We start from the raw sequence: 121,896 nt of genomic DNA, 5'->3' as shown, positions 1-121,896 counted from the left end.
AAAGCTGAAGACTAGTCAGACCTTAAAAGACAAATTCATTCTTTCTTGAACACTGGAAGCTTCAAAGTAACACTTAAGCAACTTTTCAATGTGCTTTTTTGAAGTGGAATTTCCTAATTTTATTTTTTTTTTTTTAATCACAATCTTTCCTTTTCTTCATTACTTGTGAAACAGCAGTAGTGTACTATGTGCTGTAGCTGCACAACCAATATAGCATAAATCCTGCTTTATTTCCTGATGCCTTAATCTATCTACACATCCTAATTTACAAACTGCATAAAAAGAATGAGTATCTTTCCCTTTTCCTTCTCTACTTCCATTTTCCCTCGCTCCCTCCATTCTTTGTCCTCTTCATTCCTTTCTTGTACGATGTCTGCTATATCTCCTTTCATACACTATTTTCATTTCACTGTCCCCCACCAAATATGCAGAACCAAGGGAGTCATGAAATAAATGATTTGATCACTTCAAATAAAATTTCTCACAGATAAAATGCTGTCCTAAATCCTTATAGAACTGACAAAACACAACGTGAAATGTATTTAGATGTTACATCCTTGCTAAATTTCCAGTTTTCTAAAGTCTACTTTAAAAAAAAAATAAATAAAAAAATTGCTTTCCCTCCTTCCACCCACCTTCTTCCTTTAAACTTAGAAATAACTAAAAAATTCTTTAACTGTTAAACCATTAAAGCCTGACCTGAAACCAAAATGCATTTCCACCACCTCCATCAACTCCCCTTCTCCTGCTAATGCTATAAACAGTACTTTGTAATGAAATATTTAGAACTTTAAATAAAGGCTATAAAATGCTTTATATTCACAAGAATATCCATGTTTGTGTGCTGCAGCTGGCTTCTGAGAAGCTGCAACATTTTCAGATGCTAACATCTCTTATCTGAGCTATTGTAACTAATTAGGCAAGATACATTAATATTTTTCAATACAAACTAAAATTTGCTTTCAGAAAATTGTTTTATTTGTTACTGAAGAAGGCACTGTCAGTTGCTCCCCAAATGGAAATGATAACTAAGGCACTAAGCAATTTTTGAAACTACTTTATTTATTTCATGTGTGAACAACTTACTGGCAACTGCGACTAGATTTGAACAGGTATGGAATAGTTATCGGGGTCCATGTTCACTAACTTCATGTTGATAGTTGTCACTCATATTGTCTCCTTGGAAATATCTAGGGAGGAGATTTACAAACATCACTTTTCCCAAGTTTTCCTTGTATATGATTTCTTTATATATCATCCCTGCACATTTACATATGCAGAACAAGGAAGGAATAAAAACATTACTTACTCAGAACCTCAGCTTAGAAAGCAGGGCCCTACTAACAAAACCTGGACCCTGAGTAAAGATTATATTTACTTACTGTTCCACTTCCTTCCACGAAACAATAATTAGTATCATAATATTGGGGACAAATTTTAACTAACATCGAGATAGTCCTTAGAATTCAATAGATACATACAACCTATTGAATTTTGAAGACCTTTTAATAAATTCATGGGAATCTACGATTTATAAAATGAAAAGATGTTTACATGTTATGCATTACATGTTTCATAACGAAACCATTCCCTGAGAACCCTTGGAGCAATAATGGTGTTCCTTATTGTCAGAAGAAGGTTACTGGGGTTTTTATCTGTTTATAAACACCACTTTCTACTATTTTGTAAGAAAACCATAGGTAGGAACAGATATACAGATTTCTGTTTTGCCTCATGTGTTATTTAGAAAAACATTAATACTTTTTTTTTTTTTTTTAAGTGAAGTCATGTTCTGTGAATTAAGGGGAAAAAAGCCCACCTCGTATATTAAAGTTCAAGTTGTTCTTACCGGCTGACAAACAAGAGGAAAAGCAAGAACAACCTGATGCCTTAAATTTGCTGAGGAATCAATATCAGCAGGCACTGAATTCTACCCTTTCATTTTTACAGAAGGGTTTTTTAAATAGGAAATCTTATATGCCATAGTTACGAATTCTGGCTGATAAAAAACCCACACATTTTAGTTTTTGTTTAAACTGGGGGGGGGCGTGTCTGATATGTACTTTGTCAGTCCTCTGAATGCGACTGCAGTTAGAAACACAGTATTTTCTGTGAAATCTTTAAATGTAAACAACATGTGCAAAGGAGGGGCTTAGTCAGCAGAAAGATAATTGTATGGGATGCACAAGATGTTTAATGTTTGTCTCTATTCCGTTTTGGAAAAAAAAAAATGTTTGTAAGAGGTACAGGATAAATAAGCAGAGCAAGAACCTCAGTCCACAGCTACTATATTTATGCGCACAGCCTTGTGACTCTTCTGTGGGCAGGATGCCATTGACTTTTCCATAACGTCAAGCAAGTGATTTATGTGATCAGGTGAAGACATGTACATGATATTTTTTTCAGCTCATTTCCTTTCTATGCCTCTAATTTGGAGATGAATTTAAGTTTCTACCAGCCAACCTGCATCTTGTTGGAGGCAAATTTTTAATGTTTTGGTATTGATTTAAGCAACTCTCACAAATGTTATTTCAGTCCCAATTTTGCACAGATGACATCTACCTGGGTGAAGCACAAAGATGCTGCACTGTTTAAATCCCTACCTGCTCTCTGTGAGAAGTGCGAGTGCATTGCTGTGGTATACAAACCCAGTGTAGGCCTAATCAATGTTTATATAAAGAATGACAAAATGTTGCACCATAGGTAGTTGCACAATGCACATGTACCTGTGGTATTGGCCGAGCCATATGCAGTGCACTGAAGCAGAAATCTGAATAGCACGAATCATTTGCTAATCTTTGAAAATCTGAATCAGAAGGATCAAGGTGAAGAACAGTTATTCCCAAGTCTAACTAGATGTTCTGTTGATTATTGTCAGACAAACAGCCATCCAAAATGAGGCATTTTCTGAACTACTTTTTTCAATGATGCAAATGAATGATAGTACAAAAGCCCACCTCTTTCTCTGCAAAGAGCTATGCAGTGAAGTGAAAAAGACACCTAGACTCTGAATTCAAGAGATGGAGACAAAAATTTAATTATGCTAATGACTGCCCTACAATCCAAAAGATTCAATTGCAGTTTAGGGTTTTTTTTAATACCCTGAATGGATGCTGTGGGTCTTGAGGAATTCTATCATTGGGAAGTCCTTGACTAAACTAAGGATGTGCTTTGAAACTGGTGTAGGTATCACTTCATAGTCCACTCCTTTGGACTGTAATGACATGCATCACCTGGAAATGGACTACTTTATCACACTAATCCAGTCCTGAAAGCAGAAGCAATGTAGCAGAAGACTTCGTTATGCTGCCTTTAAAGAGACTCTGTCTTCCCTGAAGACATTCTTGGTACTAAGCGTGCATTAAACAAGGTTTGCTATTGCTAGTAACAACTCCTTTTGATGCCCAGCCTCCTCAAAATGTCTCAAAGCTGTTAGAAATAAGGTAATAAACACTGGTTTATTAAATACAGAGAATTCTGTAGTTGTAAACTAATTTTAAGTCCTCATTTGTTTGCATCTGAATTCTCTATATAAACTAGTGGGAAGAACTATTGATGGAATATGTAGCGTTAATGGAATTTTTAGAAGAATAAAATGGTGGGTACTGATGAATCACCAAAGAGATCTATAATTTTTAAGGCTAATGTCTCTTTTTTTCCATCATCTTCTTGTGTTAAATTTGTCCAACACACCAAACCAAACCCGCAAGAAATTAGAAGTCACTGTCTAATAAATACTGTGCCAAGGTGAATTTTATTAATGATTTATTTACAAAGAAACCAAATACAAATTGTAACCTATATATAAATTGAATAGCACTCAAAGATTCTTCTCCTCCTAAAACATGGCCAGTATCTACTAATGGACACAGCAGACAACATGAACACCCTCATGAATCAGGCACCTTGCAGTTCAGTCCATCTGATCCTCTACAGCAGAGAGAAGACCAGGATCATGTTCGAAATTGAAGCTAATCTCTTGTGGCCTTTCAAGTTCAAGATACACTCCTTGAATCCAGAGTTTCTCCTTAAACCTGTTTAAAAAAGGTCAGTTAATATTGCCTATATTTTTAATGGTGGCAGCTGCTGTTGTCTGTGGCCTTGAGACAATATGAGACAGAACATAAAATATCCTAAAACTCATTTTACTGACAATAACAAATAACCAGAGGGCACTTTAGTTATAAAGAACAGAAGAGATGAGAAAAATGAGGAGAAATTTGACCTTTCTATATGATCTACATGTTTTAAGCATACCAAATTCTCTGTGTGCCCTAAGTAAAATTAACATGGTCTTGCGTTTGATTTTTTGCTTTGGAATATCTGCCTTCTCACAGCAATACAAGAAAAAATGTGAACAAAAGATATGGGATCAATGCTTGATCAGCTGGACAAGAGGGAAAGTGTGCAGACAGCTTATGATGAAAGGAGAACAGCTTTTGAATTAACACATGCAATAATTTTCCTTTCCTTTTACATGTTGCTCTACATCTAGATAGACAAACCTCAGAACTTAAAGGCAAAAGAACACTGGTCTTTCTTTTTTCTATAGCTTTTTGACATAGAATTCACTATGTATGAAAAGCTCAGAAAATATTCAGACAGTTTTAGGCAACAACTGATTTTTATGTGACCAGTGTAAAACTTAATATTTTGAGTAGACTGTCAAAGACTAGCCAGACAGCAATCCCACAGATTCTCAACCAGTTTTCAAGGTCACATTAACCATCACTTCTTTAAAGCCATCAGACTCCTGGAGCCTCTTTTCTATTACATTGCTCCACATACCTGTTTGTCTTTCTAGAAGAAAGCAAGCTATTTTACTGTATCACCATAAAACCTGCTTTTCACCATAAAACAACCTTACCAGTCTTAGAGTTGTGTAATAAACATAATGAATAGAATTGTTTAGATATTTTCTATTGAAAACCTCTGCCAGCAAATCTTATTTTTATGTGCACAATCTCTTCCTAACCCCCACCTACATTCCTATGTTACCTCATCTTAGCTGGTGTTTCCAGTGAAACAGTGAACTAATAGTAAACCAGATTAGTCATGGTCACAGGGTATAAAAACTCTCTCATCCCTGAACACATTACTCTAAAGACAGTTAGTTCCAGCACCATAAAATACAGTGTTTAGGCTCTGATAGCCTAAATTCAGGAGGCAAGATTTAACCTTGTGCGAGAAGTCACCACAAGGACTATTGACTTCATGTATCTCACATAACCTTTTGAAATTGCACAGTGGGAAGTTTTGTCATCTTTAATCAATTAATGAACAATGACTGTTCCTGTGCTATTAAGGCTTCCAAAGAAGATGCTTACCTAGTAGAAAACTTTGTTTACGTATTCTGTTATTGAAACTTCAAGTTCATGTAGTTGTATCACTTTAGACTTCTGGAATACTTTGTGTCTTTGAGATGTACAATCTTACATTAATGCCTACATGAAGATACCTAGACTTTAAAAAATTATTTCACTAAACTAAATAACTTATTGCACAAACTCCGTTTTCTGTTGTATTACAAGGTCTTTCATCTAACAGAATTGCCTATCTTCTGATGAAGAATTAAGTGTAAAAGGCAGTCACACATCATGCACTTCATTTACATTATGCAAAAATTCATAGGATTAGGAAGTGTGTTTGATGTATGCTTTGTAAATTATGGTCCTTACAGCTCTTGGAGTATTACAAGAAGTAGCACAGAGTAAGCTGCAAGTTACCTTGCTGGGAGGTGTTTAGCCACTGGCTTCTGATCTCCCGCACAATGTGTGACATGGGCTGGTACTAGCTCAGTTGTGGTGACATTCACTTCTGACAAGTATCCATCTTCCCATTCTGATTTAGCCTGAGTTACAGTGGAAATTTCTGGGGTTTTATTTTTCTCTGAAACAAAACATGTACGTTAGGAAGTGGAAACAAGGTGCTCATTTAATATGGCAACAACATGCCTAAAAGCATGCAGCTGGCAGGATGAATCACCTATCACTGTTATGAAAGCAGAACAATGCGCCTTTCCAATTTCATTGCTGGCAACACAGATATATTTCCCAGTATCAGCAAGGACTACATTTCTTTTAAAAAGGTAATATGTATCTCCTAATTTCTCAATCTGTAAAACAATAGAACGCACATAGGAGATTATTAGTACCATAAAGCAAAATATATTATCTTTCTCCTGAGAAATATTTCAAGAATATTAGAACATACACTGATATCTCCGGATACCATGTGGATATCATCCTTCATCCAGCAGACATGTGGTTTGGGCTTTCCATGTATAGTGCATTGCAGGATTAAATCTTCTCCTTCTTGTAGAGTTGTATGTCCAAATTTTTGTATGAAGTTTGGCTGTTCTCCTTGTACTGAAAAGAAATTATCACTGTATTTTAAAAGGCACCACTAAAGCAACTGAAGAAAAAATCTGCTATTATTATAAAGTTCACCACATTGCATGATAAAGAGAGCCTTTAGTGATGCCTGGAACTCAGGATAACTTGTTTGCAAGACAGTTAGTAGGCAGACATCATTTACCTATATAATATAAAGTTTGTCAAAACACATGGATATTAAGCACCCAAAAATTTCATGCATCGGCATAGTCATATTAGTTGCATGGTAATGCTAAAGAATCATGGTTTAAAGAATCATGTTCTTTGTGTAGGTAGTAGGCAAGTCTATGTGCATTATTGTGTTGCAGTGGAGGTGGAAGAGTAAAAAGTTCCACACAAAGTGACAAAAGTCAAGAGAGTAAACTTTTGCATTTAGTGCGTTGCGGTACATCACGGTCTTTTTTCACTTTCTTTCCCTACTGTTCAAGTCAAAAAAATGTTATTGAAAAAAATAAAAAAAAGATTGATCTATATTTGCAACAATGATGAAAGCCAGAATGTGGCCTCTCTACAACTTTGATCCAGATCATTATTTTGTCTATCATTAATACTGAAACCATGTACTACCAGATCATCCAGTACAAATCTGATCCAGATCAAGGATGGGCAAATAATTGCATTTCTATTGTAATAATCAGACTACATGAGACTGAATTTGTGCTGGCTTCATGCCAACTGTGGGACGACAGATAACACCTGAGCCAGTATAAGGCCTGACTAATACAAATTAACCCATCAAAATTGTTTTAAGAAGTTTCAGTCATCAGCACCAGTTTGTACTGAATCAAAGCATTGCTTCATGAGACATATGACTTAATGAGCTGTAAAACTGGATTTACTGGATCACTGTACTACTACCTGAGGTTCCACTTATATTCTACCTCCAGGGCAACAGTGAAAAAGATGACAACCTTAGAACTCAAAGTATTCTTGATACAGGGAATCCAAAGCAGCAGATGTTAACACACAGAAGCACACACAGAGGCATATACTACAACAAAAATAAACATTTTGCATTCCTAGCACATAAAGAATATATTCTTGTTCCTCTTTACTATAAATTGTACCATGAGTCCATAATATTTAACAGATGTAATCACCAGGTTTCTCAGAAACAGAAAGTTACTGAAATGTGTGATAAATAACAGAGCTTGAAACTGCTCTCAACTATGTCAGCATTACTCCACTGTTTTAGGACAAAAAATTTTTTCTTTATGCTACTGTGAAACAAAAATCAACGTACCTCACAAAGGTGCCCAGCAACTTCTAAACCCAAATACATTGACACCTTGGCTATTTTTGCCACATGTGGGACCGTCAAGATAGTGACACAGACATTTTCACCCGCTGTATTAATAAATCCACTGTGTAGGTGAGTTCTTACTTGCAATAGGCTTTCAAGCTTAGCTGCATTTACATTGTTCCCATGTACTGTAGGACTGAGTCCACAATATAGAGTATGAGAGTTTTACTCTCTCCCTCTTTCTAACCTAAGGTCTACATTAGCCAGTCCCAGCAGCTCAAACAACTCAGTTTCTTAGCTGTTGAAATTGAGCAAGAGCAAGCTGCCACCACCATTGCATTGCATGCACCCGAAGCACAGAAATTTGGGATCTGCAGCTTCATGTCAAACAACAGAACCAAGCTTACCACCCCTGTCTCCTTTTTGCAGGCAGCTGGCAATAAGTCACAAACAGTGCATGATTAGCTTGTATTCCAGCGGAAAACATTAAGTGGGCATCAGCCACTACTTGTGATATTTTTGGCTGGATTCTATTACTTGTGCAGTTTGCAATACCTTGCGAAGTCAGGCTGCATCTCATACCAGGATACTTTTTACCATTTTAAAAAAAAAAAAAAAAATTAATCTGAGTGGAACGGTGATAATGATCAAATCCTATCTTGATTTTGTATCAGTAAGTCAGCAGAACACAAAAACCAAAAATTACCAGTTTATAGAGAGCAAAGGGAAAAGTATGTGCAAAGAAAACCATGAATTGACAGTTACTACAACTCTTTAAGGCACAGGCTAGAACTCAACAGGGAAACAAAGTCTACTGTAAAAGAAGAGTTCATCCTCTGACAGCAACCTTCAAAATAGAATGGATGGTTATATTTCACTGATGGTTTTTGCATGATGTCATAATATGCTAAGACAACTTGTCGATTAAAAATTATTTCTTGGCTGGACATCCCATGAACCAGGTTAGAAGGTTAGAAGGAACAGATCTTTTTTCCTGCATTGTGGAGGGAGAATATTTCAGGTTGTCAGTGGCACTGAAATCCCACTCTGATGGCTTCAGATAAGAAGTTTGTCAAATGTTAAATATTACATAAGGTATTTGTAGAACCAGTAGAGTTCTCCTGCAAACTGGGGAACCAGCAAGGAAAACTCAGCAGTCTGGAGCAATGTAAAAACTGCAGGTGGAGTGATTGCCTGCGTCTGGCTTTATCACACAGCTTTCACCACTGCCCCAAGTCTCTCTCATGCCCAGATAGTACCAGGTCAAGCCAAGTTGTTTTCAGCAGCCATTTTTTATTACTTTGCTTTACAGTTATTTTTAATCTATTTACACTGGGCATGTAATTTCCAATCTCTGATGTCTTGAAATGTGATATTAGCAAGATCGTTAACTTCCCCCTATCTTCTCCAAAAATTTAGGTGTCGTGGTTTAACCCCAGCCAGCAACTAAGCACCATGCAGCCGCTCACTCACTCCCCCCTCATCCAGTGGGATGGGGGAGAAAATCGGGGAAAAAAAAGTAAAACTCCTGGGTTGAGATAAGAACGGTTTAATAGAAGAGAAAAGAAGAAACTAATAATGATAATGATAACACTAATAAAATGACAACAGTAGTAATAAAAGGATTGGAATGTACAAATCATGCACAGGGCAATAGCTCACCACCCGCCAACCGACACCCAGCTAGTCCCTGAGCGGCGATTCCCTGCCCCCCCTCCCAGTTCCTATACTGGATGTGACGTCCCATGGTATGGAATACACCGTTGGCCAGTTTGGGTCAGGTGCCCTGGCTGTGTCTTGTGCCAACTTCTTGTGCCCTGGCTGGGCATGAGAAGCTGAAAAATCCTTGACTTTAGTCTAAGCACTACTGAGCAACAACTGAAAACATCAGTGTTATCAACATTCTTCGCATGCTGAACTCAAAACATAGCACTGTACCAGCTACTAGGAAGACAGTTAACTCTATCCCAGCTGAAACGAGGACATTAGGCTAGACTGAGCTTCGCACCATGCTGCTCAGAGACTATGGATTCACTCAGCATTGCTCTAAATTAAGATACTGCACTTCATTGTTTAGAGATTTTTGTCTCAGTCAAGATCCTAACACAATCAGAAGGAATTTTATTAAGGAATACCAAGTAGGTCTCATGACCCAATTGATCTGAAATATCCATAATCCAGAGCTCCAGCCTCCCTGAATACCATGGTGTAGCCTCATTAAAGGAAGTCTGAGCAGTAATTTTTAAAGGCACAGCCCCTCTGAGCCACAAAAGATATAGACACACAAAAACTACTAGCTTACCCTAGCAAAGACTCCAGAGAAATGTCCAGAAATAAGCATACCTTACCAGTCATTTGAGAGGAAGCCGCCATCTCCATTGCAGCTCCAGCCACATCTGATCCAAAGACAACCAGGGGAATGCCTCATCCTCCCTTTGCCTACTGACTCACACCTGGGCCCTCAGACTGGCTGCTTCTTTTGAGAAATGAAAATAATTAATCCCTTTCCCCTCTGAATTTATGCGCCTTGTGTAAATACCCCTTCACACAACTCCACATCTTGTAGTCAGGCAATCTCATTCACCACTTTCTTTCTTAGTGGGCGTCTGCATATGGGGAAGGAGGAAGGGATGTTAGGTTAGTAAGATGCCTAAGTAGATTATTTTTGTTGAAAGGCTAGAGAGACTGAGATTTAAATCTGCTCTTTAAGAGACCAGTTGGGAAGATGTAAACGCGTTGCAGTCTTGAAGTAACTATAGGTTCAAAACTGTGAATGTGATGAGGGGAAGTCAGCAACATAAAACAAGAAAGTAGCAGAACCAGAACAATACAAAACACCTAGATGTATTTCCAGCTTCTAAAGCATGATTAAAAGGAGGAGGAAGTGAGGCATGCATAACATGAACTATAAAAAAAAAGAGGGGTGGGGGGCAGAATGACATTGAAATTATTGCTGAAACAGAATGAATATGGCTCTCTTTCAGATAAATATTAGTGTATCATGAGGCTATATCACTGTCAGTCTTTTTTTTTTTTTAAGGTTATCTGAACAGAAAACAGCACAAATTTTCCAGGAAAATTTTTGGGGCATTCATTTGGGTCCTTAAATAAAGAGTATTTAAACCCAGACTTCCACCACAGCAGTAATTAACATTGATTACACCTCTGTTTACAAAGCAAAGCATTAAAACCAGGAGACTTTCAGTATCCTACTGTGTATCTAGCATCTCGAATCTCTCTCTCTCTTTTTAGTCTTGTTTCTTGCAACAATAAAAAAAAAGTGGCTGTTATCCATATACCCATTAAAAACTGCATTTAAAACTACTCCTGACTTAAAGTAAATGCAATACCATACTTACAAAATCAAGTTTTGTTAATCTAAATTTTAGAGATATTCAAATTATCAGAGGAAAAGTTTAATGATTATGTACTTCTACAATGATTTATTAAGGTCTATAGATGTGCTAAGGTGATTTCTGGCCTTATATTTATATTATTTTGTATTTAATAATTATAATAGCTTACTATGTAAAAATGACAACGTTCTCAGAAGTGACATTTGACCTTTTATTATTTCACGATGTCTGTTATATAGCAATAGCATGAATGACATACTTGTGTGAACTCTTGAAAATAATAGCATTTTTAGATTTTAAAAGTTGGATTCATTTGCATCTCACTTTTTCTCACAAGCCAAACTTGAAAGATCTTATTTAACATTTAAATAGGAACTCAATTCTAGGATTTCATCCAGTAGTAGGAAGCTTACTTTTCCTAGATGACATGTTTGAGTAAAAATGAAAGTGGATGTGTTGGCACAAGAGCAGCCATACATAAGCCACTTCAGCTGCTTTTGAACTGAATAGCAAAACTGAGGCTCACTTTCCTTAGAAAGGCAGCTGGCTTCCCTGAGTGACAGGTAATCTTTGGGATCTTTCATGTAGGCTTTAGACCCATATAATTTTAATTGGGGTGTACAAAGAACTCTGCATTAATCTACCCTTCCCCAGTGGATAATTTTGTTTTGTCTTGGCATAGTTGGAGACAAGATCACCCTTGACATCATCTTTCTGTGAAAGTCTGTTGAAATCTGGGGTACCTAATTTGTTGGTTACAATAGACATTTATGGTTCAAACTGGAAAATGAGTGTTAAGCTTACCAAGTGTGGCATTTCACTATCATTCTCCTTTTGTAGTTTCGTGGGCAGAGGGCAGCTTTCCTTTAGTGACTTTCTAGATAGAAGTGACTTTAAAATGTCCTTCTCCAGCCAAAAAATTGTGCACGGGTGCCATTTCAACACCACATCATAGCAGTGAACAGTTACAAGGGCATGATGTCAATACAGCTTCCTCCTCTGGAAAGCCTTCCTGGAGCATAAAATCCCAAATCACATCTCAGATAACAATCCCTTGAAAAAGTCCATTAAGATAAACTAGTTTTATGTCTTGTTCAGCACATGAACTACCAACAGTACTTTTAAAATACGAAGAAAAAAAGAGAAAAAAGAGATAAGGAAAATACAAACTTTAGCAACAAGGGTCATTTCTTGAACTATTTAAACCATAATTCAGAAGAAAAAAAATCAGCATTGTATTGATTTTAAATGTTTCCCTGCTAAGGTGGCAAAACATAAGCATACTTAATTAGACATATGCAGCATGATACATACTCAGAATCTTACTAAAGGCAGAATCCACTTGTTCATAGGCATACACAGCATGGATTTATAAATGTTGGAATAAAATTTACTCTCTCTCCAAGGCTTCTTTCTAACTCTTCCCCTCTTAGAGGAAAGATGACAGTCCTCCTTGTTATGCTTGGAACTGGGAGTGTAACCCAAACTCCAATAAAAGGCTATATCACTGGCTAGCTTCTAAAGAATATTAATAAAAAGATGGAATAAATCCCACTTAGATTCAAAGCTGCATCTCTTACTCCCACACAATTTTGTAAACTGGCCTTGTATTCTAGCTGTCAAATCTCAGGTAAAGCAAGTAACTGAGATCTCTCCCACTTGTTCTAAGCCTGTTAGATAAATTTAACAGAAACAGATTTAATTCAAATGTGTACGAGGGAGAAGGTCTGCATGCTTGCTCCCTTGTAATACCCTAGGAGCCTGGATACACACAAGGAAGTGGTACAAGGGAGGGGAAAGAATTTGTTCCCACAATCTGCATACACTCGCCCAGCAGTGCTGTGTCTGTTGCCTTTTTAACTCATAGACCTGAGTGTCATAAATAGTGAGTGGTCTTTCTGTAAGTGCCAGCAAGCAATCAGATCCAACTACAAGTCTAGATCCAAGCTAGCTCCAATTCCTGCCCTATGGCATCACGAAAAGTTCACATCTTTTTCTCCTGCTTTGATAGAACTACAAATGAGTTTGGGACACATTTTTCTAAGCTGGGCTGGAATCCTAGCTCTATCTTTGCCTTCTGAAGGACAGAGACTCACCTCACAGTGTTGTTTTGATCAACAAATGTCTCCCCTCCAACCAAAAAGGTCAAATGCATATCTCTGAACTCACACACTGGCCGTATAAAAAAAAGACAGAACAATGACCATTCTAGCACTGAACTTTCCATAGTTTTCAAGATGAAGGATCCACAAGTTAAAAAATAGATGCAGCTTTGAGCCCAGCACCTGTAGAACTACAATGACTCTTTCTGTCACAAGCTTTATCACAGGTAATGCTTAATTTAAAGGCCTAATTCTGGCAGAGGCAAAGCAGAAGAGAAAAGAGAACATGTCTGCTTTCAGTCCTGTTTTTTTGTGTGCACATACTTAGCCTCAATACTGAAGGCAAAAAAATGCCTGAAAAAGTGACCTGAGTATTTATATAAAAAGTTACTCAGAACATGTCAAAAGAACACTCATGACTACTTTTAATTTTTGAACGATGGCAGCTCTCAGTCAAAACAGAGGATTGAAGGGCAGCCATCACCTGGAAGACTCATTTTCAAATAGAAGATCAGTGTTATGAACAGGATAAAGTTATCAAGCACTCGCAACTCTCCAGCAGGCAAAACCTTGTGGCCTGTAGGAGAGGCATTTTGGTATGTTCCTACCACAATATTGCTTAATGTACCACTTCTGCAAGTCAGCTTGCTCACACAGGTTCTTTGCTTTGCATTTATAACAATCATAAAGTCAAGGGCACAAAACCACTGAACTGAATTTTACTTGTATGAAACTTGAAACATTCAAAATTGTACTATTTATTAAAATTAGCTTTATTGTGAAATGGAAAGTACACTTCAGGAAAATAGGTGATTTTTATACCTGAGAGAATTCTTATGAATCAACATTTTGGGGAGATGACAGAAATTAGGAAGTTGTTCATTAAGGGTAATACCAATTTTAGTTCAAATTTACTTTGTTCCCCCGTCTGCTCACCACCTCCTCCTCCTGCTCCCTCTTGTATTGCTGTGACATTATATTCCCTTCAGAACTTCTCCTGTTTCAAAGTTACAGGAATTTTAATAAAGTTGCAGTCACTGGGCCAAAATGTCTAAACGTCAGTTGTCAATCTCACTGGCCCCCAACAATTTGCAATATATATTCTGCTCATAGCATGCTACACAGTAAAAGTCTTACTTCATTTTAGCAAATTATGCAAAAGAAAGTAAATATCTCTTCTCTATAAAATTTCCATACCAATGCAGTTGCACCATGAAAGCTGCAAATCAAAGATGCAGGAAAAATCATGTAACTGTTTGTCAATTGTCTCTACTGTACAAATACAATAAGTGCAGGAGCTAAAGAATGAAGTTACATTTGAGGATTTATAAAATCTTCCACTGGCACAGTTAAGTCATTATTACCAAATAACTAAACAAATTAGTACTTTAATAAAAAATAATATTTGTGGTTGTCCTTGTCAAGAATGAAATGCAATATGGAGGTGAACAAAGTTCTGGTTTGGATTTACTGCTTTGAAGTTATAGGAGAATTCTATTTGACTGAAATTAAACAAATATTTTTTTTGGTGTGAATACACTTTTGAGTATTTCCCAATCTGGTTGATTCTGTTTGAAATCAGTGTGCTAAATATTTTAAACATGCACAAGTGCTCACTTCATAAACTGTTATCTTTCTTGTCTTATACTAACAATTTAGTGGATTATTAGAAATATTTATATCTTTAATTTTATAGGAAGGCAGAAGAAGTATCACAAGCATCTACCAAGGCAGACTGGTATGTTGGAACGTCTTATTTTGTAAACATTTGGGGGTTTGGTCTACTGTATGCTAGGTGCCAATCCTGATGATTCTGGGTCAAATCTTTGCACTGCAGATGATCACAACTCTGTTGGAACTCCTGCAGCTTTCACTGGTGGAGACTATCTGCTGGGCTGAGACAGATTTAAATCTGATCTATGCCAGTGCAATCACAAATGGTACAATTTCTTTACTAAGAACTTTATCCTACAGATAAAATTATTTTCAAAGTATACGAGAAAAACGTAGTTGGAAACAATACATTCAATGTTTAAAAAACATTTCAACACCCTCCACATCACCTCTCCCCCAAAAGCATATCATAAAATATAAGCACTCTACCTGGGTGTATCTTGACATTTAATACCTATAACCATTAAAACTGTTTCCAACACTTTGTAATGCCAACATTTTTAGAAAGCAAAACTCTGCCTCAGATTCTAGAAAATCCTTGTAACTTTTTTATCTCAACATCACTATGAGAAAGGAAAATAAGCACATAATACTGGTATTAAAAAAACAAGCAATATATTGAGTGTGACATAAAAGTGGTTTGGTACAGATTGTGAAAGATGCAGTGTAAGAAAATAAATTTAATGTTGTCTTAGCATGTGAGAATTAAGTCCAGCACAGTCAATATTGTACTTATTTTGTGAATAGCCAGTATATTAGTGATATGCTAATATAGATGACACACAACATTATCCAGTCTATTATTGTAATAGGTGGCCTGTTACCTTTCACGTGGAGAATGGCACTTGATGAGATAGTGCCGTTCAAATTTTTAGCCCGAACAACATAGAGGCCAGCATCTTTATCACACACCTTTCGAATGAACAAAGTATGCTTTGTCTCCTTTTGTAAAAGCTTTAAGTGCTCATCTGCAGTCAGTTTCTGGCCCTTCTTGTACCTGAAGCAGAGAGTCAGTTTTCAAGTCAGATCTATATCACTGTATGCCAAGCAGAACTTTACAAATTCAGACAACCTCTATAACACTACATTGACAGCAAGAGAAAGACCTCACTGCTGTGCTCTCATTCCACAGTTTTAAAGTTATATGTAAATATTGATGAATATTTAAACAAATCAAACCACTGGATAATACATTCTTAATACTAGAAAATGTGTTTCTGAAAATGGTTTTCAATGGACAAGTCACAGGTGTCTCACTGCAGTATGGGAGAGAGTAGCGTGAAGGCCTGGGAAAGCTTTCAGTTTTGTGCTGAAACATTTTTGCTAGTAAGGTGTTGAGTCAATCCACATTCAACTCATGAACAGGCTCTTAAGATGCATAAGCAACATACAAACTTTGTGAACTTGTGTCTTCAGTATAAAGAAGAGTCAAGGACCTGTTCCTTCCACCCCAGCCCACTTAACTTTTACTTAGTTCATATCATCAAACAGGATAGAACAATGCATCAGGAGTTACTTCAGAAAACTGGTGTCATATTATAAGGCTTGAGGATCTGTCAACATGTATTGATATTGACTCCTGATTTACATATTGGAAGTAAGAGAAAATTCTGGGTCTTCTTGCCTTATGATGTTTCAGCATAAGCTACATTTAACCTAACACAAGCACAGAAATATGTTTCCACATGCTTATCCAATAAAATGTCTACATCGATACAAAATTGAAGGTATTGGTGAACTTTTAATTACAAAACGCCCACTTATTTTCTGTTTTCATAAATTTTGAATTTGCACAATGCTTTCTGTTGAATGTTATTTTTAAAAGACCAAATATCAACAGTGTACATATTTTTGAGCTGAATTAATGCTTTCTTATGATAAAACTGAAGGTTCTTCTTGTTTCACCAACAATATTTCTCAAAGTGTAGAATACCAGGATTTAAAACAAAGTAATTTTATTAATACCAACACAGTATATAGCACCAAGGTTGCAGTGTCCAGTATTTTTCTCAGTGCCATAAAAGAAAATTTAGCTTACTAAAAGCTTATAGTTTTCCTAATTCTTTACATGTGTAATAATAACCTTAACATCAAAATGTTTCCAGTAAGAGGCATATCTAATTTTAACACATTAAAAGAAAGGCTTCCATTGTGAATCAGTGGAGAAATGGCAAATGAGGTAAAATGTTAGGAAAATATGCCAACACATAGAGGATACCAAAATCTTGAAATCCTGCCCCTCTTTCAGTCCCTATTCCCTTTGGCAGGGAATTTCTAAAAAGTCATCTTAAAAGATGTAATATAAACATCATCTGTATTTCACACAAATGCAGTATAAAGCAATCTAATTAGACATACAGAAATTGAGAAAGAGATAGAGAATGCACACAAATATATAATATAAAACTGGTTCTCTTAGTGTAGACACTAAAGTTTGGGGTTTTTTTAACCTGCAGCTTTTCTTCAGTTTTCGACAGCTGACTCACACATATATAAATGTGTGTGTGTAGGTATATGTAGTCACTATATAAATATTTTAGCACGCATGCATGTGTATGTGTCCATTCATATATAGTGTCAAGATCCTGAGAAAATGCAGGTGAATTTACTTAGGGTAAATCTAGAGTGCGCATTTGTTTTAAGAAATTATTGAACAAGTGGAATGTCATATTCCAGAATACAAAAAACACATGATATATTTGCTTAAAAAACATTGGATGTGTTTGCGGTAGTTTGATGCTCTCATTATTCATAAAATTAAGTACAGAGAGATTATTTCAAGTAGGTCAATTGTCAAAAGGAATTTTGAAGGTAGGAATCATGCAGAAGTGTGGAGTAGAAAGGATACAAGCCATTTATTCTAGTCTATAAATTAATTAATTTGGTTATAAGTGGTTCAAGGTGTCTTGCTAATAGGTATATTTACTACTTCTCATTATAAGCTACCCACCATGTCAGTGTAGGCTCTGGGAATCCCGTTACTTCTACTTCCAAAGTTACCGGAGAACCTTCCATGACGGTTTTGTTAGACAGAAGCTGGGAGAAGTTAGGCACCTGTCCAGTTAGGCTGGCCATGCTGTTCTTTTCTGATGAACTTTTAATCTCTTCTCGAGTGACCATCTGCCTTTGACAGCTTCTGGTGGCGTCTGATTGAAACACGAAACCTGAGAATGCATCAGGCAAAGCATGCAACCTGTCCTGGGTTTTAGTACAGTTATTCAAGTCATGCAATTGTTCTTGTGCTTCTGCCATGCTTTTATGAAGTTCAAGGTGTTGCAAATGTGTTTTGCACACTTCACTCATCATGCTATATAGCGGTTTGGCATTTATCGTGCAGGAAGCAGTGCTAGCTTCAGATATTCCTTGTAAGCTACTAGTCAAAGGAGATACTTCTCTGACTTTTGGACCAGAATCTGTTGAAGAGATACAAAACTTCTCAGACTGATCTGATGGGCTTTCCATTCTATTATTTGTAGCATCAGCATAAGCAGAATTTGTTAAGAGATCAGACGCTTCCATCGCTTTTTTAATACTAGTGGTTTTCTGCATTTGCAAGTTATAGGAACTGACATGCAGACTATGAGAGCTACAATAGCACTGCTCTTCTAGCTCTGTTTCAGAATGTAAGAGGTTGGATTCTGGTGTCTCAGAAAGCGGTGGCAAAGAGATATCATCAGGTGATATACACTCATATTCATCTCCAGAGGGTATTTCTTCTGCCAGGAATTCAGTCTGTAAACTATCTTCTTTGGCTGAAGATGACAGCTCTGTATCCTGTGAAACAAGATCCTCACCAGCTGGACAGATAAGTGGAATATCAGCCAATTTATTCCTCTCCTTAAATTAGGATGGGAAAGAAGAGAAGGAAAGAAAAAGACAGACAGAGAGAATGAGTTATCATTCTATGCATCCCCTTTTCACGCAGAAGCTAGAAACAATATTTGAAATATTTCTTCTAATTAAGCTTCAGGTATTCTAAGAAGCAGGAGAAAATACACGGAAAAGGGTAATTCATCAGAAATTTTTGCAGCAGCTAACTGGAATTTCAAACTGTTTGGATAGATTCTAGCAGTCGTTATTATAATTATATATGAACATTTATAACAACCTCTTCCTATAAACAAAGGACAACCTGTGGATTTCCTGTAGGTGCTGTGTATAAGAGCATTTGCAAGGAGAAGGTGGAGGAGGGGGTGGCCTAATTACCTCTAAATGGGAAACAGTTACATAGCAATAAAAATATATTAACAGCCAAGTTACTGGACTTTGATTCTTTGAGAGTCACCAGTCATGTTCAAGAATTACAGAATTAAACCAACATCTTTAAGATATTTTCCAAGCATTTTATATTTCGCTCATTTTTTGCCAGCTGTTTCAAGACCTTGTTCAAACAGAAATCAATGTTAACATTATTTTTATATTATGTTGGATCCAGAATAAAAAAAAAAATCCCTCTCATCATGTTTCCAAAAAAAATCGAATGTGGCACAAGTGCATTAATTTTAATTGCAAAGCACCAAAGACAGTATCTGATTTATTAATTACTTCTCTGCCTCTTGATTTTTATAGAAATGTGTAATCACATATTCAGGCCTATTTCATTTGTTTCAGGGCTCTCAACAAAGGTGTTCATAATGTTCTCATGCTATTCTCTCATTCTTGAGTTCTATACAAAAAATATCTAATCTACTAAGCATGTTTCTACCATCTATAAACTGTTCACTCAAATCATTTGGGCGATACACTGGGTATCATTGCTTTCCACACCAGATCTCTTTGGCAGTATCCCGTACAAAAGTGCAGCGGCATATTCTTTTCGGCTTTGTTTTTGCTATAGCTCTAAATATAGTCTAATAATCAGTGCACACAATTAACAAAATAAAAGTAAAAAGAAGTTATAGAACCTCATATGTGCCGTGGTCTTGTATATGTGGTCATTTTAATATAGATGTTTTTCCAATTAATATATTCGTTATTTCAAAGCCATGTGATTCATGCCAGATCCATGAATGAGTGACGGGAAGAAAGTTGGGATTTTGCTGCATTTATTTTACTAAATAATTCAATTAAGTTGTAAGAGGAAGTTGAAATTTGGGTATTAAATATGTTTTTCACAAGCATCCTCTGATGATCTCTGACCCCCAAAGTGTCTTTCAGTATGAATATACCATGGATATAAACATGATAAATTATAAATTGCTTTCAAATTTGGTGAAATGTGACAATTTTTCCTCTTTCCAATTACTCAGAAAACAATAGATACTGAGTTACTTCTTCCTTCTGCACATATTCTTTTTTTTTTATTGGGTTTTTAACTAATTGTAAACTATTCCTAAGAAATTGTTATTTTTAGGGCCCAATTCCAATACACTCATACAATATATTTTTCTAGGGTTTACAAATTTGACTGTCACCCAGCTCTTTTAACCTTATCAGCATTGTTCTTAGTTTTAAGCCTGACCAAATTTGCAAGCCTTTCTTAAATGAAGCTTTAATAGGCACTTCAGCAGCAAATTCTGGCTGGTTTGGTCTGACTTGGACTAACAAGTTTAATAAACCAAATCTGATGAAATATTAAGAAGTTGAGAAATTCTTTAGAATGTTAAATTCTGAGCAGGTATATTTTAAAAAAAATTGGTCAAAATTTCTGAATAGCTAGTCTCTACTGTCTGAATGAAATCAATGGTCCAGATTTATTCTGTTTACTGAGGAGTCTACCCACATGTACACACAGTGGCATACATTTGGGTAACTACAAGAAGGCCACGACAATGTAGGAATCTTCCAGTGACTAATCTAGGATCTTAGTGCAGGGATGTGTTGTCAGTTTCATGGTCACCTCATCTGGATATCACAGAACTGAACTGAGTTATTTCAGACATTGCTGGAAAATGACCCTGGGGAAAATGCTGGGGAAAAGAATGACAGGTGGGCAGTGAGTGAGCAAGCTGCCAGACAGGCTTTGGCAACGTGAGGACTTTCAACCCTGGTGTGCCACTTGGGATCAAAGAAGCATGAGGATTAATGTGCCATGAGAAGGTCTAGGCCACTTTTTAGAGGGTGAGATTTATTAATGAAGCAAATTAATACTGCAAAACTAGCTTGCAGAAGTATAGACAAGATTAGAGATTGTTGGCCCACCAGACAAGGGGCTGGGGATGGGCCAGGTCTTTCCTTGGAAAGGATGGAAATGGAAGACAGAAAAGCTCTAGTAAGAAGAATCCACTACTTCAAGTGAAGTATGGAGTGATGAAAAGGGTGGAGGCATCATAGTTGCCATACTTCACATCTGATATTTGCTGTTTCGCATACCCTTGACTTCTCCCCCGGCAGCTGAGGCACAGTCCGACGAGGACTGACAAAGCTGTGGCCTAGCAAAATAGGAAATAGGGCTATGGATATCTTCTGGGTGAGGTGATTCTCCTGAGGGTGGCTCTTTGGAACAGTCACAAAATTTTGAGTGAAATCTGGGCTCCAAGTCAATCTTGAAACTCCCATTGAGTTGGAAAGGAGGTAACAAAATTAATTAGGCTTAATTTTGGCTTATCATCAGATTATAGGACTTTCTGTATTGAACTGAAGGGAATGTTAATATTAGTTGAATTTCTACAAAACATTGCAGTTTAAATGTCTTACAGTATTGGTCTATGTTATCAGCTTGCAAATTGGAAATTTTAGAGCTCTACATCAATTACCAATGTATCCTACCTTTCTAAAGACTGAAATATATTACCACCCACTCCAATTTACCACAATACTTCACATAATAAATTATTTACATTTACATCCAGGATCCTAAGGCTTCAAAATGTTCTTTAAGCTAATCTCATAAAATGTAGGTCTGCTTTTGTATTGCCTGTATTTCTAAGACTACATTTATTCATTGACAGTTTGGAACCTTTCATATTCATTTACTGTATATCCATGAATAAAACATGCTTCTCTGCTAGGATTTTTATCACTCTAAATGCATATCCAGTTTTTCACTATCTAATTTCCTTTTGTGCATTGTCCTCAACATGCAATCCATAGTTTGGAACTTATTTATGCTCTCTGTTGCACAGAATTTTGGCAACTGAAATGTAACATCAGTGTTTTGAGGTGAGGGTGAAGACAATTATTTGATGGTGAGTTCTGTTACTTATTTGACATATGTTGTAACAACAGTACAGCAGGGTATCTGTGACGTGATGTCATACTGAACTGCTGACATCTGTAGTTGTGTTCCATCATGTTTTTGCTATGACTGCTTTCCTGTTATTCACACTGTGGCAAAACTGAAGTGATTCTGTGCTTCTTTTGCATTGGATTTTTCTAATACTGTAAATGACAAGACAATCAAAGCCCATGAAGTTATAACAATATCCGTCACTTTTGAGAAGCAATGAACTGAGGAATAAAATTCCTTTGAGAGTATACAAAAATTCCTGTCAATTTGATTTAAAAAAATATTTTAATCAACATGAACAGCAGATACCTGTTTAGTGTTGGTAGGAGACAAAGCATTGTTTCTCTTCTCTGTAATGTTTTCTGAATTTATAAGCCGTTCACCTGATGCCATCTGAAAGAAAAATGTTTAAAACACACTTTTTTTCCTGATGAAGACCTTAATGATTCAACAAAGAATCATAATTTCCACTGTTACTTTGTTCAAATTCTGAGCTATGAGGCTTCTCTTATAGCATGTTACTATAAATCAAATACTTTCATATCTTGTCTCTAGAGGTTATATGAATATTAGGGCTCTGGGAAATACTAACAGGAGTCTTCTCTATTACTTCCTATAGTCCCTTAAGTCTTATTACAAAGGAGAGAGCAGAATGTGTTCTCCCTTGAGGAAAGAGGAATGGTCACAAAGAGGATGTCTGCATTAAGAATATTGTGGCAATAGGCCCAAAGGGAAATTTGTAAAAGATTATGAAAATAATATTATTTTAGAAAATAAGAAGAAATACATAGGCAAGTAGAAAGATGGATAAAAAAATAAAATTCATCTGGAATAATATGTGGATTGGATAGAAGGCAAAGAGGTAACTAAAAAAAATTTGAAAGAGAAATGACCAAGACTACACTGATAACATCCATCTTAAGGGAAGCATCAAGACTGAAAAGCAAGAAATTTTCCAACAATACATAAAGCCTTTTAGAGAAACAGAGTTCTAGTTTAAAAAAAAAATAAAAATTAAAAAAAAAATCTAACTAACCTGCTGCTTTTGTTCCTCTGGTTTGTCTTTCATATCAGCCTCATACGCTTCTTGACCATTTCTGTCTTCTTTTTGAACAGTAACCAAGTCTTCAGAAAACTCATCTTTCTGCCATGTGAAAAGAAAAGAAGTAAACTTATACACAATAGAAGGTAGCAATTTTTACCTACACGCTGACTTATGCTCTGTACAACAGAGTAGGGAAAAAAAGTGAAATCTTATTTAAAACTTGTCATCAGTACAGATGTAAATTGCTTATGGCAAAAATATGTAGTAAAATCTGATTCATTCATTCCTGGACAAGGAAAGACATTTTTCAAAGCTGAGGGGATCTTTTCTGAGGCAAGGAAATTATAGGACACCAAAGACTGAAGAAATCAAATGGGTGGTCAAGAATCTGAGGAATATTAACCAATTTGTACCCAGCATAAGTAAGGGAAAATAAAGGATTAAGAAAGTGACACTATTAGGAAAAAAAGAGGATAAACAACAAATCCAGAAAAAAAGTCAGGATTTCAGGAAAACAGTTCTAGGGAGGAAAGAAACATTTGTGTGTTCAACTTTGTCTAAAAGGTGGGAAGGGGAGAATGTGTTCTAAGCATAAAACATAACCAGACAGAATTTGCATTTGTTCTTATTTTCCTCCCTCCTTCAACTTGCCATCTGGACAGCCCATAACCACTCTGAATATAGTTAACTGTACTTTCAATCAGCTACTTTACCATTCTTTTTGGCTAATATTTGTTTCTAGCTTAAGCCTCAACACTGCACAACTGGTTACAAAGTACTTACATAACAGAAATCTTGACAACCATACTTTATTTTATGAAGACATCATGAATCCTTTAAAATTTTCCTGGAAAATATCTACAGATTTCAAAGAACATCACAGTGGCACAATGTAAGGAAAACCAAAAGTTTGACAGTTAAAGTTTTGTGTATTTCACATCTTCAGCTGTCCAGCCAAAAGTTACAGTCTTAGGTAAGTTCTTATTAGAAAGTGCTGCACTATTAATTTTCCATTCTAGCATTAAACAAGTGAAAAATTCTGTGTGATCTGTTCAATCTATTTTTTTCTGAAGAAAAGAAATATTTAATTTTGAAAAATCCAGGAGTTGTTTTCTTCTGACATTCAACAGCAATGTAATATCAGGAAAGATTGCACAATACATTTCCCCTTAATTTGTCATGCTTTAAAAATGACAGGGAGTGAGACTGAATTCATAATCATTGCATTCCATACTCATGGCACCTACTTGTGTAGATAATTTTCTGAATTATTTATTCTTCATAAGATACAGTCATTGACTATTGAGATATTGTGGGAATGTTTAGTAAGAATATTCATTTTAAAATCTCAGAAAACTACATATTATTAAAAAAACAGCTTTCATTTGAAAAAAGTTGCAGAACTACTCTCTATTGCAGAAAATTCATCTTTTGTAAAAATGAATGAAAATAAATAAATAAAAATCTTTCTTTTGAATGACTTTTTTAAAAGCATTATCTAACTTAAAGGTTAAAGTAATCAGTAAATACTTTATGAATGGTTCTGTGTGAAAAAAAGTGTTCTCCAAACAACTCTGTTAAAGAAAGATAATTTTACAATTAGCAAAATTAGTCAAAGTAAAATATTACAATTATTTTGAAATTCCACTTCTCCTGAAAAGATCCATATCATTTTAAGCTAGCAAAAAAAATCAAAGGTTCAAGCCCTGTTCTGACAGAACCTGGGGCTACTGTCCTGCACACAATAGCATTTATGTAACACATGGATGGGGAGGACAACTCTGAAAAACCTAATTGGCATTTATATTGAAGTTTCTTTATGGTCACAGTGCAATGCAAAGCCTAATAACTTTTGGAACTCATTTGTATTTTTAGCATCTCTTACTGCTTTTAACTGTATTAATGAATAATTTGAGTGTTCATCAGTTTTTATAGTATAATTCCATCAAAGAAAAGTAGATACAACATTCAGCATCAACAAGGGCAGGATATTTAAGCATCTTAACTCTTCCAGCTTCACAGAAGAATTAACCCATCAGCTATTGCTGCATGTGGGAGATTTTTGATGTATTACTTTGAGAGTGGAGGGTGGAGTAGGCAGTCTTTATTACAGAAATCTAGCCCTCTCAGCTGTCTTCCATAATTCCTCCTCATTTGATACATTATACTTAATTACACTTAAAGAAGCTTATAAGAATATGAAACTTTAAATGTTGTTCTCTTTAATATTTACATTATAAGCCATGCTTTTCTAATTTAAATTACTTTGGTTCTAACATGATTTGTTTTTTGGGATGATTTTTCCAATAGGGACCCAAGCCAGGTTGTTTGTTATTTTATAGATCTAGCAGGTACCTTTATTACAGTTACACCTATATTACAGTACCAAGGGAAGAAGAAATGTGAAAAAAAGTATTTGTCTAGATACTCAAAGAAATTGTGACATTTCCCCCAAAGGTTACTTGAAAGCAGTAACAGTTCTGAAAGAAGCTGAGAAAAAGAAACCTAGGAGGAATATTTAGTGCACAAACAAGTAGCACTTCATTGATTCATTACGATCATTACCTAAGTTAATGAAAAAATGAATGATTAAGAAATGTTTCATACTACATAGATGATCCTCAGTTAAAAGTACTGATTCAGACACTAAACCTGATAAATTGATGCAGATGCAATACATTCTCCAGATTAAAAAAAAAAAAACAAAACAAAACAAAACAAAAAATACCTTAATCTCCTTAAGTTCTCTCAGAGATCTACACAACTCATCAATAGAATGAATGATTTCTTTGTACTTTAATACGGCTTTTTCAACATACTTCTTTCCTTCTTCAATACCTACAAAGGTAAAAACAACCATGAAAGTAGAACAGAATGCCTCAACTTTGTAACCCCAATATACTACAATAATTAAACATTTTTCTGTGTTTTGTTTTGCTGAAGGAGTTCTGTGATTCACAGCAATGTGCTTTCCTACCTCTTCCTAGCTTGAGATGGGCCCTCAAAGTCGCTGCAGATCTTCTGCTAGGCTTCTCCTTAAACAAAGTTACTTCTATCTGGTTAGTGATACTGCTTTAAAGGATGCTGACCTTGTAAAATGTCTCCTAAACTAGTTGCCTTATTATACAGCTAGGAGGCACTTAGATCCCTGTTATAAGAAATACAAAACAAAGGCAGGATGAAGAAGCTTTTTCCCATGTAATGACTTAAACACAAAGCAGCTTCTTTCTCCCAGTGTTTCTAATAAGCTGGTGTCAAGAATCCATTCTGTCAGCTCCTTTCCTACAGATAGGAATGTTGGAAATATTGAGAAGGTTTTTTTTTTAAAAAAAGACAGACAGAGAAGGAAAAAAAAAAGTGATCCATGCTCTCTAAATAGTCTTTTCAACACTAAATTAGAGGAATTTAAAAACACAGTTTGACTCTGTTGAATATTTTTTCAAATTTACTACTTGAATTGATATGCTACACAATACCTTTGCACATTTAGATGGTCACCTTATCTTTGAATAAAGTAACTTCAACAAGTATATAAACATTACAAGTGGGAGAAAAAAAGCAAAACTTGAAGTTTGTTGACCTTCATTCTTTTTGGTCAACAATGTTCCAAATCAATATAGTTGCAAATACAGTATTTACATAATGATCTGTATTTTTTGCTAATAAAATGCTTAAGAAAGTTGGCAATCTAACACCACCAGTTTTTCACAGTGTTAACGTAAAAAATTCACTTAGCACTGAGGTATATCAATGTAATATACTTTAACTTCAAAGGCTTGCCTGTTATAAGATAGCATAAGCCATGAAGTCTTAATTCTAAGCTCATAAATATTACAAGGACATTCACAGTTTGATTTCAAGGTGAACTCAGGCTGTATATGGAAAACCAAGTAACTACCAGACTGTTGAGTACTTTCATTTTTTTTTATTTTTTAAATATTTGTTCTGAAATCCTTCACTTCTTCCAGTCAATACTTTAAAACAACATTTGTGTTTTAATCTTCAAGGGATTTTCTCCTTAAATGAACAAATCTAGGAATCTGCTTTCTGTGTCCTAAGTTATTGTATTTTTTCCCCACAGTGCATTACCAGACAGCTCCTCACCATATAAACGTTTAGCGAGGTCTATAATCTGCTGAATTTTTTCTTCTTGTTGAGGCACTGTAGGCTCAATAAACTTGTTGAATTGCTTGTAGAGAGTCTCTATCGCTTCTCTTGTTTTGCATTCTGCAGAATACTTGCCAACTCTAATGACTGTTGCACTCACATCTTCAAACCAAAATTGACACTAAGGGATAAAAACGCTGCATTATAATGAATTATTATTAGGAGTTCAAGATTTTGTAGAATAGACTGGTCTATACTTAGACTTTTCAGAATCAGTGGCATACAGTATGTCTTAAATATTCTGATTTTAATTTAACCTGAAAAACATTTGTTCATTACCAATGCTGCTTTGAATATTAATAGCTGTTAAAATTTCTTTAAACACTAGATCCATGCTCATCTTACAAAAGCATGGTGAGGTTATTAGTTAATGGTTCTGCAAATGTTTCTGAATTCTGAGGTTTTATTTCTGAGCTCTTTCCACCTTCTATATCAAGTAATTTCCAAACTTCATATCATGGCCACAGTTATACCTCTGTAAAGGCAGCAAGGTTGTTTAGATTTAGTCTACCTGCAAACAGTGGTTTTGGTCTCAGCAACCATTAAAGTTGCTAGGAATCTTTCTACTGACAAGAATGGGCTTAACAAACATTTTTGGTTAACAATACTCAGAGGAGGATAGAATCTGGTGTTCACTCAGTATCATCAGTTTTGCATCATTTACAGCAAGCAGCTAATAATCACCTTTTTTAACTGCTATTAAAGTCAGTATTTGAGACTCTGCCTATTCACTGAAAGAAAACTGCTGAGTAGAAGGCAATACTTTACACTGAGTAAAAAAAAAGCAATCTTAACTTTTAGCTAAAAGAAACAATTTTTTTCCCCTCAAAATAAGGAGGGAGTTGAAAACTGTAAATACACAACAAACCATAACAAATTGCTTTGCTGATGGTTTATGAAATGCCACATTGATCAAATCACTGGACACTGAAAACATCTTTTAAGCAAAACTTTAGTATTGTGATCCACCATTAAAGGAATTTATTTGTCATGCGTTAAGATCACTTTGGAGATATGAAGAGTGTTATTTCTAAAAATAAACAACTATGACAAGAATGTGCTTGCCTCACAGCAGATGTAAAACACAATATGGCAAGAGGGAAAATACTGTTACAATTTGTTTTCTTTTTAAAAAAGGCAATGCATGAGGCAGTCCTCAGACACATTAAAGTTACAGAAGTTTCCAAAAAGACTTAGACTGCAGTTCAGAATAAAAATATACATATACTTAACAATTAAGTTTATTTAAAAAAAAATTATATGCTGCTTTTAAGGAACTGAATATTTTACATTTCAGTTCCAGGATTACATACCACATAGACAGCTCTTCCTGACAACTAACAAGTTAGGTATTGTGATAACATGGCTCTTGTGGTTTGACAGCTATCAAAGAGGACCTTGTGGTGCTTTCGGTGTTGCCTCAGAATATGCTTAGAGAAAATGAGCTCATAAGTATGATCAAAGATATGCTGAATCACTATGAATGTCATATGGAGGCGGAGACCCCCATCATATGCAATAGTAGTGCAAGAATATAGTCACATTACATGGGTCCCCCCCCCCCCCCCCCCCCCCCCCCCTTTCTCCACAAAGTTATAAAGAAAAAATAGAAGAAAATACAGATTTTTACCAATCTACTACTTTGGGAAGCCACAGATTTTGCCTGAAGTAGTTACAAGCACTTTTATCTATCCCATTCCTGCATCATTATTACAGGCACAGTGGGGGATCTCAGGTTTACTAGTACCTCTTCCATCATCTGTTGCAGATGCTCCACGAGATACAGATTTTGCTTGTAATCCTCCACAACTCTGCAAAAGTCATTCAGCTGTTTCTGTAAGTCACTGATTGACCCCAAGAGGACTCTAACTTTAGCACTAGGTTCATTTGCTACAGAGCCAATGACTTTCTTCTCTAAATTATCCATCTTCTTGTTAAGAATCTGTTTAAAAGATGTAGCAATGTTAAATACCACAACAAAAATGTTTCTATTTTTAGAGATAAAAAGTAAAGTACATGGGAAAAACCACACAAACCTACTTCTTGTCCTGTGTTTTAAAAATTACAAGTTGCTTTGTCAAAAATCAAAGGAAACTGGCAGGCCTCTACAAGGCTGATTAAAATCAATGTAAATTAAATTTATTGATGGTGGAACTGAGTTACATTTTTCAGCTTAAAAATAAACATCTGTCGTAATGAAACATGGGAACTTGAGCAAAATAACTTTCATTGAATCTGCAAAGGGAAAAATACTACTAAGCCTTTGGAGTTTTTGACTCAATACAAGTCAATTTAAGCATCACAGTTATTTATGTCCTAGAATATTAACATATTGCTTAAGAATTGATGTAAGCAGCATCAGTGACAATCTAGCATAATCCCAAAGACCAAGGTGAACAAGTATTCGTACTAGAACTTTATGATGTCTGGTATATGTAAGTTTTAGGATAAGATGATATACATATATATACATTTATATATTTTATATCCTGGGAACACTAGTTTTGATAGTTCATCAAGACTCCATTGTGTTAGCTGTTTTACAAGTGATGCAGAAAGGCAGGTCCTTGATTTTTGTTTGAAAAAGAAGAGATTGGTTTAAAATAGGGAAGTATTTAATGAACTGTCCACATATACACTTGTAAGAATTATACATTGGTAGGAGGAGTGTTGCCAGCAGGTCAAAGGAGGTGATTATTCCCTTCTATGTAGCACTAGTGAGGCATCTGGAGTCCTGTGCCCACTTCAGGCTCCCCAATACAAGAAATACCCAGGCGTATTGGAGTGAGTCTGGCAAGGGGTCACAGAGATGATTGAGTGACTGAGCATGTGTTATACAAGGGCAGAGCGAGCTGGGATTTTTTAGCCTGGAGAAGATAAGACTCAAGGTGGATCTTATCAACATGTATACAAACATGATGGGAGGGAGCAAAGAAAACAGAGCCAGACTCATCTCAGTGGTGTCTGGTGAAAAGACAGGAGGCAATGGGCCCAAACTGAAATACAGAAAATTCTGTTTGAGCAGAAAAAAAACCCACTTTTTTTTTAATCTGAGTGTGGAACACAGCTTGACCGCAGAGATTGTGGAGTCTCCATCCCTGGCAATATTCAAAACCTAACTGGACATGACACAGAGCTACCTTCTGTAGCTGACCCTGCTCTGAGGAAGGAATTTCAACTAGATGATCTCCAGAGGTTCCTTCCAACCTCAATGATTCTGTGACTTGAATTTGCATTGAAAGGAAAAAAAAAAGGGGGGGGGGGGGGGTAAAAGGAATAGTCAAAAGAAATAGCAAAAATAGAATCATAGAAGCCACTGAAAATTTCAAGTAAAAAAGGTGTGAAGGAAGAGACTGGCAGGGCAATCAAACCAAAAAGTGCTAGTTCTGACTGGCAACCAAAAATGTCATCAGAGGCTTTGGAAGAAGAGTTTCTGGTGACTGCAAAGAATGAGTGAGACTAGGAGGGTTCTAAGGTGCAAATGAGCATGATCAACTCCAGGCAACGGATGCAGAAATAGGTTCTGAAGACCTACGTGATGAAATGAGAAAGACAAGAAAGAAGCTGGATGCAGGAGGGAATATACGTGGCTTTTATTGTTGATTTGTTGATTTTAATGGCGTATTTGTTTTGTTTTGGTTTTTTTTTAAGGAGAGGGAAGACTAGGTCACACACAATGTGAAGGAACAGAGGCAAGAAAAATAAAAGATTAAATAGAAAAATAATGGAGGTTAAAAAGAGTGAACACAGAGAACTCAGGAATTGAGATAAGATCATTTCACTGAAGCAAATGAAAGAATAAAAGGAACAGAACAGTGAAAAATGTCTGTCAGTAACTGGGACAGGGAAGGATATAAATCTGAATAACAAGGAAGCTCACAATACATTTTGCATCTCCTCTGATCTGCTTGGCACAGGTCACATCAATTCAACCAGTGAAGTCTTCACTAAGACTAAAATTTCTAATAGTACCTGTATTTTCTCTGCATATGTATCAACTTGCTGAATCTGTATTTTAAGTACTTTCAAATTTCGAGCTTTTTCAGTTTTCTTCATATAGTTAAACTTCAAATTGTTGAATTTCTTTTTGAGATCCTTAAATGATTCTCTGAGCTGAAACAGAATAAGCATATTTGTTACTAAAAAAACAAACCACCACACTTCAATTTAGATTTTTTTCAAGAGCTGTTTAACAGACCACTATCGGAACACTGAAAATTTAATACAGAAGTGTATTAATACTATGCCATCTCATAAAACATCCTTATTTCCTCAGAATTTCTTTCCAGTAGTAGAAACTAATAGTCTTGCTAAATCAACATTTTTGCATTCTGAATGCTGAGTATTGTTTCCAGAATGGCTGGGACAAAAAAAGTATTGGGGCAAAGGGTGAGATCCTTGCTCAAACAATCTACGAAAAAAATCCTATCCGAGAGCTGTCATTGATTTTAACTAGATGTCCTTCACATACTCTAGTCCACTTAGTATAAATGGTAGACATATAAATGTATACCCATGCTTAGTTTCCAGAAAAACATAGTTTTACTGGGTGTGGGCAAGCAGATTTTTGTTTATTCATGGTACTTTTCTCCCACAATACAACATTTAGTTTATGTTAGGTTGGTTTTTTGTTGGGGTTCCCACCCCCACCCCCCGCCCCTTTTTCAGAAGCCCTGCTTCTAAAAGGAAGTTACACAGGGGCTTAATTTTATACACTGTGCTAGTCCAAACATCTTAGTACAATTATTCACAGCATACAAAGATGAATCCAGCTCTTTGCAGGATCAAGATGTAGACTACATGGGCACCTGCCTTTCAAATAACTATTCTATGAGTATAGTAGCAGAGATTCTGCCTAACAGATAACCAAAGAACGCCTCGCCTAACTACAGCTAGATCGTTTCAGTACCGTCTGAGAATATTATTACCAGTTAGCACTGACTTGGTGCAGCAAGCTCAACATGAGGGAAAATTATTCTTATAATAACATAAACTAAGGTGAACTAGTATCCCTGATTATGAAGCCTCCATGCCTTTCAAGACTTTTCAGGTGGGCTTATATCAGCTGAGACAACTACTATTAAATTTAGTTTTATTAAATTTGCTGTAAAACTTTTCTTACTTAGATGGAATGTAGCTACATTTTCTTTAATCTACAAAATATTTTAGAAATTCAGAATGATAGGAATGACACTGATGAAGCTCTAGGAAGCTACACTTTCATTTACATTTACATATGGATAAGATGCATTGTCAATTTACCAGAATGAGTTTAATACACATCAAAAAGAAGAGTCGTATATAATCAACATAATTTTTTCAAAAGTGTTTATTTACCATGGGAACTAGTTATAATACAAGGTTGTTATATTCTTTATCTTTTTTTTTTTTCCCAATGCCCTACCTGTTTGCTTTAATGTCCTCTTACAAGCATGCCCTTAATAAACCGTATGTCGTTCTTTGCATTTGCAATGTTATATAAATAAACATATCAAACATACCCAGACAAATTATCTTTAAAGGACTATGAGTTTTAAGTATAAAATATTTTTCAATTTTTTTTTTCTGAAAGCTATGTAATTTTCAATTTTATTTACAACTGAAAAAAATCGCTTTAGATATTACAGTTACTTTTGAATGCCTTTAAGCAATAGACACAAGAAAAAGACAAGTAAAAAACCTGCTCAAAATATGCTTCTGATACCTTATAAAAGGTACTATTTTAATTGCATTGCAATTCCATGATCACATTTTCAAATTATTTATAATTAATTCATAAAATTTTAAATGGAAGAATGTAAAAATGATGGAATTTTTTTTTTTGAGAATTTCACATTCTTTGGATTGACAATCTTTTGCTTTTAGGAGAATGTAGAATAAACTATGTAAAATTATATTTATCTAAAGGAACTAATATAGAAGAAATGCAGCAGTTCTAATGCTTTAGTGTCAGTTCCTCCAGACACACAAAGGAAAAGAACTTAACTTACTTTATTAGTGTTAACAATTTCAGGTCACATATGCAATTTCACATTTGATTAACATATTTAAGGCTTTTTTTATATTAAAAAGTCCTACAGACTTCCCTCTGCCCCCCCTCCCCCTCCTCGTCAAAGAATCCAGGGAATAATGAATGCTCATTTTGCAGCTACTGTTATTGGAACAGCTAGCAATCAATCATTATTATTATTATTACATACTAATATTAATCCACCAAGAGATATATATTTCATTTTCATTTCATCTAGTGGGATGTTGCCACATTATTTCAGCAGTGAATAGACACATGGTGTTCACTCAGTATAATGGAAAGGAAGGGATTTCTATCACCGGCACTGTGATCTCCAATTAGTTTAAGCTTTTTATCCCACCTAAGTACACAGAATCATAAGATCTATCTAAAAGCCCTCTGTTAATAAAACGACCTCTGCAGAACAATATTTTGTATTCAGAACACAAAAGCCTTATTTGCTGGTTTAATTTTGAAGAAAAGAAGAGATGAGCAAGAGCTTATTTTAGTTTATTTCACTGGCTTATGCACATACATACGCTAGTGATCATTTATAAGGCCAGAGGCTCTCCTCATAGCAGTATGTGAAACTAGATCACCTTGTTTCAGATATGATGGCTCATGTGTCAAAGGTCTGCAGCTGCTGTCACTCTTCTCTTTTAGCCTCAGTGGAAAAACCAGATTCAGCTCAGACTTGTACATCACCCCCTCAGAGTGCATGTACACAATTTCTGTTACCATCAGCAATTCTACAAAGGACAATATATGGCTGCCAATTTTTAGAAATCTAAACATATCTCAGTCTTCCACTATTTTCTGCAAAATTAAATAGAAATACTAAAGGAACTAGACACCCTAATACACTTCAGTGACTTCAGCCCGCAAGTTTAATGGAACTTTGTAACTTGTCCATTGTGTCATAGTCATTAATCAGGCAGCTGTTCCTAACTATAGTTGGCCTGTCATGGGTGGAGAATGGTAGTGGAGGAGAGGGGGTTAGGTGCCAATTGCTGTGATTTATCACACAACTTCAAAATAAATGGAAAAACCAAGTTATAAAGCTGCTTTAAACATGTTTTTTTTAACAGTACAGTTCCAGTAAATGCTTTGATTCCTGTGTGAGCCACTCTAGGATGTACTTCAGTGTTGTTAGCCACTTAGCTCTCCCTTTTTATTCATACATAAAACTTTTAGTAGCACTAATAATCAAAACAGGCCGTGAAAGCAGGTTGATGAAAATAGATTTTCAAAGTTGCAAAGATTAAAGAACAGCCAGCCAGTAAGTGGGAAGAAAAAAAAGGTGCTGTTTCAAGTCATTAACGATTACTTTAATTCTGGGACCACAATCAAAATAAATTACAAGGTGAGAAATGTGCTAATTAGTATCAGTTCCTACAGATTTGTGAACAGAGATAGCTCATTGCCTTCTATGGTTAAAATCCACACTTTCACTCATACCTTTCCATAAGTGTATAAATAATGACATGATGAAGAAGAAAGAAGCGAGATGACTGGGGAGACCTGAGAACCTACTTCAGGTTCTGTTACCCTTCTGTTGCAAGTTTTGTGCACACATGCATAAATGTTATTTCTAAAGCGACCACATAAAGGAAAGGCTTTTTCATTGCAAAAGTTATCTTCTGTAAATAACTGTGTCACTTATAACCCCATGAACAGATTCAGTGTAGTGTTAAGCTACAGTTACCTAAGGCTTGACTCAGCTCTATTGCAGACGATTGCAGTGTAATGCAGTGGAGTTGCAGCTTTGGAGGCTGCTACCCAAGCTAGTTAGTGAAGCAGGAAGCCCAAACTGGCAAATCTCAAAGGTCATATGAGCTTTCCTTATACCTTTCAAAGATGTGGAGGGCATAAACATGGTTTTTGGCCTTTGCAAATTCTCTTTAAACTAGAGAAAGCACACAAAAGGCATGCACTTTACTCTTCTGTCCTCCAAGACTGTTTCAAAACTCATGCTATGTATCCTTGGCTATAAATTTAAGTATTTGTTTCCTTGCTTCTTAAAGAAGCACTAATATGCTACAAATACAGGGAGCTAGCCAAGTCCAAGTACGCTATTTTTAAATACCAGTGAGTCCTAATCACCAAAGCCCTTGCTCACATGCTTTATTTACCCACTTAAATTCACCACATTAAATGTAAATTAATTTAAGTATTTACAGCAGAATTCCAAATATTTTCAGACAACTTTAAAGTTTGCTCTGTACACTGGTAAATCACAACTAAATTATCTGGTTGGCTGTTTACTATGTGACAGCTATGAACAGCTGCTGCTTGCAGTTAGCACATGAAATATTTATTTGATAGACATAGTAGATGGTAAAGAAATTGTTATTTCAGACAGGTCTGCTAGATACTAGCAATACTCAGACTAATTTCTGATGTTAAAATTAACAGAATTTAAAATACTGAAGTGAATACCCATAACTGACATTCTTGAAGTAACTCAGTGTCTGGTTTCTTGATCCCAAAACAGAATTAGTTATAAATATTTCATGAAAAAGAATAAAAATGGCAGTGGATTAATGCATATACAGGTACATTAGAGAAGTATTTGTTTAGGAAATACCTTCTATGCTAACCTCTAATAGAAAAGGAATCTAAAGAAAAAGGTATCCACATGACAAATTAGTGTATTTCAGTTAGTTTACATTCAAGATTCAATTAGGTTTGGGGATGACATGTTTTAACTTAACCAGCCAACACAGCTTTCCCAACTTAAAAAAAAAAAAAAAAAAATAAAATAAAATCAATAATTAACACTGTAATTGTAAATATGTTATGTAATTATTTTACAGAGGGTGTCCATTGACTCTGAGAAGCTAAAAATGTTACATTTTGCAACATTTTGCAATATAGGGCCTGTGGTGAGTAATAGGTGTCACTGATACACTTTTCATTTAAATTTGAGACAGAAGATTGCTTTTTTCCTCTACTTCCTGCTCTCACTGGGAGTCTAACAAGCAATAAAAATAGAAAAATACTTCTTCTTAGAAAGGAGTCACGTTCTCCCGCCCTCATTGTATAATCCCAGAATCAAAGGACAGAAACAAGAGATTCATTTAATATCACAGTGTGTCTCTCAATATAGCCAGGCTTACATACAGCTGCTCAGTGAACATTTCCTTTTCTTCAGAAAATTTGAGGGGTTTTCAATAAAAACCTAAAACACTTTAGTTCAGACCTCAAATATTCTGATTCTGCCATGCCACTGCAAAGCATAATGGGACTTCTTGTTTAGATAATTCGTGCTTTCATTCTGTTCTACAGCAGGGTTCCCTCTGCCAGAGTGCTTCTCCTGTATCACCTGCTGTTCCTATTGCCTCCTACCATTGGCCCAGAAGTTGCATCACAGGAGACCGACGCACAGATCAGAGCGTGAAACACACTCAGCTTGTAACTGACAAGGGACTAGAACTGTAACCCAAATTCAGAAACCCCCCTTTTTTTTGATGCACATGTTCTTCTAATTTCAAAATACCTTTCTGTGAAAATGGATACTTCTCACAAACACACAAAAATATTTTGTAAAAGAAAAGCAAATCCAAACAATAATTTTCTCATTAAAAATAGTTGGGACAGAAATCTCAAATCACCTCTACTTTGGTGATTTTGAGAAAATAAAGTTTTTCTTTATTCGGGTGTGGATTTACTTAGCGAGAGATAAAATAAGAAAACATAACTTGCAGTGTCCTTTGCTTCTGCTACTTATGCTTCACACCATGGGAATATTAGTGTGAAATCCTTCCAGGTAAGAATCCAGTTTCTGTGCTTCATGGATGCACAGAAGTGTAATCTACAAAACATCAAGTGTAGAGACCATCACCCTCTTATTTTAATGGATAACTCTGAGAAAATTAATTCTATGGAATGTTTTTCCTATATTAGTTTTTGCTGAGACATCTATCTAATTCAACCTGCTAAGTTGTGAGTGGATTTGTATTTGGCCTATTAAGATGCTAAATTAATAATCATATTAACTAAGTAATTTTTCATAACCTTAGTTCCATAATACTAAATTCTAATATCTTGTGCCAAATAACATTTCCTTTTCTTCTAGCAGGTTTTTAAGTATCATATCTTGGGTTTCTGAAAAAAAATGATAAGTACTAACTTATTCTGAACATTTCATTAAATGACTAAAAGTTTTCTAATAGCCTTACAGCTGCAATATATGTAAATTCTACTTTTGTTTGAAACTTCATAAGAAAGAAATCTGGAGACTCATGTATTTCAGATGAAGCTGACAGAGCTGAAAACCAAAGAAAATATAGCTGCTCTATTTCCAGTATTCTTGGTACAGTGAAAGTACTTTTATTGCCAGCCCAACAACTTGATATAATCCTGAACTGCAGAGGTAGGGACCATAGATTATTATTGCTGCTGCGTGGATCCAAGGCTGCTGTTAAGATGAAAATCAACTTTTTCTGTATATATATGAAACATCTAGGGGAATGATGAACAGTAACGCATTACAGAACACAATAGCCTTTTAAACAGTCATTTGATGTGTTGGGATTTATCTCATTTACCTCATTTATCTCCTCTTGAGCAGTGTAGTGTTGGAAATGCTGTGACAGTTCTTCCTCATACTTATCGGCTTTGGAGCTCCAGTTAATGCTATCACACTCAAATCTAGCAAGTTCTTGCTTCAGATTCTTTGCAGAAAAATTCAAGCAATTCTAAACAGGGAATAGACAAAGAAACTTATGAAACTCAGGAAATGTATTGATTTAACCCATCTAAAATGAAAATCATTTTGAGGCAGAACATGCATAACTAGTCATAATGAGCTAGACTAAACTATTAAACCTCCACTGTAACAAGAACAAATACGTAGCAGTTTCAATCACTAGTAGTCTGAGGAGTAGTTTGGGGTCAAAGTCCCAACTCACACATGGTGTCTTCTCTGAGCAAAGAAGAATTGGCCTACTCTAGTCCTTTACCTCCTGGAGATTGGCTTCTTTCTGCTGTCAGTTGATTTATGGAGTCTGAAGAGCAAACTGGCAATTTGGATAATCTAGGCAGGTCATAAGTGAATGTCTTGCTTTCTCCCTAGTAAATGAATACAGGGCCATGACAATTCTGCCCTGACTAAGTAAGTCCTTTCTAAAATTATATCCATTTTGCCATGCAAATCACTCTTGAATCCACTAATAAGGTAATACTGTTATTATATTTCCTTTTTTCCTTTTGTTATCCTTCTTTAAATGAGAATAAATATGCAAACGAACCTTTGCAAAGTAGCAGGACTCTAATACATAGATGTGGCATTCAAGAAAATCACTAACAGGGCCTTGAACTGCACAAAGAATACTAGAGAAAAGAAAGTCATGCTTTTTTTTTTCCCAAGTGATGATATTTTAAGATTAATTTCTTCCCTATTTCAGATCTATTTCAATGATCTCCAGAGTAAAAATCTATTCACAAAGCATTAAAAAATTAAAATAAGATTTTAAAAAAAATATTTTTTCTTTTCTCTTGACAAAAACAATTTGTAATGTGAGTAACTACTGAAGAATATGTTCCATCATTCCCAAATGTTTCCTTTAATTTAATGGCTGCATATCTGTAAACTCTAAAAGTAGAAATCTAAAAATTATCAGCTGTTTCACATTTTATGTTTTGCTTTCTTTTAAAAGGATCTTAAAGCTCTGGATTTATTTTTCTCAGAGTATTAATAAATTTTTATATATCTAAAAGTCAGTTAGCTCCAATAGTCGTCTTTCATATTTATCCTTGATTTCACAAATCATTCTGATTCTACTCACAGGTTGCTGCACTGCAGACAAGATATCCACTCCCAGGGTAATAAGCAGTTTATATAGCTGTCTGATATGTGCATGTTTCTCCTGAGCATTCACAAAGTAGGCTTTAGCATGGTGTACATTTTCAGGGTCCTCACATATTTCAGGAATATCCAGTTCTCCTGATTTTGATAGACATTCCAGCTAGAGTATATTATTAAAAAAAAAAAAAAAAAAAAAAAAAAAAAAAATCAGTGTGTGTTTAAAATAATGTGAAAGGAAGCTTACAATTCCTTCCTTAACCATGATGTGTTACCCTAAACTATGTTGACGTGGGTTTAAGTAATCAAATTTCAGTTCAGATCTGAATTTTAAATTCTCCAAATTTTTTGCAGCTTTAAATCCAAAATTTTAATTCTGATCACCAGGCAGGTTAATGCTGTTTGTCTGGGGAAAAAAAAGAAAGATGACAGGCACCAAAACCAAAAAGAGTTTAACCGCAACAGGAAGAAGGTATATTTTAAAAGATTATACTCACTTTTTTTTTAATGTGATGGAATTTGACTGTCTTGCTGAAAATCTCATCATATTCTGTCATTGTGTCCTTTACTGTTTGATGGAAATGAACAAGCTCACTTATTCTCTCAGAATTCTCTTTCACAGGAAATCCTTTCTGGCTTGGCAGTTCTAATAGTTTTATCAGGTACTCAAGCTCAGCATTCAGTTGCTAGCAAAAAAGCAGAAGTTACTCAAATTACACAAACATATTTGCAAGTTTTCCCTACATTTGATGAAATAACAACCTAACAATGATAAATTGCCTTGGGGGAAAAAATCAATGCCATGCTCTTTAAAACACTCTCCACATATTTTACTTTTAGCTAGGCATGAATCTCAGCTATCACCCAGAAGCAGCCTTGGATCAAAACAAGTCAAAGAGAGGGGAGTGGCAGACTGAATTGCTAAAACTCAGAGACAGTATTCAGAGGAGGTAGGAAGCTCAGTGTGCCATACCTCAGCCTCTAATCACCTCTAACTCAAAAGCATGAAGCTGATATTCTCCTTGTACTTCCACCACCCCAAGTGCTTGTATGTCACTTTATTATGCAACTAACATTGCACAAGACATTCTCTGGACACTGAAGGTAAAATGCCTTCTCCCTTACCTTATAAACACACACAAACCCTTTCTTCCAGAAAAGTATTGTAAAACATAAAACACTCTGGCCCCAGACGCTCTGTCTGGCATCAATGTGAATGTGAATCTTTACTGTACCAAACAGAGCTTTTGATCCACCATGCACTTCACCAGCTTGGTTTCTCACCTGACACTGTGGTTTCATTTCGTTAAGCTTTTTTTGTAGGTCCAAAACAATAGAAAGGTCACTTCCAAGGTCAACTGTTGCAGCAAGCTGGAGTGCCTCTTGAAGAATCTCTAATCCATGGGTAGTCTAAAAGATAATCAAACAGTTCAGTGTTCCTATCTGTAGTAAATTAAAAAAGAAATATATATATTTAAACTCAAACCTAAAGTTGTAACAGGAACATTCCCAAACCAGTCATCCAAATGTTGTCAGTAAAACCTCTGTCTCAAACTCTCTGACTGACAAGTGTGATAGGAAATCTTTAATGTGCAAAAACAATTTAGACACTGAGATCAGAGGACCCATACACACAGTGATAACAGATGTCATGGTTTAGTGATAAATTGCACTAGCCAGCAAACCTCTAGTTCTGCTACTAACCTAGCTAGCGCTGCTTTTAAGGAACACTGCACACTGTCCCTGTGCCAAGGAGGTTTCAGTCCTCTTTCCTTATGAACATTATTGGATTTGAGTTTAGTAACTATTAGGACAAAGTTTAGTTTAGTAACTATTAAGTGACAACAAAATAGTGCTTTAAAAAAACAACCAAACCAACAACAAATAAAAAAACTAAATCACTGCCAGTATAGTATATGGACTTCATTAAAACAAAATTTGAAGTGGGGACTTGGACTTGTATGTGTTTGAATAAGGGCAAAAAATATCAAAAAAAATAATGTTTCTTGATGGCTGTCTGAATAGCAGAATAGACTATGGAGAAGTATCTTACTGATCATCTCTCTTCCTTAAATGATACCTATGATAGTTGATGAGAGTCACGAACAAACTAATAACAATCTAGAAATGTTTGCCAAAGTTGCTTTCTTCCTAGCTATTTTACTTACTATTTTTAGTTGCTCTTCAAAAATCCGGCACTGTTGCTTGATGGGTTTTACTTGAGCAATTTTAAAATTCCAGATTGCCCAAAGATCGGTCAGCTCTTTCTTTTCTTTACTCAGATTAACAATTATATCTTCTGTTACTCGTACAGATTTTTCTACTTTTAATATTAAACTCTTATTTACCTGGCAAATAAACAGACAATTTTTTCTACATATGTTTTTATAAAATACAAACAAAACCTCATAATATTAAAGTATCAACAAAGCTTAATAAAAAAATAACTTCTTTGAAAATTTCTGTTACTCTAGGTGTCTTCAAATACACTGTTTTCTTAGAAATAAGCATAGATCCACAGAATTTTTGCACTGAGGACATGGCTAACACTCAAGTTTAAAACCTAGAACAGGTCAGTAATGACCAAATTATTGTCATCTGATGGCTGTTGAACACTCATACAAAATAAAGTAATTTCTGAATAGATGGAACTACCCAAAACAGCCTTTTGGGGAATAGCAAATAGAAAGTGAAGTGATGAAGAAAAGACCACTTTTTTGTGCTGATAACTAAAGCAGCACAAAAGCATGGGAGGCATAAAGTGTTTAGCATTTGAACACTTGGTTTTTCCTCTTTTTAATAAAGCCCATATCAGAAATACCAGAAAACCAGGTAATGCTGTTTCTGCTTTCCCGATTTCAGAATTTTTCTTTTAAGAAAAGTTGTGTTCATAAATTACTTGTATGATCTGTATCTTCCAGATACTTAAAAGCTACAACCTAAGAATATCATGGGAACAGAGTTGCAGAAAACATGGTGGCAACACACTTCTAGGTCTTTAGAGAGATAACATCTAAAGATATGTTAAGACTAAGCGACTGCAGTGCAACCTCATATTTGCACATATTCAGCTTGCCTTTACACTGACTATCTTATCTGTGGCTGCATCCAGCTGTGACAGCATTTTTGCCCATATTAACTGCCTGAGCACTTTCCCTCCTTAAATAGGTTTTTCCAGCTCATCTTGCATGTTGCTGTATGTTATCAACGCCAACTCGCCCTTCTCACCTTAATGTAACTGCTCCCTAATCTGTCCTATAAAAACAGAAAGAACAGCTGGGTATCCAGGCTGTCTACATTAATTGGGATCACTTTAGGAAGAGTGGCTTAGGGCTTAGGGAATGATTGCACATCTCAAATGATCATCTCATGAAGGGATGCTGGAAAATTAGATAGGGATGCCTAGGCAGTACAGCTGAACCCAAGACATAATGTAAAGACACCAGGAAAGATTATCTGTAAGGAAGTAGTTCTAGCACCCATTTCTTTAGAAGAACTTTATACACTCAATTAGTAAAGACTGCCTCTTAGTGGAAGTAAAATAAACTTAATACTGTACTTGCATATATGCTGCTTTCCAACAGGAACAAAACAGATATGTGCATGTATTATATTTGTATGCATGTACCGGATCATTTATTAAGGGCTCTGGCATGTACCGGATCATTTATTAAGGGCTCTGTCGTTCTTAATCACAAAATTTTTATATTACTTATAATACCATTAGAACTCAAATAATGCTTTCATATTTTAAAAGTATATAGCAGCATTAGTCTCTTTAAAACTAGGTACTGGAGAAATCACAATCCATCAGTCACAGAACTAGGATTAGACCTCATCACAGGCAAACATCAAATATTCAGTAGTTTAGTTTATCAGATTATACTCACCATATTTACTAAATTAAGAAAATTGCAACCCATATTTTGGGTGGAAAAAATCTTCTTTATAGCCTTTTGCCACTCAGTATTAGATGACTCCATTGCACCTTTATTTTCAGCCTCCCTGTTTGTTTGTAGTGGTTCTGATTTATAGAATTCCTTCAGATTTTGAATATCATCATTCACCTACAGAAAGACATAAAATAAGCATCAAAAACCAAATCAAAAATTGAGCTGCTATAATCAGAAGGTGTACAGATGTGATAAAATTAAATAGCAGCCACTGAATCTTCTCCAGGTTTTCAGATCTATCATCCTCCCTAAAATCTATACAAATGCCAAACAATACAAAAGTTTTAAATAACCTGTAAACCAGTAGATGGTAAGCAGACAGGTGGTAGCAATTTGTCACATATCAATACATGGATATTATATACCAGTGTATCAATGCAATGATTTTCACAGATCTGCTTACTATGAAGTAACTGAAGTTAGCAATAATCAGAAGTAGATACAATCTAATTTTTTGGCAGTTTATATTCAAATAAATCCGATGGCTAATTTTATCTGATAGGTTCTATTCTGTCCTCAATTTCTTTCTAAATAGAAAAGAACAACAGTGTTGTAGAATCTTGAAACAAGCATTACATAAAAATGAAAATTAACTGCCCTGGTCATCATTAACACAGCTACCAAAATTATGTTGGTATTGAATTGATTATGATTTCAGCTAGAGCTGGTTTATATTTAGTTTTTAAACCGTTCAGACAAATTAGCACTTCAGTGGAAGTAGTGCAAGACAGTTTTTTATATATATATCTATATGAACATATTATAATATGATAAATATCTATATCAACATATTATATGAAATATTTTTAAAATTATATGAAGCAAAATCAGTAAATTTAAGAGTCAGAGTACATACACATAAACATTTTTATTCTGTATATAATGAGGCAGCATGTGCATAGGAGAAAAAGTAAAATTTCAATTACAGTACTTCCTACAACAGTGATTTAAATCAGTAGAAAACCTGTACATAGACTCGTCATTATGTTGATGCAAGTTCAATGATCAGGGCTGCTTGCCCTGATAGAACAGATCTCCTTTAAAGTAGAAAGGAACTTACAAAGACTTGCAATGCTTCCATGGCACAGCATCTACAGGATTTGTCTTAGCTAGCTTAAAGTACTTTTTTTCACTTGTAGGGTTTTCACAGCCCAGTCAAAGAATAAATAAGTAATCTGTACCTCCATAGCTGACTTTAAAAAGGCCACATAAGTTTCTAGAATTTCTACTTTTGAACTAATATTTTTTTCAATTTTTTTCAGTTCTTCATTCAGAAAGTCAGCTCTGCTAGAAAAAGCTGCCACCTGCTCAGGTTCAAACTCTTCCATATCTTTGATGATTCTCTCAGCTGCTTCCAGCTCATGTGAAGTTTCCTTTGAGGGTACAAGCATAGAACAATATGTATAATGACTGTAAAGGACTTGTGAATATTGATATCACGTTGTTAATTTTCACTCATATTACTTTCTTATGTATAAATTCAATTACTTATTTATCTACTTTTACATATTTAACTCAATACCACTTAGCATATCTACCTCTGGCATTCAGCCAACAGTGCAAACTCTAGCAAATTGCAATCCACAGAAAGAATAGGTAGTGGAGGTTACTATTATCAGGGCAAATTGTACACTGCAACAAAGGTAACACCCTGGCATGCAAAAATTTGGCAGAAAAGACACTAAAAACTATTACACAGTCTTGTGGAACAAAAAGGGGCTCTTGCTCATCTGCTGAACTTTTTATATTCTTACTATGTGCTCTCCAGAATTACTTTAAAGTGAATTTTATTTCCACAGACACTGTACAGATCCAGCTCTTGGGTTCTATAAAGTGTTGCCTGAAATGAAAAAGAACTCCATAGGAGTAATGGGTTTTTATGATCTCCTAAAACATAGGATACTCCTAAAATTATACTGCCATGTTGTTCAGCTTAGCCATGAAACATGCACCTGTGACAAGACCATGGATGGGATTCAACTGGTTTTAAGCCACTTTCAGATACTGCAGTACTGCTAAGGGAGTTGGAAAGGCCCTGGATGTAACTTAAAAATAGCCTTATCTGTGTTACAGAGTTGAGTGCCGCAGTGCTTTCATACCATGGCTGCATTCCCAACATGACCAATGGATATCTGATGGAAACTTTACAGCCCCCTTCAAAGTTTCTCCACCTGGGAAATACTTTTTTTTTTTTTTTTTGCTGATTCATTCCTTTTATTTGGCATAATAAACCACAAGAAGAGATTTATGTGCCTCTGACTATCCAGACTATTTTTAAACTTGGTGCCTCAGGTTGGAGTAGCAATCCACATTTGAAGAGTCTTCCTACCAAGGGTTGATACTGGGATCTTGAGAGGTAGTAACAAATAACACGATGAGGTAGAGACAATGGGGATAACCAATGATATAAGAAGGAATGCCTTGTAATGTTATCTGTGGTTTTGTTCATTAACTACACTATTAAACTCAACTATAGACATATTTTCTTTCCAAGAATATATAAGAAATTCTCAGCATCCCACCTTATTTAGAATTACATACAGCTACATCATGCGTTTCTTTCTAAAAGTACTTAACATTATTAAAGCTTCTTTTTTTTTTTTTTTTTTTTTTACCTTTGTTTGTTTAGCCAGTTCAAGGTGTTTGTTCAAAACTCTTTCCGACTCAGACAAATACGAACCAATCTCCATACCAACTGCAAGCATTGGGGTGATGTTTTTAATTGACTGTGATACCTTTATTTGAAAGCATTATTTACATAGTTAATTTATACAAGTAGACATTATAAAAACAGTATAAAACATCACTTCATATAGAAAAAAAGTGAGGTAATACTTGTCTGTTGGTGTTTAGGTTACGTACTTTGTATAATCAGAGAAACTACAGAATAAAAACACAGAGGAAGAAAATTCTGCTATTTCTCCTAAGAAAATTCTAACAGGTGGGGTCAGTATTTGAGAAAAAATCCCTCCTGTTTGATCTTATTTTGTTGTTAGTGCTTTCCTTTATCCTAAGTATCCCAGGCTTGTTATTTCAAAAAAAGGCACAACTGCATTATAATCTAGATATTATAACCTTGGCAGAAATACTTTTGTTATGCTCTGGTTTTGTGTTTGGGTTTGGGGTTTTTTTTCCCCCAGAAAGTGCATTTAAAGGTTCTCTGCAAGCCAAGGAACCTATCTTTGTGCAGATACATGTACACAACTCCATTTCATTGTCACAGTAAGATGTTATATATGCATGATGATAACAAAACAGATTATGAAGAGCGGAGGCAGATGATACCAGACATAGTATGCATAGTTATTATTAGACATGTGAATTCACATGTACCACATATTTTAAGAAGTAGCTGCTGATTCAGGTTCAAACTTTAGTAAAGGAAGCTCAGGGGCAGTTGAATTTAGCAGCAGATTCTTTGGGATACTTTGCTTTATCAAAAGGTTGGAATTGAAAAGTGTTTTGTTTGGTAGGAGTGTAACAATAAGCACTGTTCACTGTAGTGAAGGATCACATATTATGACTCAAGTCTTCAAAATGTTCTCTGATGCAAGACTGGGAACAAAGTGATTAGAACAAACTGCACAATGAAACTGTATGTCAAAATTGGGGTCTACATTTTGAGTAAAAATTACCTTCATAATTGAAGTTTTAGCTTAAGATTCACAATATGCTGGTGATATCATTTCTACAAGACCAATAGCAGCTATTAGCAAATTTTTAAAATTTTTTTTCAGCTAAACCCAACAATATTTTCACTGTGTTCTAATACCACAAGGCCTATTCTACATAAATTGCATGCAAAGGGAATAAAGGCAAATCGACTTCTCATTTGATTCAGAAGTTTGTTATAAACATCATGCAAATATAAAATATCAGATTACAGACTTAATTATTTAGTCATTAAATTTGATTTACTTTTTTGGTCTATGCTCTGGGATTTCCTTCATATGAACCTTGTTAAAAGATTATATTTTTTAATGTGACCCTTATTTAGAAGCCATGTGTCTATTCCACCTCTAACAAGTCATAACAAAGGTCTGCAGTACTACAGAACATTCAACAGCTTAAAGGCAGCTGTGATGTCCTTGATGCATCATTATCTTGGTGAATAAAGGGAATATTTATAGTGAACAGAATCTACTTTCCTTCAGCCTTACTGAAAATTTGTTGTGGTTCACAGTCACCATGCTTATTAACCCTCAGTTTTGCCACACTTCTATTTTTATCTTCAACCAAATGAAACAGAAGACATAGAAACAGTATAGGAAACCTGTTTGCAGGTCACAGTCCTGATGGCTCACTTCTTTTTCGAAAAAAAACCAACAATTATAATAGCTCATTATCTAAGCAAATCCATGCTTTATTGAAGATCACTGGTAAAATGTTCTCATGGAAACAGCTGCATTTTTCAGAACAGCTTTAGGTTCATTTGTGCTGACAACAGCATTCAGTATTCTAACTACAACTGTGCTCTCTCTAACAAACCAATATGTTATTTGTAATTATTTGAGTCAACTTTCATATTCTTATAGCTAAATTATGGAAATGCAATGCAATGTTCATGAATGCATTAAGAAGATGATGCATTATGATATACCTTATTTAGACAATCTTCAAGTGAGGCAGTCCATTGTTGTTTCTTCAAGGTAAATTCTTTGTAATCTGGACACTGCCTGATTAATTGATCTACTTTTTTTTGAAGGTATGCCATCATTTTCTGAATTCCTGTCACCCAAGAGCTAAAATGGAAAAGAAGAATTTGTTGTTATTTCTCATTTTTGCTCAGCAATTAGGATGATAATGATTAAAAAAAACCCAACACATCTTCTGTGGATTTGTATGACAAGTAAGTCATGAATTTTAAACTGTGACCCTTAAAAGAAAAATAATCAAGAAAAATATTAAAATGAATCCAAACAAAATTGGTAATGAGTAGAACACAGGAATGACATTTTTAAACAAATCATTTATGACCAGTGCATAAGTTAGAGTCACATGCTAGATATTCTGATTCACTGAGAAATACCTAATTTCACAAATAATTCTGACTTTATTTACACTATCTAAAGGCTAAAACCACAAATGGAACTGCCTAAAAAAGAGTGAAAATACATGGCATATCAGTTCTACTTTAGAAAGAATGTTTTCTTTGGACTTTTTACAGTGTTTTTATAGTAGCTGAAAAAAGAATGTCATATACATTCTAAGTCAATGTTTCTTTAAAGATACTGTTTTAACAGGAGAAAAAACAACATCAATTTACAAAACAAAGGCTTGTCTTACAACTTAAAACATTTAATATCAGAGAAGCAATTCACAATCTGAATACTTGAGGCAGTCCTCCTGAAACCGTAAAGAAGTTACCACATACAATTTAGATCTGCAGATTTGATAAAAAAACGCACATAATAATTGATTTACTACTGAAATGTATTCATTATAAGAATTTTTGTAAAACAAATGATTAAACTATTTTTTCATTACTTCCATTTCATCAGAAACTTATGTTAATACAGGTTCTTATTTAAGGTTTCCTCCTTTATCCTCTAAAATTAAAGGAAATTTTCTCCTCACTTCAGATCAGGCTCAGAAAGTTAAATTCCGCAACCTCAAAGAAAAACCTTATTCTACACTACTAATATGAATTATGGTATTAATAGACCATTCTCTTTGAATCTGATCCAAGAATTGGTCACAAAGAGAAACCAAATTTTAAATCCTTTCCAGAGAGTAGGTGGTTTCAAATTTGTAAATTACTCTTTCAAAAATTAGCAATCTGTTAGTTTGTGCTTTATCCTTAAATTCTAAAAATGTCACTCCTCTATTTCAGTACTTCTTAAAAAGAGGTATGTTCAAAAACTTCTACTAGCACCGCTCCTTAAAAAAAAAAAAGAGAGAGAGAGAGAGAACAAGATTTATAGTTTTTGAAAATTATAATTTATATATCAATAAAATCTTTGAAAGTATCATTAGTTTGTTATGAGTTAACACAGTAAATTTATAATAGCAGTAAAATAAAGACAGTTCTTACACTCATAGGCAAGCTAATTGGCTGGCAAAGTAACAAGATTTCTCTTAATGGGCAAAACTTACTGATTGTATAATTTTTTTAGACTTAATACATATAAATTTTTGCTCCTCTTTTTCTAGCTGGTTTTAATTTAAAAATATGAGTCCTCAAAAATCAGACTTACCAATATTTTCATTTTGAAACACCCCACAACTACAAGAGCGAGCTGCCTTCTGTCACTTTTCTATAATCTATTCCTCTTCAGATGTGAACATTTTCAGAGTTTTCATTTATTTGGACTATCTTTTAGTATAAGGCTGCAACATGCCTCAAGAAGATTTGAAAGTAAAACAGAATTTACATTCTAGTTCTCCATTTTTACTGTGAGTTGCATTTCCAATTATGCCTCTGAAGTCACCGCCACTAGCCTTAAACATAGTCCTCCCTCAATGCGAGGGTATCAACACTAGATTTGTAAATCATAAACTACTAGATCTGTCTTATCATATGCATACAAACTGCCTGGCTTATTTTTTGGAACTCTGGAAGTAAAAGTAACAAAAAAATGCAGATACAGAAATCCATCTACATTTTAATTCTCTTAACGTTCAAGTACTCTGTCTTGTCTTGGTGCATTTAAACTAGTACTACACATGGCAGCCACTTTGATACTGCATTAAAAATGCATCTTCCAGTATCCTCATTCAGAAGACACAGTGCAATTCAAGGCATCATCTCATCAAAATCAACAAAGCGTCAGCCAACCTGAGCAAGGTCAGATGATTCCTTCTATTTATGAATAAATATATTGCCTGAAAAACTGGAGAATCAGGCTTCTTTTTTAAAAGTAGTGAAGTCATGCAAGTAGCAGAGCATGCAATACCTTCTCTGTCACATATGATGAAGGAATTCTAAAATTACTGTGCTCCAACTACTCCTTCAAGGAGCTGGCAGCTATTTTCAAATTCCACACAAATTTCTACTTGGTGCCAGGTAGTTCAAGAATCCTACCAGATTGCAAACATTTAACGGCTATGTGACTCATTGTCAGACTATACTTTCTTGTCTGTCTTATGGCAAAGCAGCTTTCTGAAAAGATACCCAAACTTTTTCAGATCCACACCTTTCACCGCCTTCAAATGGTGATTGCCCATGTCCCTCAGGATTTCCAGTCTAGTAAGATAAAGGAAATGGGAAGTCTGTAAGGGCAGTTAAGACTACCAATGAACTGTGCAATAAGTGGAACAAAATAGTAATCAGGATTTAGTCTTGATAGTTCTGTTTTCTGTCCAAATCTTCCTCCTTTGACCCTTAGCTGTTCATGGGACTTGTTGTCCCATGTGTGTTAATCATTGGGCTAAATACTGGCCAGCACTTGAAGATAGCACAGTGGCTAATGCATGACGAAGAGAGGCCTCTCTCTTTCCTCTTTCAAAACATGATCATTTCTGGGGGAAATTAACATTCTGGAATATAACACCTTACCACATTTGCTAACAGAACTCTGTTAGCTAACATTGCTAACAATGGTAACTGTGTCACCGTTACTAGGCTTACGAGCTGGCTGGGATCATTCTGGATATCTCCTAAAGCCATGGGTTAGGCAAAAAACCCTAGACTTGTGTTGGTGTACAAAAAGTTAAATGTGAGTCAGGTTCATCCTCACGGCATTGAAGACTAGCCCCACACTGAGTTGCATCTGGAAGAGACTAGCCAGCAGGTTACTCCCCTCTGTTAAGGGCTTGTGAAACTGCATCTGGAGGTCATTTCGTCCAGTTTGGGTCCCCACAGTACAAAACAGACAGGCAAGCTGAATTGAACTGAGCAGAGGCTATCAAGATGGTTGGAGGCTGGAGCATATGATGTACAAGATATGCTGAAAGAACTCTGTCCAGAGTAGAGAAGAGGTGAAAAGGTGATCTAATTGCTGTCTTTCATCATCTATGAGGAAGCGGGGTTATACAAAAGACAGGATCAGAGTCTTTTCAGAGCTGTACAGCAAAAAGACAAGAGACAATACTCACAAGTTGCAGCAACAGGAATTTTGGCTAGATATAAGAAAAACATGTTTCACAAGGAGAGTGCTTAAGCACTTGAACAGGTTACCCAGAGAGACTATGGAATCTCCATCCTTGGAAATATTCAAAATTTGGCCGTGAGCATCCTAACCTGACAGGTTTTGAACAAAGGATTGTGCCAAATGATCTCCAGAGTTCCTTGCCAATTTAAATTATTCCATTATTGTAATCCTCAAGCCCATGCTGAGGAACATAAAGTGTTCCACGTGCACAGAAGTACTAGCACTACTCATTGCAATATATGGCAAATTCATTACGTTCGGGCAACAAGGCCTGAAGGCAGCGGAGAAAAACTGAAAAGCCATAATATTGTGTTTGCTTTCTTAGAAAGGGACTTATTTATTTTTATGATGCAAGTAGACATTTAAAATATTTGAGTGCCTGGGATTTTTCACTGTTCTTTAGAAATAGCAAAACACATTTCTAGTCAGATTGCCTATTGATATTGTTTTAAGTTTCACCTTCCTTCTCTAAATTGCTGCTGCTTCAGCTGTAATGCTTTGCCATTTTTTAAATTATAATGTCTTCTAGGCAGAAATCTTACCTTCTTTATTTATTTATAGAATATCTTGAGCAGCTGTTTGGCACACAGGCATTTGGCAGTTTGGCCTGTGGCATTACCTGTTTTTATTGAATTTTACCAGAAATGACTGATAGGGTTATTTTGACAAATTCATCCCATTCTTCTTGATGTGTACTGATCATAACTTACTATCCCACTGCTGATTTGGACTGTTTAAACTTTTTTTAAAAAAACTCTTAATAAGGAAGAAAGGAAATTAATAAGTTTTTATTTTAGGAATTCATTCTATGAAGGTCTTTAGCATTCCTAACATTAATCAATGCTGTGCAGACATCATTTAAAACACAACATCTGCTTCTGTTGAGGTAACGTCTAGCAGAGCATCAAGTCCTAGAGAACAGTGGCATGCATTCTGGAATTATGACTGGTTTCAGAATCAAAGTCAAAGTTTCACTGAGGAAAATCCCTCTCCTTTCCATTTAATTAAAATATCAGGAGATGCTGAAGCAGTAGCAATAACTGTAAAGCCAGTTGCATGTGTTCCCAAAACAACTTTCTATTTGAATTTTCTATTTCTCCCTTTCCTGGGTTCAAGCCAATTATATCTGGGGTGACAGGTGAAGGTGTTTTAGATAAAACTTTTTGCAAGGTCATGAGATTAAATGAAAGTCTTATCTAGACTTTCAGTTGTTGTGTTGATGTAAAGCTATTCAAATTTCAGGAATAATTAAGGACATAAGCACGTGATGGGAAGGTAGAGCTAAGCTGACCACTAGCCAGCCATCAGCCATGGTCATCTGCTCTGTCTGTAGTAAAACTCATTAGTATAAACAGTCTTCATTCTTATTGCACCAGCCTCCCACTAAGACCTGAAAAGTAAGAGATAATAAGCAACTAGGACTGATTCTAAAGTAAGTCATGCATTACATCAGTGTAAAAATCATCTGTGGAGTACTGTGGAGTTGCTGTAATTAACAAAAGGTTTGGAAGGAAAAAAAGTTATTTCATTCATGAATTAAATATACTAAGAAGTGGAGAAACTTCCATATTTTCTGCACTTGGCTTAACACCCGTATTTTTGTCTTGCATCAAATCACATTATAATTGCTCTAATGATGACTTGCAAAAAGGTCTAAAAGGATTACATTGGGCAGCAGGGAGTGTTCATAGCCATTGATATTTTAATTTTCATTTATATACATTTACTTTTCCAAAATGTTAATGAAACCATTGTTTCTGAACACTGCCCTAACATACCAATTCCGTTGTTTGACACCGCTCTTACAAGTATCATGTAGTATTCCTAAAGATTTTTCTTAAAGAGATTGATTTGTAGAAATACCAAACAGGTATGTATGGCAGAAACTTTGAGTTTCAAGTCATTTAAATGCACACCTACTTGGTTAACTACACTGGCTCTAAATGCAGTCTGATTCTAACTAGTAAAGTTATAAAGCAACAGATAGATATGGAGAAATGCAGCAGACATGTAAAAATGGAAGGAATACCTGTGAGAATCTGCTTTATTAACTAAAGCTTGTCCCTTTTGCAAGGTAGTCGCTGTGCAACCTTTAATTGCTTCCTGTAATTCCTCATAATTCATTGTCAAGATAGGCAAATGTAAGTCTTCTGAATTAAAGATTTTAAGGTAATTCTCAACACCTTCAAGACCATCAAATACCTGAAAAAAAAAAAAAAAAAGAAAGAAAAAAAGAAAAAAAAGCATGTTGTCAATATTTCTATTTAAATTGTGCATGTATATTCTTTTACATAAATAGATGATCAATAGACATCTAATATTTGACATTTCTTCAGAAATGAAAAGCAATATATTTTAATTTAAGGCCTGATATTGATTTTGCAGGTCACAGAACAACACAGGTATAATTCAACAGAAGTTAATATGAGTACGGGGATGCAAAATCATGATTACACTTTGAATTTAAAATTATTTCATTTTTTCAGCAGTAGTCAGGCCAATTTGACATACTGAAGCAGAACTAAAATAACAGTAATACAGCACAACAGCACTCGAAGTTTTATTGAAGCACACTCTTAAAGAGTTTTACAAAAAGTTGACTTCTTTTTAGTGTTTTAAATACCAAATGTATATCCAACAAGTAAATTATATTTCAATATATTTTTATTAAAATTCTCTGTTTTCCTTTAGTGCAAGCAGGAGTTTCAGAGGTACTCTAGAAAGAGTCCTGTCTTTTTAGACAGAGTAAGAAAAACATTGCAATAATCCATTATTAAAGTTAGTAAATACTAATGTTAGTAAAATAGAAACATGCACAAACCTACTGTGCATAATTAGCATCATAGCAGTAACACCATATTCCCCTACACAGATTTTTTTTGTTGCTCTAAACATCAGGAAAACGTGAAATCTAAATAAAGCAAATCAGTAGACAATGTCTGATAGCATTAATGTCTCATTGAACATATACACTTATGTAACAAATTAAAAATATAATGAATATTACATGGACTATTCTGTATACATATTTTTAAAAGCAAATCAAATGTTTGTACATCATCATACCTGTGTTCTGACTTTGCAAATCTCTATATATACTCTAAGCTTTAGTTCAGTGAATAATTTTGCAGAATTACAGTCCGAAAATACTTTTGAAGCCTCAGTTCATCACTGAGAAGAATTGAGACACAACAAAACTACATACATGCTGAAATATTATCCTTAATTATGTCAACTTCAAAATTGTTACATCAGAAGAGAAAAAGAACTTTGAGGCAGACTAAATTTGACTTTAAAGACTTTTGCAAGGTTTTACATTCATAAAAAGCTAAAAAGTGAAAATTCCATGAGATTCTCAGGGGACAATATGATCCAGCTTACTACAGCTTATTACTTATGAACCAAGAACTCAGCAGCTGAGAATGAACCCTATATTGCTGACTCAAAATAACAAGGAAAGATGCCTGAACTCTCTTCAAACAACTAAAATCTATGCAAAAGATATGAAGGAAAATAAAGAAAAGATGATGAGCAAAGGTAATTCAACTTCTATACACAATAGATTAAAACAGGACATGCATACTATTTTATTGTCTCTGTCAGGTTATTTTTCCTTGCAGAATAAAGGATTCAGCGTGTAAAAAAAAAAAAAAAAAAAGAATCCTGACTATAAAAAAAAAATTTCTAACAACAAGAATACTCCATCAGAGGAGGACTGTAATTGAAGGTACCCAGGAAGGACTTTTCTTAAAACATTAAATCCTTTTAGTTGCCACTAAGTATAGAAAAGGCCATAAACTTCAGGTCAAGACAGGAATTACAATCATCTTCAGGAAACTCATAGATTGACAGACCTATGTAAATCTCAAAGATGTTTTCTGTAAATAGAGGCCATTCACATGAACTCAGGAACTAAGTGAAGTTTACTTATTTTGTGTAATAGTGTCCTGGTTTCAGCTAAGATAGAGTTAATGTCTTTCCTAGTAACCGGTATAGTGCTGTGTTTTGGATTTAGGGTAAGCGTAATGTTGATAAAACACTGATGTTTTAGTTGTTGCTAAGCAGTGTTTACACTAAGTCAAGGACTTTCACACCACCTCACCACCGAGTGAGCTGGGGGCATGAGAAGCTGTGAGCAGACACAGCCAGGACAGCTGACCCCAACTGGCCAAAGGGATATTCCATGCATATGTCATCATGCTCAGTATATAAACTAGGGGGAAAGCTGGCCAGGGACCGCTGTTTGGAAACTCGCTGGGCATCAGTTGGTGGGTGGTGAGCGATGGCATTGCGCATCACTGGTTTTGTATATTCTAATGCTTTTTATTATTACTATTATTTTCCCTTCCTTTTCTGTCCTATTAAACTGCCTTTACCTCAACCCACAAATTTTACTCCCCCTCAACCTCCCCCATTCTCTCCCCCATCCTACTGGCAGGGGGGAGTAAGCCAGCAGTTGTGTGGTGTTTAGCTGCCTGCTGGGTTAAATCATGACAAATAGGTTCTGTATAATGAATTCCAGTCTTCAGAATCATACTTAAGAATATTAAATTAAAGAGTCATAGGAAAGTTATAAAGTGTTCAAGAATGATTATGGATTTATAACCATTTCAGAACGAGTTAACCACTAAGCCAGACTTATTATAAGTATTACTAGTTAACATACTTAACTAGATAAGCAGCAAATGTAAGAACATGTTTTGAGTCTTGCTAAAAGGCAATAGGGAAATTTAAAATTAATAAACCAAAAAGGTATATATTACTGCCATTGTTACATTTATCAAAGGGCAACATAAGCAGAACAGCAACTGAACAAGAGTCTATTTAGAAGAGAACGAGGATGGGGAAAAAAAAAACCAAAAATATTTAAAAAATCAGGTATTCTCTGCAGCTCTCTTCCTAAACATATCCGAGTGCCTTGTATGTTCATCAATCTGCACCTTCAAGGATGACAGGCAACTTTATTGGGTTACATTGCCTGCATTTTCAGTGCTGTTGCTACCTCAATCAATTAAGGATCCTACCATGAGCAAAGATTTATGTTCCCTCATGTTCAATTTCAGTTGTACATAGGAAGCCTGGTTACAGCAAGTTACTATCTGCGTTGACTTTTTCCATAGCAGCCACTGCAGTCATTGGCAGTTCTATACCCTTCCTATTCTGCTCAGAATAGCAGTATCAGGCCTTAAATTCAAACTTTCAAGAGCTTAACCAAATCAACATTAAAAAATCCAGACAAAGCCAGCCTTTTACTTCTATCTCAGACTCTTTTCAAGAATTAGAATATGTGTATATCTCCGATATTTTTTGATGGCATAAGCATATTATGGCATAGACAACAGAATATGAGGAAAGCATCATGTCTACATGCAACTGCAGTACAAGAGCATAAATTAAATAATATGATTTTAGAAATTGTATCATTTGATCTATCTGGCTGATAACACAAAAATACTTTGCAACATATATTCACAAGTTGCAGATGCAGGAGAGTTATAATTAGTGATCTACATGCTTAACACTAATGACAGGGTTTTTTTCATTTCAGCATGGAAGATTAGTAGGGAAAAACAATAGTTATGCTAACAAAACCTTACAAGCTGTAATTAAAATGAACACTAATGCACTGAAGATAACATGGGCATAGCTCCTACGAGCAGAAATAATATCCTTTTTTCCTGAGCCACTTTGTACATTTATTAAAAAACCACTTTGTAATAAATCCAAATGTCTTTCAAAAAGGATCTTAATATTTCTCTCTAAATTTTCTCGTTAATGGTTACCTTGACCATTCCTCATGATTGGGATCCATTTTAAGTCATTTTTTAAAAAAGGAACAAAAATCATGCAATGCGCTTTTCCTAGTCTGTTTGGTTTTGTGGTTGTGCACGTACAGAATATGAATGGTGACTTTTGTTGTGGTTCTTTTTTTTCCCCCACTTTAATTCTTTGATTTTGCTTTAGTTTTATTTTAGTTGAGTCTGTCTTCCTCATCCACTTATCATAGTTTTGAGATCTTTTCAAGGAAATGAAGGATATAAACCCTCTGTAGATCCTCTGCTTCTCTATTGTCACCTGGCTCCATAGAGTTGTCTTGCTTTCAAAGTTCTTTGTTTGTTTCATATTTTTTTTTTTGTGTAGTTCCTTATGCTTTACTAAGTATCAAGGTCAAAAGAAAGTAAAGGATTTGTTCAGCAAGGCTTCTACTCAGCAATATGGACCTCTATGTATGTATTTATTTTTTACCAATACTGAATGTTATCATCACAAAATCACTGACTAACAACATATACAAACCTGAAAAATCCATTAACAAGGAAAAAGAGAGACTGGAAGGATAAGCAAAATAAGTTTCACTGGATCATGCAGAGGTGTGAATCCCCACAGCTCCATGCAGAGAATGCATCACTTCTAAGTCCCTCCTGTATGTTCATTTTAAAGCTATTTTCTATCTATACTATCTTGAATTATTTTTAATTTTGCAATGGCATATAGGAGGAAAAAAACCCCAGCATCTAAAGTAGTTAGAAGAAAGTATGTGTGTCCTGGAGTTCAAAATCAAAAGGTGATTTCTGAAGTAACTTATGCACCAAAGTACAAGATGCTCCACAGCTAACTAAAACACGAATCTGCAAACATACTGAACTCAGTAAAAGCCTTATTTATTTACTTAAAAGTATCCAAGTGAATGTTTTCAAGCTTTTGCCGTACCAAAGCAATCTCAGATTCTTCCACATATCATTTCCCAAGTATTCTCAGAGGATTGCTACACACAGATTCCCCTGCAGAAAGTCAAACTGAAGGTAACTACATAGACATAGAAATGGATAGATATTTAAAGGAAAGCTTAGCAAGGAACATACATGATTACAGAAGAGCCAAGCAGCTTGCAAAGATGCAGAAAAATACCGCTTAATTTAGCGAAATATACAACAGAATGCAGCCAAATGTACACCAGAACCTAAGAGAATAAACATAATGCAAGTGCAGTACTTATGTGGTTTTATTTTCTTGAATTCATTAAAGTTTAAAACGACAATGAGATACACAAGATCTACAAGGAGTCCTCTTCGAGTTACTTCAAAACAACTAATGCTTTATTCTGCTCATTTGCCCTTTACATATGTAAGAGAGTCCACAGGTTCAGGTATACCCTGAGAACAACTGAAAAATGTCTCCTTTCTGAACGACAGTAACTATAGTGTTTTGTCCACTCTTACACATAACAGGTGCGATGGCATGCTACGGAGACACACCTGAGCTAGTGCTTTCTTCAGCAGGTACTTCCACAAAGCGCAGCCCTGTATTCTGAAAAGATGCTACCTTTGCTATCAAAGCAACAGACCTATACTTGCGTAGCCCCTTGTCCAAACTAGAAGGGGTTGACTATCAATCAGCAACAGTTTTAACACTGTTTCCATTAGCCCGTCCCAGATTCCTCCTTATAAATGCAATCAAGAAAGATCAGATTTATTGGAGCAACAATTCTATCTCACTTCAAGGTTCTGTAAATAATTTCAACATGAAGTACTGTTTACATGTTGTATAAAAATACCGAAGGAACGTGGTACAGGTTAAAGACAAATGTGATTACAGCCCCACCTGGTGCTCAAAACAAAAAATAGTGCAGACAAAGTCTTAAGGTTAGTTTTTTCAACACATTTAATAGAGCTATGAAGATTGTTGTTGGAGCTTTCCTTGAAAATGATCTGGTTTTAAAGCTTCTATAAACGATCTGAAAAAAATATGCATAAAAAATACAAAAAGACCATTGGTCTTTGGACACCTTAAAAAATAAACTTTTCTAACTAGTCTTTTAACTAAAAGGTTTTGGAAAAAAGTTTGCATTACTAATACTACTTGATGTATGTGCCCTTGAAGAACAGGCTTATTGTAAAATGGAAACAGAGAGATTTCACATTTTAAGTTTGGTATTTATTGTTGAGGTCCTTCTTTTCAGTCAAAAAAATTCAGATGTAGCACCTTATTTTCAAAATTATCAAAGACTTAATGGGACACCTTCAGATAGCAGAGTCTAAGCACTTAGTATTTCCAAAAAGCACACAAACCTTTGTTTTCTTTAACTTCAGTGTAACAGGCAGTTGGTCAGCACCACTGGCTAAAGACCTAATGTCTCAAAAGTTCTGTGCCCCAAATCAAGGCAAGAAAATTGAGAACCCATTTTTTGAAAGGTAACTCTCTGATCTGATAGCACACACCTGGAAAAAGCTTGAATAAGTTCTCTAGTGACAGCTAGGACTGATGAGATAGAGGGTTCTTTGCTTAAACCTTCTGCTCTAACTCAAACAAATTTCTTTTAACAAATTGTTGTGTATTAATATTAGAATGTAGTAACAGAACTTACTTATATGGTAAGCCAAACAAATTACTAAATTACTTCTTGCTTTAACTAAAGAATATCATCCAGTTTGCAGTTATGAAAAATATAATACAACAGTGGTAAATTGTTCCAATAGCTCATTTCTTCATTGTTTAAAAAATATGCTCTCTTACTAGTTGGAATTTGGCAAAGTTTGACATCTGTCTGTGGATTTTCTTGTCTGCTAGGTAGAAAAATCATATGCTATTAAAATTTCCTTGCCCATATAGGTGTTTATAGATTGCCTGTCTTCATTACCTACTACTCTTACATAAATTACAAATATTATAAGCAGAAAAATACCAGCAATCATTCCATAATACTCCACTGGACGCTCATACGTTGATAAAAATCCCTACTTGTTTTCCTATTTTAAGGCTTAAAACAGATTTGGCTCTGAATCAGCTTAAAGCAGCTTGCGGATTTTGTGTTATTCACTTTCACCATCAATACATGAAATAGCAGTAATATAACCTCACAGAAGTCTGTTACAACACTATTTCCACCTTTATTGATCCTTATTCGGTCTTCTCATAAAAACCTATTGTTAACCTGACACATATCAATAGATGTGAACTAATAATATTAAGCTCCCTCAGTTCTTTATTAATCAACTCTTCTATTGGTTATTCCCATGAGTTCGTGCAACCCTGATTTGGGGTTGAAAACTTTTAAATTAACTGTGCCATCCTCTTCCCACCTCAACATTCTAACAATCTGGGGAGAAATTAGCAGTTTTCAAGATTTCACAGCACCAATACTTAAGAGGGGAAAAATCTTCTTACTCAACTTATTTTTCACCTGTCCAATGAGTTTTCTAGAAGACAGTACAAGTTACTGCCAAATTAGTATTGAAACAGGGGTTTGATTTTTATTATATGGGCAAACATCCACTACAAACTGGATTATAACCATTTTGTTTGTGCCAAGGACAACTGTTCAGAGGATCATTTAATTTTTTGAAAGATTAATTCCAAATTCAATCTAGTCTCTCAAAAGAGAAAGTCTCAGGAGCAACGCAAGTGAATACACTTTCACTAACCAGCCTATAAATATTTTAGATTTAATTGGGAGCATTTTACAGCAAAGAATAGACAATGGATTCCTGAAGATTTATTTTGTTTCCACATAAGTGCACACTTTCACCATTTTAATGCTACTTGATAGGAGGTGGTCGAATCTCAAGTAATTTGTATTATACTTATTATTCCATTATTATTTTATTCCTTTCTACATGCATTTCCTTGACTGTATTGTACTCCCATATAGCATTTTTTTTCCATTCTTTTGGGGGTTTTTTCAGTCTTTTTTCTTCACTTGAACAATAAGTTTTACAACATTTGTTTACTGAAGACCTATTAAAATTCTCTATTGAATCAGTTTAATTTAAAACTCATGTTTTTAACTGTGCTTAAGTGCTACTCAGTAATATCATAGCATCTGAAAAAGAATTTTAAGATCTTAGGCCCTGAGCCAGCAACAATATCAAAAGTAATCTAACCCACATACAACTACATGATGGCTAGTCTAAAACAACTTCAGAAGATGACTGAAGAAAAAAAATCTGATATTTTTGTTTTGGGGTAGGGATTTGAAGTCAAATTCTACAAGAATATTCTTTACATGCTCACATTAGTCAATGGAAAAAAAAGAAAAGAAGTGATGAACAGAACTCTTGAAAGTATATTAAAGTATTCAAGTATGATAAAAAGCTTATATTATAGACAAAAAAAGGTATTATAAGTATGATGTAACAAAAATTAATGACCAAATTTATTCAAATCATTTTCACACAAGTAGTTATTACTGGACTTGATGTTTGAAAAAATAAAAATTTAGTTTTAAAATATTCCTTTTTTTGATCATCAGTGGTTTACTCATTTTCATCACATCAGTTTAGGAAGAGACAGAAAATTAAACAGACATACTAGTCAAGGCTGCTTGCACCTAAACACAACCCACACAACACAAGCAATGTATAGACTTCAGTAGACAGGTAGGCCCCTCTTAGCCTTCTCCTGTGACAGCTGTAACAATCTAATTCAATGGAATCTGAATCACTGCTTCTCCACGTGAGCACATCAGTGATGGAAATGATTGCCTACACATTATATTGCTGACTTCAGTATAGGTATGGGCCTTAATTCATCATTTGTGCTGTGCCTAAGGGAGTTATGTGCTTTTTTTTAAGTGCTGGACACTTTGGCGTTATATCATGTCCAGACTGTGTGATATATGACGTGCCCAGTATGAGGAACTGTATGCTGTCCTTGATTTTTCTTATGTCTGATTATTAATTAGCCCCTGTGGAGACCACTGCAAGTATAGACATCGTTTCTGGTATCCACACTAGGCTATAACAGTTTGGGTACTTTAGAGCAGCTCCTGTATCTTCATATAGCATTATGCCATCATGACAGGGTCCATGATGTTGAAGTCCAATTTTTGGCAGATAATATTTCCCAAACACCTTATAATGGAAACTGAGTGCTCTTCTCAATATACTTTTAAAAAAAAATATATATTTTTTTCAAAATGTATTTGCCATTTTGGATAGAAGTTTGAGGCAAAAGGTCATATTAAAGGGTAATCAGATTTGTAATTTTCCATTCCAAATTGTTTAGCAAACTCTGTTTGCATAATCCCACATATATCAGTCTTCAGGATCACACTGACAGTTGTATTATCAGGTTATTATTAGAGACTTGGCTTCTTACCAACCTTGCCAGCAGTATGAAAAAAGTCATTGGCCTCTTGTAGCAGGGCTTTCCTTTCTTCCATGTGGAAGCACACTTCTTCTCGCAACAGACAGATTTTCTGGTTTGAAAGCTTTAGATGGTCTTTTTCTGTATAGTCCTCTGAAAGCAAGATCTTTAGTGCTTCAGCTTCCAATTGTTCCACAGTAGAATTCCATTCCTAACAGGAAAAATTCCTTTTTAATCAACTACACATAGAAAAGTAATATACCCGCACAATAATAATATAAATACTGGAAAATATGTATCACATTTATAGGCCTGAAAGTTATCATTTAAAACAATATTTCTACTAGGAGGGAATTCTCAGCAAATTATGGTTTTAGTGACAGAGTTTTAAGTGGTGTCATTCTACATTCTTTGACACGGTTGCACAGGTGAAAGTAGCAGTTACTAGAGTGTCTGCTGGGAAAAATGGTCTAGGTAACATAAAGACAAGAAACTTCTACTTGGTAAGACCACACTCCCATGACAAACAGCCCTTTAAGCACAACTGTTTAATGAAGTACAAATTAAAACATTGCCTAGATAATAGCTGCTTCCAGTGAGACAATTTCCGCTGAGAGCTGTTTGGTAATCAATTAAATCAAAAGACTCTCCCTTACAGTGAGGTGTCCTATCGTCCTTGACACTCTCCATTTTCCCTGATTTCCTGCCCAAAACCACAAGTCTGTTCAAAGCATGTCTCTGCCTTATCTGACTATGAATGTTCCTAGTGGAAGTGACAGGTAGAAGAGAAGTTTTTAAAAGGAAGATCATACTTCAGAATTCCAAGCCACAGAGTCAGAAACATTACTGACACTTAATTGAGCTAGGTACTTTAAAACTAAAGTGCTTTAAAATGGATTCAAATTAATTAGTTCAAGTTTGCATATACATATTCTGTCTACATCGTACCACTTGGAAGCATATTTAGGTAATCAGAACTGATTGTCTATTTTACTCCTATTTCTTTTTTCAACTATTCATGCTGAACTGACTTGTGCTTCTAGTGTACTGACCCAAATTATAGATCAAATTCAGGGGTTAAACCATCACGAATAAAACCTTTTCCCTACATTTTTTTACCTGCGATAAATGCTATTACGGTATTCAGTCCCACTATCTTCTTTAGGTTATAAAGGGGCATTGAAAGGCATATCAGACTAGATATCCCAAATGGAAAATAGATTTAAGAGAGTCAAGGGAAAACCACCATTTCATCTCTTCCTGTCATGCAACTACTGCTTTGGTGTTTAGTTGCTTCTTCATTTTTGCTGTGTTTTTATAGAGAAAACTGTAAAACAGTAAAACTGTTACACAGTGTATTTTATCCCTGCTGTGCTTGTCAACGCTTAAAATTGGTGCCTTATTATGCTGTTCAAAACAAAAGGAGCATCTGATACCATACTGCAATTTCCCATGCCTTAGCTAGTGTATTTCCTCCACTTTTTCTGGTAATGAATTAAATAAGAGAAGGACCTTTTTGAAATTAATTTAGCATTTCTTTTCACAGATTTGTATCAAAAGGCTGATAAAGCAGACAGAAAAATATTTTAAAATAGACAATTTTTTTCGTTAAAACACTCCAAAGTGTGCACATGGTAGAATAAGATTACAAGGTAGGTTCCTTTATTTTCAGCTTGCTTAAAGAATATTAGCCTCCTATTTGTTGTTTCTTTTTAGTGAAATTATTGCTAGTGAAAGATGCTGTTTTGGAAGTTTTCCCAAAAGAAGTAATCTGGTTATTCACAGATCTTTCACAAACAGCAGCAATTCTAATTCCCTCACAGTGTCCCACCATGCTGCTTCATCCTTCTTTGAAGTACAGTAAGCAGGAGTAGAGCTATTTTGTTCTATGCAGTTTAGTTTTCTGACATTGTCCATTGTTGTGACAAGAACTGGTGTGATAAAAACACGTGTTAAAAAAGTTCAGCAACTTGTTTTACATAGACTTCTCTACCAGATACAGTTCTTTCTCCCTCCCTATTGGTATGGACTAGAGCTGGACCAGAGACTAACAAATGAGAGACACCTTACAGTTCCCAACACACCCATTGGCCAACATAGCCAAGCTTAAATAGTACATGGCAATTACAGTGGAAAGGACTCATTTTCTTTCTGCATTCTAGATTAACTTGAGCAATTCAGGAAAAAGATCTAGCATTACTCACAGGTCAGTGAAAAATACACCTCAAATAGAAAACATATGCATTCAGACCATGCCTGTATGTTCTTGCCTTGAACTTTGAATTCATTTCTGCAGCTTCACAGCACATGAACTAAAGTTGAAACAGAGACTATTGGCGTGGGTAACAAAAGTAATTTTAAAATATGAACAAACCCATGGGAATAAGGAATGTGATGCCTGGTGTGATGTTGATACAGAGCAATGCAATAGTCTCAAAATCATGAATTACATAAAAATACCTTTAATCTCTCTCAAAAAAACAGTTACCAAGGTATATTAAGTGATGAACCTTTCTGCGTTAGTCTGTGGTACTAACTGCTACAGGTTATAAACAGAGACAAATATTTTAGCAAAGTTGAGGAAAAAAAGATACATATTTTATATGATAAATGAGAATCTAACCAAGATTTTAACAAGCAAATGTTCACTAAATTAAAACCAATTTAAAAGAATATTAAAGCTTATTTAGGTATTAAGTAAGCTTTTTGAGGAGAAAAATTTAAAAAAATACTTCATGCTAATAAACATAAAAGGACTGTTAACACCTACACTGAACTAGTAGAAATGTCTCAGATTACACACTTATTTGATCAGTATCCTATTTCTGTACAATGCAACATATTCCTTCATCCTGAAAATCTGATGAACAGGAAAAGGAAAATTATGGCAATCCTGCTGAGTTTGTAACTAATTTTTCCACTGTGGTGAATACTCTTCACCTTTCTGCCATGGAAGAGCTAAGCAGCTGTAAAAATCGAAAGATCTGCATTAATGCCTTACTTAGCTTTTTCATGTTAAATCTACTTTAGCTTTTAACTTCTATTATAGTATTACAAATAAAATAAAATAATAATAATTTAAAAAAAAAAAAACAAAAAAAAACAAAAAACACCAACAAAAAAAGCCAACCCAAGAGCCAGCATAAAATAATTTAATTGTGTTAAAATGTTTCAACCAGATTCTAAGTGGTATGGTAAGAAAACTAATTCCACGTCTCTCAACAGATTTAGCTTTGTTTCATTTTGAAAAAGAAAGATGTATCAGAATTCCAGAATTCCATAAAGAACTGTGTTCTGGTTATCCTTCAATATTTCTGCACTGTACGCCTACAAAGATGCAAACCTGTCTCACTCATGCTAACCCTTCTTCCCTTCCATAAAGGAACCCTTATGAAAAGTCTTCTCAGAGATTTTTCAAGTTCAGTTCTTCCACAAACAAGAACCTGAAGGCCAGATGCTGCCCACTGTTATTTCCTTGTATGCTTGTAAAAAATACTGCTGGTTTAGAATATCCTGCAATTGAATTGCACCACTTCCCAAGAAAACACTCAACCCCCCCACCATGTAAGTATTTCTTGAGGACCTGAACTGAACACTTTCAGCTTCCTAGCAAAATAAGAAGAGGTTAATCTGGGGCACAATAAAAGCAATTTTTTTCCCCCAATTTTTTTCATTTTATCTATTACTGATAAACAACTATAGCAAAATCTTCCCTTTTTTTTTTTTTGCTTTATTTTTCTTTCAAATTAGTGAACACTTCTGAGATCTGGAAGCAATAATCTTGAGCCTATACTTTTAATTAAATGAAACCCTGCACTGTATTATTTAATGCACAATTCCCCTTTCATAAAATCCTGTCTTTGTCTCTGTCCTAAGTAATATTCAGCAAGAATGAGGAGTTTGAGGAAAATTACAGTCTGCTGTGCTGTATTTGTTCCTTTTTACCTGAAGGAAATCTTGGGAAAAAATATTAAGGAGGTCTCTCCATACACAAAGCTTAATTTGCCTATTTATGAATAAGGTGTGGACCCCTAACAATTTGTATCAACACCACCATGTCATCATATTCCAATACTTGCAGCTGGAATGACTGGTACCAAATGCCATGGTCAGATTCTAACCAAAATTTCACTTACATTTAAACATATAGATGTTAATGAGAATAGAAAACAACACTGCAGTTGGGAGCTTTTAACTGGCACTGATAGTAATCAACCGAAAAAAGGCAAAGAAAGTGCAGTTGAATGCATTCATCCTCATTTTGTTATTACAGGCTATTTGTATAATAATTAAAAATAATATTTTATGCAAGAATGAAAAATGCTTATTTTAATGTAACAGGAAATGAAATTGTCTATAGTTAGCTTAGAAGCAGATACAGAAAACCAAAAAAGTTATGAATTGTTTCAGTGTATTGCAGTGTGTAAATTATAATTACAGTAGGCAAGGCTAATTATAAGAAAATGACTCAACTTGCAATGAAATGATTTCCTATAAGAGGATTTCACTGTAACAACATGCATACATCTGTTTGGTACAAGGTGCCCACAATAACAGCTTTTAGGTGATCTTAAAACAGAGGTTAAACTCTGCCTCATTTATACTGAGGCAAGTTTCTCTAACCTTTGACACAGTCTCAAAAAACCAATTTATTAGAATAATTTATAGTTTTAAATTTTCTATGAACATTACAACCTTGCACACTCTCTGAAGGTATTAAATGTAGTTAGACTAATTTCCTATCCTATTTTATCATTAGTCAAACTTGGTGGAATTTTATGTAAAATAGCTAATGACAATTTCATTTTCAGCTTTCTATTTATAAGGAAGTGTTTCTACATATAAAAAGCCTATACTTTCCATCAACAGAACATACAAACTCAGTGGAAAAATCTTTGCCTGTTTTTCCTGTCCTTCAGCCTTCTACAGGTTAAATTAGTAACAATCTGTCAGCTAACACTAAAATATTTGTTACTCATTTTCCCTGAAAGGAACAGAAAGCCTACTATTACCTTGAATTTTCAATTTGTCAAGAAATGCTTCTGAATGCCTCTGACCTATTAAAGACACATTGCAATGAGTCTCCTTAGCTCATGTCACTATTCTTACTTTTCCTCACAGTGGTAAGTCTTTTAAACACTTGCTTTCACTATTCCATTTAGCAGGGAAAATGAGCTCTTTCTAGGTTCCTTGATTGATCAGGTATTTTTCAAGAGTGTTAAAACTGATGAAGTAAAATAATTGTGGCTTTAAGTAAAAGTCTTGAACTTTTTCTGCCTTCAGAAATACCCAGCACAAGCCTGGAGGGGGAAAAAAAAAAAAAAAAAAAAAAAAAAAAAAAAAAAAAGTAGAAATACCTACAACTTTATCTTGTTACTAAACAGCTATTGTGAGAAAAAAATGGGCTTTTTTGGTCTATACCATAAACATTTCTTACTTAAAAATTCTAACTTTGGATTAAAACCTGAGAAGTTGTGTAAAATTGTCTTTACTGGAATACTCTAGGGTTAATCTGAGACAACCTTGAAACACATCTATTTGTCTTCAGATCATGATCCATATAGTAGACAAAGTAGCATTTAAACCACAAGTGAATTAAGTATAAAAATATGTATCTTTCAGAATATGTGATAAATTAGCCCCTTCTCTCATACTGCAAAAATGTTCACAACTGAACTTTTTCTGAACCTAACTTCTGCCTGTAATTGATTCATTGGATACATTGGTATATTGATAATTTAGCCCCTGTGAGTATTTGAAAGGCTTTTACCTTCAGTAGCTACATTGCAGTATAACTAACTACTAATATAATCATATCATTCCCTCAAATGACAAATAAAACACTGTGCACTAATAGAACTGCAAATGATTGTGACCTGCTATGACAATTACCATATGATCTGTCTGTTGGGAAGTTCAGTGGATGGCTATATCAGCATATTTAACAGTGAGTTGTTAAAATCAACAGGCAGAAAGAGGAAAAAGTAATTCAAAGTCAATAATCTCCCAGAAAATTGTTGAGATATTAAAAGATAATCCCGGGACAGAGAGGGGCCTACCAAAAAAAAACAAAACCAAACCAACCCACCCCAAATTATTAACAGAAAAATAATAGAAAAGGAGCGGTCTCCCAAGGCAGTAAGATGGCACTACAGGAAAATCAGATAGTAAGAAGAACCTGATAGATGTGTCAATTTGCATCTGCTGCACGTGCAAGATGAATGTTTAGGTAAAAATGAAATTGCCCATAAAGAAAAATTCTTTTTCTTTGCATGCTTTGTTCTAGCTATCAAAATACAGGAGTGTGTTAAAACATCTGCTATGCAGATGAAATGCAATACTTGTCAAACTCCTCAGTAGAATGCCAGTCTCAGCAAAACTGGTAAGAAGAGCTGGATAGCCTGAGTTTGCAACCATGCAGAGAGCGGTGAAGGAGCATGGCCATCCAGGAAGGCCAGAGAGACAATAGAGCTCCAGACATTTAACTGCAAAATAACTTTTCCATCTATCTAAGCATTAGCTGTGAGATCTGGGGGAAAAAGCAGGTAAATACGATATTCTCGATCCTTATGTTAATGTCAATAAAGATAGCAATTAATACCGCTGGTAGTGATATTTAATTTGGTCATTAAGAATGATCTGGAAACTTCATTAGATCATGTTATTACCTAGCATAGCTACTCCAGACCCAGTAAACGTGCAGTTCTATAAAACAGAGAAGTACTCTCCATCTTGCTACTAATCCTTACCAAACAGAGGGCTGATTCCAGCATTGTTCAGTCCTGAAAAGTAGCAGAAACTAGACAAAATGCAATTTCAAATATTTTCTTCATCTCTAAAATTATTTGGCCACAAAGTGGTGCTAGCAGGCTAGCAGTTCTTTTTTACCATGCCAAGCACCTCCAACACACAGAAATGTAACAGCAAGGAGTTAATCAGTGCCAGCAACATTGAAACATTATTTCCTAAATCTGCCTCTTCTCTTCAGTCCTGGGCAGGTGCTTTTAATGTTTTGGAGGGTTGAAGGCTTTTTCTCCAATGATGAATCCTTGGTTTTATCTCTGGTCTTGATTCCCATGTGCTGCAAGTCAAACCGCTGAGGAAAACGACTGGCCTGGCTGAATGGGGAGCTTTTGCTAGGACTCAAGGAAAAAGGAGATTTTATCATCTCTGGAGAAAAGGGCAGGCAACTTGGGAGGAGTACAGGGATCTTGTTAGATCATACAGAGAGAAAATTAGAAAGGCAAAAGCTCAGCTAGAACTAAATCTGTCCACTATCATAAGGGACAACAAAAAAAATATTTTTACAAATATGTTAACCGTAAAAAGAATACCAAGGAGAATGTCTTTCTTTTAATGGATACAGAAGGGAACGTAGCCACCAGAGATGAGGAAAAGGCTAAGGTACTTAATGCCTTCTTTGCCTCAGTCTTTAATAGTGAGTCCAGTCATCCTCAGGGTACTCCACCCCTTGAGCTGGAAGGTGAGGATGAAGAACATAACATACCCCCCTTAATCCAGGAGGAATTAGTTAGGGACCTGCTACGCCATCTGGACACTCAGAAATCCATGGGACCTGATGGGATCCATCCAAGAGTACTGAGGGAACTGGCAGAGGTCCTTGCCAAGCCACTCTCTATCATCTATCGGTGATCCTGGTCAACAGGGAAGGTCCCAGAGGACTGGAGGCTTGCCAATGTGACTGCCATTTATAAGAAGGGTCGGAGGGAGGATCCAGGGAACTACAGGCCTGTCAGCCTGACCTCGGTACCAGGGAAGATTATGGAACAGTTTGTCTTGAGAGCACTCACATGGCAAGTGCAGGATAAGAAGGGGATCAGGCCCAGTCAGCATGAGTTTACAAAAGGCAGGTCCTGCCTGACCAACCTGATCTCCTTCTATGACCAGGTGACCCGCCTAGTGGATGAGGGAAAGGCTGTGGATGTTATCTACCTCGACTTCAGCAAGGCCTTTGACACTGTCTCTCATGGCATACTCCTTGAGAAGCTAGCATCTTGTGGCCTGGATGGGTGCACTCTTCACTGGGTGAAAAACTGGCTGGATGAATGAGCCCAGAGGGTTGTGGTGAATGGGGTGAAATCCAGTTGGCAGCAGGTCACGAGTGGTGTTCCCCAGGGCTCGTGTTGGGTCCTGTTCTGTTGAATATCTTTATCGATGATTTGGATGAGGGGATTGAGGGCACCCTCAGCAGGTTTGCAGACAATACCAAGTTGGGAGGCAGGGTCAATCTACTTGAGGGTAGGGAGGATCTACAGAGAGATCTGGACAGGCTGGATTGATGGGCTGAGGCCAATCGTATGAAGTTCAACAAGGCCAAGTGCCGGGTCCTGCACTTGGGTCACAGCAACCCCATGCAGCGCTACAGGCTTGGGGAAGAGTGGCTGGAAAGCTGCCCGGCAGAGAAAGGACCTGGGGGTGCTGGTCGACAGCCAGCTGAATATGAGCCAGTAGCGTGCCCAGGTGGCCAAGAAGGCCAACTGCATCCTGGCTTGTGTCAGAAATAGCGTGGCCAGCAGGAGCAGGGAGGTGATTGCTCCCCTGTACTGGGCACTGGTGAGGCCGCACCTCGAGTCCTGTGTTCAGTTTTGGGCCCCTCGCTACAGGAAAGACATGGAGGTGCTGGAGCGCGTCCAGAGAAGGGCAACCAAGTTGGTGAGGGGCCTGGAGCACAAGTCCTATGAGGAGCGGCTGAGGGAACTGGGGTTGTTTAGTCTGGAGAAAAGGAGGCTGAGGGGAGACCTTATCGCTCTCTGCAACTACCTGAAGGGGGGTTGTAGTGAGGTGGGTGCTGGTCTCTTCTGTCAGGTGGCTGGAGATAGGACAAGAGGAAATGGCCTCAAGTTGAGGCAAGGGAGATTTAGGTTAGATATTAGGAAAAAATTTTTTACTGAGAGGGTTGTCAAACATTGGAATGTGCTGCCCAGGGAAGTGGTTGAGTCACCATCCCTGGAGATATTCAAAAAGTGAGTGGACAGGGTACTTCAGGACATGGTTTAGTGGGCATGGTTAATGGTTGGACTCAATGATCTTGAAGGTCTTTTCCAACCTAAATGATTCTATGATTATTGTACAAGATAGTGATGATGTTTTCAGTGGTTTCACCTCTTAGCAAGGTGAGGTTCAAGATAAGATATCAACTTGAGAACATAATAAACCATGCTCCTTTCTTCTCTCAGCCCAGTTGCATAAATAAGGAGTTAATCCCGTAAATCCTTCTTAGGCTAGCTTCTGAAAAATTTAAGCAAATAATTTGTCCTGTTCGTCCTAATGCAACAGCACATGTAAGTAAACACGTGTATTTTCTTTGTGTGAAACTGTTCAGATACCAGAACTTTCCACTACCTTACTCACTATGAGAACACTTACACTTACCCTGCTTGTCTATTACACAGAAACTTTTCACCATACCCTCAAAGCTACAGCATACAGATGAAATGTTACTTGCAAAGATTCGTTTACAGCACTCTAGAACCTAATACAGAAATCTCAAAGTAGTTTAAGACTAGTTTATCAATATCCTTATTACTTCTAACAAAACATCATTAGAAATTGCCATGGCCATTCAGACACCATGGGAAAGACGCTAACCAAATCTACCTTCATTTTTGCAGCAAAGTAAAGTATTTTAAAGACCCTAATTGCTTTTTTGGAAACATTCAGTTTTGGCATGAGGGAACTAGACAAATGACAGCAGACTTCAGCTATGCTCTAAGCAATGGCCAAGCTACAGAAAAAGCATGTAATTAATTAATTAGCCAATTACTGTATAAGGTACTCCTAAATGTTCTTCCTTAACATGTTCCTCACAACCATTTCCGTATTTTCTTACATAAACTGATAAAATAGTTAACTGAACTGATAAAATTTCTGAAGACTTATGGAAATTACATTTTACTCTGAAATTAATGTAGAATATTCACTTTTTTATTTATTAGAGCATAAGTTGGACACTAAAGAGATCCCTGAAGGGAAGGTAATTCCAAACATAGATTTAATGTTACTAGGAAAAACTGATATTGTGGTTTTCCTATTGCTAAAGAGATTGCTTCCAATATATACACAGTAAAAACAGGTGCCTGTATCTTGATAAAACATTAAAGAATCAGACATATTAAAAAATTGCTCAATAGAGGTGGAGGAATTTTAAAGCACTGAAGTAGTTAGTTGTCCTCCTATTTGAAAATATGGACTTAATTTCTACTCTAAGATTTTCCAAATAACATGGAATGGTACCACTATAGCTATGTATAGTGGGGGGCTTGTGGTGGGTTTATTTCCCCATTCCATGTAAACCCTGCAATATTTTTATGAGTATTTTACAATTTTGTCACATATTACAAGTTATTGTCAAGGTATATAATGACTCTTGATTTCAGGGAGAAAGTTAGTCCCTGCAGAAAAAATCTCATACGACAAAAATCAAACAAATAGAAAATAATTCTGATAACTCCGCACCACAAAAGTGCCCAGCAAATACCCAAATGTGTGGTGATCACATGCATGTGTATAAAATCTATGCCAACTAGAGCTCCAAAGAGCAGAATATGTTGCATGTGTTTACAGCAGATTGTGTTACAAGGTACTCAGTGTCATTTTACAGTGATACTATCATTATCTGCAAAGTACATTAGGTTGCACAGATGTAGCAGAGTTGTTAAACATCACAATATTCTTTTGCTCTCAATGCAGCCTGAAAACGTATTTTGAGAATTATAGATGGTTTTCTGCTTCACAGAAAGCTAGATGAATTTGTAGTATTGCATTTTTAAAATCATTCTGTTCCTAAACGTGTTCTTGCCACATTATATTTAAATAACTTCACAGGTGATTCAGAAGAAAATATAAAATCAATGCTTAATAAAGCTTCTAGCTGCACAAAAACTAGCTGAGTACTCTGTAATAATTAGGAAAGGTCAGTTATAGAGATTGAATATGATCTTTTTTTAGAAGTAGGCTCTTTTGACAAAAACAGCTACCTGTAATTTCAGACTTACCAGGAGTTTGTGTCATTACTGGAATGAAAGATTGTATCCTAGAAAGTGGACACAATAGTATCATGTTGTATGACCAACTGAAATGAAAATTTCACAGGAAAAGTGTCTTAAGGGATTTTTGTGCACCCATGTATGGGAATACAGAGGAAATAATATTTCTGTTTCCAGGACTAGTAAAATGATTATTATTTTTTTAATATTGTATCCAGTTCTTCACTGGCCTTCCCTGAACTTTTGCATGGAATTAGTCAACAGCTTCTCAAACAGAATGAATACTCCACACAATAGCACTGCAGTTCCAAAATACATACCAAGTCAAAATACTACAGCTCAGTGATCAGATGCTGAAGGCCTATGAGTTGCCAAAGATTTAGGTATTTCATGTGCAGACATGATATGTCTTATAAGCCTGTTTTTGCTTAGTCCGTGAGCAAAGATGCCAAGTTCATTTCTAGGTTGTCCTATATTTCAGTGTATTCCAACCATACAGGTAAAACACTACTTTGTGCAGTGATTACATCTAATATTAATCTCTGCTGTCTAACCGATATTTACTGGAATACACATTTGATTGGTATATTTTATCTGAATTTTAAAATCAAGATGCTAGGCTCCTCCTTTATTCTGGTCTCAACACCTGCTGTAAAAACTAATGCACAAAGCCCCATAACTCAGCTTTCTGAAATATATTTGCAGTGTGCATTTCAACCTGACCACTCTTTTTGCACATCATAAGCATAATCAACATGTTTATTAACATCCACTTCAAGAATTTCCTTTCCCTCTGCTAGAACATGCTACTAGTAAAAACAGCAGAAGGCTAAAGGTAAGATGGTCTAAATCATAATTTACATGGATGTGTAACAAAAATTTTCAATGCTAAACACTTTTATATGACCTTAAGGAAAAAAAAAAAAAGCAATTCAGTAAGATGATATGAATGATCTATCACAAAAAGTACAGGAGAAGAATTGTTAGGTGAAACTGTAATAATAAGTGTTACCATTTTAAGTTAGTTTCTGGATGCTCAACCATGAAAAGGATTGATTTTTATAGAAAATGAAAATGCATATTTTTCTCCTTTCTGCACTTACAGTATCATTTCTAATTCAGACAGCAAATTACAAGAACAGCCTTTCAACATGGAATGTGGGGAAGATTAATGGTCATTTGGCTAGTTTTAAAATTCAGCAATGCTTTAGGACACTTCCAATATTTCTGTGGGTCCCTATTTCTCTGGGAACACCCCACAGCTTACTCATTTATTGTTTATCTTCTACTTTTCTTGTGCCAAAGGTCTGTTCAAGCTCTGCAGCAGAATTTAGTTTTTCATACTTATCTTCCCCAGATGAAGAAAATGTGTTTTCTGATGTGCTGCTTGAACAAGCATTAGAAATATTATTGTATTCTACTTTCATGACAACCCTGAAGCAGTTAACTATAAATTATGCAAACAGGCAAACATGTGACATTTAACTACAAAGCTTATAAGGAAACATAACTGTGAACAACTATAAACCTCTTAGCTGCTATCAATACAATAGCCTTTAAAAAGGCATTTGTTTCTATTAGAATGGGTTTGGGGATGAAAAAAAGCCTAATTCATCATCTGGGTTATCCAAATACAATTGCTTGAAAATGTTATAGTAAGGAATGATCCTGACCCAGCAACACCACTTCCATGATGATAGCACAATTGAGGTATCTACAAAAAGGTTCTAAATATATGCAGTTTACATCATACAAATATCCTTTTTTGCGTGTACATATATATATATGTCAACATTTTCTTTCATCCCATCTTGCTTTTATGAGTGATGGTAACAGATTTTTTTCTCTGGAAAACTGATATTCACAATGAAAACAGTATTTTCAGTTACTTTTATTCCCAAGAAATAAATGGACAAATACATCTTCCAATGATGTACACAGTTCAGTGACAATGAATCATGGTAGAAATGGCTGGCTTTTTATCCTTTATGAACATTAAAAATTTGGTAATATTCTAATAAAATTGCTTCTCTTTTTTTTTTTTTTTTTTTTTTTTTTTTTTGTGCAAATTGTTTAATATGTAAACTACCAGTCTGGAACTTGATCACTGGATTGAAAAAAACAACTAAAAAATGTTGTGGATTACTCTTCTTTTACCTTATCAAAAGCTTTTAAAGATTTAAATGAGAAAAACCCTGAGGAACATGGAGGCCTTCATTAAAAAAAGTAAAATAAAAAAAATCTCATTTAGACATATAGAAATACGTATCTTATGTAGACGTACCAAGTATCTACTCCTATATGTGCTTATTAAATGCCCGAGTTCACATTTTGCTACTCATTTTTAAAGTTGCTTCACTAATCAATTATCATATTTCTTACTTTCACTTTGACTTCCATTTCTTCAAGCTCTTGAAGTAACTCTTCATTTTCCAATAGAGATGAGCCTAAGTTTTGCTTGTGAAAATAATCTCTGATATTTTTCTTGTACCAAGATGTTACCTAAATAAATAATAAAAAGACTTGTCAGTGAAAAATTTAAGAAGCAACTGTCCATTTTTTAAAATGTGTACAAGACAGTTTCATCTAAAAAAGAAGACCTAATTTTCCTTCCTTTCATTTTTCATTCCTAATGTTCATGCTTTTATTCAAACATTTACATTTGTATTATTTAAATGTTAATAAATGCAGAAGGAAAGGATTGTGGTCAAAACAAACATATATATAACAAAACAGACAAAAATGTTTTCATCAAGCATGACCAAATTATAAATTAACACAGTAAAAGAAAAATCAAGTTATAGTCACACACAGAATAAGTGCTTGTTTTATAACACAATAAAGATATTGCACATTTTCCCTAGAATCACATTAACTTAAAAATATCCTTCTGCATACAGTAAAAGACTATAAGTCTAAGTACTTCTGTAAGAATACCAAAAAAAAGGGGGGGAGGGCTAAATGGGTCTTATGACCTAATAGAACCTCTCCATCCCTGGCTTGAAAAACCCAGTTAAGCTGTTAAGATAGTAGTATGTGGAATAATCCTCAGTAGCTTAAAAAAAATATAAAATTCCTATATCTTACTAGACTTCAGCAAGTATATGCAGCAAACACATGCAGTATACAAGTACATCTTCTAAATTGCACAGAATGACTTGCATTTATTTCTGCTTGATTCACAGTAGGTACCTCTCACTTTCTTTGTAAACAATACATGGCAAGAATTCCTGAGTGAAGCTTTGCATTTTAAAATAGTAGTCAGAATGAGTTATTAGTATCAAGGAGACTTCCTCCAACCTTTTCAGTCTGGAAAATCACCACTAAACTTAAATCATATATGGCATATTAAGAATTACTTTGTACTCTAGGTACTACAGATTTTAATAGCACACTACAGATTTTTTTATTTTTTTTTTTTGTCTGCTCATGTAGCAGCTATTTTTAATAAATTTAAACAAGTCTAAAAATGAGAGAACCTTTAAAATCTGTTGGAAACATTCAGTTACAAATAAAAGATTGGGCACTTAATCTCTGGAGTTCAACACAGCTAGGAAAGCAAACAAGTTATTTTACTACAAAAACCTTCATTTTTTAAGCATATCCTCCAGATGCGTACTTACTGATTGAAACATTTTTCCTAGAAGAACATTTTCACAGAACATTTACTATGGGTCCACCAAAATACAAATGAATGGAATCAACAATAAAAACTGTGCTAAAAGGGAAAGAAAAATTTCTCCGTAAATTAGGACTGTTCTCTGTATCATGTATCTGCTTAGCAAAACAAACTAGTACTTCTGTAATCCTAGGCAGAGGAAAAAGTCATTCTTTAACCCTGTTACTGTAAAGTGTTCACCCCTTTGCCACTTCACAATACTTCTTTCCATTACAGTGAGTTTAATCAGTTGGCTTCCACTACGGCTAATACCTCTGCGTGATTTCAGTTGTGCTAGCTTAGTTCTTAAGCAACAGCTGGGAATATTTAACTGCTTTTTAAGAAACCCACAGAATCTTACTTGCAGTGATTTTGGTGGAGGGATGGGAAAAGAAAGAAGGTTAATATACCTGTTTGAAAAAGACAGGGGTTTTCCTTGATTGACTGAAACCTAAAATCACTCCCGTTCTTCAAAAATTAGATTTTCTCATTCATTTACAGTAATTATCTGTTCCGTTTGCCATGAATAATCCACATCAGAAATCAAAGGCTCTTCAAGATTTTTCTCAGGTTGCTAAACTGCTCATTTTGCACTGATTATGGTCCAAGTGATTTCAATGCTTATAGTCTTCCATTGCTTTCCTACATTTCTCACTGTCAATTCAGAAGCAAGTTTTCCAACAAATAACTGGGGGAGGAGGGGGGGGAACCAAACAAAAGCGTAGCTTAGCTTGTTGTGGTGGGTTGGCCTTGGCCATCTGCCAGACACCCACCCAGCCACTCTCTCGCTCTTCCTCCCCCCTTACAGAACAGAGGGAGAAAATAAAATGAAAAGTTCATGGGTTCAGATGAAGACAGGGATATCGCTTACCAGTTACCATCACAGGTGAAATGGACTCAGCTTGGGGAAAATAAAATTATTTGTTGCCAATGATAGATTTGGTGAGAAATAAAGATCAAAACTAAAACACCTTCGTTCTACCCAGCCCTTTTCTTCAGGTTCAATTTCACTCCTCCACTCCCAACTCCTCTACCTACACCCCCCCCCCCCTCAAGAGGCACAGCAGGATGAGGAATGGGGGGTTACGGTCAGTACAGAACAGTTCCTCTCTCTGTCACTCCTTCCTCCTCACACTTTTCCCCTCATCCAGCACGGGTCCTCCAGGGGCCGCAGTTCCTGTCAGGACACCCTGCTCCAGCGTGGACTCTGCATGGCCACAGCTCCTTCAGGGAGTATCCAACTGCTCCAGCGTGGACTCCTCCATGAACTGCAGTGTAGATATCTGCTCCGACATGGTCCTCTCCACAGGCTGCAGGGAAATGCCTGCTGTGGTGTGGTCTCTTCCAAAACTTCCACAGGCTGCAGGGGAATACTGGCTCCAGCGCCTGGAGCACCTCCTCCCCCTCCTTTTTCACTGACCTGGGTGTCCGCAGTGTTGTTTCTCATTCTCTTTTCTTTCCCCTCACTATGTCTGTGCAGTGTTTTACCCTTTCTTAAATATGTTTTAACAGCGGCACCACCAGCCTTGCTGAGGGGCTCAGCTGTGCTCTGCGGTGGGGCCCTTGCGGAGCGGGCTGGAACCAGCTGTGTCCACCTTGGGGCAGGTCCACCTCTCCTCGCAGAGGCCGCCCCTGCAGCCCCGGGCTGCCAGACCTGGGCACTGGCACCCAGTACACTTGTGTAGCCGGGGGCATTTTCAGGAGGGGAATTCTTGCAAGCTCATACACAAATACGTTGTCCTGGGCTCTACCAAACCTCTTGAACAGTCTGACACTAATGTGAGACTATAGAGAGGAGGAACAAATATAGCAGAGAACAGCAATTAAGAAGTAACACACTTTTCTTTCTAGAAATTATTCCCACTGAGAAAAACTTTGTGTTTTCACTCCTCTTCTTCCTGTGTGTAGTAAAACACACATATTTACATGCCATAAATTAGATCTGACCTTACCTCAGGCTGTTTGAACTTCAGCAGCCTGCATGATGTATTTTGACATACTGACTCTGAACTGCAGGATGAGCTATTCTCAAATAATTTCTCCACTGCGTTCACAATAAGCTGACTTTGTTAAATACCAGGCAGGTTTTGGGTTTGTGTGGTTTGTTTTGGGTTTTTTTTTCCATCACAATAATCACTGTATTTGAGTGGCTGATGCTTTACTTAGTGTCTTAAACCTCAAATAATGTTATTATCATCAGTATGTGAAGGCATCATCATGACAATACAGATCTGCCTTGGCTCATCTTGCGGACATTTCAGTCTCCTCATAACAATACTACCTAAGCCCTTCCCTAATCCTCCATGCATTTATTTTCACAATATTGCTAGTGAAGCATCCCTGTCTAATTTCCTAATCAACAAGTTAGGGCAAAATAGGATGACAGACACATTTTTAAAGAAAAAAGCAGCACTTTAATTTAAAGCTTTAGTGATTTTTCTATGATCAAGTACAGCCTTATAAAGAAGAGGTATAATAAAATAATCTTTTATGGGAAAAGAACTAAGTATCAGTATTGCATTGTCCCAGAGTAGCTACCAGTGGCTTGGTATACCATGTTTGCGATGGACCGTAAAAAACCACGGAACAAAAAAAAACAAACACAACTAAACGTGATGTATACCAGTCAACAAAAGCATTTCAAGTTCCAATATAGTGGAACAGTACTTTTCATTTGTGATGTTTCTTGCCTATGTAGACAAAAGCAGTGTATGCTTTTTCTTTGGCCTCCTTTTTTTAAGAAGGGACTTTGTTTACACAATGTTCCCAAATGCAGAAGTTATTTAGAATGTTTGAATTTCGAAGGGAATGCTTGCAATTGTGAAATATTAAAACCAAGTAATCATATAGGTACATGCACTCTTTAACAAGAATATGTATACTCTCAGGAAAGATTATGACTAACCAACAATGAAGTGAGTTTGACAAGATGTCAGAAACTCATCTGGTTTCAATTTGTGGAGCTTTTTTTATATAGGATCAAAATCTGGAAATTCTATGAAGTTGACCCATATATGCAAGAGTAGTAAGAGGAACTAAGTTATCACTATGAGGAGAAACAGGACAGGAGATCAGACATTTGGAAATACACAAGAGGAGAAGCATTGGCCATAATTAAGACAGTGGCAAAATCACTGCTAAATTCACTGGCACCACGATTTCACCAGAAGTAGCTAGCACAGAAGTAACCTTAAAGTGACTGATTATAGAGTTTTGAATAACTTAAACCCATTTAGGTCTAAATGTCTTAGCACTCATTGTAAAATACAATTTTTGATATTTATGAAAAATGCCTTTGCCAAATGTGCTGGAATCAAACATGAAGTCAAAACTTCACAGAGGAACTCCATACAACGTGATGATTCAAATAGTTTTATGCATTAAATGACAATCTTCAGATTTGCCTCCAATCTGTTTGAGATATACTGAATGTTTTTATTCTAGCTATCAGTAGCTGCAGTACACTGAGTACAGCTATTGGAAGAAAAATCAGCAAAGAGCACACCACCAGAAGATGTAGTCCATGTTTAGACAATTCTCTACACATTAGGTACTGATGTGGGTTTCCCTCATATATGTGCACTTACACATTTGGATTTGCAGATCCTCATTATCAGATGTTATAATGAAAATCTCCATTTTTCATTACAGAAATTTGTTTTCAAGCAAAGAAACAACAGAATATTTGCCTATCCTACCATGCAGAAATTCTTCTAGGCAAATAATCATAAACCTCTCAATTTACTATGTAAAGGTTACAAGTGAAGAATGCCCTGCATTTTGGGGGGTAAAATCCAAAGACAGCCTTTAATTTAATGAGTTACACTACCTGATTTTTTTTCTGTCAGTTAAACTACCTGTCCTGGTTTCAGCTGGGATAGAGTTAACTGTCTTCCTAGTAGCTGGTACAGTGCTATGTTTTGAGTTCAGTATGAGAAGAATGTTGATAACACACTGATGTTTTCCGTTGTTGCTCAGTAGTGTTTAGACTAAAGTCAAGGATTTTTCAGCTTCTCATGCTCAGCCAGCCAGAAAGCTGGAGGGGCACAAGAAGTTGGCACAAGACACAGCCAGGGCACCTGACCCAAACTGGCCAACGGTGTATTCCATACCATGGGACGTCCTATCTAGTTTAGGAACTGGGAAGTGGGGGCAGGGAATCGCCGCTCAGGGACTAGCTGGGTGTCGGTCGGCGGGCGGTGAGCTATTGCCCTGCGCATCATTTGTACATTCCAATCCTTTCATTATTACTGTTGTCATTTTATTAGTGTTACCATTATCATTATTAATTTCTTCTTTTCTGTTCCATTAAACCATTCTTATCTCAACCCACGAGTTTTACTTCTTTTCCAGATTTTCTCCCCCATCCCACTGGATGGGGAAGGAGTGAGTGAGTGGCTGCGTGGTGCTTAGTAGCTGGCTGGGGTTAAACCACGACACTACCTTTAATGAAGATTAAATATAAAGGGGAACTGTGACTTATACCAAGATATTTTGTTTCCCATCTATCTGTCTAGATAGCAAATGTGGGTGTACTCCCTTGTCCCGAGTTGTACTCAGCTCTTATCTCTGCCCTTGATGTGACCAAGTACCATGAATAATTTTAATTGTCTCATATATGCACAATTGAATGGATTAAGAAAAATCACTTTCATAAATCGTCTTCCTAAGATAACTAGTTATGCACAAAATAGGCCAATCTGCCTCTGATTTTCATTAATGAAAGAGATTATCAGAAAATATGATGCTGACACTTCCATAAAGGAAGGTCAGATAACTTCTCTAAATGTAAAATAAGTACACTTTCACATATTGAAAATACTGAAAAAGAAACAGGTTACATATTACAATCATAACTATCAGATCATCACATTCCAATTAGAGATCAAGAGGAATGTGCTGCATTTAGTTCTTCAGAACCACGTAATAAGTAGTGATCTTTACAGCTGCTTGGCTTTCCTTTTAAAAAAGCAACGCACAGATTATGCAGCCTTCTGCATTACATAATTATGCCTAGCAAAACAGAGGCAATGCAAAGAGCAAAAATCCACTCTTAGATCTTACACAGCAAAGCTCATATCCAGTACTCTGCTTTCTCTGTATCCCCTGAACTCCTGTTAATGTCAGCGGGAGTTCAATATGCTGTTCTTGCATATGTAGCACCATTAGACATCAAGAGGAGTTCAGTTCATGTACAGAGAATGGAATATTAGTTTTCAGATGTGCTGAGAGGCTTTGAGAGTTTAATTTGTCACCACTCAGAAATATATGCATAATGTGTTAGAGCCTAGAGAAAGACATTTCACATAAAGTCTCTAAAAGTTAATTTTCCAATGTTTGTATTTACATGTGAATATAGTATTTGTCCATGATTCATGCAAATTAATTTTCCATAAATGCACAAATCATATATTATACCAAGTTTATACTAACACAGATACTAACCAAGTATATTCTGGTAAGCATGATATTAAAAACTATTTGAATTTGTCCCCCGTGTGTATACCAGCCTCAAACTGGATGCGGGTATGACCTAACAGGTAGTTAAATACTGGCCACTCTCTTCAGATGATCAGGAAACTTGCCCATAGAAAACAGATTCTACACTTACTCTGTGATGTGAGCACATACCTGAGAGGAAATGGAAACATACATATGAAAAATTCACTGCACAATATTTTCAATTCCACCTAAATTAGGGTGAGTTCTAGCAGGTTACTCCCAAATACTTATCCTTTATGTGATGAGGACAAGTAGAAATCTCCTGTAAATTTTATGAAATCGTAACATTTAACATCTCAGGCAATGTGATGATTTTTATTTTTTTTTATTTTTTTTTGTAAAGAAGTGTGCTTCACTCCAGAAAAGATCCCACATATTTATCCCCTACTCTTCAACAGCAAACTATTTCCAAAATGTTTCCATTTTGAATGTTCCTCCATGTTTGTATACTATGGAATAACACTGGCATGATCAAGTAATTGTAGTAACATCTAATACTTTTTAATGTAGAGAAAAGATCGTTTTTCTAGATGAAATAGGACATATTTCCAATATAGTGAGTTAGACCAATACTGAAAGTTCAGTTGTAGCTGTTGTAAATTTATTAGAATACATTATATTGAAACAACATTTTGTTTGGAGGATATTTCTTTTATGGTATAGCTCTGGGGTGATACTGAAAAAGAAAATTAAAAACAGTAACAGCAGCAATAGTAGGTATCTTTAACCAAATGCTAGATGTTTTCTAATGATTTGCACAGAAATGGATGCAGCCTCCTATATTGTAGTTCTTGTTTTTCAGTATTTTTGTCAGCTATTATTTTAAAACTACATACTGAGATTACAGCACTTGCGTAAGACCATACTATTTTTATCTCTTTTTTTCTATCTAATCATTAAATAAGTAATTCTTGCTCTGTTTCTGGCAGCTGCTGATATTTAGTGCTCCAGAAATAAGGCTGTCAGCTTGCTTGTGTACCTCACAAATTTTGTTGTCTCTGTGCAAAATTACAAAGAGTTCTTCTTGTTGAATAAGGTGCTTCTCATCTTAAACTCACAGGCAAAGCTAGTGCCTACAGAATAGACTACTACTAACAGACTCTAACATTTTCCTCCGATACAGGGGGAAACTATTTTGGAGGCAAAGGCAGAAGCTTACAGAGGTATCACGATCAGGACTGTACTGTCAGGGGTCCATATAAAATTTTAGCCTATTTACAAAGCACTGAAAATAACTCAGCTTTAGTCTTGTTAGACTTTGGCAGTTAAATTTGCATAGGTTTCTCTGTCTCAGCGTACTTAATATCCAGAGAGGCAGAGCAGGACTCTCCCTGTATCTTTTTTCTGACAAGTTGGTGAAGTTTCTCAAGGAAAATGAGAGGAGAGGGTCTTACATTGCACAAGTTTCTCTGAAAATGCAGAGCACAAAGAGAGAAAAGCTGTCTGATCTGAATGCTGGGAGATGAGGAATGAAAAGGAAAGAGCAGTGGGACTGGAAAGAGGAAAAGAAAGAGTAAGACTTAAATGTACCTCAGCTCTGAAAGGAAGGTACAAAACCGAGTTGCATTTGAGAAATTCAGTAAGAGGTGGGAGCTAAGCTGGGAGAAAGAAGAGAGAGAAACAGGTTGCAGGTGTGGAAAACCTGCAACACTACAGTACCCTAAAGAATTTTGATTTGACTCCAAGAACAAAAAAATCCTCTGCTTTCAGGCACACCAACTAGCTAACTCTGCTATTATCTCCTCTTTAACTGACTAGTTCAGAAACAGCCTGCTGCAGCTGTAATTGTTATTACCAGTTACTGTTATCACTCATGTGACTAGAGGTTTGTTTGTGCTGGAAATTCAATTTGAAGGGAATTTAGTTTGGTTTGAAGCACCACATTTGATAACTTACAGGAGGGATCCACATAATGGAAACAGTGCTTTTGAAGACATTAAAGTTGTATTAAAATAAATTTGAGGATGTTATAGTTACAAAGTCAACTATTCAAAAGTTAGGATCTCATCAAACAGAAGTGGCCCAGGGATATTAGCCTAATAAATGTATTTAAGCTCCTGTTCTGTAACAGTCTCTACTGTAAAACAGTTGCTAGATTTTTTTTTTTTATTTTTTTTTACTGTGACTTCCCTTAGTATTATATGTCTTACCTGGTTCTCTTGCTGATGCCACAAACAAATTTGCAGAACCTGCTCCAGTCCTTGGCGCCGATGTTTAAGAAATCTGTCCAGTTGCCGTCTCCTGTCTTGTAGCATTTCAAGGAGATTGCCAATTTTCAAGCAGCTGCTGTGGGCTCCCTGAATCAGCTCTGGATTTGCATTTGGCCCTTCACATTTGAATTCTTCTATGAATTCAGTTAGCTCTTGGCTTTTGTTTAAAAGTGCAAGTGACTTCTCCAAAAGCTCTGTGAGAATAGAATTTTATAGGAAAAAAAACAATGTGTTTTGTAATTCTAGTAGCATATTTCAAATATTACTCGAGTATTTTTCAAACTATCTATTTGCATACATGAGTGGAATGTATTTTCATGCATTGCATGAACAGGTTATAAATACTTACTTTAGAAGGTACATATTCTAAGATATTTCAGTTTGGACAGCTGCTATATAAACCTACAAAGGTGTAATCATGTATACACATACATATATGTACCTATAATGGTACATATAATATAAATATACATGTAATGGTAGATTGAGAGCCATTGAGACAAAACTAAGAATTGATATTGTTTTCTCAAAGCTGAGCTCTTTTTGACAGTTTCCCAATCCTCAGGTAAGCTGAAGTGGAGTTTCCTACCCTGCTTTCTGTATGGGTCAGTAGCCTCTGTATTTTTTCATCAGTGGTGCAAGTTAAGTTTAGGTCTTTCTGTCCCTTGAAGAAGTTGGAAGAAAAAGTGTTCTTGTCTGGGGGCAGTTATAGCCTTATGACTAAATAAGTCATGAATATCAGGAACTCTTACCTTCTTTCCATAACTTCTACCTAGATATATTCAGGGTTAAAATTCAGTGGACTAGTACACTTTAATGACCTACTAGTCATGTGTCTGTCTTTGTTCCAGCTCCTTAAAGCCACGTAGTACAAAATCTATTGAACAGACAACGATCAGTATTTATAGGTCTTTCAAATGAAATGGGAAAATTTTTAGGTACAGAATGAGGAAGCAGGGGAGCCAAGCCAGAATAAGAGGCAAGATAGGCATGAAGAAAACTATAAGAAAGGAATGTTTGCAAGGAGCTGCTAGTGAAGCAACCAACAAAAAGCAGCAAACGTCTGAAACATTCATCTTCCCAGCTAACTACATGTACCGGTAACTCAAGGCAAAGCACCCTCAAGCTCCACCTTTCATATGGAGCACCTAGGGAAGATGCAGAAGTGGAATGCCTCCTTCTCCAGCCACCAAAGGCTAAGAGAGTTTAGTTTCCACGAGCTCACTGCGATGAGCCTGTCCATTTTACTTCTTGCCTTCCAGAAATGTTCCATTTCAGTCCATCCAAAATGGTATACATACAAAATGGATAAATGAGGATAATTCATATGTTCACCTTTTTTATTCTGATTTGAAATGCATTTGTTTCAAAACTTTTTTTTTTTTTTTTTTTTAGCGATAAACATTTGTGATAAGCTACTCGTCACTGGTAGAGCCAATACTTTGTAAAGGTCATATTTTCAGCCACCGTACTTTGGAGTGGGTAGATAGTATCCTTCTTATGGAAAGCAATATAAACACTGTTTTTTATGAAACAGCTCAATATCAGTTTTCCAAATTTGATGTGGTTAAGTTAGATTAAGAAGCCAATCAATTGCAACCACTTCCCTCCATCTAAGGAAAGGTTTATCTCCGTCAAAGCAGTCTTTTGCTGGCAAACCATTTCATCTTACAGTTATAGACCTTCTTTTCAGCAATAAATTACTGCCAGATACTTCAGGTTAAAATTGCTATATAGTGAGCACTTTCGTCCCATGAAGGTTGAACTGGAAGCCCCAAAAATCATTAGTTACCTGAGTTCAATTCTCTATTCAGTTTCCTGAGAAGAATACCTGGCATTCAAGGTAGCTAAAAATATTTAAGCTGGTAGTCCACTGGTGATTAATAAAGTAAAATTTATATTCTGCCAGTTGTTAGTAATCTTATAGCAAAATTTGGTTAAAATTACAAAGATGGAGTCTTAAGTCTTATAAAAAATACAGAACCACACATAATTGCAAAGATGTCTGAAGTAGCCACACAATGAGATTGGTTTTGAGAAAAAAAACCTGCTCTTTTTGAATTAAGAGTACCACGACGTGGTAGAAGATGCTTCACATGAAAATTTGAACAAACTAGAAGTCGTCACAAGGAAGAATCTTTCTAAACAAACATAAGTGCAGAAAAGTTGTGGTGGAAGGGGAGTAAGCAGCTTTTTTCCAAGTGTTTTAACAGTTTTAGCTGCAGAATGTCTTGTAACAGATCAGACAATTCAATGGGGAAGTGAAACACAGCCCCACTCCTCAAAGGCAGAAGCAAAATGCAGGGAACTACTGTAAACAAATAGATTCTGAAGCTGGCTAGTTGCCACCTCTATGTCATAGCTCCCACCCTCACTTCATCACTTCTGCTTCAAACCCCATCCCTAGGCAAAGGAAAGCAGAGGGCAGATTTCTCACTTGGCCACTCTCAAGAAACTGTAGGACTTTGCAGGGGAATGTTACTAGAGGTGATTCGAAATTTTCTAATGGAAAGTTTGCCACAGAAAAATGCTAATTCATTGGTAGTTATGATAACTTTGATGAATTTTCTCATGGAACAGAAGGATGGTTTAAGAACTTGCTTGCAAATCAGCACAAAACGTCAGCTTGGTTCCTTAGCATCTCACTTGACCTGGACTGCCTTGAAATCAGAATACAAGCTTACCACTAGCTGCTCTGCAGCAGCTCAAAAGCAGGCGTTTCATATCTTCCAGGAGGCCTGACAAAGAGTTATTTCATGATTATTTTTTTCCAAATAGAACAACTTCATATTTGTTCTAAGTTTTGTGGGGTTTTGTTGGTTGTTTTTTTTTTTTAATATGCACAGGAAGACTAAAATCATCCTTCAAGAAGTCAGCACGCAATCACACACCATCAGGAGTGGAATACTGTTCGTACCTTTTGTATGATGCTCTTGTTGCAGAAGGAGTTCTCTCAAAGAGTCAATATTGTCAAACTCTTGGGTATTTTTCAGGAAATCTTCAACTTGGTCAATTTTAACAGCAAACTGCATTAAGAAAACAAAGGGTGGGAAGAAGCACGGTGTAATTTTCTTCTGCAGAACTTCATCATAATCTCTGTATTATAGGGAAAGTTCATGAGAATTTGAAAATTCTTGGAAAAAGGCACTTTTAGTGACTGCTACATACAGGTGCTTTGTGATCTCTACATACCTTCTGGTTTTTTTAAGTTTCTCATTGATTGAGGGAACCCAAATTTTAATTGCCATACTCTGTAATTAGTTTATCACTTTAGGAATCATCTTTCCTACATAACCTTCAGACCCACTGAAAATAAATTCTTATGGAAGAATCTGTTAATTTCAAAGCCTTCAGTAAAATCATTTAATATCAATTAATAATATCCTTTTACCTTAGGTCTCCTTCCCAGAACTTCTTTCTAATGTTAAAGTATCAAGGGAAAAAAACATTTAGAGGCAACATCAGACAGAGATCGAATCTTCAAAGCAGTCTTTTGAAGACAGAAATGAGTAGCAAATTTAAGCTAACTAATATTCTGGTAAACACAGTAATTAGTTATAGTGGGGAAACAGCATCTCTGCAATGAAGACTGAAGTTAGGTTAGTCCTCTACAGGTCATTTTTCCACAGGCTCCATATTTTAAATATCGCAACATACTGTGTTTCGGGGAGGTTTGGTAATCTGCTGAGATTGTTAAAACTAAGATTGGAATTCTTTATTTAGCTTCCACCTTTGCAGGTGCAATTCCAAGTATGAGTAGCTCAGAGAGAGTTGAGACACATATTCTACATCTCAGCCAATCTTTATCAATTTTACTGCTTCATTTCAAGAACAAAGAAGCCAGTAGAAACTTGTGTTTCAGTGTAAGCAAAGTTGTTGAAAGCTATGGTGAAATTAAGGAAAATGAAAAGCAAGCACTCTGCTTTTCCTGTCTTTTCCATTGTTCCACATTCTTTTCCCTCTTGATCTGCATGCCATTAAAAGAAATCTATTAGGTATCAACATTTGAGACCTGAGTTCTGATTTTCACTAAAGACTATTCTTGAGATACATTTTGTGTTTTATCACAATAAAACAAAGTTTTCCATAATCACAGGGTGTCATTTAAAGAAAAGCCTTTCCATAAGAAGTTTCAGCAACTCCTGTTTAAATTCATACTGCATTTCTTCTTCCCTTCTACATATAATGGGTGTGATCTGTGCTGTGCTCCAGCTGCTGCATTTTATTTTAATGGTATAAGCCTGTTGCAGGGGCAATTCAACTACTCCCTTAAGGATTTAGTCTGCACTAGGTCAACCTTTGGTAGTACTAAATTTATCATAGTGATATCAAGTCTGTATTAATTTCTTTGTATCATACACATTGCCAGGACACAATAATTAGTAGATTGTCAGTCTTGGAACTCTTAGGACAGTTAGCAGTAAAATGGTTGCTTCTGTAATTTATAGGTGGCACTGGGCTATTGTAGAAACAAAATTATCAGGGAAAATTATTAAAATCTTCAAAGCTCTAGGGATGTGGGGAGAACTGAATGTGAGGCTACACAGAGTGATCACGTAACTGCAGGGCATGGAATCCCTCTCAGCTTTAGGTCCCTGTGTATCCGTGAATTAGGATAAAAGACAGAGAAATGGGGAAAACCACTCTGAAATCCGTCTCTGGGCTCACACAATTGTCCTTTTGTGCACATCTGTACAGGGAAGTCTCAGGTAAAGGACTGGCAAGTTAGACTAATGTTTAGTTTGCATAATTACAATAGCTGTATGGATATTTCAGTATAAAACCTTCAGCGGCCAGTCTTCAGTAAGCATTAGTGAAGGCATCTCAGAATTTAGTTCTTTCAATACCAAATAATTTGAATCATAAGGAATGAAGGATATTCTGCAGAATGTCCATAGCTACTGAATTACATATTTTAGGTTTTGGTCCAGTTCCATTTTTCACTGTCATTTTCTGTCAAGTACAAATTTTGGAGACGTCATGACTAAGATATTTCTTAATGTCTACATGGTTTTTTTGTTCAGTTTCATCCTGAACTATCCAGAAGGTGGAAAATGTAGGATGCATTTAGTGATTTTTATATTCTTAATTACATCAACCTTTAGGAGTGCAACGAACACAGAGTAAAATTAGTAGACAGAGTACCTGTAAGATGTGGGAAGTTTCAAATAATTTGATTTAAATACAAACCTCCAGAGCATTTTCAAAGAACACTGAAGTAAGTTCCAGAAGTGTCTGTCGCTTCTCTAACATAACAATGAGGGCATCCCATGCATCCCCAAGGGTCTCTGCCATGGCATCATAAACCTGACTCTTTTCTTTGTTCTCCTCTGCAGCCTTGTCTGCTTCACGCAGCAGGTCCCATACCTGGTCTTCCAAAGCCTAAGGGGAAGGAAAAAAAAAAAAAAAAAAAAAAAAGGAAAAAAAAAGAAAAGGAGAAGAAATCTGTAAAGAGAATCCAAAAGACTGTGCTGATACTGGAGTCAGGGTACTTTTTCAGTAGGTCTGATAAACTACCCACAAGTCTCCTACTCCTGCTTTATTTCTGATTCCTAGTTCCTGTATGTTTCATAGCAAGCTTCTGAATTTCATCTGCACTGAAGAAGCAATATTTTTATGAAATTTCATTTAAAAACAAGTGTTAAGAGAATTTATCATTCTATCTCTAACATTTAGATTCAAATGGGTTTACATCACCTTAAACATAGATCTTCCTGGAAGTGGTAGCAATGCAGATATTTTGGATCTTCTTTCATATGCTGTCATATTACACTGCCTGAAATTACAAGCTTTAAAAGTTTATATCGTAACTTACTCGTAAGTCTCTGATGACTTTGATGCAATCCAGAGAGTAGCTTGAACATAAGCTTGTATTCTCCAGAAAAACACAAAATTTATGCAATGTTTCAAGTTCAGCTTGCTGCATTGCTCAAGCTGGCTGCCAAATAATAATACTCTCTTGTCAAGAAAATAATTCTACTATGTTTTATTCCCTTTACTAATTTCACCATGAGAAAGATAATTGCTGGGCCATTTCCAGGTTATGTTAAAAATCTTCAGTGTGTCAGAAAAATTGATTAGCGTTTGGTCTATATTCTTTTTTTTCTTCCCCCATCTCAGGTTTTATCATAAGCATGAATTAATAAAGTGCCAATTTCTGCTGTTATTACAGGTGCTATCATATGGATGTGTAATGGGAAAAGAAATCTATATTAGGCAAATTAAAATCTATGATAACTCATTCTCATGACACAGACTCTAATAAAGGCTAAAGAATTGGAAAGCTTCAAATTCTCCTGACAGATCCAACTGAAAAGAGGAAACTGCAGAAAACTTTATTGTTCTAAACACAGAACCACAACCTTCAGTCCTCCCTAGACCTTGTATACTACACAAAGATGTCAGGTTGAACTGAAGAGGCTCATTAGTCCTCTCTAAAAGCAGTACTGTGAGAACGGTATAATAAACCACAGAGCTTTTATTCTTTCTTCAAAAAAAACCCAGAATGAAATTATTTTAGCTTAACTTTACAGACAGACAGCTATGAAAACAAACAGTGGTAAAATTAACAGGCATAAAAGCAGCTTCAACAAACCCATCATTTTCTACAGTATATAGAAAAGTCATTATCAGCAACATGAATGCATGCTTATTGTATGGTGACAAACCCATCAAAAAGAGCATCCGATTAAAAGCCAGTGTTCTAGAGAACAAGACACACTCCATTTTATTTTCTGAATACCAGAAATGGGAACTACTGCTTTTTTAATCCTTCTATAAAACTAGTTCTTTTTGTTCTGTTGAATCCCCATCCTGATTGCCTCATAATATGAGAAGAAACGCACAAATCCCCCAAATGCTACCTGTTCTGTATTTAAGTAGAAATCCAATTAACATTTATTTGAAATGATGCTTTGACTTTAAATTAGGTCATTTGCATGCAGTGGATACTGTCACTCTGATGTAACTATTGATAGCAACTCTTTTATATCTCCATTATACCACAGTGAGACAAGAATCAGATCAGGAAAAACAGTTGGCCTTGGGAATTTAATCCAAAGTACTCCAGTCAACTTTTATTCCAGAATATTTATTTAGCTGACAAGGTAACTAAGGGTTGCTGCAGGTGTTTTTCTAGTCTTACATGCAGCAGTCAGAGTCCTTATTATTAGAAATAAAAAAAGAGCAACACTGACTCATGACAATTTTTAAACCGTGGAGATTATAAGGTTGTACAATTCATAAACTTTAAAACCCAGCTTCATCAAAACAATGATAAAGGTAAGTTAACAAACCAAGCTCCTGAAAATTTAAATGAAAATCCATCTTTCACTGCAATCTTTAACACAGTTCTTTCAACTCTTTCTTGGTTTTTCTTTTATTGATTTGCATTATTACTTCTCAGCTATTTTTATACTGTCAAAGCTATAAAAATTATGTTGTCCATGTAATACTCTATTTTCCTAAATATGTGAACAATCTCTTCAGACCCAGCAAAGCCTTGGTTCTTTGTTCAACCTCAAAAAAAGGCTAAACTCCAAGTACTAAGTGCCGAGTGCTGACTGTGTTGGATGAATCCTGGTTAACAGATATAAAGGAAGTTTATTTTGTTTCCTAGCACCTAGAAGAAAAAAATCTTGTGAAAGTCTTGTGGAAGCCTTAAGGCCAAACTCTAGAATAAAAGAAACATCATGACAGAAGATGAATAAATGAAATACACAAGGATGTGACTTCATCGCCCTGTGATGGCAGGAGAGGATGAGGTTAATGTAGACATACTTCAGAGTGCTTACTAGATATAGCTAAAAATGCTTTACCAATATTTTTGATGTAAAGTTATTTTCAAACTTCTTAATACCAAGCATTTGCTTTTAGTAGGTAAGTTTGACTTTGTTTGAAAAAGTGAATGTCATAAGCTAAAAAATAAAAACGTGGAAAATTCTGCTGTCATTACTCCGTTCATTATGTCCACTTTCCTTTATTTGTTGGGTTTCCTGATGGTGACACTTTTTTTGGAAATTACAGGAGTTTAGCAAAAGGAGACTATGTCTTGTTATTGGAGAAACAATCCTGTAAGGAATATTGGCTTTTAGTGGAGAATGAAGTTATAATACACCTGAAATAGATATTCCATAAAATGACATCAGAATACTAAAAGTTCAGTCAAAATCATTCTGCTGAAAATCAAAAGCTCACTTTAAGGCTAAGCGATGGCTAGAAAACAAATCTGGAGATTTAATATGCTAGCAGTCACTGTTTTCAGTTAAAAATGACAGAGTCAGGGATTATTTTCCCTGATACTTTTCAAGGAACTGGGAAATTAGCAAAAGGGTAGTATATAGAATTCCTACCTCTCTTAAAAATCAGATTACAGTTTACTGAAAATAATGAAGTTATGGGGGTTTTTTTCCACTGATAATTACCTTCAGAAGAAACTGACAGGCATGATGGCTGGCTAATAACAGGGCACATCTTTGTCTACATTGTTCACTTGTTTGAAACCACTGTATTTTAGGTAAGGTCTTGAAATCTCCAAAGCTCAATACAATACTAACAGGAAGAAGGAAGTTACTTCATCTGGAAGGCCAATTCACCCACCTTTTCAGGCCCCATCCTCTATTTCCCATTTGTAGGCTAACTTCAGACACACGGGATTTTCACAATAAAAACAGATCAAGCACATCAAAGGCAAACCTGCATTGATAGTGCAGTCACATTTCTATTATGTTATATAATGCTAGCAAAATCGGTAGACTCATGTGCTTTTTCATTCTCATCCTCCTAATTATGCCACTAAATTTGTTTCTAAGCTTTTGCACAAGGAATACTAATGAACAATTTCTGTAGCTGAAGCCATTTGCCAATAGGTAAATGAGCACGCGTAACTATAATATGCTGCTCTTCAAGTAGTCTATACATTCAATAAATATATTTTAGTCTTCCAATTTATTTCTAATGCCAAATATTCCTGTTATCATTCATTACATTTCACAGCCAATATAAAGTTAGGATATGACATTTACATTCCTTCTAAACAGACCTAGATATTGATGCTCAAAAGGTATTTTGAAAACACATTCAGACTGCTTGCAAGATGATTTTAAAAGGCTACCCCAGTAAAAGCACAGTATAAAGCAATGTTCTTGTTACCATGAAGGCACAGTCAAGAATAATTTGACTAGTTTTCAGACACATAAAAGAAATTTATTACTAATTTTCCATGTCATACTGCTTTGTTATCTGTCCAATTTCATCGAAATTGTAAATATTTTCTAACTACATATGCTAACATAACAGGAAATGCTTAGAGCTCTGCTTGTCTGCAGGACACAGAAAAATGTTTCACTCATTCCTAACAGCTCAGCTTATTCAAAGCAATAGCACTCAAGACCCAAATTCAGCACTAACACTACTTTACATTTAGAAAAATAACATTCTAGAAGAATCATTAATAAGGAAATAAGATATTAATTTTTAAAAAGCTATAAAAATGGAAAATAAATAAGGTTTGTGGATTTCATTCATTTTTCAATGGCTTAACTACTGATAAATGAAGGCAAATGGAGTGACCACAGGAGGGAAAACAAAATAACAAAGGTTTCATGTGCAGGCTGGGTCGTTCTCCATTCTTGTCATTTATCACCTAATACTAGGAAACAGCTGTTACATCCTAAAGTTTGTTTTAAAATAGACCTAAAATTTAGGGCTACGTGCTACAGCAAATTAACTCACTGTGGCTTTTTGATTCTTTGATTTTGATTCATTTGTATGATCTTTAAGTAGGAAGTGCAAGTTTCTGTCAGAGTTCAAGTACTAAATGTCAACTTGCTTTTATGCAGTGTTAAAATTTTCATCATTTGGATTGTTCTAAAATTTGGCAAGAAGACTGGAAACTGGTGAGAATACTTGCTTCTCTGGGCAGCTACCTATCCTCAACAGGCAAGGGATAAACCAAACCCACAGTTTTAAAAATTAATACCATGGGTGAGATTCTCATCCTCTCACTTTCCAGGCACTCAAGAGGCTTGCAGAGAGCTGGAGTCTCTGAAAGCACCCAGTTTATTTCCAACCTGCAATGTGTGGCTCTGGTGAAGAGGGAAACCATGAGATTGTTTCTTGAAGCAGCCATTTACCAGGTGAGGACAGAAGCATAAAGCAGTGTGGAGTGTACAGACCACTTGGCCTCAGAGATAGTTATTACTGAAAAAGCCATTTGTCCTCCATTTCTTTGCTCCCTCCACATTTTGTTCAAGGTCAGTTCATCAGATGTTCCAGCCCAGGGTTGAAATAACCCAAAGACAGCTTGTTGCTTTCCAAACTACTTCCCTCTTGGCTACGAGTGCTGTGCTTCACCACAGATTCATACCCCCAAAGGTTCTAAAGAGTTTGAAAGGTCATGTGATTTTTAAATTTTATTTTAAGTACTAGGTTAAAATTACTTCATGTTATAACACAGAGTTTACCCTCTTATTTATAGGTAGGCATTTTTATTTGTGGTCTATAGGCTACAAAGTTGCTTTCAAACATGCTGAGATATTTGTATATCTCTGCTGCTACAGAATTATCTTATTTCAACTACGTTATCTGTAAAATGTTATGTAGCTAAGATTGGCTTTAGGGAAAAAATGATACTTTCTACTGCAGGGAGCATACCAAGGCATGAACTAGTCACAATATTTCTAAATCTTGGTAAATCTTATGCAGAGCTGCAAAAAGTTGCACTGAAGTATGTGCATCTGATCTTCACATTTCATTTCAGTGTAATCTTCAACAGAAAAGCTACTGAATTTATGGATTTTAAACTCCTCAAGCCAGTTTATGTAGCAATAAAAAAAAGACAAAACCCAAAAATACCATATAGCCTGATCAAGCCTGAAAAGTCAAGTCAAACTTGCTCCATAGTCAAATAGTCTGGAACTGCTCAAGAGTACAAGAAAATCTTGTCAGGGTTACATAGAAAATGGCATTTCTCTGTGCATTGTAAACATCTGTTCACTTTTACCCCTCGCTGTAGATAATCCCAGCTGAGAAAAGGAGAGAGGAAACCTGAGCCAGGTGGGACAGAAGAAGAAATGCATTTCTGAGCCAGCAACACCTGGGGCAGGTGCAAGAGCTTCCCCTCAAATTACCTCACCACAAAACTGGATCAAAGTGATGAGTTAACAATATGGTGAATACCACTGCTCATGACGATTTACTGCTGATTATCTTTAAACTTTGTTTTTAAAGTCGATATAGATCACCAAGATCTCATTGTATTGTATTAAATTGAAATTAACACCTCTCTTCACATGCAAAGCTTACTCCCAAAGAATCGCTAATAAATAAAAAAATTACCAGGTAGAAGTGCTGTGAGATATTTGACCAAATTGTACTACAACAATTCATAAACTGTTTGCAACTCATGGCACTGTGCAAGAATCACACTTTTATGCAAGAGTATATATTCTAAGAACTGTATTTACTGCAACAATAATAAGCCCTAACACTAAATTTACTGTAACTGCAGCCATCTCTAGCTTATTCAAGCCCTCTCCTGTTTCTTAATTTTGTCTCCTGTACTTGCCAATTTGAGTATGCTTATGTACAGTGCTGCCAGTTTGCAACAGTATTGTTTCAGAGAAAATGTTGCAGCAATGGGTAAGTCTACACTATGGTACCTGGTTTGAGTGCAACTGGTGAAGACATGCCCAAGGTAAATTTTAAGTCACTCATTCAGTGTGGTGTCAGAAGCCTAGAAATCAGTCCTAGTGCAGTATTTACTTCTCAAGTTGTTTTTACCACTTTCACTGAGGTTGTATCTTCACTAAAAGCTGGGACCAAGCATTTCTGCAATCTGCACTGTAAATCCTTCAGTGCAGCGTAGCTCGAAAAAGATCTGAGAACAATCCTACTGCAACTTACCACTTCTTGCCACAGGATTCTTGGAACTTAACTAAGCATTATAAGGCTTTGAGCACAAGAAATGCACCAGCTGCAAATGAACAAGCCCTGTTCTTGATGGACATATGTCTCAACCCTTCGTGCCCCACATTGGACATAAAAATGGACTGTTGTGGTTTAACCCCAGCCAGAAACTAAGCACCACACAGCCTCTTACTCACTCCTCCCCACCCAGTGGGATGGGGGAGAGAACTGGGGGGGTGAGTAAAACTCATGGGTTGAGATAAGAACAGTTTAATAGAACAGAGAAGAAGAAACTAATAATGATAATAATAACAATATGAAAATAATAATAAAAGGATTGGAATATACGAAACAAGTGATGCACAATGCAAATTCTCACCACTCGCCGACTGATGTCCAGTTAGTTCCCAAGCAGTGATCCCCCCCAGGCCAACTCCCCCAGTTTATATACTGGGCATGAAGTCACATGGAATTGAGTATCCCTTTGGTCACTTTGCGTCAGCTGCCCTGGCTGTGTCCCCTCCCAACTTCTTGTGCCCCTCCAGCCTTCTTGCTGGCTGGGCATGAGAAGCTGAAAAATCCTTGACTTTAGTCTAAACACTACTGAGCAACAACTGAAAACATCAGTGTTATCAACATTCTTCTCATACTGAATCCAAGACATAACACTATACCAGCTACTAGAAAGAAAATTAACTCTATCCCAGCTGAGACCAGGGCAGTATAGAATGATTCCTAGAAAGGTTTCTAAGGGTATACAGCTACAGTTTGGCAGATTATTTTAGTGGAAGCGGCAGGTAATCATGGTTCATATTACTGCTGCTACACTGCTACCTATGTCTGAGCTAGTTGATTTTAAGTTAATTCACAGATGTCTACACAAAGTGTAAGCATAAGATAGACCTGCTGTCAGAACTCAGAATATAACATTCAAAACAGAAACAACATAGATTTCTAATAACCCAATTACTATATCACCCATATGCAGCAAAGTATCCGGAAGTTTTTTATTACCATACACAATACTGTAACTTCTTCAGACACCTGTCAATTGCTCCTTTACCTTATCATTTCTGGTTGAATAGCTTCATGGTCCTGCTTCATTCACTTGTGTACAGATTAAGTACTGAATCCAATTAGAGTTTTGGCATTGTCGTGAGCTTACAAAATTGTTTATTGCTCACGATCAGTTACACGCAAATATACAAGATTATCTAAAGTTACTAGCATAAAGTTGTATCAGTGTAGCATATACAGCTAGAATTATTAATACATTTATCTGACCTAATCCTGCTCTATTTAATTGTAATTGGATTTCCTTATTTATGCTTTCAGTGCAAGTTGAATTTTAATTCATAAACTTTAATTTCTAAAATTCAATTTAGCTAAAATAGCCCCCCAAAATATAGTGCAGGAAATAAAGTTATACTGCAGTTCTTACCAAGTCCATGCTCATTCCACAGCTCATGAGATGTTTTTCAGGCAGTATATGTTATTTGTAGAAGAGGAAAACAAACAAACAAACAAACAAACCACTTCTTTGGCTCGGGGGCCAAGGAACCGCCTTGTTTTAACCTTTGTACACAACATTTAAGAAATCCTTAAAACCTGCCAAAGCAAGTAAAGCTGTGGTAAAAAAAACAAGCCCCAATGCATTTTTAAAGTATATTTCTGTTACTCTATAATTTTATGTAGTCATTATAGGGTTTGGTATCTTTTTTGCTATATGAAAAGCTTGTATTTCAGTAAACCTGCTAATGTTCATTTCACTCATATTTTTATGTAGTTTAACTTAAAGAGCTCTTTAAAAATATCCAGCAGTTTCTCTCAAACCAATAAAGTTTTCCTGTATAATAAAAAAAACGTGTGCAGAGAGCTGCATCTTGCCCTTCCTGGCCAATGAAAACACATTGATCATTTCTGCTTTTCTTGAGATGGCAAAACTTCACGCTAGGTCTGACTTTCAATAACTTCAAAAAAGTACCACGTACTGGATGAACAGGCAGAATAAATCACTGCGTTCTTGCATTGGCAACTCAGAAACAGTGCTAAAAAAATAATGGCAGAGTCATTTGGGTAGCTCATGCAAGGCTGCTCCTGGGCATCTCTTTTATAAATATAAACTGCTTGTAGCAGACTCCGCACAAATAATCATTTTTCTAACAAATGCTTGGAGGCATTTATTAGGAGGATAGTCAGTGAATCTCTCAAACTAAGCAACCGTTATGGGGTGCTGTATCTTCAAGTACTTTCAATTCAACATTGTTTATGCTAGCTAATTAAACTGATAAATAAAAATTTTTTTAAAAACAAAAAGATTCCCATCATAATTATTGCAAACATTTACAGAAATCTGATGTGGAATTTGGTCATTAATTAACTGAAAGTCACTGTTTGCATGTATAGCTCCATGGTCCTTACAAGTTTTTTTCAGACTTACATGTAGTATTTTTATTTTGCAGAACACAGCCAAATAACAAAGTTTTCTAGCATATGCAAATCCACTCTCCTACCTCTATATCCTAATATTTAACAAGTCTATTTGCACTCAAAAGCATAAGCATTCATCCTGAGGCTGCAAGGAAATCAACGCTGCTTTAGCTATTTTGGTCTCCCCTCTGACCTCGAAAAAGGCTAAAGCAAGCTAACACACCTTGAAGCATTTAACCAGCTTGTCATCTGCTTAATTTCTTATTTTTACTAATTTTATCAAATGTTTCACTGAAAATTTACTGAAGTTGGTTCAAGGAAACACAGGATTCATTTTCTGTTAGACCACAACCAGAACTTAAAAAAACCAAACCAAAACAAAACACCCAACCCCCCAAAACCCAGCAAACCCCTAGCAGTAAGTAGATAGAATTTATGCTGCCCTTTGACAGGCTATTTTAAAGGAAAAAGAACTAAAGATAACTTTACCTGTGTCTGGGCCTTAGAAGACCCATGCTGGTAGACCATGCTGAGGAAATTCAGAAGATTCCCACATGCCCTGGAAAAGGTAATGTCCTACAGACTTCTCCCATCACGCTACTGAAGACCCAAGAATCTGAATTTACTTCATCGGGAATAGCTATTGCTCTAAACTGAATTTGGTCCTCAGCGTTTTTTCACACTCAGGTAATAGCAATTCAGTCACTTTCACAGTCATGTTGGATGTTTGAACCGCCAGGAAAAAACATAGTGAGAAGCTAGTTCATGAAACAACTAAAGGGAGACTTTGTAAAACAGTTTTATCTTTTTGAGTATCCGTCCACTTACCACTAAAATACCACATCTCCAAGATAAGATATTGACAGCCTCTATTTAATAAAATTAACATAACAGAAGCAATTAATTCCCAGCCTCTGTCCATAAGTTAAGGTATAGAGAGAGGCATCATTTCCTGTGTAGCAAGAAACACTTGTATTTTCTTCCAGAGAATTTTGAATGCAGTAGCAAATATTTGATCTTATTTCACCTGTCGGTAGCATTGACATAAAAGGGCAGAGAATATGTTGAGAGCGCAGTTGTTGAACACTATCAATATGTCTAAAAAATAAATGTTACTTATAAAACAGCCATTTTAATACTACTGGATAAGTAAAGCACCAAGAGAAGCCATTATTATGTTTCTTTCTTGCTGAGGCATAAAATAGTTGCATGCACAACAACTCTATGAAAGTAGTGGCATTCATTAATTATCCAGCATGAGATTTTCTTAACGTTCTGGACCAGCTGTGTAACTAATACAGACAGTATTACAGGAATTAATGACTATGTGATAGTGATAGTCTCTTTACTAATTCAACATCTTAACATTAATCTGTGAAAAGAAATAACTGTCATGACTTAATAATAACATGTTAAAAAAAAAAAACCAAAAAGGTAAAATATTTTCAGAGCTTCACACACAGATTGCTTGCCACTAGTAGGTTAATTTCCCCCAAATTATCATACCACTTTCACAGCTGTCCTGAATACACTGTAGAAAAACAGGTGGCATCTGAGGTAGCTCCATTTGGAATTTCTTGGCAAAATCTGACTTTTTAAAGAGCTGACTATTTTATATTTTGAAATAAAATTAGACATGCGCTTATCCTAATATTACATCATCTTTGACATATAAAAAAGACATTTCAGTTGTTAAATCTTTCCTAACTACTCAGTATGGACACTGTAAATTTGGTATAAGGCCCAGAAGTAGATTTCCATCTTTTAGAAGCCTTTTTTTCTGAACAGGTTGTTAATTAACTTTTGTACCTGAGCAGTATGCTATATTTTCCAGTAATTGATTAGCTGTGAGTCACATAATCCCTAAGACACAGAGAAAACTGGGATTACTTTAGAAAACTATCAGTCATGCTTCACACAATTTTTTTTTTCATTTGATAACTGTGTGATGAATTCAAACCCAACCAAAGAAAAGCTGAAAGTTAAAGCAAACTGCCATATTTAATGAAATGCAAAAACAATGTGCATAAAGTTACAAAAAATAATTAGAAAATTGTTCATGTATTATAAACTTGTAGTTTTTACAACTGATTCATGGAAATTTTGAAATATAGACTTAATATTAATTTTTTCTCTAATGTCTGTTGAAAATGATTCACATATTTAAAACAGCTGTGTACTTTATTTTTAAAAAAATAATAGCTCTTGTAATACTACAAAAACCTAATACAGTATCAAAACAGTTGTCATTTTGTGTGTTACCCCAGCAACAGAACACAGTTACATTTTGAGAAGACAGACTAGTAAAAAAAAAAAAAAAAAAAGAACTATTTTACAGGAAGCTTTACTTTTTTGAGGAAGACGGAAGAGTTTAAATACATAAGGTGGTCTTTAGAGTGCTATTAAGATTTTATTGCCATGAGTTTGAAATTATGCTTTCCACAACTGTCAAAGCCATTAGTTACTGTGAACTTTTCAAATATTTATCCTCAACTATTTTAGTTTCCATATACTACACATGGGATTAGTTTGCTTTTAAATGGAGCAGATTGATATTACTATTTTTATACTTTTCATCTTTGAAATATGGTCTTTTTATCAACACAGAATCATAGAATAATTTAGGTTGGAGGGGACTCTGCAGGTCATCTGCCCAACCCCTTGCTCAAGTTACTCAAGGACTTATCCCATGAAGTCTTGAACATCTCCAACAATGGAAATTCCAGAACTTCTCTTGGCAACCTGTTCCAGAATTTAACCACCTTCATGGTCAAACTTTTTTTCCCTAATAGCTAATTGGAATTTCCTTTTTTCCAACTTGTGTCCCTTGTCCTAGAAGCAAACTTAGTAAGAGGAGAAAAAGTGTATCTCCATCAAAAAATGATGACTCATGGAAAGCAAAATATTTCACAGAAACCTGAATTTTGATGAGGTGGGGTTTTTATTTTAATTAACTTAATGGATCTTTCCAGTAAAGCCTTAACTTTATTTCAATCATCTCTGGAATTAGATGTTTCAGTTTTCTCTTTTGGCATGATTTCTCAATAAATACATTAACAAAAATGTATTTATTGTTTCAATGGAGCAAAAACAAATTTGGAAGGATAGTGTTTCCTGGAAAAGTCTGGTTCTGTGTTTGGTTTATTTTTCAAGTTTGGATGGGGGAAAGAACAGAAATGCATCCAGCTCTGAGTATGTGGTGCTGTTGTTTCTCAAATTAACAACTATGTGAAATGAACATGTCTAGATTACTTTGCACATCGTATGTCATTTGATTCTTTTTGTGAACATCCATTCCCTGTGAATACAAAAAAATAGAATGGTACATTTCTCTTTGGGCTCTGAGGAGCTGACACGAAGCTTGACACTATAAGGAACGCCTAACATAGTCAAAAAGGAGTTTGTACAAACGTGCAACTTCTGTTGGTCTCAGTAAAGCCATGTCAGAAAAGCATCGTCTTAAAAACCACAGGCTAACTTCAATTTCTATGCAAGATGCTATTTTTCCTTTCCACTTCCACAACACTGCACCAAAAAACCACATTAGTAGCTTAAAGGGAGCAACATTCAGGTTAGGATTTACTGAGAGGAAACTAACAGGGATAGAATTCCAGGCCTGCGGCATGCGTGCTCTCTGTCTGGCAATGCAGCAGTTGTGCAGCCACACAACTCTCCCCCCACTCATTTTCAGGGTACGTTTGGGTCTGATATTGTAGCAGACAGAATGTGAGTAGCCAAAGGTCTAGAAACACCTTTTTATGTAAACTGTGATGGGTAGCATAGCTTTTGTATTCATTTGTTCACAGCCCATTATCTGGGTACTTTATGTTCGGTTAAAAGAGTATGGAAAGAAAAGGGAAAATGATCTTTTGCCTTTCCTGATTGTTGTACACTGAGCATCCCTCCCTGTCTGGAGGGAAACAAAATTTGGCCTTCTAGAATACACATTTTAGTCCATTCTTGCCATCTATTCAGAAAGCTTCTGGAGTGCAAAGCAAAGCAGACAGAGGAAGACACCTAGCAATCAGGGAGCTTGAAGTACTGTCAGAGACTGGCAAAATCCTGAGGAAAATAAGGACTAGATACAGATAGTACATAAACTTCATAGAGAACTAGAAGGGGTAGCACACAGTATGTTGCAACCCAAAAAGCCACATGGAGTTGCTAACGTCAGGACAAAACTAAAGAAAAAGATGAGATTTATGAGGACAGGGTTTAGAGAAAAGCTGACTTACAAGCGCAATAATGCTACAATAAAACACATCTCTATACAACCATTCTGGTGGTATTGGTGTGTTTACTTGAAGGAAAAATTCAAAGTCGTGATAGTTTAGCATTAGTTCATGGAATCCTAATGCAGACTGCAATGCTTAAAATTATGATTCTCTTTCATTGTAAGACTTTGTTGCTTATGAATTTGCCAAAGTAGAATGAAACTTCATATAACAGGATCTGTGCCATACTGGATTTTTCTGGAAATTTTCAACTAAAACATAAAAATTGATAAGTTCTAAAAATAAGAGAAAGGAAGAACACATCATTACAAGGTACAAGTTTTGCTGAGGAGCTCTAGTACCCACATCTGCAGCAAGGGTCTTCAGAGGCTGGAAGACCCTGTGGACTGAGGGAGCATGGAATTAAAATTGCCCCTTCTTTGGTTCTGAGTGCTTGTGTTTGCAGTCTTCATAGTTTTTACCACAGTAAGAAATGCAGCCATGATTAAATATATATACAATTTAGTACACTGCTTACATATTTGTTTAGTTATTGCAGTACTAAAGAACACTGGAGCCACTGTATTTTGGTACAAAGTTACTATCATTTTATACTCCAGGCCTAGCTAAAACTAGGAATGCAAATACAGCATAACACAGAATTATAATTAGCATATCATAGAACTGAAACAAAGAGTATTAGATGAAAATATATAAATTAAAAATAGGTCAAATTCTGCACTTTCACTTTTAATTTTCATGAGTGGCAGACATCTGCAAAACTTAATTCTACCAGTCTCGTTACAAAAAGAGTGTATGCCTGTTCATGTTAAAAAATTCTCAAATTATTTTAAAAAAATGAAAGATGTAAATATTTTAGGTACATCCAATTTCATAAGTAGAATTGATTTCACTCTTTCTGAACTTCTTTGCAGAGTTGCATCTCAAAAAAATGAAAATTGCATGTCAGTAAAGTTTTTACCTTTTTCTCCCTGAATCCAGCCATCATAAAATATGCTTTTGCCTCTGAAATACTATCCAATATTTCCTCTTAAGCAGACGGCAGCTCCTGAATCAATCTAATTCATAACTAAAATTCACAATCTTCAGTAGTTTATGTCAACATGAACAACAGAGATTTAAATTATTAGTTATAGTACAATCAAGATCTCACAATTGAAGAACTTCAATAAAACAAAGATTCATGAATTTTCATCCTCTGTTAAGATTATACAACACCTGGGTCATCAAGTTAAGGCACCTGGGTCTTAGAAACAATAATTTCAGACAGTCCTTTTCATAAATTTTTCCTATTGCCAATCAAAATCACCTAGGATTTTTGCCCCTTTTATTCCCATTGAAAATCTATTTTGGGACATTGCTCTGACAATGAGAAACCTTTCCCAGCATACCTCTTTCAATGATCTCCATGTGTTATATATATATATTCCTATGCCAGCAGTGGCTTTCAACTTAAGCTGTTGCTCTCCTGTCAAGTTTACCCATTCAATATGTTTATAAGAATCTCAGTCTTTCTGCTAATCTAAAAAACCCCAAACATTTTCTGAGTCCACTCGAAGAAATAAGATGATACTCTTCCCTTTGATATCCCTACTAGGCACCTACCTTCAGTTTGATGTTGGCTTTTTTCAGTATAGATGACCAGAATCCTAAATTTCCACTCATACTTTCTAATTCTCTTCAGAATAGTTGGAAGTATCAGATCCTAGACTGTTTCCACAGCCATGGTGGTTAACAGCTGTTCCACAATCAAGTAGTTAAATTAAGGCTGCAACAGAAATACTTACTATTCAGTTTAACTTCATGACCTTATATCTGGATTGTTGAACTTTATAATATTTCTGTTATTATACTACTGAAGTTCATCTGCTTCCTCCTGACCCTCTTCCTTTCATGATCAGGTTCATTTCAGGTTCACCATTTCATGATGAAGTTCATGATCAGATTGCTCCCAATAAGCAATATTCTCATCAGAACTGGGTATTAGATTGCTCAGGAAGGAGAGAACTTTGGAAAACTTTCTGCCTTTTGTTCTTTTTTCCATCTGTTTCTCTCTGTCATTGTCATTGTCTGAAAAACAGGTAGGGCTTGTCAAACTGTTTGAGCAGACTTACATGCCCAGCTGGCTGGATCACACATTTCTTTCATAATTATGGGATTATACCGTGTTTATCTTTAAACCCAGATCCTGCTCAGTGGTTTCTTTCCTTCTTCTGTCCCTATATTTCTTTTCATTATTATTTTGGGCCAAATTTCACACTTTAGCTCATATTTTACATAGTCCAAAGGTCCAGCTTCAGATTCTTGCAGTGAATATTGTAACTTGGAATTTTTAGAGGTGTAAGTTTTCCTCTTCGCTGAGATGCTGCTAAATTTAATCTTTGTTTACAGGTAGTGCTAAAATTACACAACACAAATGGTTATTAACTTGAAGCCCAGAAAGTAGACATAAAACTATTTTGAGACAAATACTATTTCAGTGGGAATTTTTTTTATGCAAATATTGAAACTGGTGAGTGAACTGAACTAACATTGAAAAAATATTTATTAAATCTTACCTTTTCCCTTCTTTCTTTTTTTTTCAAATCACTTGCAAAAATCAGCTTTGCTTTATGATGAAAACGCAGCTGAACTTTGCTGCTAATTGTACTATTGGACACCAATAATTAAATGCAAATAATTCAGAAGATATTAACAAATAATTTCTTCCATAACAAATTAACTGAAAAATAAGCATTACAAAAATATTTTTACTTGAAATAACTGCAAGGCTTATTTGGAAGATATCAAATGTAAAAAATGAGCATATTATTTTATTGCTTTTTGAAGAATATAATTTTCTAATCTGTTTTTCTTTGATATTAGCATATAAATTACTATTTTGCAATTATGCTCTGTGAATTGAAGTAAATAAAATAATTTGGAGCAATCTTCAGGTTTATGAGCCAAATTAATAACAGTGTTGGTTTTAAACTTATGCTTATAGGCTAGATTTATTTATGTTTTGTAGTGGTTCTGCCACAGTCTCTTTTATGATAAAAACCAGAACTTTGGAAGCAAACCAAGAATGCTGCTGTTTGTCTTAGTGGGGATTTTAACATTGTCATAACCAAAAGCATGGCAACACACACGCACACACAGTCTTTTTTTTTTTTTTTTTTTTTAGAATGATCCAGAAAGCATTAATATTGGGAGATTCAAACACTAAGACAACATGTTAACTCCACTTAGGGCTTCTGTTGGAAACAGCTGAATTACAGAGAACAGAAAAAAGGCAGAGAAAGGTGTATGCACAATGCAATCAATACAATTTTACCTCCTGGAAGCTTTGTCTCTCAAATTTTTCTGGTTTTGATTCTTCTCACGTTTTTTTGAAATTGTAAAGAATGAGATATCGACATACATATACATATATTTACATTTCCACAACATATAAACCTGTTGAAGGTCATGTCAACAAGGATGAGGCAAATGTTGGGAAGGAGACTTGCGTGAAATCACAGAAGTTAAATGTTTTCAACAAAACTGTTATGCTGATATGGTCTAATTTAGCAAAACAGAATGTTAACTGTTTAGAATCAGAACATATTAGTTGAGACTACTGAAAGGTCAAATCACAAAGAGCTGTGATTCCAAACCTGAAAATACTTATGTTTAATTCTTAACCCTGTTCAAAAAGAAACATTTTATTTCAGTTCATGGAACCGGCAATAATGAATACATTATAAGTGTTGGCAGCATCTAGACCTGTCAAATAAATTCATCAATTATAAAAGAATATGTAATTCTTTAACACAGACACCAAATCTATGACCAAAGGAAAACAAATCTGTAAGTTTGCCTAGAACAAATGGCAAGCATATACAAAATTTCCTGATCAATTAGGCATCATTGAACAAAATTAAGAAACTGAACTACAGTTTACCTCTTAAATTACTGTTGCAAAACAGGTTTCATTAATCTTCCAGGCTACTAGCAGTCAGTATGACAATTCAACAAAAAAAACAAATAGAATCATTTTCTCTATAAAGGACATTAATATTATACATATAAGTGAAATTTCAAGAGCACTGCTTTTTATTAAAATAGTAGGATGTTCCCAATGCCCAAATTCAATGGAACAACTTTAAATCAGTAATGAGTAAGACAGAGTACATTCTATCAAAGGAAACGATTTCAGATGTTTTTTCCTAATGCCCTGACGTACACACACCAGTTTTTATCACAATAATTCTCAACATTAAAAGCAGTAAAGAAATGTTCTAAAAATTATGGCTTTCTCATTTAACAAGTCTGTTCCTATTATCCTTTAAAGTACTATCTGCCTTGTTGAGTGTCATACTGGTTGTTTAGGTTTTTTTAACTCCTCTTAACATTGCTGAGTCAAAAACAATTCCCTGGAGTAGAAAGCTGGAGCCTTTTCCTCTAGCATCAGAAGTACTATAATCTGATCACTGGTCACTGTGCCAAATTTTGTCCTTACAGCTGTGACTCCTCAATGTATGAAGTCGATGAAAGAATTTGGCCTGAATATTTTCATTATAACTTACAATACCTATACTGGGATAAGAATAATGAAGCTAAAAAAAAAAAAAAAAAAGATGATCAAAACCCAGAATAAGTTTGCAAAATAACATGGCGTAATACCAACACGGTCAACTATTCCATAAATTATGTTCTAAAAGTCCATAGGTTCTTCAGCACTGATTCCAAAGCTGTATTTAGTATTAATCATCTAATTCTTCCCTTAAGCAGGACTAGTTTCACATTCAAATCATTGCTGGTTCAGGAATTTGTGCCTGTCCTGCACAAATACGTAACTTTGAAATGGATTGAACTAATGAGCAAAGTTAAGCATATGTGTATCCAGTACTGGTATCTGTCAGGAAACATGATTTATTTTGCACTTTTTTAATACAACAATAAAATTTCACAATATACAAAATTGTATTTATTTACTGGGGATCCAAGTGGGGAAATTCTTAATTATACTGTTTTCTACTTGTAAGCCATTTCTAGCTTTAAAATTAAAAAAGATAACAATTCCATCCTCACTTCTTTTTAAAGAAGCACAGTAGAAAAAAAATCCCACAATTTTTATTTTCTTCTTGCTATAATATAACTTTCTAATCTTCTTACTTCATAAAGTTACAGACTGATAAAAACCAAATGGGGTTAATATGGTATTTGGCAACTCTTCAGATTCATACAAGTTTAATCACTGAAGCAATTCAGATCATGATCGACAAATATTAAGTGTAATAAATACCCTATTTTGAACCAAAAGATTTTTTTTGATGGATATTTATAATTTATTTTATGGAAGCCATCATTTTCATATATGTGCTGTTCTAACAACATACTCTGATTTGCTATCTGCCTTATTTGCATTAATACAGTTGCATATAAGTGTTTTTAAAAGATACGTAAACCTGAGATAAAATATCACAATGTTGCCACATAACTGGATCAAGTTTTACTTGTCCACAGGACCTCAGTTTCATCTGTACCTTTTCTTAGACTATTTATAATGCATTCCAAATGCTAAGATCTAATTAATAGCAGAAATAAATACATTATAAGCTGCCATAGACTATCATTGATAGAGTCAGTTGGAACGAGATAGTCACTGAAAAGAATAACTTGTAGCTGATATGGAAGAAATAAAAACTGCACTGGATAAAACCACAGCTGGGAGAATGTTCATGTATTTGTATAATTAATCATTGTTAAAATTTTCAAAATTATGTTGCTCACTGAGAGTAAAAGATCAAATAGAATTGCATATACTGGATACTATCAAAACAAGGACCATCTAACAACTGCAATCTTGTGTCATCTTTTCAACCCCTCTCCTGCCCATATTTCTACATTCTTTTTTATCCTCTCATAAGTAACTAAATCTTTGTGTCCATAAATGTAGAAGACTGAAACGTTACTGCCTCTTTATCCATCTTCACATAACTAATGCATAATTCATTAACAAATGCTAAGTGGAAAAAATTGCTTCAAAGTCTGAGAATCATTCTTGTAAAAACTTTCCATGAGTGGATTTAGTTACTTCAGACTGAATAATTACTGACAAGTGTTAACAGCTTACTATAAGACAGAAAATGTCATGTCTGAAAAATGCACAGTCAGTACAAATTATAATGAAATCGCAGCTCTTAAATTATTGAGGAAAAAATAGTCATTTTGAACTTAATCCTTTTATAGAATGTTCATTAATCAATGCTGAATTTTGCAAGGACTGCAGGTATAAAACATGAAATAATGAGTATTTGTTCCTGATATATTTGGACGACAAGCATTCTTTGACAGTTTATGCATAATAAATTTTCTGATCTGATATAATCTATTAAGCTTTGGGGATCCAAATAAGGATTAGTCACCTAGGTTCAAGCAATCAGTCACAAGGCCTCACAAATAGGAGTGAAAAATTTTAGCATTTTCATCAATATTAACTAAAATATTTGTGATTATTTTATTATTTTACTATTTATTGTGAGCAGAAAACAAGGTAAACTCTGCTAAACAAAAACCAAACTTAGGTTCCATGCATCTAGACTAATAGGAATAGAAAGGCAAACGTTTGAATGAGCATCAGAAAGCATGAAATGCTTTTGGATTATTTAACTTTTTCACTATTTAAGTAGCCTTTTAATGAAAAGAAACGTACCCCAAACTTAATTTTAGTTTAAAGGTTTTAAACCAAAAATGGAATAGAAGCTTGGGGATGCATCTAGAGATTTCATTTATCACACCTTTTTTTTTTTTCCCCCCCTGTTTTCTTTAATATAATGATTTCAGTTGGAGTCTATGGAGAGGACTTCATTGTTTTACTGTGCTTGTTCATGTCCTCACAAGTTTTCAGTAACACCTATAAGCTCTCTCTTAGAACAATATATCATTTTCCTCCCCTTAGCAAACAATGTTTAATATAAATACATAACACCTTAAGGTTTGACTTGATAGTAAAATGTTATTTGAACTTTTGGGGTTTTTTTTTTAAGATTGGAATTATTATGTTTTCTTTTTCCACTCTTTAAAATTTATTTTTTGACAATTAGGAGACAAAACTCAGCTTCTTCCTGTTGTCCCTGTGTAAGAACTCAGCTAATTCTGAATTGTTCAAACAGGATACAACAGCTTGTTCCAAGAATGTCTGAGTGTAGCACTGATGGCAATAAAGATGAGGCACTTGCATAAGTAAAGATAGCAGAACCACCCTCTGGGTTTTGGGTGGATTTTTTTGGTTTGGGATGGCTTGGGTTTTTTTGGTAATGCTGTTCTTCATATTATTCAAAATCCACATTATGCACTATATTAGATTACATTCTCTATATACTGTATTCAATTAGATCACATGCATTTGAGATTTATAATGGCTGGGGAAGCACATACTCTCTAGTATTAAATCAAATGCACTTGATCCTATCCAGATCATGTTTGTTCTTTCAGATCTGAATTGTATGTAATCTCAAAAAAATAAAATAGTTGGAATCTATAAAAATAAGTTGCTGTGCACAGCTCCAAAATTTTAGAGGAATTTATTTGTCTACAGATATAAAGTCAATCTGCCCTATCAAAACATGAAAACAAAATTTCTTCTTAGGTGCCTTTAGACTCTTCTCAGTGTTAAACATCCACATTTAAAATAATTCAGCTTTTTCAACCAAGCATGTCACTCTGTGTCCAAATGCCCCTGTTGTTATAACCCACTCTCAAGAATGCTAAAATCTGATTTTAGGTCTGTTACTTAGCTAAAATCTTCCTAGCTCAAGACAAGAATATTTAATGTGACAATATCATTCTTACTGTAACTTAGATCGATTAATATTCAATAAAAACATGCCTGGAATATCTACTTCACACTTATGAAGAGCTTGCTTGTGTTTACAGCTGTTCTAAAGTAATCAAACTTTTCATAAGACTGGAGAATAAAATAAAAAAATTGACATTCTGTTATATTTAGCAGTTACGGAGGGCTATAGGAATTTTTCACTTGACATGACAGTAATGTATAAAACCAGTGCAACTTTATTGCTGTTGTCAGAAAATAGTAATTAACACTGAGCATATTTTTCCAGCGCAGAGGCCTAACTTCGATGTGTTACACTGACAAAAGCCGAACGTATTTTTTTCTATGGGCAGTTCAATCTAGCAACCACATCGCAACAGGAGGCCCAGGCAGCTACGTCAACTGTTGTGCCTGAACTAGAATGACTAGATGCATTTTTGTGTGGTCCTATCACATCTCACCTTAAGTTTAGCTAGGAGGAATTCGTGATCCTGCAGTAGTTTTCTAGTCTCATCTTGGTTGCTGCCAATTTCTAATAAATTCGGTGTTGATTCAGCCAGCTGAAGCTTCACCCATTTTCCACACTGTAATAAGGAAACAATTACAGCCTTCAGAAAACACGAGCTTTCCTTCATTTATTTACTCACACAGTCTCTCAGGTCACCTATACTTCCCATGGTCATGGGAGCACAGGGACCCATAAACATGTACTCGATTGCAGGATGAAGACACAGAGGATACAATGGAAACTTCACTTCATTTGAAACAAGTATCAAAATCCCAGACTCTAGTCTTATCCAATAGCTACTGTGATTTTGGTTTTGCCTGTGAAGAGTAAGATTATCACAATGAGCCAAAAAGGTTTCTCCAACTCATGTCCCCTTTCAGCTGAAGATCGCAAAAATAGTTAAGGAAACTTGGTGGGTGGTGGCGTGGGCAGAAGGTACAAATATATTCCAGCAGATGCAAAGACCGTAACCCCAAATCTTATTTCTATCACGCAGATCCAACGCATCTGTATACTGAATATATACAGGGAGAGATTGCACAACTAGCAGCAGGGACACTTAGTAGCCTTTGGAATAAGAGCCCAAACAGCAATCTCCCATTGTCTCCTGGAGGATACACAAAGAAAGGAAGCTTGACAGCAATGCATAGCTAATTCTTTCCTCGCTGTGTTGAGGAACTGCTACAGCCTGAGAAGTGTGACTTGGTGAGGATGGTGATAAGGAACGAAGCGGAGATGTCACTGGAGGCTAGTGTGGTTCCCATAGCGTGCAGGGGAAAAATAGATGTCTTCGCCCTAAACTTAAGTCTCCTTGCAACAAGATTACTCCCCTGTGGTGGCAGAGAGAGTCTCCCAGGAAGGGTGAGAACTGATAGGAGAGAAGCTTGGCACGGCACAGCTGAGGTAACCCCATCCTGAGTAATCACCCTAATTCGGTGACAGCCCAACTCACTATCACTTTATTCTGCATTACAAAGTCTAGTGGCTGAGGCTAGCACGTATTCCAAGGTGCCTGGAGAACAAAGACTCAAACTGCCAATAAATTCCAGCTGGGATTCAGTACCTAGGCATCCAGGTTTACTCCCCATGCCAAATTTTGTGCAAGCTGTAGGTGCAGATTCTAGCTCACAGAACAGGCCTTTAGGTGCTTATAAGCGCAACTATATACACACAAGGGCTTCTGCTAAAACACATGGGAATATGAATTCAGTGCTTTCAAAAATAACCACTCATTATCAGGTTTAGGCTTTTTTTTCCCCCAGCAAATACTTCAAAAGACGACACACGATCTGCATTTATGGAGTTGGTAGACTACTTATTATGTAAAATTATTGCTGAGTATAGTTTAAAAATAACTCTTGAGGAGTCTCAACTAAGATTAAAGGTAACACCAGGCTAATTAACACATTTTCATGGCACTCTGCATTTATCTCTTTTTCAAAAGAGTAAGAGGAATTCCTTGCCTCTAAAAGCCTACATATTTTGGCCAGATTATTTATTCTATTTTAAAAAAAGAAAGAAACCACAAATGAAAATTCTGAACAGAAACAAGTGTTAACTTCCAAGGAAGCTCTATTTAATATTATCTGATTAAAAGACCTTGCCTTATCATTTTACACTAACTATTCATTTGCACAGAACATTTAAAAGAAGTAGTAATCACTGAGTAGCAGAAAGCCAACCACACACATGCTAGCAGTTGCTGCCTTACCTTAAGTACAGCTATAACAATACTGGCATCCCCAGCTTGAACAGCAACAGAACTGACTGTTGTTGTAGAAAGCTTCTGCTCCGAACTGGCTTCATTTGACATGGTGTTTCAAAATGGGACTTCATACATTAAAGCAGACTTGAAATGCCCTTGCAAGGTTCACTGTTCATTTCAGAAAACAACAGAGTTGCTTGGATTCATTCAGTGAAACGGCTCAGCTAACACTGATTAGTCTGCCAAAAGGAAAGAACAGGAGGTTAAAAATAGACAACTCCTTTGAGTTTATCATTCTTGAGAGAGATTTGACACACCCCTAGTTTGGTAGCATTAAGCTGCCTGTTCTTTTTTGTCACCATCTGAAGTGTGAAGGGCTTCTTCCATGAACATCCGAAGGAAAAGAGATTCTCAAATTAAAACAGCTAGAAAAAGATTTATTGTTGAGTTTGTAAAAATCCAGTGTTTTGAGGTTTCAAAACATGCAACTAATCTACATTTTCACATTCTACAAGTAAAATATTTTCTCATTTACTATTTACTGAATATATTTGCTCGACATAATTCTACCATCGCGTCCAAAGATATTTAAAAGTATATTTAAAAGTATAGCGACCTTAACAACCAGAGAAGGAAACCAAGTGCTTTGTATGAATTCTTAAGGAGTGTTTTATTCCTGCCTACGATTAAGATAATTTACCTGCTTTTCAGTTTAATCATAAATCGTTTCTATAGTCTTCATTTTGTCCTAAATGAGCATAAGGAAGACCTCTCTAATAATTGTTTAAACTCACTTAAGTTTTTTATTCAGTGCAGAGAAATTAATAGACACATTTAAATGACAGTATTGGTTTGGCATATTAATTCTATTACCAGAAGTCCAGAGCGTGCCACAAGTAGCCTACAGTAGGAGACAGCAGCTGCTAGGTTTCCTTCCACTCAACAGCTGAGAAAGTGACACTGGTGTTTAGGTTTGCAGGTCACTCTGGAAACACAATTCCACCCAAGAAACTACATGCATAACTCTCCTCTAAGCATCTGCTTGCTTGATTTGTTTAAGAACATATAATATTTACATACATTTTTATATAAACTAGTTTTGCTACTTGCAAACTAGAACAGACACACCTATAATGAAACCAAGATCTGGAAGAAAATTCTAAAATACTTTGGACTGGAAGAATCTTAGGTTAGTTACAGGGAATTTGAATGGATGTGTCAAGGTCTGGTATTTTTTGTCTGTTTCTTCATCCCCCCCCCGCAATTGTTGGCAGATTATAAACCTAATCTGATCCCCACCTTCAAACCATGAGTTTCAAATGGGGTATCCAGAAGTGCATTGTAGTGGTTTGTATTGAACTATATTGGCTTGGCAAATCAATTTTTCCATCCCTTGTGCCAAATCAGAACCATGAATCCTCAAGCAGCCAACAAGGGAACAGATGTCATATAGTTTTCTGAAACTCCTTGTAACACCTGTGAGAGGCCCACAAAGCCCCAACACTGACAGGTTATCTAGATACGCATGAGACTCATGTGGGTATTCGTGTAATAGTTATGGCAGAAAACATTTGAAATTTAATGGCCGCACAAAAACTGGAGTGTAGAAGTCCTGAAGAAAATCTCAAAACTGAAACAGAGTGCCCTATTTTGATTTGAATAGAAGATAGATCCATTGTACAAAACTTGCTAAATGGTCAAGATGTCCAAAAAACATTCCAGAAGACACGTGAATTTGGATTTTTTACCCTGCAGGCAGGACTTGACTCCTGGAAAAACTGATTGGAAAAAAACATCCTGACCTCTTGTTAGTCTTATAAAAGGAGTTAAAAACCAATATTGGCGCTATGTCAAAGTGTGTCCTTGAGTTTTTATTCTCTCAGAAGCACATTTTAAGTGTACTTTTTCATGGGACAAGTTGCGCCAATCCATCATCTCACTAGGGTAGCCAGACATAAGAGCTGTTTTTCACTCAGGTTAAATGAGGAATCATTTTTCATAGTGCTGACAGCTGGAAATCATGGAAAAACACCACACTCAAGAATTTGACCATAAGCAAGATTGGCAGCAGCTGAGCTGAGTGATTCAAAATATCTGATAAGAAATGCATGGACATTGTATTTATTTGGCTTACGCTAAGCATACAAGATAGAGACAGGGAAACATCAGAGTAGCAGGCAGAGAAAAGATAACAAGGAATCAGAAAAGATCTTATAGCACAACTTTGGGAGAAAAAACTGAGAATTTTGGCAATCCATTTCAGCTGTGTCCAGGGAAACAAAATTTAACAAGCATGCCTTTCTCAGTCTTGTTTACTTACGTATCTGTTATCTGTTCCTCTGTCTGAAATAAACAAAAACCCTGCTAGAAGCCAGAAGCAGGCAGGCTATCTGTGTTAGTAGAGAGAAATATTTTCCCTTTGCTTGTGCTGTGTGAAAGACGAGAGTAAGAATGACAAGAGGAAACTAGCATTCACCAGCTGTCCATGAGAAACAACGAAACTGAACAAATGAACAAAGGAAACAATCTCGGTAAAACAGAAAAAAAGATCAAGTCTCTCTAGTGTAAATAATGTCAGGTATTATCTGTAGTAACGGTATGTAAAAAGGATTTGACAGGTAAATGTGATAAAACTCACTTCATTTTCAACATGGAGCATGTCTTATCAGCAGCTTTTTCTCATGTGTGGCAAGGGAAGTGCGCTAATCACAGTTTTGACAGTTATGCATAGGAAAAGGGCCTGTCTTTCTTGGACATAAGTTGCTTTTTGTTCAGAGCTTTGGACCTGTCATTGCACTATGAAAATGCCTCTGGGGGAGACACAGTTCACTCCCTGCAGCCTCAAAGATGTGAGGTCCTTCGCTTTGCCTGGTTTCTAAACGTAACAGGTCTCCTTTCATTTCCTTGTCTCACGCCTGGGAGAGCAGGTGTACACAGCAAGGGAGGGAAGGAGAACAAGGGAAGGAAGCATGCCTCAAACCTATGGGGTTTGTGTGCCTTGGAAAAGGGTACATAAACACTGCTTCCCTCTGGCAGCCCCACCTGAATGAGTGACAAAAGATGTCAGACCTCTCCAAGTCGCTGGTTGCTGCTTTTTACTGGCTCCTACCATCTTACCTTTTGAGTAGGCAGCATTTTCGGGTGTAGTCAGGAATGACGGCATGAAGGCATGAAAGCAAGCAGTCTCTAAGTCTCTCCAGTCTCATAAAGAGGGGACTGTGCAGCCATGGAGTTCACATACAAGGGCGAGGGTTGAGCAGGAGGTAGGTATTTCTCCTGGAAGAGGCTCCTCTTTACCCTACACTGGTTGAGTAAGTTTCTGGGACGACAACCCGGTTGAAATCCTAACGAAGTTTTGTCATTCCTAAAAACCAAAACCAGGTGTGATAAAGGCCGTCCCAGCACCAATAGCCATCAGGGGAGGAAGGCAGAAAACAGAGATGCCTCTTCCCAGAGGTCAAAAAGTACGTGAATGGCACGTACGCGACAGTAACTTGTACTACCATCTCCTTCGTAACACTTAATTAGAAAGAAGTGTTGCTTGCGGAGAACCGCACTACGAAGACTGCCAGAAAACAGAAGGAAACAGAGGCGCTTGCAGACATTGCCCTTTTACTCAGCGCCAGAGAGGCAGGACAAGTGGGAGCCAGGCACAAACTAACTGCCTAGCACCCAGAGGCAGAGCAAGGAATAGCACAAGCTACTCCGCTGCCCCCAGCAGCCCTGTGAGACTCAGACACAGGCCACAGCCCACGGATGTTTGTCCTCCCACGACCCCCGGACCACCCAGGGGAGAAGAGCAGCCCGGCCTCACTCCCCTCATGAGCATGAGGAGTTTCCGCTGCCAAAGTTACGGAGGCAGGGCAGGTACACCGAGAGGCGAGGAAACTCCCCCCCCGCTCCCAAAAGCGAGGTTATTGTTATCTGCAAGAGGGAGGGAAAGGGCCAGCCAGGGTAAATGAGATTAATTTCAGGTAGGTAACAGCTGAAGCACAGGCGGAAACCATTTCCCTGTCAGCTTAGAGTCCATGAACTTAAGACAAGGCGGCCTTAAAATAGCCCAGGACCCTAGTGGCCCCCAAAAGAGGGTTGTGCTGTCTTTGCCAGCACAGAAGTCTCAGTATAGTGCAAGGAAACAGCTGTGAAAGAGTGCCCAAGGGGTAAAAGACACTCTGCTTCCACCCAGCAAAAAAAAACGGTAAGAAAAAAACATAGTCCGTGTTGCCTGGACTATTGTTTGATAGCTCCCAGATTCGTTTTAATTAAAAACTTACAAGTATAATGAAGCATTATAGCTTGTATCTTCCCATTCTTCCTGTGCATCACCCTAACAAAAACCTTTCTACTCTTGCTCCTTCATCACCAGTCCTGAAGACACTTTATACCACCATAAGAAAACAGCACGAAGAGAAAAAGCTACCCAAAAAGCGTTGTCACATGAAGCAGAGAAAAGACCAAAACCAAAGCTATCCTCGTTCATCCCTGTCACACTGAATATGTCTCTGTGAAAGAAAAAACCCAACACTGCTAACAGTAAAGCCAACAGTGTATCAGAGATCAAGAAACCAGCAAATAGTTTTAACATTGCCAGTTCAGTGCAATGATAACAGCAGAATCGCTCTTTGTTTGCTTCCAAGGACAACAACATTTAAAAAAGAACCCGTACAGTGAACAGACTTGGGAAGCGATGACACCTGATACAGTTCAGTCCACTGCTCGTTAATTTTTCACGTCCTACTCTTTCATCCCAAAGCATTGTCTTCCCTATATCCCTATTTTTGGATCCTAGAGGATTTCCACAAAGTATACAAGCTATTTGTACCTAGCACTTGTCAAAATAATACCTAAATCCCTACTATTTATTAAATGATAGAAGGGATCCACCAAATTTAACTAGGTCTTACAACCACATGTTATATCACTTCAGCCTCTGCTCTTATTTTAAGAAAGCTCATATAGCCTTTAAATTTAGAACTCCAGTTTCTAAATGTTATATAGAGACCATTCTTTCTAGCATTTGTTATTTAAAGAATTGTCTTCCTGTTCATTACCTGGCTCATATACAGGGTAAAGAGGAATGCTGACCCATAGGGACTGCTTACATTTTTATTCACTACGCATCATGTTACTTTAATTCCTGAAGAGCGTACGATCACCCTGATTGTTTTCAAATATATAGAAGGAATAAGCCAAATTTGGTGGTAACCTGCTCATCTGATCCACTTTCTTCTTATCTTGTTATCTTAGCACATGACTCAAGATGGGCAGCATAGAGAACTGAGGTGTTGGGATATCTACTCAAGAACCCCTGCAGCAAAACAAATTTCTTGTTCTGAGATGAGTTAAAACATTAATGCTTTCAGAAAGAACCTCTTTTCCTTGTTAAATGGAACAGTGTACAAAAAATTTATTTCTTTAGATTCTTTACTTGCAGATAAGCTTAAGGAGGTTTCACACAACAACAAACTGGAGGAAGAGGACAAAAAGCACCTTAGGGAAAGGAAGAGAAAGAGAGGGAAAGAGGAGCACAGGTCCCTGCGATAATTCTGGAGCCACTGGCAGCTTTGATTAACAGATGTACCTCTAAGCCAATTCATCTGAACAGATGTCTCCAAATCCAAAAACATTAATTACTTGGTATAATTTTTCTTTGCAAATTTAATTTTATTTTGCTGTCACAGCCAATAAAAAACACAAGTCGGATTTATGCCTTTCCTTAAAGTGACAGCTACAGGAAAGACTGAAAAAAAAAAAGTGATTTGATGACTATACAAGTGCAAATATAATAGCAAAATATAAACAAAGAAAATTTTAACTGTTGAATGGGGCGAAAAGATTAAACACAACAGAAAACAATACACAAGCATGAAGGGCAAAGTGATCACATCTCATTCTCTCTCACATCCTGGGTGAAGAGACCACCATGTCCTCTTAAGTTTACTGCAGAAATAGCAGAGAGGCTATCTCCACTTCAGTTTCCTCAGAATCAGCTGGAGAGTGGACTTACCCCATCAGTGCCCCGGGGGGAGCTCAACATTTCTGTCTCACTAGGTGTTGTCCAAAACAAATGCTGCACAGCCTATGGAGCTGTACTCTGATGAATACAGAAGTGAAGCAGTTTTAACAGCTCAGGAGGTGGCACATACACTGGAGAATGAAGAGACATTAGGTAGTTTGTTAGTACATTGTTCAGGCTCCAGCAGCAGCAGAAAGAGAACAGTTTATTACAGGATTAGTATGTTCCCTCGCCTGTGCATGTGAGGAAAGCCAGCAGGACTTTTGTTACTAAATTCCTTGGGAGCATTTGAAATTCCTTCCTGATGTGGTGTGTTAGCACAGTGGTATATGTACTCTGCACCAAAAATAGATACGAGACAGGCTACGCTTTCTCCCTGTAAAGAAGAAAGATTAAGATGCAGATTGTAGAGTCTCAAGGCAGCTGCAAACTGTCCCACTAATAAGTTAACTACAATGAGAGTTTTGCCCCATATCACTAATTTCTGTGTTTAGCTTACATTTACAATTTAACTGTATTAAAAGACTGTTTCCCTTTAATTATTTTTTAATGTTTATGCATGAATACACATGTCTGTGTTAAACTTGTGAAATAAAAACATCAGTTAAAAAATCACAGACTCTTCAAAGAGACAGTTACATCAGTGTAACCGAGTTCTTATCATCATCCTTTAAGACCGAAACATCTCTGTTCAATCTTATCAAAAGTAATCAGCCAGCAGTGATACAAGAAGATCAGTATGAGTCATTCATTTAATAGGAGACTAATTAAATAGATATAATCATACTAACCACACCAAAACATTAAAGCTATATTGTTGCTATTGTTTGGAACAGTTGATTTAAATGGACCCAAATTTCCTATAGCTAAATTTAGAACGAGTTCAGAAGTATGTTATACAGACACATGTCTAGTAGCACATTACTTTAGACATCTGATATTGGGGAGGGTTTATCTAGAAAAGAAAAATTCAGCAGGGGAGTTGAATTTTAAGTGTTAAAGAGCCTCAAGACTTTAGAATCCTTTTTAAAAAAAAAGTCATTTATCAGCAAAGTTATAAATAGCAGTGCTTTGTTTTGTTTTAAAAAGATAAGTCCATCTTGTATAACTCTGCTACTTGAAGGTTCACGCTGCTGAGCATTCCTCTATATATTCCGGTGACACATTTCCCTCTTCCAGATCATGGTACCTCAAACAGCAAGCTGAATTGGGACATACTTGGCAGAGATTAAAAAGAAGGAAGTACTGATATATTGCCCCCCCCCCCCCCCCCCCCTTATCTGTCTGAAACTGTGTTGTTAAACAGGTGAGGGGTGTGACCACAGGATAGTCCCTCACTGTTCCCTGTTTAAGTGACCCTTCACAGTCTACAAAGGATGGCACATAACGCATCAGAATTCAAGACCCGTATACGTTTAGGAAGCATAGCCTATAATTTAAAAAAACCCTTCCCTCCCCCCCCCCCCCCCCCCCCAATACTCTTTCAACACTAATTGAAGAACAGCTAAGATGGATTTACATGCTTCAGAGCCGTTGTTTGCCATCCATAGCAAACACTCCTGCTGTTGTACAATCACCAGGAATAGGTGATTTGTTCCTTGTTCTGGGCCCAGTCTTTCAAACTTCATTTGATCTGAATGCTGCTGCCTGCAGTAGCAGGTGGTTCAGTGCAATAGAAGAGGTTTAATGGGTAGAAACTTGGTACCCAGACTCTTTATACATATCACTGTTCTTCATGCTGCTTCCAAGTGACACCATGATAATCAAGCTGTCTGCATGGCATTGTGTACTATGAGACACCATAGTGGGGAGCAGTAGACTTAATCCCATGGGCAGATCATCTGGAATGAATGTATGCTTATCCTGGTGGACATCTTTTGAGGAAAAACTGAAGCAAAGTGGTTTTTCTGGTATTCCTTTCTACTGGAGTGGCTTTTATTGTGGTCTACCACACAAAGAAGCTCTGAGCTTGGGAAACTGAGTGCAGGCTGGTGAGATCCTACCATCCTTAGGACAGCATCACCTTTCCTGTGTCTTAGCTGGTGTTTTTGATTTCTTCCAGAACCTGAAAAGTGTGTGTGTGGGGGGGGTCCCTCCCTTCTGAGGGGTTGCCACTGGCTCCATAGGTCTTTGTTACTGAAAAGATGCCATCTCTGCCTGCTCTCTGCTGCTGGTGGGGACAGGGTAGGCATGAGAGCCTGCAGCTGTTCATTCAGAGAAGTGACAGGAGAAAGGAGAGATTAGAAGTTCTCATTTTTAACACACAGGCTTCAGCTTTTGTTTGAAATACTACTCAGGGATGACAATGCTCTTCCAACCTCGTGATGGGCCATCAGTCCCCTTAGCCCAGTCCTCACATCAGTCCTCACAGCTGGACCTCTACAGTTGCAGAAATCGCCCCTTCTCCACACACAAACATGCCAGAAACCAAGATGTTCTCATGCCCTTTCCCATGAGAGGACCAAATAGTCCATGGATCAGGACCTTAAGTAATAGAGAGCTATGTTATCTTGGTGTTCTGCACGTTTGGCTAACTTGGGCACCAGGACCGGGTATCCCACACGGCATAGGACTTGGGCAAGTGCTGTGCAACAGGGAGCTGCTACAGGAAGATTTCTGTCACAGCTCAAGGTCCTGAAGGAATTGATTTCAAAAGCCTAGCAGCCCATGCTGTCAAACCAGAGATGGGTGTCGCTTTTCCACACCACTGCACCCAGTGCAGTAATATCAGCAGAAGCCCTCCTTCCCCCAAAGATATGTATAGAAATATCAGTATCTTTACCTGGCTGTAGTAGGAAAAAAACCCAAAAAGTGGTCTGTC

General features: G+C 36.0%; 1 protein-coding gene across 1 annotated transcript; it reads right to left on the bottom strand.

Moving 5' to 3' along the window:
• Window positions 1-3,913: 3,913 nt before the first annotated feature.
• Window positions 3,914-113,167, bottom strand: CCDC141 (coiled-coil domain containing 141). The gene is made up of 29 exons (XM_049812854.1): window positions 113,066-113,167; window positions 111,308-111,430; window positions 89,664-89,855; window positions 87,391-87,499; window positions 84,414-84,667; window positions 75,486-75,605; window positions 62,114-62,308; window positions 53,042-53,214; window positions 47,520-47,661; window positions 45,535-45,654; window positions 44,101-44,292; window positions 42,857-43,033; window positions 41,135-41,314; window positions 40,251-40,376; window positions 39,464-39,652; window positions 38,950-39,129; window positions 37,711-37,860; window positions 31,123-31,263; window positions 28,898-29,092; window positions 27,088-27,271; window positions 25,712-25,821; window positions 22,975-23,082; window positions 22,248-22,331; window positions 17,721-18,607; window positions 15,595-15,767; window positions 6,214-6,368; window positions 5,986-6,115; window positions 5,727-5,889; window positions 3,914-4,034 (listed from the first exon to the last, which is right to left on the bottom strand). Exons 1-29 carry the CDS (start codon window positions 113,165-113,167, stop codon window positions 3,914-3,916), a joined length of 5,175 nt encoding a protein of 1,724 aa, XP_049668811.1.
• Between the last annotated feature and the right edge of the window lie 8,729 nt (window positions 113,168-121,896).

This window comes from Accipiter gentilis, chromosome 1 (genome assembly GCF_929443795.1).
Source record: "Accipiter gentilis chromosome 1, bAccGen1.1, whole genome shotgun sequence".
Taxonomy (NCBI): domain Eukaryota; kingdom Metazoa; phylum Chordata; class Aves; order Accipitriformes; family Accipitridae; genus Astur; species Astur gentilis.
Note: the sequence above shows the minus strand (reverse complement) of the source record. Positions and strands in the feature narration are given on the sequence as shown.

What these genes read in the sequence shown, in the direction of transcription:
- CCDC141 (XM_049812854.1), bottom strand. Translation starts at nt 113,167, where the DNA reads ATGTCAAATGAAGCCAGTTCGGAGCAGAAGCTTTCTACAACAACAGTC. An exon ending in AATAAAGCAGATTCTCACAG is followed by an intron (nt 47,662 to 53,041) that starts GTATTCCTTCCA and finishes TTTCCATTTTAG; the next exon opens with CTCTTGGGTGACAGGAATTC. An exon ending in TTCTTAATTTAGTAAATATG is followed by an intron (nt 41,315 to 42,856) that starts GTGAGTATAATC and finishes TTTATTTGCCAG; the next exon opens with GTAAATAAGAGTTTAATATT.